At 48.0% G+C, this 121,896-nt stretch overlaps 4 protein-coding genes and 1 long non-coding RNA gene across 5 annotated transcripts in view; 2 read left to right on the top strand and 3 right to left on the bottom strand.

The window, feature by feature from the left end:
* The first annotated feature begins 208 nt into the window (after positions 1 to 208).
* LOC114582617 (hydroperoxide isomerase ALOXE3-like) lies at positions 209 to 34,879 on the top strand. The gene is made up of 14 exons (XM_028703778.2): positions 209 to 591; positions 6,392 to 6,596; positions 8,782 to 8,866; positions 9,796 to 9,918; positions 14,200 to 14,303; positions 14,934 to 15,106; positions 17,044 to 17,187; positions 18,992 to 19,195; positions 22,252 to 22,338; positions 25,108 to 25,277; positions 26,805 to 26,926; positions 30,964 to 31,064; positions 32,007 to 32,177; positions 33,842 to 34,879. The coding sequence occupies exons 1-14, from the start codon at positions 445 to 447 to the stop codon at positions 34,019 to 34,021; spliced, it is 2,016 nt and encodes a 671-aa protein (XP_028559611.2). The 5' UTR covers positions 209 to 444; the 3' UTR covers positions 34,022 to 34,879.
* A 7,386-nt stretch (positions 34,880 to 42,265) lies between these two features.
* LOC114583620 (arachidonate 12-lipoxygenase, 12R-type-like) lies at positions 42,266 to 68,327 on the top strand. Its single transcript, XM_077916857.1, has 14 exons — positions 42,266 to 42,415; positions 48,575 to 48,779; positions 49,996 to 50,080; positions 51,142 to 51,264; positions 52,768 to 52,871; positions 53,615 to 53,787; positions 57,581 to 57,724; positions 58,836 to 59,039; positions 60,071 to 60,157; positions 61,810 to 61,979; positions 62,853 to 62,974; positions 63,605 to 63,705; positions 64,587 to 64,757; positions 67,880 to 68,327. Exons 1-14 carry the CDS (start codon positions 42,266 to 42,268, stop codon positions 68,057 to 68,059), a joined length of 2,019 nt encoding a protein of 672 aa, XP_077772983.1. The 3' UTR covers positions 68,060 to 68,327.
* Positions 68,328 to 71,526: 3,199 nt separating this feature from the next.
* LOC114582384 (hydroperoxide isomerase ALOXE3-like) lies at positions 71,527 to 98,801 on the bottom strand. Its single transcript, XM_028703358.2, has 14 exons — positions 98,511 to 98,801; positions 89,298 to 89,502; positions 88,464 to 88,545; positions 85,897 to 86,019; positions 82,680 to 82,783; positions 81,087 to 81,259; positions 79,987 to 80,130; positions 78,242 to 78,445; positions 77,136 to 77,222; positions 76,859 to 77,028; positions 75,652 to 75,773; positions 74,743 to 74,843; positions 72,904 to 73,074; positions 71,527 to 71,722 (listed from the first exon to the last, which is right to left on the bottom strand). Exons 1-14 carry the CDS (start codon positions 98,655 to 98,657, stop codon positions 71,531 to 71,533), a joined length of 2,025 nt encoding a protein of 674 aa, XP_028559191.2. The 5' UTR covers positions 98,658 to 98,801; the 3' UTR covers positions 71,527 to 71,530.
* Positions 98,802 to 103,296: 4,495 nt separating this feature from the next.
* On the bottom strand, positions 103,297 to 107,207 carry LOC144325257 (uncharacterized). The gene is made up of 3 exons (XR_013390544.1): positions 107,063 to 107,207; positions 104,871 to 105,663; positions 103,297 to 104,497 (listed from the first exon to the last, which is right to left on the bottom strand). It is a non-coding gene; the product is annotated as an uncharacterized LOC144325257 (long non-coding RNA).
* Positions 107,208 to 113,171: 5,964 nt separating this feature from the next.
* Positions 113,172 to 121,896, bottom strand: part of LOC144325049 (hydroperoxide isomerase ALOXE3-like) — an 18,939-nt gene continuing 10,214 nt past the window's right edge. Inside the window, exons 9-14 of the mRNA XM_077916854.1 lie at positions 120,278 to 120,364; positions 119,998 to 120,167; positions 115,222 to 115,343; positions 114,312 to 114,412; positions 113,863 to 114,033; positions 113,172 to 113,441 (exon numbers count right to left, since the gene is read on the bottom strand). Of these exons, the coding sequence (XP_077772980.1) occupies positions 113,250 to 113,441; positions 113,863 to 114,033; positions 114,312 to 114,412; positions 115,222 to 115,343; positions 119,998 to 120,167; positions 120,278 to 120,364 (843 nt within the window). The 3' untranslated portion in view covers positions 113,172 to 113,249. The remainder of the gene's footprint in view (positions 113,442 to 113,862; positions 114,034 to 114,311; positions 114,413 to 115,221; positions 115,344 to 119,997; positions 120,168 to 120,277; positions 120,365 to 121,896) is intronic.

Raw genomic sequence — 121,896 nt, 5'->3', positions numbered from 1 at the left:
TCATTTTGCTCCTGCTGCGCTCATCTAAGCCAGCGAGTTTCATGCAACAAGTTGCTTGTGTGTGTTTGCAGGGATGCAGCGATGTCCCAATGAGCCAGAAAGTTATGAAACAGTTACACAATCAGCCTGTGCGGTCTCTGCGTTGGTCTTTCTGCATTTCGTTCTGGGAGCAAATCTGTCTTATTGTCGCCACCGAGCCCAGAAGTGGCCACAGCAGAACTTTTGCAGCCGAGACCCGGGGAATCTGATCTGAGCCACACCCTTCCCATCGCAGCAGCTGCTGCCTGTGGCCTAAACGGCTCTGGAGGAGGGTTGAGAGAGGAGGCGGGGTATTTGTGGGTGCAACAGCCCTTGAGGAGGAGCAGGCGAGGCTGTTCATACCTGCCTCGGCACCGGCACTGCACAAACCCCGTGCAATCGGAGCCTCGTCTCGCCTCTTCCCAAATGGCTGCTTACAAGGTCCAAGTGGCCACCGGAGACATCCTGTTGGCTGGCACCTACAGCAGCGTCTCCATCACTCTGGTGGGGGCTCGTGGGGAGAGCTCCAAACATCACCTGGACCACCAGGGCAGAGATTTTGTCCGTGGGGCTGTGAGTACCAAGAATGGAGGAGATCAGGGCTGGAGGGGGGGGTTAAGGTGGCAAACTGGGTGTCCTCTCAGGGCTGGGGGCGTCTCAGGTGAACGCTCCTCACTGCCCGGGGGGTGGGGTAAGTGGGCGAGTGGTTGCTTCTTGTTTTGGGGTGACATACGCTGTCGCTTCTAGGTCTCAACGGGAGGAGGTTGTAGGAAAGAAGCTGCAAACGCCATGCTTGGGGGAGACTTGGCCAAAGTGTCATTTGGTGGAGGGAGTGTGATGTCAAACCGGTTGGGAGTCGCGGCGCCTGCTGGGGCTGACGTGACCGATATGGGAGAGACATGTTTTGTTGCAGCTGGGGCAGGCGAAGGCGTCCGGTTGCGCTGCTGCAGATGCACCACGCTGTTTCTTCTCTCGGCACTTTGCCCAGAGGTCATTCCTCTCCCAGTCTGTGGGTGCACAACCTGGCTGGTTGTCTCCTGTTGGTTGACTGCAGGGGATTCCCACATGGTGAGGGCCGATGTGCCCAGGCTTCAGGTCCCATTTGCAGACATCTTTGTAACACGGAGTTGGTCTGCCAAGGGGCCTGGTGCCTGAAACCAGATCCCTGCAGGCTCACCAGTGCCAGTAAACTTAGCAAGCAGTGGAAGTCTCTCTCTCTCTCTCTCTCTCTCTCTCCCCCTCCCTCCCTTCCTCCCTCTCTCTCTCTCTCCCTCCCTCCTTCCCTCTCTCTCCCTCTCTCTCCCTCCCTCCCTCCTTCTCTCCCTCTCTCTCTCTCTCTCTCCCCTCCCTCCCTTTCTCCCTCCCTCTCTCCCTCCTTCTCTCCCTCTCTCTCTCTCCCCCTCCCTCCCTCCCTCCCGCTCTCTCTCCCTCCCTTTCTCCCTCCCTCTCTCTCTCTCTTTCTCTCCCCCTCCCTCCCTCCCTCTCTCGCCCTCCCTCCCTCCCTCCCTTCCTTCCTCCCTTTCTTCCTCCCTCTCCCTCTCTCCCTCCTCTCTCTCTCCCCCTCCCACTCTCTCCCTCCCTCCCTCCCTCCCTCTCTCCCTCCCTCCAACTCCCTCCCTCCCTCTCTCGCTCCCTCCCTCCCTTTCTCCCTCCCTCCCTCTCCCTCTCCCTCCCTCCCTCCCTCCCTCCTTCCCTCCCTCCTTCCCTCCCTCTCTCTCTTTATCTCCCCTCCCTCCCTCCCTCTCTCGCCCTCCCTTCCTCCCTCCCTCCCTCCGTCCCTTCCTTCCTCCCTTTCTTCCTCCCTCTCTCCCTCCCCCTCTCTCTCTCCCCCTCCCTCCCTCTTCTTCCTCCCTCCCTCCCTCCCTCCCTCCCTCCCTTCCTTCTTTCCTCCATCTCTCTCTCTCACTCACTCACTCCATCTCTCTCTCTCACTCACTCACTTTTTGCTAGAATCAACTGCCAAGCAGAACTGGCCAAGCCTCAAATCACCCAAACTTCTTTAATTTTCCCATAATGTTCCTGACTCCGCCTTCATTGGCTCCCAGTACGTTTCCGAGCACACTTCAAAGTGTTGGTGCTGACCTTGAAAGCCCTAAACAGCACAGGATACCTGAAGGAGCGTCTCCACCCCCATTGTCCAGCCCAGGCACTGAGGTCCAGCTCCGAGGGCCTGTGGAACACCCTCCCATCAGATGTCAAGGAAATAAACAACCACCTGACGTTTAGAAGACATCTGAAGGCAGCCCTGTTTAGGGACGTTTTTAATGTCTGACGTTTTATTGTATTGTTAATCTTTTGTTGGAAGCCGCCCAGAGTGGCTGGGGGAACCCAGCCAGATGGGCAGGATAATAATAATAATATATTATTATTATTATTATTATTATTATTATTATTATTATTATTTCAGGACTGCCAGGCATTTTGGGGGAAAGAAAATGGCCACTGGCCACAGCCTGAGTCAGCTTCTTTGTTTCATAGAACAATTGCCATTCTAGTACTGTAATAATTTTAAAAGAGAAAAGGACCAGTCTTGGCCCTGATGGACCTTCCTGGGTCTCATAGACACCCAGCATTGCACAGACTGTTCCCGCTGCCGCTACCACACCTGCCCTGGCAAGTTAACTTCTAGATTTGGCAATTAACATTATTGGCTGAAGTTGTGTCTGCAAGATTTAACAGCGTCCCTTTTGATGCAAGAATGTAAAAGCCCGGGGCACAACTTTCAAAAACTGGGGCGGGGGGGGGGGGGAGAGATAAAATATAACACCATCAGAAGAGCCCCAATGTTGTATCTCAGGAGCCTAGTCCAGACTCCTGTTCTCACAGTGGCCAACCAGATTCCCCCCAAGGGAAGCCGCAAACGGGTCCTGAGTGCGAGAACACTCTGCCTTATAATTATAATAATAATTTTTATGCCTTACCCTCCTTTGCAATGAAGTCTTTGCCACAACACCCGCACACCCTGCCCTCCTTGACCTCCTGCCACTGAGCCTAAAACGCCACGCACATCTCAAGTATTAAGTCCTTTTTTCTCCCTGATTCCCTCGCTGTTTCCCCCTCCTCTGCCACCTCACTGGTATTAAAAGTGAGATTGTAAACTCTGAGGGAGCAGGGACCGCACCTCTTGCTCCCCATAAAGAGCCAGGCACATTGACCTTGTGGGACATTGAGCTCAGGAGTAAACCCTACACTAATAATAATAATAATAATAATAATAATAATAATAATAATAATAAATTATTTGTACCCCGTGCATCCCACTCTGGGTGGCTTCCAACAAAGATTAAAAATACATTAAAAGGTCACACATTAAAAACTTCCCTTCGGATGTTTTCTAAATGTCAGGTAGGTGGGAGGGCGTTCCACAGGGCGGGCGCCACCACCAAGAAGGCCCTCTGCCTGGTTCCCTGTAGCTTTGCTTCTCGCAATGAGGGAACTGCCAGAAGGCCCTCAGAGCTGGACCTCAGTGTCTGGGCAGAATGATGGGTGTGGAGACGCTCCTTCAGGTATCCTGAGCTGTTTGGGGCTTTCAAGGTCAGCACCAACACTTTGAATTGAGGTCAGAAACGTACTGGAGGTCAATGTAGGTCTTTCAGGACCGGTGCTATGTGGTCTCGGCGGCCATCGCCAGTCTAGCTGCCGAATTCTGGATTAGTTGTAGTTTCCGGGTCACCTTCAAAGGTAGAGCGCATTGCAGTAGTGCAAGCGGGAGATAACCAGAGCATGCGCCACTCTTGTGAGGCAGTCCGCAGGCAGGGAGGGTCACATCCTGCGTACCAGATGGAGCTGGTAGACAGCTGCCCTGGACACAGAATTGACCTGCACCTCCATGGACAGCTGTGAGTCTAGAATGCCTCCCAGGCTGCGCACCTGGTCCTTCAGGGGCACAGTTACCCCATTCAGGACCAGGGAGTCCCCCACACCTGCCCGCCCCCTGTCCCCCAAAAACAGTACTTCTGTCTTGTCAGGATTCAACCTCAATCCATTAGCCGCCATCCATCCTCCAACCGCCTCCAGGCACTCACACAGGACCTTCACCGCCTTCACTGGTTCCGATTTGAAAGTGAGGTAGAACTATCCAACTCTCTCTCTCCAGAACCCCTAAAGATTTTCCTTGGGTGGTTATTAGAGTGGGAGAGGGTGCTGCAGAAATGGGTGGTCTTTTGTGACTTCTAGGCCACCGACGGGTAACTCAGCTTAGGCATGCGTGGGCCATAAGAAAATAAGAAGAGCCTGTTGGATCAGGCCAAGGTCCATCTCGGCCGGCATCCAACCAGCAAGGAGGATCCGAGCATGGGAGCAAAACTCTCCCCGCTTGTGGTTACCGGCAACTCGTCTTTCGAAACTTCGCTGCCTCCAGCATTGGCAGCAGAGCACAGCCCTCGTGGCCAGTAGCCATCGGCAGCCCTCTCCTCCTCCAAGAATTTCCCTAATCCTCTTTCCAAGCCATCTAGGCTGGTGGCAGGGAGTTCCACAGTCGAAGTGGGCGGAGGAGGACTTCATCTGTCCCAAATCTTCGGGCTACAAATTCAGTGGCCTCGTTTGCAAGGGCTGGCCTACATAGAGTAAGGAAGAGCTGTTGACCAACTTCTCGTCCTCACATGTCCTTTTCCCAAATGGGCAGGGATGCTCTTTGCTCTAGATTACGGTTAAGGGTATTTGCCACAAGACCAGGAGGAGGAGGAGACACAGAAGATCCCAGGAAGAGATAAATTAGCTGGCTTGGAGATGTACACAGGATTGGTCCAAGATATTTTGGCACCTGAGGAGAACCAGGGAACAGTGTGTCCCCCCCCCCGCCGCCAATTTAGTGGGATGGAGGTGATGGTGTGGAAGGAATTCTGCTTCCACTGAAAAACTAAGTACAAACTAAGTACTTTTTCAGCAGCGGGCCGGTCCACTGTCCCTCAGACCTTGTGGGGGGTCGGACTGTATTTTTTTTTGGGGGGGGGGAATGAACGAATTCCTATGCTCCACAAATAACCCAGAGATGCATTTTAAATAAAAGGACACATTCTACTTATGTAAAAACACACTGATTCCGGGACCGTCCGCAGGCCGGATTTAGAAGGCGATTGGGCCGGATCTGGCCCCCGGGCCTTCATTTGCCTACCCATGCACTACTCTGTAGCCCCCACACAATGAAATGTGGCGTTTTGGGCCCTTAGTGGCCCACCAGGTTTATTTAACCTGCATACTTCACCACAGTTTAAGGGGGATGTTGACAACTTGGGACAGATCAAGGTCATCAAGGGCCTAGGAACCAAGCAGGAAAGAAAGGATTCTCTCATTCTTTAGATTTAGCCAAATTCCTGCTTTCCAAAACCAGTACAGTGGTACCTCGGTTTTCGAGCGCCTCGGAAGCTGAACGTTTCTGTTTTCGAACGCCAAAAAACCCAGATGTAATTGCTTCCGTTTTCGAACGTGCCTCAGCAGTCAAACGGCTTCCGCGGCATGTTGTGGTTTCGATTTTTCCAATTGAACTTGCAGGCTGCCCTTTGCGCCTCGGTTTTCGAACGTTTTGGAAGTCGAACGGTCTTCTGGAACGGATTGTGTTGGAGAACCGAGGTACCACTGTAGCTGAGAGACCACTGAATCTCTGTACAGTGGTGCCTCGCAAGACGAAATTAATTCGTTCCGCAAGTTTTTTCTTCTTGCGAGTTTTTCGTCTTGCGAAGCACGGTTTCCCATAGGAATGCATTGAAAATCAATCAATGCGTTCCTATGGAAACCGACTTCAGACCAGGTCTGGGGACAGTCTGTCCCCCGACCTCTTCTGAAGGCTGGGGGGGGGGACAAGGGCTTTTCTTCCCACCCCCAGCATTTTAAAAAACCTCCGCTGCCACCCGCCAGCATTTAAAAAAAACCCCGGACAGCGGAGGACTTCTCCCCTGTCCGGGGCGATTTAAAAGCCCCCGGGAAGGCAGGCATGGGGGAGCAAAGACTTTTGCCCCCCGCCGGCCTTCAGAAGACCTCTTCTGAAGGCCGGCGGGGGGTGAAAGTCTTTGCTCCCCCCCGCCTGCCTTCAAAAGCCATCCGGGATAGCGGAGAAACGAAGGCTGGCGGCGGGAGAAGGTCTCTCCACCCCGCCGCCAGCCTTCGGAGGAGGTCCAAGGACAGTGGGGAAGACGCGCTGCGCTTCCCCGCTGTCCCCGCTGTCCCTATGGGCTTTGTCTTGCGAAGGAAGCCCATAGGGAAATTCGTTTTGCGAAGCGCCTCCAAAACGGAAAACACTTTCGTCTAGCGGGTTTTCCGTCTTGCGAGGCGTTCGTCTTGCGGGGCACCACTGTATTTTTCTTCTCCTCCTTTGCAATCTAGTGCACTGCACTTCCAAAGCTCCCCTTTCAGACCAGGTTCTCCTTTGTGTGTCCAGGTGGACGACTACGAGGTGCCGTTCGAACAGGACCTGGGCCCCATCCATCTGATCCGCCTGCACAAGGAGCCGTACTTATTCTTCCCGACGGACAACTGGTTCTGCAATTTCGTCAGGGTGACGACCCCAAAGGGGGAGACGTACAACTTCCCTTCCTACCAGTGGCTGGAGGGCTCCTGCACCTTGACCCTGAGGGAGGGGGCAGGTACTGCTCCCCTCTTTCCCTTCACAGGGATTGGGGGGTGGGTGTTCACTGAACCAAGCAGACCCAAAGCTTTGTGGGTTTTCATTCTGCAGAAGCTGTGACTGTTGCTTTTGTCTGCGCTGGCTTGGTAATGGTAACCAGAACTATAAAGGGACCCCTGACCATTAGGTCCAGTCGTGACCGACTCTGGGGTTGCAGCACTCATCTCGCTTTATTAGCCAAGGGAGCCGGCGTACAGCTTCTGGGTCATGTGGCCAGCATGACCATTGGGCAGTGTGAGGTAGCTGCCTCAGGCGGCACATTCTGAGAGGCGGTGGTGCCCCTCAGCTCTTCCTCCTGAGCTCCCTAACCCTCTCCTTGGAGAAGAGAGCTGTGTCACACACCCCTAGGTAAAGGGACTCCTGACCGTTAAGTCCAGTCGCAGACAACTCTGGGGTTGCGGCGCTCATCTCGCTTTACTGGCCGAGGGAGCCAGCGTTTGTCCCCTTCCGCAGACAGTTTTTCTGGGTCATGTGGCCAGCATGACTAAGACGCTTCTGGTGAACCAGAGCAGCACACAGAAACACCATTTACCTTCCCGCCGGAGTGGTACCTATTTATCTACTTGCACTTTGATGTGCTTTCGAACTGCTAGGTTGGCAGGAGCAGGGACCAAGCAACGGGAGCTCACTGTCAGTATCTCAGCTCACAGTCAGAGGTAACTGGCCTCCCCCGAGGCGAACTGAGTGAGACACTTGTTTACCTTCCGTCTGCGTCTCCCGGCAGACTAGGTCGTAAATCGGCGATTCTCCTCATTAGACGTGAGAAGAACACACCCTCTGCTTCTCTCTTCCAGCTTTCCCCCCCAAGGAGGGGAAATGAGACAGACAGGAGTCTATTTACATGACTTTTTATTCCTGTCATTCAGCAGTACATAGAAACGTGACTGCACCCTTCAGACTCCATCAGAAGAGTCACAACTCCGCCCCTGTACTTCCAGCACAGGTCAGATGACACACTGAGCTAACATCCGGTTCTCAGCACAGAGAAAAGACTGCCCCTTTTTCCCAGCAGTACAGCTCCAGACAGCAACATCCTGTTTTGCTTTCCAGCCACCTGCAGCTGGCTTTTGCATTGCTGCTTTTATCCAACACTCACCCCGTCGCGGGGATTTGAACCGCCGACCTTATGATCGGCAAGTCCTAGGCTCTGTGGTTTAACCCACAGCGCCACCAGCATCCCTACATGCTGTAGTTACTCCTGAATGATGTGCCCTCTCTACATGCCCAGAGACAACCATTCCAATTACACAGTTTCCATGGATGAATCCATGACGATTCTATGAACGTGTGTTTGTGCACAAGAGAAAGCGAGAGAGAGCAAGATGTCTCAAGCCTGGGAAGAAATTCATTCCCATTCGCACATAAAGGCAATTTTTTTGTCATTGTGACCTTTCCTAAGTACAAACTGATGTGCAGCTGCCCTTTGAAATTTGCACTTCTCTGAGCTTTTGCAATGCAGTCAAGCAATGTGTCCGAAAATGCACGTGTCGGAGAAAACAGCGTTGCGGAAATGTCCGTACGAGGCCAAACCATACGCAAAGAGGGAGTATTTCACATTAGCGTGAGTTTTCATGAGGTCTTGCGTTTTTTCTCTAACTGCAAACTGGTGTGGAAATGTGGAGGGGCTGAGCTTAAGCCTGGAAAAATGAGAAACCGAGCAAAATTGACATAGTCTCCCATCCCGGATCAAGCCTCTCATTTGCCTGCTAGCTATAGTTCTGGTTGGGACATGGGTGGCGCTGTGGGTTAAACCACAGAACCTAGGACTTGTCGATCAGAAGGTCGGCGGTTCAAATCCCCGCGAAAGCACGTCAAAGTGCAAGTAGATAAATAGGTACTGCTCTGGCGGGAAGGTAAACGGCGTTTCCATGCGCTGCTCTGGTTCACCAGAAGCGGCTTAGTCATGCTGGCCACATGACCCGGAAGCTGCACGCCGGCTCCCTCGGCCAATAAAGCGAGATGAGCGCCGCAACCCCAGAGTCGGACACGACTGGACCTAATGGTCAGGGCTCCCTTTACCTTTACAGCATGTTAGTGGCAGGGCTTTGCTAGCAAAGAGTATCCCCCCCTCTCACTTGGCTCATTAGATTAATTACCATTTACCTGGTCTCCTTTTCTCTCTCTCCCTACCTCTGTCCCTCCAGCCAAAACGGTTTCCGATGACAAAGGAAACCCCCAACTTGTGGAGCATCGCAAGGAAGAGCTAAAGAAACGGCAGGAATCCTATGGGTCAGTAGATCACATCCCTTTAGGCTGAGGTGGGGGCAGGGAACCTCTGGCCCTCGGGAAACGCATGTGGCCCTCCAATGCCTCTCTTTATGGCTCCTAGAACTCTCTCTACAAGCCATGACCTCTCTCCTACGTTGCATCCCTTACTGGCCCTGGAGTTCACCTTCCTTGAGAGCTTTTCCTTGGCAGGATTTATTGAGTCCATGCTTGTTGTTTTTTAATCTACTGGGTTCTCCATATAAATGGTAATTGCTCCATAAATAAGATGGGGTGGCATTTTGAGGCAGACGGTGTTGCGTGAGCACCGCGGAAAGCTTGCACACGCGAACAGGACCAAGTCCACAATGAACTGCCACGCGGACTTGGAATCATACCATTAGCTCAGCAGGGCTAAAAGTCCATTTCGATATCCTGTGGCAATGAGTTCCACAGCTGACTTTTTTTTTTAAAAAAATGCTTTTTATTGAATTTTTCACAAACATAAATGAAACTTAATCTTTTACAGTCATCATTTTATGTCATCTTATTTACACTGCGTAAATGCACGCCCAGACTTCCTTCCTTCCCTGCTTCGGTTTTCTTAATATATATCTTCTCTGGCACATTCTTATTTACCTTCTATACACATCACAGGATTTATGTTAACCCTGCTACAGTTTTCAGACTTCTACAGTTAATTCTTATGTATGCAACAAATTTACCCCACTCTTCTTCAAACTTTGTCCCTTTTTGGTCTCGAATTTTATAAGTCATTTTAGCTAATTCTGTATACTCAAAAAATTTCGTCTGCCACTCCATTACCGTTGGGGTCTCCTGTAATTTCCACTTTTGAGCCACGAGGATCCTACCATATCTGACTTCTGAGTTGATCAAAGATGGACTTCCTTCTGGGTGACCCCCCTCCCCGGGCTGTTCTTTGTTTGCTGCAGCTGGAAGGAGTACGCCCCAGGTTGGCCGAGGTGCGTAGACGCGAAAAGCACCGATGATCTGGATTCCAATTCGAAGTACTTGTTCACCAAGTCCTCTGTGTTTGCCATGCGCACCGTCAAATCGTGAGTTGCTTTGTCTGTGGGGCTTGCTTGGATCAGGAGCAGGGGGTGGGATCCACAGCTCAATTTTATCATAATTTGGGGGGGGGGGAGAAAGAGAGGGGGGCTGTGATTTCACTCTCAAATTTGTCAGAAGCTGAAAATGAAATTAAGATGGCGGACCGAAACATCACTTTCGGTGTGGCTTCGTCCATTTTTTGGCACAGGTTCAGACGCCTCTCGAGATATTGTCTCCAAACTCAGCACGATAATTTCCAAGGTGGGGTGGTGTTCCTTGATGATGTTTTCGATGCTGGCTGCCATTTTGATTCAAGATGGCGGACAGAACCATGACTTTGGCATGGCACTGCCTACTTTTTGCCTCGGTTCAACGGCCTATCGAGATATACCCACCAAATGTGGCATGAGGATTCTCAGGGCAGCCGTGGACATTTAGCTGCCATGCGCCCTTTGGCGGAATAAACCGTGACGTTGACCTAACTTCACCCGATTTGAGGCGCCACTGGTCCAAATTCACAAATTACTCTACCCATTTAAAAATACCGATATTCCTTGTTTTCTAAAGATCCGCGGGCAGTTCCAGGTGCTCCCCACTAGTTAAAAAAACTAAAGTAAGAAAAAAAATGGGGACCAGAAACCGATTTGTAGCACAGATACAGTGGTACCTTGGTTCTCAAAATTAATCCGTTCCAGAAGTCCATTCCAAAACCAAAGCATTCCAAAACCAAGGCGTGCTTTCCCATACAAAGTAACGCAAAACGGATTAATCCGTTCCAGACTTTTAAAAACAACCCCTAAAACAAAAATTTAACATGAATTTTACTATCTAACGAGACCACTGATCTATAAAATGAAAGCAATAATCAATGTACTCTACTATAAAATAAATGAGATAGTATTGTAGATGATAAAAAAAAATAAAAAATCTTACCTGCATTGATGATAGTCATTGTTTGGATGGGGGGCTTTTATCCATTTCCGCAGTCACACAATCAATCAATCAATCAGTAGCTGAACTGGGTTCCACGCAGTCACAAAAACAAATGAACCGAAAAAGCCTCAAAAACAAAAACGCAAAATAAATAGCAAAAACAAAAGCGCCAAACTTAATCCATTCCGGAAGTCCGTTTGACTTCCGAAATGTTCGAAAACCAAAGCGCAGCTTCTGATTGGTGCAGGCGCCCCAGAAACAATAGAGTGGTACCTCAGGTTACATACGCTTCAGGTTACAGACTCCGCTAACCCAGAAATAGTGTTTCAGATTAAGAACTTTGCTTCAGGATGACAACAGAAATTGTGCAGCGGCGGCGCATTGGCAGCAGGAGGCCCCATTAGTTAAAGTGGTGCTTCAGGTTAAGAACAGTTTCAGGTTAAGAACAGACCTCCGGAACGAATTAAGTACTTAACCCGAGGTACCACTGTAGCTGACAACCACATCGGACGTTCAACTTCTGAAAAACTTTCAAAAACCGGAACACTTACTTCCGGGGTTTCGGTATTTGGGAACCAAGGCGTTTGAGAACCAAGGAACCACTGTACTGCCGTTTGAGCTCCGGCCCATTGTGTGCTTTGATCATGCCAAGGCCTCTGAGCTGGTATGGAGTTGGCAGCCTCCTTCCTACCGCCTCACCCCATCCCAAGCAAACAGGTAAACCATCCCGTTCCCCAGGAGTGCCACATTTCACAATCCCAAAGCACCTCCGCTTTTTTCAACCCACACTGCCCAGGCAGCCCTGCCTGAGAGCAGCGATGCCATCAGCGCCTCTTGCCTAACCTGTCCATCTGGGTCAGAGAGGCTTGGAATCGGAGACTTGGCTGAGCTGCCTGCAGCTTTTTTCCTCCCACCTTTCAGGAAAGTTTCAGGGTTCAAGTGGCAAAACAGCAAGAGGAATTCCTGCCCCTGTTCTCTGTGCCTCCTTCACTCTCCTCATCATTTCCAACACTCTGGGCAGTGAGTTCGAGAGACCGGGCTGCTTTGAGGAGAGAAAAACGATGCAGATGTGTAGTTTTAGACACCACAGACTTAAAGACCTGGTGGTGGTGTAGTGGTTAGAGCGCTGGCCTAGGACCTGGGGAGAGTAAAGGTAAAAGGACTCCTGACCATTAGGTCCAGTCGTGACCGACTCTGGGGTTGCAGTGCTCATCTCACTTTATTGGCCGAGGGAGCCGGCGTACAGCTTCCGGGTCATGTGGCCAGCATGACTAAGCCGCTTCTGGCAAACCAGAGCAGCACACGGACACGCCGTTTACCTTCCCGCCAGAGTGGTACCTATTTATCTACTTGCACTTTTTGGGGGTGCTTTCGAACTGCTGGGTTGGCAGGAGCAGGGACCGAGCAACCCGTCGCGGGGATTCGAACCGCCGACCTTCTGATCGGCAAGTCCTAGGCTCTGTGGTTTAACCCACAGCGCCACCTGCATCCTAGGACCTGGGGAGAGACCAGGTTCAAATCCCCACTTGGCCGTGAATAATAATAATAATTTATTATTTGTACCCCGCCCATCTGGCTGGGTTTCCCCAGCCACTCTGGGCGGCTTCCAACAAAGATTCAAAATACATTAAAATGTCACACATTAAAAACTTCCCTGAACAGGGCTGCCTTCAGATGTCTTCTAAATGTCAGGTAGTTGTTTATCTCTTTGACATCTGGTGGGAGGGCGTTCCACAGGGCGGGGGCCACCACCGAGAAGGCCCTCTGCCTGGTTCCCTGTAACTTGGCTTCTCGCAGGGAGGGAACTGCCAGAAGGCCCTCGGAGCTGGACCTCAGTGTCCGGGCCGAACGATGGGGGTGGAGACGCTCCTTCAGGTCTACTGGGCTGAGGCCGAAACCAGTCACTGCCTCTCAGTCTACTGGGTGAAGCCTAACCTACCTCACAGCGTTGTTATGGAGATTAAATGAGGAGTGGGAAGAGAACCATGTATACTGCCTTGAGATGGAGGAAAAGGTGGGGAAATAATAATAATAATAATAATAATAATAATAATAATAATAATAATAATAATTATTTTATTATTTATACCCCCACCCATCTGGCTGGGTTTCCCAACAGAACACTAAAATACAATACTCTATTAAACATTAAAAGCTTCCCTAAAGAGCCTTCAGATGTCTTCTAAAAGTCTGGTAGTTGTTCTTCTCTTTGACATCTGGTGGGAGGGTGTTCCACAGGGCGGGTGCCACCACCGAGAAGGCCCTCTGCCTGGTTCCCTGTAACTTGGCTTCTCGCAGGGAGGGAACCGCCAGAAGGCCCTCGGAGCTGAACCTCAGTGTCCAGGCAGAACGATGGGGGTGGAGACGCTACTAATGCAATAGATAAATAAAGCCTCTAATATAATTGGGTTCATTTTTCTTCACCCCAGAAATAAGGGACGATATGATTTCTGCATTGGTGCATGAAAAAACGATGACGATTTTTATTAGCGAAAAATGCAGGGCTTTGGCTGATTACTGTTCTATAGACTTCTAAATGTGTTTGCGGGAGAGGGGTTGTTGTTTCGCCTCTTCTGGTTTAGCTATTTATTTATTTGTGCTTTTATCTTGTATTTTTATCTTGTGAACCACCCTGAGATCTTTTGATAAATCAAATAAGTAAATAATTAGGAATAAAAAAAAATTATCATTAAGATACAGGCAATAAGACATCTTGCTAGCCGAACCCCACATATCAAACTTTCTGATGGTTCACGCTGGCATAACTGCCCGCTGAGAGATGCCTATAAATACATCCCTTCCATTTCCACAGACATTTAATGATCCAACTTTAAATAAAGCATCACAGATTTTCTGACCAATCAAATGCATGCCTGCGCCCTCCTGGCTGTGTTCAGTAACGCCACCTGCTGGCGTTTCCTGGGAATTAAATAGGGCACGGCATGCAAGATAAGGTTGACTCGTACGGAGAAAAGGTAAAGGGACTCCTGACCATTAGGTCCAGTCGTGGCCGACTCTGGGGTTGCGGCGCTCATCTCGCTTTACTGGCCGAGGGAGCCGGCGTCCAGCTTCCAAGTCATGTGGCCAGCATGACTAAGCCGCTTCTGACGAACCAGAGCAGTGCACGGAAACGCCATTTATCTTCCCGCCAGAGCGGTACCTATTTATCTACTTGCACTTTGACGTGCTTTCAAACTGCTAGGTTGGCAGGAGCAGGGACTCTGTGGTTTAACCCACAGCGCCACCCGCGTCCCCGTATGGAGAAAAGCACGGTTCAATTGTTGGAGAAAAGCAGGGCGCAATTGTTAGATTTCGAAGCTGTCTCCCTCGTCGATTGTGTTCCTTCCCCTCAGGGAACTCGAGATGCGGCTGAAAGGCTTCAACAACCTGGCGGAGTCGTGGAAGAACCTGGACGACATTCGCAGAGTCTTCTGGTTCATGAAAACACCTGTCACAGGTGGGTCCCCTCCCTGCCCTGAGCAGACAAAAGCAGCTGGATCCGACCAAAAGTGGACAATAAATGACATGTTTCTAATGCACCATTCTCCCTGGCCACCACTCCCGCCACTCGCTGCCTAAAGATAATTTTACTTGAGGATTTAAATATGCACAGCACTCCTTTTAAATATACAAGGTGTGACCGGAAAGTTCAGTGAGTGGTCACAGAATTCGGACAGCGAGAAATATTCGAACATACAGTGGTACGTTGGTTCTCAAACTTAATCCGTTCCAGAAGTCCATTCCAAAACCAAAGCATTCCAAAGCCAAGGCGTGCTTTCCCATAGAAAGTAACGCAAAATGGATTAATCCGTTCCAGACTTTTAAAAACAACCCCGAAAACAGCAATTGAACATGAATTTTACTATCTAACAAGGGCATCATTCCATAAAATGAAAGCACTAAACAATGTACTGTGCTATAAAAAAACCACCAATCTAACCACCTTGCCACCTGGGACCTCCAAAATGTTGCCATTTGTGGACCTTAAGGTCCTCCACGGGGCATACCAGGTAAGATTTTTTTAAAATTACGTTAAGTGGTATACAAATTAGATAATCAATCATCAATACTTTTTACTCTGCCTCAGAGTACGTCACAGAGCACTGGATGGACGATGACTTCTTTGGCTACCAGTATCTGAACGGTGTGAATCCGGTCGTGATCAAGAAATGCCCCGCGATCCCTGATAACTTTCCAGTGACCCCAGAGATGGTGGCTGGGAGCCTGGGGAAATCGACCAGCCTCCAGGAGGAGCTGAAGGTAAACACTCGTGTTTGATCATCGCAAGAGACCACCTGCCCCCTGCAAAACGGTGGATGGAACTTTGGATCTGGAAGAGCTGCGTTCAAGTCCTGCCTTGTTGCTGTGCGGCCTTGAGCAAGCCTTTCAGGCTTGGTTTTCCCTGGTGTAAGACCGAAATAACAGTGACCTCAGCAAGATAGCTCATTTGGTAGAGGAGAATAATAATAATAATAATAATAATAATAATAATAATAATTTATTTTATACCCCACCCTTCCCGGTTCAGAAAACCGGGCTCAACAAATTTAAAACAATTGATGCAACAAAAAACAGCATAAAATGCAGTATAAAACATGAATAAAAATAAATTCAGTATTCAAAAATCAATTTAGGGGGAAAATCCATCCAATAAACATTAGATGATCACCAGGGCTAGCTAGCTAAATTAGTCCTATTTGGGCCAGTGAGGAGACCAGGGGAGAATTAGCTGTGGGATCCCAGAGTGGGTAATCTTTATAAAAAGAGGAGGGAAGGAAGGCTCTTAATCTCCAGGTCATGGGTTCAAGAGCTACGCTGGGTGGAACATTCTTTCACATGTGGTTTACCTGTAAAAGGGTAAAAGAGTATTGGGAAATAATCCATAAGGAATTGAAAAAAATGTTTAAAAGTACAACCAGAGAGTCCTTTCTGTTAGGGATAATTCAGGCGGAAATTCCCAAGTGTCAAAAAAGGTTATTTATATGTATGCCACTACTGCGGCCCGTGTTTCATTAGCCCCAAAATGGAAAACGAGCGAGGTCCCAACTAAAGAAGAATGGCAACTTAAGCTGATGAAATATGCTCAGCTTGCAGACTTAACATCTAGAATAAGAGAACAAGAAGAACATTGGAAAACGTTTATTGAATACATGGGGGGAATTGTGTACACGTGGAAACACTGGCAGCATTAAGATAAATTCAACAGTGTAAATAAGTTTTGATGGATGGAATAATGGAATACTGAACGGTCTAATTTTTGTAAAATATGCAGGGATTTATTATATGCAAAATGAACCGTGGAAAGGGAAGAAGGGAAGTCTTTGCTATTTTAAGGATGTTTCAATGAGTATTCTAAATGGTAAAACAGGAAAATTAATAAAAAAAATATATATACTGTATTTTTTTGTGTATAAGACTAGGTTTCCCCCCTTAAAATAATGTCAAAAATTAGGGGGCATCTTATACACGGATACATCTCCCCTCATTTTCTTAAATCTGAGTCCCCCAAAATAAGGGGTGTCTTATAGACGGACAAATATGGTATATACCCATGCTGGGCAAAAAGATTTCTGCTTTGCTGGGGGTTGGACTAGATGACCATCAGGGACCCTTCCAATTCTATGATTCTGCTTACGGTTGGGGAGGGAGATGCAACACGAATGTTTTCACTGTAACAGCTAGCTGTAGGATTGTGAAATATACTCGGAGTCGAGAGTGGATTTCATGCTCTTTATTCAGCTCATAGTGGTGAGGGGGAATGGAAGTTCCCCCAAAGTATCTGCTTTATATACATTATTTACACAATGGGCCCCACGTGATTGGCTAATTCCAGAATTCTCCTGTAGGCCAATCAGGTTGTGGATTCACTTCCACCTGGAGCTGGATTGGGTGGCTCCTGCAGACCAATCATACTGCTGCATTGTTCTAGGACCACTCAGACTGCTGCATTCTGGATCCTATTGTTCTAGGACCAATCAGACTTCTGTATTCTGAATCCTATTGTTCTAGGACCAATCAGACCGCTGCATTCTGAATCCTATTGTTCTAGGACCAATCAAACGGCGGCATTTTGGATCCTATTGTTCTAGGGCCAATCAGACTGCTGTATTCTGAATCCTATTCAACTCAGTACATAACTGATTGATTCACTGTGTCTCGCTTGACCCGGTCCATCTCTTTCTTCTCCTCTCCCACAGAAAGGAAACATCTTCATCACCGACTACAAGATCCTCGAGGGCATCCCCACCTGCAAACTGAACGGGAAGTGCCAGTATTTAGCAGCCCCCCTCTGCCTGCTGCACCTCAACCCCAAAGGCCAGATGATGCCCTTAGCCATTCAGGTAACAGGACGCTTCTCGCTTGTGGCATCCTGACCCAAAAGCCATCTGCGTGGGACCGGAAGCATTGCGAATGTCCTTGCGGCGGGTGGCGGATCACCAGATCCACCAGGTCACCCCTGGGGCACCCCGGCTAAACGTTGGAAGCCAGGCCAGACACCGATTCTGAGTTTACACCGTGCTTTTACATCCTTCAAGCTAGACAGGTCTAACCCGGAGGATTTGCTGACATCCCTCTGTCTCGGGAGACAATGGAGGAGTGCGATTTTGGGGGTGGAGTCAAACTGTTGGGGAGTTATGGCGCCTGCTGTGGCTGGAGAGACCGATGCGGGAGAGACATGTTTTGTGGCAGCCGGGGCAGAGGAAGGGGTCCAGTTATGGGGGGTCAGGGGAGGGGCGGTACCTCTGGCTGGGGACATGTGGCGCTCCTTCTGGGGCTAATAAATAATAATAATAATAATAATAATAATAATAATAATAATAATACAGTGGTACCTCGGGTTACAGACGCTTCAGGTTACAGACGCTTCAGGTTACAGCCCCCACTAACCCAGAAATAGTATCTCGGGTTAAGAACTTTGCTTAAGGGTGAGAACAGGAATCGTGTGGCGGCGGCAGAGGGAGGCCCCATTAGCTAAAGTGGTACCTCAGGTTAAGAACAGTTTCAGGTCAAGAACGGACCTCCAGAACGAATTATGTTCTTAACCCGAGGTACCACTGTAGTAATCATCATCATCATTTTATTTATACCCTGCCCATCTGGACTGCTTCCAACAAAATATTTGCGGTTTCCACAAAGACAAAAAGGACACTAAGATGTCACAGATTAAAAACTTCCCTGAACAGGGCTGCCTTAAGATGTCTTCTGAATGTCAGGTAGTTGTTTATCTCTTTGACATCTGGTGGGAGAGAGTTCCACAGGGCAGGCACCACCACCGAGAAGGCCCTCTGCCTGGTTCCCTGTAGCTTTGCTTCTCACAGTGAGGGAACCGCCAGAAGGCCCTCAGCGCTGGACCTCAGTGTCCGGGCAGAACAATGGGGGTGGAGATGCTCCTTCAGGTATACTGGGCCTTTGAGGCCTTTTTAGGGCTTTAAAGGTCAGCACCAACACTTTGAATTGTGCCGGAAACATACTGGGAGCCAGTGTAGGTCTTTCAGGACCGGTGTTATGTGGTATCGACGGCTGCCCCCAGTCACCAGTTTAGCTGCCGCATTCTGGATTAATTGTAGTTTCCGGGTCACCTTCAAAGGTAGCCCCACGTAGAGCGCATTGCAGTAGTCTAAGCGGGAGATAACTAGAGCATACACCACTCTGGCGAGACAGTCCGCAGGCAGGGAGGGTCTCATCCTGCGTACCAGATGGAGCTGGTAGACAGCTGCCCTGGACACAGAATTGACCTGTGCCTCCATGGACAGCGGCGAGTCCAAAATGACTCCCAGGCTGCGCACCTGGTCCTTCAGGGGCACAGTTGCCCCATTCAGGACCAGGGAGTCCCCCACACCCGCCCCCTGTCCCCCAAGAAGAGTACTTCTGTCTTGTCAGGATTCAACCTCAATCCATTCGTTTATTACCCTCCCTTCCCCCCTAGGGAAGCCCTCTCCTCCTCCATGGAGCTGTTGGCGTCTTCGATTCCTGCATTGCAGGGGGTTGGACTAGATGACCCCTGGGGTCCCTTCCAGCGTTACGAATCTATGATCCCTCCTGCCGCTTGCTGTCCTCTGCTGGCAGTTCCCGGCCTTGCAGGTGTATATAAAACAGGACAACATCCTCTCTGATCTCCTCCTTTCACTGGTTCTTTCCCGGTAGCTTAACCAGACCCCAGGGCCGGAGAACCCCATTTTCTTGCCCACGGACTCCAAGTGGGACTGGACGCTTGCCAAGATCTGGGTGAGGATGTCCAACTTCCACGTCCACGAGGTCAACACCCATCTCCTTGAGGCGCACTTCCATTGTGAGGTCTACAGCATGGCCACCCTTCGCCAGCTGCCAATGTGTCACCCTCTTTACAAGGTAAGGGGTCTTGGGGGGAAAGTCTCCCAGCGGGTGGTCAGGCATGGGGGCGCCCTCCGCCATGGGGGCCTGTTAACAGCTGAACAACCCAGTGCCTTACTAGTGTCATACGAATTCTAAGGTCTCACATATACAGTGGTACCTCGGGTTACATACGCTTCAGGTTACAGACTCCACTAACCCAGAAATTGTTATGTACTGAAGTTCTCACCCTGGGCCAGCAGGGGGAGACTGTAGATAGTTCAGGTCCACATATGCAAATAAGGGATCAAAAGTGACGTTCAGTGATTGGATAGTTACAGAAAGTTGTTACTGTTGCGTTCTAGTGGAGCTCTATATCAGTGTTTCCCAACCTTGGGCCTCCAGCTGTTTTTGAACTACAATTCCCATCATCCCTGACCACTGGTCTTGCTAGCTAGGGATGATGGGAGTTGTAGTCCAAAAACAGCTGGAGGCCCAAGGTTGGGAAACACTGCTCTATATAAGCAGGCTGGCTGAACCCTTCAGTTCAGTTCTGTTCTGGCCTGTGAATAAACAAGAGCTGTTTGAAGAATCGCTGCGTCGCCTGATATGTTCACCCACAACTTAACAGAAATAGTACCTCGGGTTAAGAACTTTGCTTCAGGATGAGAACAGAAATCGTGCTCTGGCAGCGCGGCGGCGGCAGCAGAAGGCCCCATTAGCTAAAGTGGTGCTTCAGGTTAAGAACAGTTTCAGGTTAACGGACCTCCGGAACGAATTAAGTACTTAACCCGAGGTACCGCTGTATATATAAAGCATACGTTCATAAATTTACTTGGCAAACACATGTATGTAAACCACATGTCTGAAATAGTAAAGGTAAAGGGACCCCTGACCATTAGGTCCAGTCGCAGACAACTCTGGGGTTGCGCGCTCATCTCGCACTATAGCATAGCTGTCAACTTTTCTCTTTTCTTGTGAGGAATCCTATTCGGAATAAGGGAATTTCCCTTTAAAAAAGGGAAAAGTTGACAGCTATGCTCTATAGGCCGAGGGAGCTGGCATTTGTCCGCAGACAGCTTCCAGGTCATGTGGCCAGCATGACTAAGCTGCTTCTGGCGAACCAGAGCAGCGCACGGAAATGCCGTTTACCTTCCCGCTGGAGTGGTACCTATTTATCTACTTGCACTTTGACGTGCTTTCGAACTGCTAAGTTGGCAGGAGCTGGGACCGAACAATGGGAGCTCACCCCATCACGGGGATTCAAACCGCTGACCTTCCGATCGGCAATCCCTAGGCTCTGTGGTTTAGACCACAGCGCCACCCGCATCCCTGATATCTGAAATAGTACAGGAGAGCAATCCTGAAACCAATTTGACTCTCCCAAATCAACCTCAAACATTTCTCTGCAAGGAGGAAGAAAATGAGGAAAGCCTCTCTGTGGTGTTTTGCTTACCTGTCTGAGGGGCGTATTTGTGAATGAACAGGGCGAGCCTGTGACCTGGATTCAGGAATTAAAGCATTTAACATCACAAAAGAATGGCCAGTGCCCAGGTAGCGCAATCAGTGACCATTATCAGGTATCCTGGCAGACAGGATTTCTGCTGTAGATGCCTCCTTCTGTCATGTATTATGATAGGGAGTTTTTTTTGGGGGGGGTCTGGCTACAGGGTGGGCAGTTTCAAAAGTCTATATAAGAGCTTGCACACCAATGTTCTGGGTTCTTCCTCCTTTCCTGCATGTGAGGGGAGCACCCTATTGCAACAGTTTAAGAAAGATCAGGCTTACTAGCTGATTCTCAATATTCTGTTATTTTCTCCTACCAATAGGGAACCCACTTAAGGACTCTGTACGGGCTCTTGGGTACCCCATAAGGGGAAAGGAGCAAGTTTTTCTTATAACACTAGGACGGTTTTATATGAGCTACGGAATCTCCTTAGGTGACTGTGAAGAACTAGCATTTCACTCTCTCTCTTAAAAAAAAAAATCAAGGTCCTAGTCCTCATTTTTATAGGATATCACGACGACAACGACGTCGTTGGGAGACTAGGTCCCCTAGCTCCATTTTACTGAAAAATCCTCTCTCTTTAAAAAGCCTGTGTTACGACGCTGGACATGGGCACTACCATTTAAGAAGGATGTTGACCAGCTGGAATGTGTGTGCGGAGGAGGGCAGCCAAGATGATGAAGAGTCTGGAAACCAAGCCTGATGAGGAACGGTTGAAGGAGCTGGATATGTTTAGCCAGGAAAAGAGGAGACTGAGAGGAGATACGATAGCCATCTTGAGATACAGTGGTGCCTCGCAAGACGAAAAGAATCCGTTCCGCGAGTCTCTTCGTCTTGCGGTTTTTTCGTCTTGCGAAGCAAGCCCATTAGCGGATTAGCGCTATTAGCGGCTTAGCGGGCTTAGTGGATCAGCTGTTAAGTGGCTTAGCGGCTTAGCGGATAAGCGGCTTAGCGGCTTGGGGAAAAGGGGGGGGAGGGAAAAAAACCCTGCAGGAACTCGCAAGACATTTTCGTCTTGCGAAGCAAGCCCATAGGAAATTCGTTTTGCGAAGCACCTCCAAAACGGAAAACCCTTTCGTCTAGCGGGTTTTCCATCTTGTGAGGCTTTCGTCTTGCGGGGCACCACTGTATCTAAAGGGCTGTCACATGGAGGATGGAGCAAGCTTGTTTTCTCCTGCTCCGGAGTGCAGGACTCGAACCCATGGCTTTAAGTTACAAGGAAGGAGATTCCGACTGAACATCAGGAAGAACTTTCTGGCAGTAAGAGCAGTTTGACAGGGGAACAGCCTCCCTAGTCTTCCTTGGAGGTTTTTAAGCAGAGGCCAGATGGCTCTCTGCCACGGATGCTTTAGTTGAGATTCCCGCTTTGGAGAGGGTTGGACTAGATGACTCTAGGGGTCCCTTCCAACTCTATGATTCTTTGATTTAGGTGTGAATCGGAACAGATGCATAACCTAGCAGAAAATGGCAGAAATATGGCAAAAAAACTTGAGAACCTGAAATATTTGCATTTGAGTGTGAGAAGGACGTCAGGAGACGCTTCCCTTCCAGTCTTAAACCCGTGTTTCTTCTCCTCTCTTTCCCACAGCTCCTGATACCCCACACCCGTTATACTCTGCACATCAACACCCTTGCCCGTACCAGTCTTATCCAACCAGGAGGGGTATTTGATCAGGTAAGAGAGGTTTGCAACAGGAGGAGAAAGTCCTGGGTCCTGGTCCCACATCAGGCGTCTAGCCAGCGGCCAAAAACACCCCCCATAAGTTGGGACCTGGGCTGAGGCGGGTGACTGGAGCTGGGCTGAGACCCCTTAACGCGTCGGGGTGGGTATGTGTCCAAAATGATGCTTTTGGGCCATGGCAGCTGAGGGACAGCTCGGCGTCCCAGGTAGGCTGCCACAGATATAGGAAGAGGAGTCGGAAAAAGCTGCATCCTGGTGGACAGGAAGTGCCGCCATGTTGGCAGGAAGTCAGTGGAATGTCCAGGTCCTTCAGAGATGTATACCCGCAATAACAGTCCCAGCCGTTACACAAATTTTAAGGCGCACACAGATGGGGGAATACACTCCACAGAAAACCAACCCTCCCACTGTCAAAATTAGGAAATATCCGTTCCCCCAATAGACACGTTATCTGAGTTCACAGAGCAATCCTGAAGCCATCTTGACTCTCTTAACGAGTCCAGATATGTTATCTGAAGTAGACGTGTCTTGGGGAAACCTTTCCCAATAGTTCTTTTCACTTGCAGAACACTCCAAATCCTGTACAGGAACGTTCGAAAACCGGAATACTTACTTCCGGGTTTTTGGCATTCAGGAACTGAAACATTTGGCAACAGAGCCATTCGAGTTCCAAGGTTTGACTGTAAATGGATAAACCTCTCACATGAATGGGGTAGGTCTGTGATAATTGATTCAAGAACTAAGATATTTACCATCCCGAAAGAATGGCCCAAACTGGAAAAGGCATTTAGCAAGCATCTTAGGGTATTTTGGCAGGAGACAAGCAATACTCTCAAATTTCTGTTGTAGACCGCCTCTAAATGTGAAGCGGGTATGATGCTTTCAGGTGGTCATTGGCTAAGGGGTCGGGCAATTTCTAAAATCTTTACAAGTGGTTACACACTTTTGCTCTGGGTCCAGTGCCGGATTTACGTATAAGCTAAACAAGCTATAGCTTAGGGTCCCACTCTCTTGGGGGCCCCAAAAAAAATTCAAAGGGGGAAAAAACTGGATGTACATTTCCAAAATATAAAATAAAAAAACAAATAAAATAAAACCTACATACAGCAACAGTGTTTTGTGTTGTGCAGGCTCCTAGGATGTAAGTCATGGGCGCCGCCTGCTAGCCTGCTCCCTAAAATATCCCTGGTTTGCTCATTTTTATATATAGGGTGCCTACATTCTGCATGGACTGGTTGCACGGCAACATGGGCAAATGGCTTGAGATACCTGTTAGGTCCATAAATGACCATATAGCATATATTCAACACAAAAAGCAGCGACAATTTGTTGTTGACAAAGGATAGCTGGACACATAAAGGGCCCCATTACCTTCAGTAGCTGAGGGCCTCATCAAACCAAAATCCGGCCCTGTCTCACCTCCTTGCAACGGGGGTAAGGATGGGGACGACCCTGTTGCAACAGAAAAATAAAGATCTGCCTTGCTTTGACTAGTTCCTGCCTCCACCCGTCCTTCTCTGACCGATCATGGACTGGATACTGAGTCCCTTGGAGGAGATAGGCTGTAAAAGCCAACCCCAAATTTGCCCCAGCCGAACCGGATACCAGGCTGGGAGCTAATCACGGTTCTGGAAATGCAGGAATGAGCAGTGAAGGCCTGCCAAAGATTTCCATTAAAGGTAAAGGGACCCCTGACCATTAGGTCCAGTCGTGACCGACTCTGGGGTTGCGGCACTCATCTCGCTTTATTGGCCAAGGGAGCCGGCCTACAGCTTCCGGGTCATGTGGCCAGCATGACTAAGCCGCTTCTGGTGAACCAGAGCAGCGCACGGAAACGCCGTTTACCTTCCCGCCAGAGCGGTACCTATTTATCTACCTGCACTTTGACGCGCTTTCGAACTGCTAGGTTGGCAGGAGCAGGGACCGAGCAACGGGACCTCACCCCGTTGCGGGGATTCGAACCGCCAACCTTCTGATCGGCAAGTCCTAGGCTCTGTGGTTTAACCCACAGCGCCACCCGCGAGACCAAAAGCAGAGTTTTCAATTTGCAACACTGGGAGCAGAGGGTAGTCCAGTCGGTTGGTCCCAGTGATTCTCATTGGCTGTAGATTTCAGGCAGTTTTCACCACCTGGTTGGAACCCTTTAGGCATTTTAGATGGCAGTTCTCAGCTGGGCTCAGGGCTTCCAGCTTGGCTGTGTCTGCCCGCGAGTGCTTCCAGTTAGTGGGAATCTGACTTTATTTATTTTTCAGTTTTTTATTTATACTTTTCAAATTCATACATTTCACTCGTTTCACAATCAATTTAACATTTCAAAGTTTAACTTCCTTCTCCCTCTTTCTGCGGTTCCTTAAATTTATTTTTTTAAAATATCTTCTGCATATCCAAATTCATTTAATTTGCTCCTTTAATTATCTACTTTAAATATAAACTCTTACGAAACTGCAGGTTATTACAATAATCCTGCCAATGTTTTTATCTGTTTGCAATCTATCTGCAAATATTCAGTGAACCATTTCCATTCTTTTATTAAAAGTTTTTTTTATCTTGATTTCTTATTCTTCTGGTAAGTTCTGCCATTTTCCTGCATATTCCAAAAAGTTTTTGTATCCATTCTTCCTTTACTGGGACTTCTGCTTTTTTCCACTTCCGGGCAAGTACCATTCTTGCTGATGTTGTAGCATGCATAAATAAATTTCTATACAATTCCCCAGAGGGAATCTGCTTTTGTGATCCTTGCATTTCCCCCCTGTTGGTCTGCAGGCAACAGCGACAGGACGGGACGGGATGATAAAACTGCTTGCGAAAGGTGTGGAGGCCTCTACCTACAGCTCCCTCTGCCTCCCGGATGACCTGCAAGAAAGAGGAGTCGCCTCCTTGCCCAATTACTACTACAGGGATGATGGGATGAAGATTTGGAAGGCCATAGAGACGTGAGCCTTTGCGGGTTGGGGCCTGGGATCTGGGCACAGCAGGGACTGGTTGTGTATACCTGAAGGAGCGTCTCCACCCCCCATCGTTCTGCCCGGACGCTGAGGTCCAGCTCCGAGGGCCTTCTGGCGGTTCCCTCATTGCGAGAAGCAAAGCTACAGGGAACTTGGCAGAGGGCCTTCTCGGTGGTGGCACCTGCCCTGTGGAACACCCTCCCACCAGGTGTCAAAGAGAAAAACAACTACCAGACTTTTAGAAGACATCTGAAGGCAGCCCTGTTCGGGGAAGCTTTTAATGTTTGATGTATTTATCGTGTTTTTAATTTTCTGGGTATTATTATTATTATTAATAATAATAATAATCTGTCTAATGGTTCTTACGACTAGGAAGGTCTTCCTAATGTGGTGAAATGTGGGAGGTAGGTTCAGAAGCAGCAGAAACAAGGAGAATATTAGAGACAAATTGCACGATTAAGATTTTTCTGGGTCCGATTCGAATCCCGAAGCAATCTGTTCACACGCTCTGCCCCCGCAAATAAACACTGAAACAGAGGGAAATGACAGATGGCCTCATTCTCTGAGAAGGGAAAGGAAGTAGTTAACTGTGGAAAGCAAATTAGGTATTAAAATCACATTCCTCCCCCCACACACACCTTTTTAGATTTGTTTCGACTAGTTCAGCTTAAGTGATTGCCTTCAGCAAAAGCTGGAATGTAGATCTGCTCTTAATTAAGGATCAAAGGTGATGATTAAGATGAGAGCAGGTGTTAGGCTTGAAAGGACGCCAAAACCTCCAGCCAATTTGAAAGGAATCTCTGTTAAAGCCTTTTCCCTGAGATGGTCTGGCAGAAACCTTTGCGAGAAGGTGTTCTGGGTGAGGGAAAAGCTCAGTCAGTGGGGCACAAGACCCTTAAGCTCAAGGTTGTGGGTTCGAGCCCCACGTTGGGCGAAAGATTCCTGCGTTGCAGCGGGGTTGGACTAGATGACCCTCGCCACCCATTCCAACTCTACAATTTTCTGATTTTCTGATGCTCTCTTAGGGCTCCCTGTTGCTGCTAGTTTCCCTTACTGCCAGGGTCCCTGTGCCTCTAAAATGCACATGAAAGACAGAAAAACCAACAGTAAAAAAAAAAAAAATTTCTTTCCAGTAGTACCTTAAAGACCAACTAAGTTAGTTCTTGGTATCAGCTTTCGTGTGCATGCACACTTCTTCAGATACCACAAAAGTCTTCAGATACCACTTCTTCAGATACCACACGAAAGCTCATACCAAGAACTAACTTAGTTGGTCTTTAAGGTGCTACTGGAAAGAAAAAAAAATTTTTGTTTTGACTATGGCAGACCAACACGGCTACCTATCTGTAACAGAAAATCAACAGGTGGAGCTTTTCTTAGCCCACACTTCTGTTTGTCCCCCAGGAAAACCAACCCTTTACTGTTGAACCAGAGCATGCGTCAAATTCCCACGTGCTGCGCCAATTTCCTCCCATTAGTAGGTTCGTGAATATCTCGAATTCTTCCGCTTTCCAGGTTCGTCTCTGGAATCGTCGGTCTCTACTACAGATGTAACTCATCTGTGAAGGGAGACCCCGAACTGCAAGCCTGGGTTCACGAGATCTTCACTGAAGCTTTCCTGGGCAGGAAGGAATCAGGTAACCCTCCTCTCTGTGTCCAACTAGTTTGAAATATACTCAGAGTTGAGAGTGGATTTCATGCTCTTTAATTAGCTCATAGTGGTGAGGAGGAATGGAAGTTCCCCCAGAATGTCTGCTTTATATACATTATTTACACAATGGGCCCCACATGATTGGCTAATTCCGGGATTCTCCTGTAGGCCAATCAGGTTGCGGATTCACTTCCACCTGGAGCTGGATTGGGTGGCTCCTGTGGACCAATCAGACTGCTGCATTCTGGAGCCTATTGTTCTAGGACGAATCAGACTGCTGCATTCTGAATCCTGTTGTTCTAGGACCAATCAGACTGCTGCATTTTGGATCCTATTCAACTCAGTACATAACATAGTTCATGGTCCCTTTATTGGGCAAGACAGGACAACGGTCCAGGAAGCCAGGCCTGAAACAGGAAGTGCCTCACCAGCCAGAAAAGGGTGATCGCCATGGGTACCCCCCAGTTGCGCCCCCAGGTCTTCCTGGCGAAGGAAGGGGGAGAAGGAACTTTGTGGTTTCTGGTATAAGAAAAAACTACTCCTTTCCCCTTAATGGGGTACACAAGAGCCCGTAGATAGTCCTTATGTAGGTTCTCTATCGGTAGGAGAAAATAACAGAGGACAACCAGAGAATATTGAGAAGCAAAGCAGCTAGTAAGCCTGATCTTTTTTCAAGGAACTGTTGGAACAGGGTCCCCACACGCAGGAGGGAGAACCCTGAACAATGGTGCGCAAGCCCTTATATAGACTCTTGAAATTGCCCACCCTGTAGCCCAAGGCAAATGTAAAGGAACCCCTGACCATTAGGTCCAGCTGCAGGCGACTCTGGGGTTGCGGCGCTCATCTTGCTTTATTGGCCCAGGGAGCCAGTGTACAGCTTCCGGGTCCTGTGACCAGCATGGCCAAGCCGCTTCTGGCAGACCAGAGCAGCGCACGGAAACGCCGTTTACCTTCCCGCCAGAGTGGTACCTATTTATCTGGTTAGTGGGGTAGAAGTGGAAGGATCATTAGGCGCGAGTGATCATGCTCTTCTGAAGTTTAGTATACAGCGGAAAGGAGCAGCCAAGCATACTAGGACTCAATTTCTCGACTTTAAGAAAGCCGACTTCATAAAGCTTAGGGAAGTGCTGGGTGAGATCCCATGGACAGTAATACTAAAAGGAAAGGGAGTTCAAGATGGCTGGGAGTTTGTTAAGAGGGAGATAGTAAAAGCACAACTTCAGGCAATACCAATGAGACGGAAACATGGAAGGTGCCTAAAGAAGCCAGGGTGGCTATCTAAAGAACTTTTAACTGAGTTAAGATTAAAAAAGGATGTGTACAAAAAATGGAAAAGGGGGGAAACCACCAAAGAGGAATTCAAACAAATAGCCAGCACGTGTAGACACAAAGTCAGAAAAGCTAAAGCACAAAATGAACTCAGGCTTGCTAGAGAGGTTAAAAGCAACAAAAAAGGCTTTTATGGGTATGTTCGTAGCAAAAGGAAGAACAAAGAAACCATGGGGTCACTCAGAGGAGAAGATGGTGAAATGCAAACAGGGGACACAGAAAGGGCTGAACTCCTCAATGCCTTCTTTGCCTCAGTCTTCTCCGATAAAGAAAACAATGCCCGACCTGAAGAATTTGGAGCAAATGATTCAGCAGAGGAAACACAGCCCAGAATAACTAAGGAGATAGTACAAGAATACTTGGCTAGTCTAGATGTATTCAAGTCTCCAGGGCCAGATGAACTGCATCCAAGAGTATTAAAAGAACTGGCAGATGTGATTTCAGAACCACTGGCAGTCATCTTTGAGAATTCCTGGAGAACAGGCGAAGTCCCGGCAGACTGGAGGAGGGCAAATGTTGTCCCTATTTTCAAAAAGGGGAAAAGAGAGGACCCAAATAATTACTGCCCAGTCAGTCTGACATCAACACCAGGGAAGATTCTGGAGCAGATCATTAAGCAAACAGTCTGTGAGCACCTAGAAAGGAATGCTGTGATCACCAATAGTCAGCATGGATTTCTGAAAAATAAGTCATGTCAGACTAACCTGATCTCGTTTTTTGACAGAATTACAAGCCTGGTAGATGAAGGGAACGCAGTGGATGTAGTCTACCTTGATTTCAGCAAGGCATTTGACAAGGTGCCCCATGATATTCTTGTAAAGAAGCTGGTAAAATGCGGTCTTGACTATGCTACCACTCAGTGGATTTGTAACTGGCTGACTGACCGAACCCAAAGGGTGCTCATCAATGGTTCCTCTTCATCCTGGAGAAGAGTGACTAGTGGGGTGCCACAGGGTTCTGTCCTGGGCCCGGTCTTATTCAACATCTTTATCAACGACTTGGATGATGGACTCAAGGGCATCCTGATCAAATTTGCAGATGACACCAAACTGGGAGGGGTGGCTAACACCCCAGAGGACAGGATCACACTTCAAAACGACCTTGACAGATTAGAGAACTGGGCCAAAACAAACAAGATGAATTTTAACAGGGAGAAATGTAAAGTATTGCACTTGGGCAAAAAAAATGAGAGGCACAAATACAAGATGGGTGACACCTGGCTTGAGAGCAGTACATGTGAAAAGGATCTAGGAGTCTTGGTTGACCACAAACTTGACATGAGCCAACAGTGTGACGCGGCAGCTAAAAAAGCCAATGCAATTCTGGGCCTCATCAATAGGAGTATAGCATCTAGATCAAGGGAAGTAATAGTGCCACTGTATTCTGCTCTGGTCAGACCTCACCTGGAGTACTGTGTCCAGTTCTGGGCACCACAGTTCAAGAAGGACACTGACAAACTGGAACGTGTCCAGAGGAGGGCAACCAAAATGGTCAAAGGCCTGGAAATGATGCCTTATGAGGAACGGCTAAGGGAGCTGGGCATGTTTAGCCTGGAGAAGAGGAGGTTAAGGGGTGATATGATAGCCATGTTCAAATATATAAAAGGATGTCACATAGAGGAGGGAGAAAGGTTGTTTTCTGCTGCTCCAGAGAAGCGGACACGGAGCAATGGATCCAAACTACAAGAAAGAAGATTCCACCTAAACATTAGGAAGAACTTCCTGACAGTAAGAGCTGTTCGACAGTGGAATTTGCTGCCAAGGAGTGTGGTGGAGTCTCCTTCTTTGGAGGTCTTTAAGCAGAGGCTTGACAACCATATGTCAGGAGTGCTCTGATGGTGTTTCCTGCTTGGCAGGGGGTTGGACTCGATGGCCCTTGTGGTCTCTTCCAACTCTATGATTCTATGATTCTATGATTCTATGATTCTATGATTCTATGATTCTATCTACTTGCACTTTGACATGCTTTCGAACTGCTAGGTGGGCAGGAACAGGGACCGAGCAACGGGAGCTCACCCCGTCATCAGGATTGGAACCGCTGCTCTTTTGATCAGCAAGCCCTAGGCTCTGTGGTTTAACCCACAGCGCCACCCACATCCCCTGTAGACCACCCCCCAAAACATCATGCATACATCACAGAAGTGGCAGTCTACAGCAGAATCCTGTCTGGCAGGAAACCTGTTAATGGGTTTACCTGGGCAGCCTGGCCATTCTTTTGTGATGGTAAATACTTAATTCCTGAGTCCTGGTCACAGGCTCACCCTATTCATACCCAAATGTGCCCTTAAGGCAGGATTTGTGAGCACAGAGACAATGGGGAGACTTTTCCCATTTCCATCCAAACTGCAGAGGAATATTTGAGGTCACCGAAAGAGTCAAAATGGTTTTAGGGCTGTTTTCCTGTTCTGTTTCAGACATGTGGTTGATATATTTATGTATGTGTTTGCCTGGTACATTTATGAACATTTATTTTATATCTTGGACCTTATAATTCTCATAACAGTTGCCAAGCAGTTACAGGGCTTTGCTTTGAAGGCATCGCCCATTTCCTCTCCCACAATCCCCTCTGCTCCTCTCCCACAATCCCCTCTGCTCCATCACATCTCTAACCATAAACAGAACTGCCCACACACCATCCCTATAGGACACGGCTTCATGTTGCAGAATAGCTTGAACTTCCTGTCCGTCCCAACAGGCGTTCCTTCCACCTTGGAAAGCAAAGCCGAGCTCATCAAGTTCCTCACCATGATCATCTTCTGCTCCTCTGCAAGGCATGCAGCTGTCAACAGCGGACAGGTATGTGGCCTCACCTGATCCTCTTTCTCCCCATCCCTTTCCTTAAACCCGATTCTGAACTGGACTGTGTCTGTTTCCCAGTGGTGGCAATACGTCCAGCGCAAGGGTGAGAGGCAAAATTTCAAGGAACTGCAAGAGAGTGCATGAGTCTCCTCTTCTCATGAGGTGGCCAAAGTCTTGGAGCCTCAGCTTCACGATCTGTCCTTCCAGTGAGCACTCAGGACTGATTTCCTTCAGAATGGAGAAGTTTGATCTTCTTGCAGTCCATGGGACTCTCAAGAGTCTCCTCCAGCACCAGAATTCAAAAGCATCCATTCTTCGGCGATCAGCCTTCTTTATGGTCCAGCTCTCACTTCCATACATATACTGGGAAAACCATAGCTTGAACTATACGGACCTTTGTTGGCAAGGTGATGTCGCTGATTTTTAGGATGCTGTCTAGATTTGTCATTGCTTTTCTCCCAAGAAGCAGGAGTCTTTTAATTTCGTGACTGCTGTCACCATCTGCAGTGATCAAAACGTATAGTCGTTTAGTCGTGTCGGCCTCTGCGTGGCCCCCTGGACCAGAGCACGCCAGGCCCTCCTGTCCTCCACTGCCTCCCGCAGTTTGGTCAAACTCATGCTGGTAGCTTCGAGAACACTATCCAACCATCTCGCCCTCTGTCGTCCCCTCTTCTTGTGCCCTCCATCTTTCCCAACATCAGGGTCTTTTCCAGGGAATCTTCTCCAAAGAATTCTGCCAAAGACATCATTTTGCCCTCTGAAGAAATGGAGCCACAACCAGACCCGGCTGGCTAAAACACACCCACAACCGGTCTCTGTGGCGCATGACAAATTCCCACACCGATTCTTTTATCATTGGGTTTCCCACCTGCTCTCTCCTGGACTCCACCTGTTTTCTCCCACCTCCTTGACGCTGCCATTTTTTCTCCCGCGCGACAGTTTGATTTCGCCGCCTGGATGCCCAACACGCCGGCCACCTTGCGCCAGCCCCCGCCCAAGGTGAAGGGCTCTGCGACATTGGAGAGCATCTTGGCCACGCTTCCCGAAGTCAACTCCTCCTGCGCTCTGCTGACGCTGCTCTCCATAGTGAGCTACGAGCCGGGCGACCTGGTGAGTGTGCTGGGGGCAGAGCGAAGGGAAAGGAGAAGCAGGGAGCGACGGAGATAAAATGCAGTGATTAAATGGTTTTTAATCAGGGAATCAGGGAGTCTGCAAAGCTAAATTAGACGGCCGGCGTAGATAAACAGTGTTCGAATGGGGCTTCCATGCTAGGGCTAACGCATGGATAGGCAAACTAAGGTCCGGGGGCTGGATCCAGCCCAATCACCTTCTAAATCCTGCCAGCGGACGGTCCAGGAATCAGCGTGTTTTCACATGAATAGAATGTGTCCTTTTATTTAAAATGCATCTCTGGGTTATTTTTTTATTCATGACAAACTTAATAGTGCAAACACATTGGCATTTGTCAATAACAGAAGTTCCTTTAGAAACACAATTTACAAAGACTCATAATCTAGCCTCCAGAAACTTGCTGAAATAATAAGAGATGTAAATATATGATGCAAACTACTAACAATTATGAATAGCAGAGTGTAAAAGGTAAAGGGACCCCTGACCATGAGGTCCAGTCATGGCCGACTCTGGGGTTGCGGCGCTCATCTTGCTTTATTGGCTGAGGGAGCCGGCGTACAGCTTCCAGGTCATGTGGCCAGCATGACTAAGCCGCTTCTGGCGAACCAGAGTGGCACACGGAAACGCCGTTTACCTTCCCGCTGGAGTGGTACCTATTTAACTACTTGCACTTTGACGCGCTTTGGAACTGCTAGGTTGGCAGGAGCAGGGACTGAGCAACAGGAGCTCACCCCATCGCGGGGATACAAACCGCCGACCTTCTGATCGGCAAGTCCTAGGCTCTGTGGTTTAACCCACAGCACCACCCATGTCCCTTTTAGCAGAATGTAGGCATCCTATCTATAGAAATGAGCAAACCAGGGATATTTTAGGGAGCAGGCTAGCAGGCGGCGCCCATGACTTACATCATAAGAGCCTCCACAACACAAAACACTGTTGCTGTAAAGGTAAAGGGACCCCTTACCAGTAGGTCCAGTCGCAGACAACTGGGGTTGCGGCGCTCATCTCACTTTACTGGCCGAGGGAGCTGGCGTACAGCTTCCGGGTCATGTGGCCAGCATGACTAAGCCGCTTCTGGCAAACCAGAGCAGCGCACAGAAACGCTGTTTCTGTATGTAGGTTTTATTTCATTTGTTTTTTTATCTTATATTTTGAAAATGTACATCCAGTTTTTCTTCCTTTAATTTTTTGGGGGGACCCCCAAGAGAGTGCGGCCCTAAACTATAGCTTGTTTATCTTATATGTAAACCCGGCACTGAGGGGGTAGCATATAGAGATAAAGGGGGATGACCGAAGGCCTGTTCACATGGTGGACTGAACACAGGTCAGCTGTCTCTACGCATGTTTGTGCGCCCATTTGTTGAATGTAATGTGTGAACACCTCTTGAGAGGAGCAGGGTGACACAAACAGAGCAGGTTGCGGCCACATGCCTATCTTTGCTTCAGCCTGTGCCAATATGTGGCCCTGGGCAGGCTAACTTTGGGCCAATGTGGCCCTTGACTAGAAAAAAAGGTTGCCTTCTTTTTTTCTTTTTTCTTTTGGACCAGTGCGGTCAATACTGTGTTAGCTGAGCCAGGGGTCCAGGTAAGGCCTGCCTATCGTGTTCCTGGTAATATGTACTCCACAATTTTCTTTCTCTCAGAGACCCCTGGGCTACTACCCTGAGGAACATTTCACAGAGGAAGCACCAAGGAAGCTCATTGCCGCCTTCCAGGAACGCCTGGCCGAGATCTCGAAGGAAATCGAGGCCAGGAACAAGACCCTACCCATCGGGTACCTCTACATGAATCCAGCCGAAGCCCAGAACAGCGTCTCCATATAACCTCCATCTCTCACGCACCTTTCGCAAGCCCGAAAAGGGCTTCCCTCATGACTGCCGACTTGGAAGGCCGGAGCAGGAAGCCAAATGTCTGCAGTCTGAATATATTATCATTTAAAAAAAGACTCAAGAGCTGCTTAATTTGCAATCTGCGGATTTCACTAAAGGGGTTGGTTGTTGAGTTGCAGGGGTGCAGTTCAGGTGACAAAGCAGTTTAGGTCAGGCACCCCCAAACTCGGCCCTCCAGCTGTTTTGGGACTACAACTCCCATCATCCCTAGCTAACAGGACCAGTGGCCAGGGATGATGGGAGTTGTAGTCCCAAAACAGCTGGAGGGATGCCTGGTTTAGGTGATATCAATGAAAGGTTTTTGCAAAAGGTGGTACACGAAATCTGCGCTCTTTGATTCCTGGAAGCCGAGCCCAGGTTGGTTCTGAACATTTACTTCCATCGCTGCTCAAACCTTTCCCAGTTTTGTTTCATGAGGACTAGGCGCTTCTCCTTTTTAGGCAAATGTAAAAGTCTCCTGGGTAGGCACAACATTCCACACGGCACAGAGAAGAATGGAGTAACATCTAAAATCTCTGCCCCTTCCTGCAACCTTCACATTTTGGCATGCTTTTATTCATCGTTACGGTGGGCTTAATTCCTTGGTGTCCTTTAAAAAAATTTGACATGTCTGCTTACAGAGATGTGGGGGAAAGGCAGGAAGAGAAACCGATGGAAAACTTAAAAAAATATTCTAGTGTTACAAAGTTTTCATTTCGATTTATCTGTTTCCGCTCCTTCATCTGCTTGTTTTGCCTGCAGGATGCAGAGTACTAACGTGGCTTCGTGCTAATAAACGTGTCAAGATGCTAATGTGCCTTTTGGAATGGTGGCTATAAAACGAGTTTCCCACAATAAAGACTTCCCAGGAAGGATGCCCAAATCTTTCTCTGCTGTCTCTCCTTGACCTTGCACCAGAGATTTCCATCATCATCAACCTTTATTACGGTCCAGAGACCCAACAAATCATTACAAAGCAATACATAATTCATACAGCCTACCTCCAGGTTAAACAAGCATTTTGTTCGGAATATAGGGATCATTGGTTCTTGCAACCACCGATAAAAACTTTGCCACTGCTAATGTTCTAGCGTTTGTCCGGTCTTCCAATAGGAACCTGACATAGTGAGCCTCTGATTTTCCCGGGAAAGGTACCAGCAAGGGTAATATCAGTTCAGCCCTGGCTTGCTCATATTTTGCACAGGTTTCCTCTGTGGGCAGCCTGAGACGGGACCTAGGGGGACTGGGCTTCTCCAAAACATCAGGGCTATAGAGGAAAAATTTTATTTTGTTTGCATTTTGATGAGAAACCACCTCATCCAAACTTCTCGAGCCAGTACGCCAAACCGAAACACCTTTAGCCTTTGAAATTTGCACCTCTTCACATTTTGCAAGGCAGTTTTCCAGCAAGAACAAAAATGTTTATTTTAGGGGAAAGTGTAGATCTCTCTGAAAAAAGCATGCAAAAGTGTGTTACGTTGGAGGGAATAGCTTTGCAGAAATATGTATACAGTCGTACCTCGGGATCCGTTCCGGAAGTCAAATCAACTCCAAAAACATTCAGAAACCAAAGCACAGCTTCTGATTGGCTGCAGGAAGGTCCTGCAGCCAATTGGAAGCCGCGGAAACCCTGTCGGACGTTCAGCTTCCAAAATAACTTTTGCAAACCAGAATACTTGCTTCTGGGTTTGCAGCGTTCGGGAGCCAAAACGTTTGAAAGCTAAGCTGTTTGAAAACCAAGGTACGGCTGTATTAGTTTTTTAAAAAATGCATTTATTAGGAGAAATTAACACTACGATGCTGGCAAATTTTCATGAGAATTAAAAAAAATATGAAATTGCTGCAGAACTGAAATTAAGATTGAGGAATTGAGAGACCTGACACTGACAGATTAACAGCCATCCCAAAATCACCCTGGCGGTCCTAAACTAAGAAGCTGAATTTGTTCGAAGTCCATGTTGGTTGGAAAAGGAGGGATACAAAAGGTCCTTTTGGCTGATCAGGAAAAGAAAATCAGGGGAGGCAAAAGGAGGGATTTCTGCACATAACTCGCCATCAGGTGATGGAATCCACTGCCCACAAAGATGCGATGGGCAGTAGCCTCGATGGATTTAACTAAGAGTTTGGTAAATCCACAGAGAATTAGCCTATCCTATACATGTTTGTCCAGTTATAGTGGCCACAAAGACCCTCCAGGTTGAGAGCAAGGGGCTACAGTTTCCTGCATTGCATGAGAAGGTCCCAGATTCAAATTCTCAGCATCTCCAGCTAGGTCTGGGAGAGACCCTGGCCTGAGAAAACCCTGGAACTTTTTGCTGCATGTTGTTGTTGTTGTTTAGTCACTTAGTCGTGTCCGACTCTTCATGACCCCATGGACCAGAGCGCGCCAGGCACTCCTGTCTTCCACTGCCTCCCGCAGTTTGGTCAAACTCATGCTGGTAGCTTCGAGAACACTGTCCCACCATCTCATCCTCTCTCGTCCCCTTATCCTTGTGCCCTCCATCTTTCCCAACATCAGGGTCTTTTCCAGGGAGTCTTCTCTTCTCATAAGTTGGCCAAAGTCTTGGAGCCTCAGCTTCAGGATCTGTCCTTCCAGTGAGCACTCAGGGCTGATTTCCTTCAGAATGGAGAGGTTTGATCTTCTTGCAGTCCATGGGACTCTCAAGAGTCTCCTCCAGCACCATAATTCAAAAGCATCAATTCTTTGGCGATCAGCCTTCTTTATGGTCCAGCTCTCACTTCCATACATCATTACTGGGACAACCATAGCTTTAACTCTATGGACCTGTTAGTGTAGGCAATTCTGAGCCAGGTGGACCAGGGGTCTAGCCAGTGTAAGACAGTTTCCTATGGGTCATCTTCTTGAGGAAGAACCACAGCTCAGAGGTGGAACATCTCCTTTACCTGCAGAAATGTTCCAGGTTCAAATTCCCAGCATCTCCAGGCAGAGAGGCTCCTAGTCTGAGTTGCTGAAGATGTCCTGGCAGTCAGTGCAGACATTGCCATTTGGGGTGGACAAATACTGTATTTTTTGCTCCATAGGGCGCACCGGACCATAGGGCGCACCTAGTTTTTAGTGGGGGGGGGGGGAATCAAGAAAAAAAATCTTTCCCCCCCCAGCCCGAAAGAGCAGCGTACAGGCTGCGCAAACTCTCCCTTCCAGAGGGGTTGCGCGGGGCTATGGCACAAGCCAAGCTGTTTTGGCTTCCTCTTTAGCCCTACGCAACCTCTCCCTGCCGGAGGGGCTGTGCACGGCTATCCCTGAAGCCTGGAGAGCAAGAGGGGTCTGTGCGCACGGACGCCTCTCGCTCTCCAGGCTTCAGCGAAAGCAACGCGAAGCCTCCGGAGTGCGGAGGGAGCGCTCCCTCTGTGCTTCGGAGGTTTAGCGTTGCTATCACTGAAGCCAAGGAGCCTGCATTCACTCCGTAGGACGCGCACACATTTCCCTTCAATTTTTGGAGGGGGAAAAGTGCGTCCTATAGAGCGAAAAATACGGTAAATAGTCCCTCTCAAAGAAGGAATCTGTGATGGCCTGGGATTCGGACTCGGAGGCTGATCCTGAGGAATCCCAGCCTGCACAGGAGTCCCCGCCTCCAGAACCAGCTGAGCCAGGGCTGGGGCTTGAGCCTGAAGGGTCCTCACCTGTGCTGGATCCTCAGGTGCAGGCACCAGCTGAGTCTGCTCTGGCTCCTGAGATGATGGAGGACCCATTGCCTGCAGGTGCTCCTCTCTCAGCCCCATCAGGGGAAGGTGAGGTTGCCTCTGGGTCCAGTAACCCTCCAGCCTCTCCTGAGCTGCAGAGGCTCAGGGCAGAGAGGCGGAGGGAACTAAGTTCCCGCAGGAGGAGTGCTTGCCTCCAGGCCAGGAGAGGCGAGTCACCTGTGGACCGGGGCCGCCCTATGCCTCGGGGCAGATAAAAGCCAGCCAGCCCCATTCCCAGGTTGTGGGAGCAACATTGTTGGTAGCCTGTTCCTGCTGGCACCCTGTTCTGCTTTCTGCCAGAGTTCCTGACCTCACCCGACTCCCTGCCTTGGACCCAGCTACAGCTTTGACGGACAGCCTCCATACCGCACCCTCGACCTCGGACTGGACTCGGACCTCGCCGCACGGTTAACCCTTGGGACCAGCACAGAATCTGAGGTCTCGCTCATTCTTGTCAACCATTCAGAACAGGAAACTGCATAGATTCAAAGCTCAGAGGGTATGAAGAGCAGTCCTGAAGTGTGGAAATCACCAAGAAACAGCTGCAACAACAGCCCTGCGGTGTTCAAAACTCGCCCCCACCAGGCAAGACCATTCTTGTTGGCGAGGGGGAGGTTAATGGGATTGCTCAATGGGACCTTATCCACCCTCACCAAACTGGGGATTAATAATCTCCTAAATGGTTTAGAAGTGCATAGGCATTACACACATCTTAGGAAGCCAGTGGTTCCGATGACATATAATTAATGGAAATCCACAACTTGCTCACACAACACATTATGTATTTTTTTTGTTAGAGCGTTTATTAATTTTCCAAAAAACACACACAAACCAATTAACATATCAAATCACAATCCTTTTTTTAAAAATATATTTATTAAAGTTTTGAATAAACAATACAAACTTCACAATCAACCAAAGAAAAAACACAACATCCCAATCATACAAAAACAGAAAAATACAATAAAAAATACAAACAAGGTAAAAGGAAAAAAAGGGGGGGAAAGTAAAAAAAACACACATAAAAATCCGATTTTTTTACTTATTGTTCGTATAACCTTCTTTTCTGACTTCCTCACACACCCCTTTTCTGTGTTCCTTTTTGCAAACTCATATTCAGCAGTAATTTACCTTCTTTCAAATCTTATTCTGTATTATACTTTTCAAGCTATTATGTCTCCAATTTTTCCTTTCCTTTTAAATCCATTGGATTCAAATCACAATCCAATAAAAAAATAAAATTGTCTCCCAAATTATAATCTTGAATTTACGGCTTCCCACAATCTGAATCTCGAAGCGTATCCAAATTTCAGTCCTGCCTCTCATCTCTCATCGATGTTTTCATATTTCCGTGTCTCGATTTTATCTCTCCAAACTTGTCTCTGGCTCTGCGATCCTCACTCATGTCAGAAGACAAATAGCCTTTCGTCCATGGAGCGCAGATTTGCCTGTGTAGTGTACTCTTCCAACTATTTTTTATTTTTTGGCTTGCGCCGCTTCATCTGGCTCCATCCAATCCGGGCTTTTGTCCAGCTCTCTGAAGTTTGTTTCGGCTGCTCCCAAATCATTAATATTTCCCGTCCAGCTGTTGTCCAAAGAAAACCTTCTTCTAAGACTTAGAAATGTATCTTGCGCCTTGTTGAATTGTTCTTAAGCGGACTGTTTGCTATGTTGCAATATATGCTCACGCAACACATTAAACTCCATCTCGAACCTGTCACTAGTTGTTGTTGTTGAGTCGTTTAGTTGTGTCCGACTCTTCGTGACCCCCTGGACCAGAGCACGCCAGGCCCTCCTGTCTTCCACTGCCTCCCGCAGTTTGGTCAAACTCATGCTGGTAGCTTCGAGAACACTGTCCCACCATCTCGTCCTCTGTCGTCCCCTTCTCCTTGTGCCCTCCATCTTTCCCAACATCAGGGTCTTTTCCAGGGAGTCTTCTCTTCTCATGAGGTGGCCAAAGTCTTGGAGCCTCAGCTTCAGGATCTATCCTTCCAGTGAGCACTCAGGGCTGATTTCCTTCAGAATGGAGAGGTTTGATCTTCTTGCAGTCCATGGGACTCTCAAGAGTCTCCTCCAGCACCAGAATTCAAAAGCATCCATTCTTCGGCGATCAGCCTTCTTTGTGGTCCAGCTCTCACTTCCATACATCACTACTAGGGAAACCATAGCTTTAACTTATACGGACCTTTGTTGGCAAGGTGATGCCTCTGCTTTTAAAGATGCTGTCTAGGTTTGTCATTGCCCTTCTCCCAAGAGGCAGGCATCTTTTAATTTCGTGGCTGCTGTCACCATCTGCAGTGATCATGGAGCCCAAGAAAGTAAAATCTCTCACTGCCTCCATTTCTTCCCCTTCTATTTGCCAGGAGGTGATGGGACCAGGGGCCATGATCTTCATTTTTTTGATGTTGAACTTCAGACCATATTTTGCGCTCTCCTCTTTCACCCTCATTAAAAGGTTCTTTCATTCCTCCTCACTTTCTGCCATCAAGGTTGTTTCATAAGCCGAAAGAATGAGTAAGTGGTGCCATTAAATGAAAGTGGCAAAAGACAGGATTATTGTGGGCACGTCCTTCAGTGAGTCATTGCAGTTGGCAAAGCATGACTTAGCATTTAGGGGAGGTGGTGAAACATCCGGTTCACCGAATAATTTTAACTTTCTGGGGTTGTTTGAATTAATTGCCAAATTTTATTCCTTCTTGTGTGTTCACATAAATCAGCATGGCTCTGGTCCGTCATCGTACTTATCCAAAACTTATGTGAAGAAGTTATCCAGTTGATAGCTAATTGAGAAACAATACTGAGAGGCATCAAACAGGCAGGTTTATTTACTGTATTTTTTGCTCTATAAGACTCACTTTTTCCCTCCTAAAAAGTAATGGGAAATGTGTGTGCGTCTTATGGAGCGAATGCAGGCTGCGCAGCTATTACAGAAGCCAGAACTGCGCAGTTTATTTCCTTGACATCTGGTGGGATGGCGTTCCACAGGGCAGGTGCCACCACCAAGAAGGCCCTCTGCCTGGTTCCCTGTAACTTCACTTCTAGAAAGCAGGGAACAGCCAGAAGGCCCTTGGAGCTGGACCTCAGTGAACGACGGGGGTGGAGACGCTCCTTCAGATATACTGGGCCGAGGCTGTCACTGCTTCTAACTCTCTGCAGGCAACCCACAATTTGCACCGGGTGGGGGGCATTCTGGGTTACTGCACACTTGCGTGAAATCACGTGAAATTGAAACACCCTGTTCTGCCCTTTTAGTGACGTCTTTTATGACATCTGCAGGTCACTTCTGGGTTTGGCGATTGTGCACAGATCAGTTGCACTTAAAGCGGGGCCAGCCTGTTCTCTAAACTCTGGCTTTTTCTGTTGAGGGAGGGGCCCCACCCATTTGTCATCTGGCGCAGAATCCTTTTGATCCTTTGTTCTCTTAATGGCCCACCACCCGGCACTTGGCCAAATGTTAGCCACTTGTTCGATCCAGGAATTAGAGTTGCCTGGCTTATGTTTTAACACTCCAGACTTTGAATTCTAACACTTGCTGAATCCGGGGTTTATAGGAGTCCAGCATGCACAAGCTCAATTTTTTTTTTACAGGAGATTGAACATTATGTTATAGAGAAGATCCCTTACCCCACTTTTATACTATCTTGTGCTTTAAAGAAATGTAGCGTGAATCCTGAAATACTGTTCAGGGAGGGAGGAGAGTCCGTTTATATTCATTCAATCCATATAATTTTTGTAACACATTTTGGGAGGGGAATTTAAATAAACGATGTGTTGATTAAAATAAGTAAGTAGAAGATTAAGAAGACTATCTTCTGTAAAGTATTAGACATGGCGACGCAGATCTTGCTCGATGGCAGAGTTGGCAGTGAAGTCCTTCGAAGTGGAAGGAGGCCCAGTTTTGGTTTCGGACTGGATTAGTGCTGCAGCATAACAGGCAGCTGACCTGGCAACTTTGGGCATTATCCTGGCAACCCAGCAGTTGGTATCGCATGCTATGAACCCAGCCAACCAGATTACGCAGCATGGTATGCTTGCTTTCGAAAGCCTGCGAGAATTCCCCATGTCAAGATTGCAGAGCCAAAGATAATCCTTCCAGGTGAGGAGTCCTCTGGTGTTGTCATAATTTGTCACCAATTAGTTTTTTTTAAATCTTTCCTGCAGATAAATGGAAGCCGGCTTTGCCTGCAGCCCCCGGTCTCGAACCCAAGATCTCCCAGCATCTGATAAAGTTCCTGCAAAGTGAAACATCCCACCCACCTGCATGAACCTGCACCTGTCCCAGGTGAGCATGCGTGGGAGTCAGGAGGGGCCGACTCATGTTCACTCACAAATTCTCTTCCAAGCGTCACCCTGCAAGGCGGAGCAGTGGGGGAACTGGCTGGGCTTCTCCTTTGAACAGCTACCCTCTGGGCGGGAAGCAGGCGGAGGAAGGGGGAGAATAAAAACCTCGCTGGCTTTCGTCAAGGTTTCTGGAAAAGTCCCGCAGCTGCAGCCTCCATGGCTACTACCTACAAAATCCGGGTTGCCACAGGCAATTACCTGTGTGCAGGGACCATGGATTCGATCTCCATCACTTTGGTGGGGTCTCGAGGGGAGAGCCCCCAAACCCAGCTGGATAAATGCGGCAAAGACTTTTCGCCCGGAGAGGTGAGTGCTTTGGATTTTCGGAATCCTGCCTAGCTCAGCATTGTCTACACAGATTTCAGCAGGATTTTAGCTCAGCCCTAATTTTTCATTTCAGTTCAGTTTTAATTCATCTACAGCCTTTCTATGTTACTATACACAAGGCGGTTCACAGCAACAAAATATACAGCATAGATCGCACACCTTATAATCATCTGATCCAATACAAAAAGTCATAACGAAACGTAACTTTAAAATGAAATGAAATAAAGTAATACATGATAACCTATTAGGGATGTGGGTGGCGCTGTGCCTATCACTTGCCGATCAGAAGGTCAGCGGTTCGAATCCCTGCAACGGGGTGAGCTCCCGTTGCTCAGTCCCTGCTCTTGCCAACCTAGCAGTTCGAAAGCACATCACTTGCAAGTAGATAAATAGGTACCACTCTGGCGGGAAGGTCGATGGCGTTTCCGTGCGCTGCTCTGGTTCGCCAGAAGCAGCTCAGTCATGCTTGCCACATGACCCAGAAGCTATTTATTGGCTCCCTCGGCCAATAAAGCGAGATGAGCGCCGCAACCCCAGAGTCGGCCACGACTGGACCTAATGGTCAGGGGTCCCTTTACCTAATAACCTACTAGAATATAATAGTGCACGATAAAATTATCTCGAAACATCAAACAGAATTTTAGCAATGACAATAAACAATGGAATTTTGGCAGGACGAGCTACAGGAGGAAGAATTTGAAATAACAACGGCCTTCAGGTTGGGCAGAAGGCAAGGCAAAAAGCCCAGGGATTGTCTGATTACACTGAGATCTAAAGAAGAAAGGGACAAAATACTGGACTTACACTACCACAAGGCTCTAGAAATTCAGAACTGTCAAGTTCAGATCTTTAAAGACATCCCTAAATATATTTTGGAGGTGAGGGCCTTCTACAAAGACCTGGTTTACCTGCTGAAGAAGAATAATATACCTTTCAGGTGGGAGTTCCCACAAGGACTGTCTTTTAACTACACAGGGAAGAAGATTAAAATAAAAACAATCCAAGATAAAGAACTTTTTTTGGAAAGATACCAGGAGGGTCTGCAGAAAGGAGTAATAGAAACAACAGGAGACAAAGAATCGACAGATATTGCAAATCTTTCATTTGGATTACTACCACCATCGGAGGAGGAACAAAAACTTGGAGCAGTTGGAGGAATAGGTACATAGCAGCACAATGTCTCTGCAACTTCTTAGCTGGAATTGTAATGGTTTGAACCTTCCCCGAAAAAGACGCCAAGTCTTCCATATTTTGAAGAGAGAGCAATTGGACTTAATATGTTTACAAGAAACGCATGTGACTAGGATACACAGGAAATTACTTGTAAACAAGAGACTTGGACAAGAATTTATTTCATCAGACAAGGTCAAAAAAAGAGGTGTCGTGATTTATGCAAAGGAAAAATTGGCCCCTAAAATGATATTTAAAGACGAACAAGGAAGATATCTGGCAATAGAAATACAAGTCCAAGGAGAAAAATTTTTGATATTGGGAATATATGCACCAAATGAAGGGAAGGCGGAATTTTTTAAGAAGTTGCATGAGACTTTAATGGACTATTTGGACTTTAAAATCATAATGATGGGAGACATGAATGGAGTTGTCTCCACTAACATGGACAAGGCACAGAGACAAATAATTTCTAATGATGGAAGACTACCAAAGACTTTTTTTGAAATGACTGAAACACTGGACCTGATTGATATTTGGAGAGTGAAGAACCCTCTGGAGAGAGAGGGAACTTTTTTCTCTGAAGCAAAAATGACATGGACAAGGATCGACCAAATTTGGGTAACTAGTAGCATGGCTTCAAAGATAAAAAAAGCAGAAATCTGCCCAAAGACTTGCTCCGACCATAATGCTGTAAAGATGGAGATGAAATTAACAACAACTGGAACCTTCAGATGGAGGATGAACGACGCCCTATTCAGAGATGAAGAGATTTATAAGAAGGCCCAAAAAACTTTGAAAGACTATTTTGAGATAAATTTGAGAACAGAGGTGGAGAAAAGAATAATATGGGACGCAAGTAAGGCCGTGATGCGAGGTTTCCTGATACAACAAAACTCTATAAAGAGGAAAAAGCAGAATGAGAGGAAAGAAAAACTTTTGGAAAAGATAAAAGAAGGTGAGAAGAAATTGAGGTCTAAACCAAAGTCTCATGAGATTTTGAGAGAAATAAAGTATTACCAGACGCAATACATGGAATTGATGAATCAAGAGATAGAATGGAAAATAAAGCAAATGAGACAAAGAACATTTGAATCGGCAGATAAATGTGGGAAACTTCTGTCATGGCAACTGAAAAAGAGACAAAAACTGAACACTGTGACAAGTTTGGAAATGGATGGAAAAATTATTCATAAACCAAATGAGATAAGCAACTGTTTCCAAAGCTTTTTCAGGAAACTATATACACAGGGGCCAATTGATGAGCGGGAAATAGAAGAATTTATTAAGAAGTATGGATTACCAAAGATCTCAGATCAAAGCAAAATGATTTTGAATGAGAAAATATCAGAGCAAGAAATAGAGGGCGCCATTCAGAATATGCAGTTGGGAAAATCTCCAGGACCAGACGGCCTAACGGCTAGATACTATAAGGCATTGAAGGAATGGATAATACAACCACTGAAGGAGGTTTGCAATGAAATTTTGGAAGGGAAAAAGGCACCTGAATCGTGGGAAGAAGCTTTTATCTCACTTATACCGAAAACAGAGACTGAAAAGAACCAGGTTAAAAACTACCGCCCTATATCATTACTTAACGTGGATTACAAAATTTTTGCAGACATTTTAGCAAAAAGATTGAAAAGAGTACTGACTGAGGAGATTCATAAGGACCAAACAGGCTTTCTCCCAGGGAGACATATGTCAGACAATGTCAGGAACATTATAGACATTTTGGAACTGCTGGAAGTGAACATTAACAGAAAGGCGGTGCTGATCTTTGTGGACGCGGAGAAAGCCTTTGATAATATTAGTTGGACCTTTATGAAGAAGAATCTCCAAGGTATGGGGGTAGGCCAAGGTTTTGAAAACGGTATAGGTGCTATATATTCTAAGCAAAAAGCAAAGTTGATTGTGAACAATGTGGTTACGGAAGAAATACTCATAGAAAAAGGTACACGACAGGGGTGCCCAATATCTCCCTTACTTTTTATAACAGTCCTGGAGGTCTTGTTAAACATGATTAGAGGGGACCAATTGGTTAAAGGGATTCAGGTCGGAGCCAAAAACTACAAACTAAGGGCATTCGCAGATGACCTTGTATTGACTTTACAACAGCCAGATACTAGTACTAAAAGAGTATTAGAACTAATTGAGATATTTGGTCAAGTGGCAGGATTTAAATTGAATAAGCAAAAAACTAAAGTGTTGGAGAAAAATCTAACATTGGCAGAAAAAGAGAAGTTTCAAAGTGAAACAGGTTTAGCAATAACAAAAAAGGTGAAGTACCTGGGTGTGAATCTGACTTCTAAAAATGCGAATTTGTTTAAAGATAACTATGATAAATGTTGGACAGAGGTGAAGAAAGATCTAGAAATATGGTCAAGGTTGAAACTTTCCTTGTTAGGCCGAATTGCTGTTATTAAGATGAATGTATTGCCTAGAATGTTGTTTTTATTCCAGACACTCCAGATCCTGGACAAAATGGACTGTTTTAAGAAGTGGCAAAAAGACATATCAAAATTTGTCTGGCAGGGCAAAAAGCCCAGAATAAACTTTAAGATTTTAACTGATGCAAAAGATAGAGGGGGGTTTGCCCTGCCGGACCTGAGACTTTACTATGAATCGGCAGCGTTTTGCTGGCTGAAACAATGGCTGCTTCTTGAGAATACAGACATTTTGGATTTGGAAGGGTACGATAACAGATTTGGCTGGCATGCTTATATATGGTATGACAAGGTAAAAATGCATAAAGGTTTTAAAAACCATATTGTTAGGAAAGCACTATACAATGTTTGGATAAGATATAAAGATTTACTGGAAAGTAAAACTCCCAGGTGGCTATCACCAATGGAGGCTAAAGAGACAAAAAAACTTAATATGGAGTCCAAATGGCCAAAATACTGTGAAATCTTAGAGCAAGATGGTGAAAGGGTCAAATTACAGAGTTATGATAAATTAAGGTCTAAAGTACGAGACTGGTTGCACTACCTTCAGATAAATGAGGTATTTAAACAAGACAGGAAAATAGGTTTTCAGAAGGAGAGGTCGAAATTAGAAACAGAACTGTTAGAACCCAATACTAAGAACCTGTCAAGAATGTACAATTTGCTGCTGAAATGGAATACACAAGATGAAACAGTAAAATCAGTTATGATCAAATGGGCACAAGATATAGGTCATGACATTATGTTTGATGACTGGGAAAGGTTATGGAACACTGGTGTTAGATTTACGGCTTGTAATGCTTTAAGAGAAAACATAATGAAAATGATCTATAGATGGTATATGACTCCAGTCAAATTGGCAAAAATTTACCATTTGCCCAATAATAAATGTTGGAAATGTAATGAGATTGAGGGTACTTTCTATCACCTTTGGTGGACCTGCCCGAAGATTAAAGCCTACTGGGAAATGATCTATAATGAAATTAAAAAGGTCCTTAAATGGACATTCCCTAAAAAACCAGAGGCTTTTCTCCTGGGCATGGTGGGCCAATTGGTGCCAAGGAAGGACAGAACTTTTTTCATGTATGCTACCACAGCAGCAAGAATTCTTCTGGCAAAGTATTGGAAGACGCAGCAGCTACCTACTCTGGAAGAATGGCAAGCGAAGGTGATCGATTACATGGGAATGGCAGAGATGACCGGCAGAATCCGAGACCAGGGGAGTGAGACAGTGGAAGAAGACTGGAAGAAATTTAAAATATACCTTAAAAATTGTTGTAACATTGAGGAGTGCTGAGATGCTATGGTGTTAAGAAACAGAGAATTGCAGCTGTATATCATAAATTTAAGGGAATTACAATGAAGATGAATTAATTAATTAAATGGAGGGTTGCTGATAAAAGGGAAAAATAAGGATGCAGAAAAAGGGGGGTATGGGGAAGTCCGGGAAACAAGGTGAAGGAAAATGAGTTTATGAAATTATACATGTTTATTTGTGTGTATGTTTTGTTTTGTTTTGTTGTTGGTATATAATACATGTTTGGAAAATTAATAAAAAATTATTTAAAAAAAAAAAAAAAATGAATTTACCAGCAACATGATTCCCTTAAATTAAATGTTTGGGATTTTAAAAATACATTTGTTCAGTTTACAGTGGCATTTTCCTGTGCATGCAAGGTTGTATAAAATGCTGCAGTGCAATTAAAGCAATTACTGTAATTGTGCACTTCAGCTAGTATGTTAGGAAACTGGGTACAGTGCAGATTAATAAATGCTGTTTTTAAAGCTCTGCAAAAAAAAAAAAAAAAAAAAAAAAAAAAAAAAGACAATAAACAATGATCAATACAAAGGACTGAAAGGCGCAATGCATAAAATACCACGGTACGTGCAAAACTATGTAAAAGGATCAAATTGAGAAACAAAGGCAACATACAAAATGATTATTTTTAAAAAACTATGAACACCACTTCTCCCTTCCCAGCTGCTCCTGCTGTTCTGATAGCCTAGCGATGGGCTAAACCTTCGTGAAGATGCAGTTGATGGGGTGAGCGGGTGGAGGGAGAAACTCAGAACTGATTTATTGTGTGCAGAACACTTTTGGGTTGGGTTAACTCTCAGGCTTACTGCCGGAATCCTTTAAGAAAGTCCTGTGTCCTTTTACCGAAGGGGAAGGCGGTTGCGAAAACACCGCCTTCTTTGCATTTCACAGCCTCTTCCGGTTGCCATGATGCCTTAAACCATGGGTAGGCAAGCTAAGGCCCAGGGGCCGGATCCGGCCCAATCGCCTTCTAAATCCGGCCTGCGGACGGTCCGGGAATCAGCGTGTTTCTACATGAGTAGAATGTGTCCTTTTATTTAAAATGCATCGCTGGGTTATTTGTGGGGAACAGGAATTCGTTCATTCCCCCCCCCCCTTCAAAATATAGTCCGGCCCCCCACAAGGTCTGAAGGACAGTGGACCAGCCCCCTGCTGAAGAGGTTTGCTGACCCCTGCCTTAAACTCTCCCATTCTGCTCCTTAGGTGGGTGAATATGTGGTCCAAAGCGAACAGGACTTGGGCCCCATCCTGCTGGTCCGGCTCCACAAGGAGAAGTACAGCATCTTCCCCCAGACAAACTGGAACTGCAGCTATGTTGAAGTGGCCGCCCCCCAGGGAGAGACATATCGCTTCCCCTGCTACCAGTGGCTTGTGGGGTACCAGACCCTCGAGCTCAGAGAAGGGGCAGGTGAGAGACCTTGTCTGGCTTTCTGGTATTTCCACAGAAGGGAAGGAGCGACGCTTTTCTGGCTTGGCGTATCACACCCAAGACTTCCTCGTGGCCAAAGGCTCCGTGCTGCCACAGCCACCCACTCCATGAAGGATATATACAGTGGTACCTCAGGTTACAGACGCTTCAGGTTACAGACTCCGCTAACCCAGAAATAGTGCCTCAGGTTAAGAACTTTGCTTCAGGATGAGAACAGAAATCGTGCTCCGGCAGCGCGGCGGCAGCAGGAGGCCCCATTAGCTAAAGTGATGCTTCAGGTTAAGAACAGTTTCAGGTTAGGAACGGACCTCCGGAACGAATTACTGTATTTTTCGCTCCATAAGACGCACTTTCCCCCTCCTAAAATGTAAGGGGAAATGTGTGTGTGTCTTATGGAGCGAATGCAGGGGGGAGGCAGGCAGGAAAAGCCCCCAAGAGCCGCACACAAGCTCCGCACGGCTCTTGCGGGCTTTTCCCCAGGAGGGAGAAGGGACTGACGTGGCCAGTCAATCCCGTTTCCCTCCTCGTGTAAAAGCCTGCAGGAGTCGTGTGCTCCTTAAAGGCTGCGCGGCTCCTGTGGGCTTTTCTACGAGGTGGGGGAATTCCCCCACCTCCCGCAAAAGCAGGGAGAAGGTCCCTGAGCTGCTCTTTGGGGCTGTGTGTGGGGGCTAACCGGGCTTCCCCCTCCAGCCGCGAGAAGATCTGAGCTGGGGGGGGGGGGATAATATTTTTTCCCTTGATTATTTCCCCCTCTGAAAACTAGGTGCGCCTTATGGTCAGGTGCACCTTATGGAGCGAAAAATACAGTAAGTACTTAACCCAAGGTACCACTGTATATATTTCATTGTAATTATGATTATTATTTACTCGCTCTTTAGCCAAAAAGGCTCCAGCTGCGGCTTACGAGGTCTGTGGCAAGGTAGTATCTGCCCTGAGGCTGACAATCTGAAAGTCATGACACAAAAGGAAAAAGCAATGGGGAGGGAAGAGGAAGGGAAGCAAGCTCAGGCTTGAGTTCTGGAAGTCCTTATTCGAATTACGGTAGATCTCTGGTTCTCCAAAGACAGGGCTGTGGCCTCAAAGCTGCCCCTGGGTTCAGAGGGATGGAGCCAGGTTGCCAGAGAAAGCCCCGCCCTGCGATCTTTCCTCTCCCCCAAAACTCTCTTTCCATTTCGTCCGCCTCTCTCCCCTCCAGCCAAAACCGTTTGCATGGACAAGGAGAACGAGCTGCTCTTACAACATCGGAGAGATGAGCTGAGAGCGAAGCGACAGGCCTACAGGTGAGCAGATTTTATGGCTAGCTCATCTGAATGGGCCAGGAGTCGGCTGCAGGGACGAGGCAATCTGTCAACATTGGGTTCTCTCAGGGCAGCACCACATTGTACAATTTAAAGCACATTTCATACATGGCTTCCCCCAAAGAGCGCATGCAGAATTTACCATATTTTTTGCTCTATACGATGCACCCAACCATAGGACACACCTTGTTTTAGAGGGGGAGAACAAGAAAAAAAATATCTCCCCCTCTCTGCTCAGTGCCCCTTCAGCGAAGCGGCAGGAGAAATTGAGCCCCTTCCATTTCTCGTCCCGCTTGGCTGAAGGGGCGCTGCGCAGCTCTCCCTCTCTGCTGAAGCCAGGAGAGTCTTGCTCTCCCAGCTTCAGCGAAAGCAACACGTAGCCTCTGGAGCGCGGGGGGAGCACTCCCTCTGCGCTTCGGAGGCTTCGCGTTGCTATCACTGAAGCCAAGGAGCCTGCATTCGCTCTGTAGGACGCACACACATTTCCCCTTAATTTTTGGAGGGGGAAAAGTGCGTCCTATAGAGCGAAAAATACGGTAGGTTCCCGAGAATCTCAGCAACTTCCTAGTCCTCATGGTTGGCGTAATATGCTTGGCAGTGTGAAATCTCAGGAGCCGAATAAGATTTCAGGGCGCTCCCTGAACCATACATTTGAAGCACTTCCTGCAAAGGCAAGGGTGCTGAGAATTGTAGCTCAGTGAGGGGGAACTATAGTTCCCAGGGTTCTTTGGGAGAAGTCGTGTGTGTTGAATCTATGGTGTGGCTCTCCCCAGAGTTTCTCATTTTCCCCATCTTTAGTTTTCCACATTTCCAGATCACTTTGGGGGGGCTTTTTCTAAGTCCCTGTGAAAACTGAGCAGCATTTTACTGCAAAATTCCCTATACTCGTTTTTTTAAAGCACTTTTGAGTAACGCACACAGTTCTGCAAGCAATTTTCATCAGATATAATGCACATTTGTATTTTTGCTTTGACGTTGATTTTTATGCAGTTTCCCCCCATTTATGGATTTTTGCAAACATTTATGTTTATTTGTTGGGGCAGATATAAAGAATATCAACCCGGCTGGCCTCAATGCCTAGATGTTGACTGCGTTGACAATTTGCATCCAAACGATCAGTATTCCTGCCGCCGATACAGTGCCTTTCGGGTGCAAATGGTGGCTTCGTAAGTATCTGTTGAGACATGGGTGGCAGAGGCGGGAGCTGGAGGAGGGATGAGAGAGTTCCCCAGGATCTGAACTGGTGCAAAAATTCTGGTTCAACCGTTTTGATCATAGCAAATTTCTCGCCCTGACCTGGCCACTGTGATCCACGCGACGGTCACCTCCAGACTGGATTATTGTAACTCGCGCTATGTGGGGCTGCCCTTGAGACTGACCCAGAAACTCCAGCGGGTGCAGAATGCCGCAGCGTGACTCCATACGGGGTCCTCGCTGCGAGATCACATTTACCCGGTGCTATACCAGCTGTACTGGCTCCCGGTGGAGAACAGGATCAGGTTTAAGGTGCTGGTTTTAACCTTCAAATGGGACGCGGGTGGCGCTGTGGGTTAAACCACAGAGCCTAGGACTTGCCGATCAGAAGGTCGGCGGTTCAAATCCTCGCGACGGGGTGAGCTCCCGTTGCTCGGTCCCAGCTCCTGCCAACCTAGCAGTTCGAAAGCACGTCAAAGTGCAAGTAGATAAATAGGTACCGCTCCGGCAGGAAGGTAAACGGCGTTTCCGTGTGCTGCTCTGGTTCGTCAGAAGCGGCTTAGTCATGCTGGCCACATGACCCGGAAGCTGTACGCCGGCTCCCTCGGCCAATAAAGCGAGATGAGCGCCGCAACCCCAGAGTCGGTCATGACTGGACCTAATGGTCAGGGGTAGCTTTACCTTTAACCTTCAAAGCCCTATACGGCCTAAGACCCTCGTACCTATGGGACCGCCTCTCCTGGTATGCCCCTCGGAGGAACTTACGGTCTTCAAACAAAAACATCTTGGAGGTCCCAGGCCACAGGGAGGTTAGGCTGGCCTCAACCAGAGCCAGGGCTTTTTCGGCTGTGGCTCCGATCTGGTGCAACGCTCTGCCACAAGAGACTAGGGCCCTGCGGGACTTGACATCTTTCTGCAGGGCCTGCAAGACAGAGCTGTTCCACCAGGCCTTTGGCCAAGGCACAGCCTGACCCCCTCCTTTGGCAATCCTCACAGAACTCTAGCCCAATGGTTGCCATTAATCTGATTTGAATGAATTTTATAATGAAATGATTTTAGAATGTTTTATCATTTTACTGTTGTTAGCCACTCTGAGCCCGGTTTTGGCTGGGGAGGGCAGGATATAAATAAAAATTATTATTATTATTATTATTATTATTATTATTATTATTATTATTTGATTTTAAATGTACCGACAAGGGAACAACTGTGGATTGGCAAGAATGTGCCTGTGTGTGGAATAAGCTGTGGAAGTATAAAATTCCCAGCCTTTTTGCCATTGAGGCTTGTAGAGCAGACAGGAACTCAACAGGTGAAGTTCCTCCCTATCATGCTTATCTATGCTGTGGGAAGTATCTATGCTGTAGCTGTTTTATTTCTGCCAGTCATTTTGTGGGGGGCAGAAGCAAGGGGAGCTTTGGAGACCCAGTTTCGACCACTCTTCAATACGCTTTATTTTCCTTTCTGAATGCCAGAGAAGTTGAGCTGAAGCTGAAGGGCTTGCTGGATTGTAAGAATTCTTGGCGGAAACTGGATGATGTACGGAGGGCTTTTTGGTTTTATCGATCCCCTGTTTCAGGTCAGTATCTTCATAAAGACAGCAAGTTCCTCTGGCTGAGATTCCCAGGAGCCTAAATTCTGCACCTGCTACCATAGTCTAAGCCTTTTTCTGTGGCCACACAGAATCCTGCCATACATGCAGACCTATTAGACCCACTCGGTCTCGGTCCAGTATACCTGAAGGAGCGTCTCCACCCCCATCGTTCAGCCCCCCTAAGGTCCAGCTCTGAGGGCCTTTGGCGGTTCCCTCCCTGCAAGAAGCCAAGTTGCAGGGAACCAGGCAGAGGGCCTTCTCGGTGGTGGCGCCCGCCCTGTGGAACACCCACCCACCAGATGTCAAAGAGAAAAATAACTACCAAACTTTTAGAAGACATCTAAAAGCAGCCCTGTTTAGGGAAGCTTTTAACGTTTAATAGGTTATTGTATTTTAGTGTTTTGTTGGAAGCCGCCCAGAGTGGCTGGGGGGACCCAGCCAGATGGGTGGGGTATAAATAATAAATTGTTGTTATTATTATTATTATTATTATTATTATTATTATTATTATTATTATTATTATTATTCAAATCCCTCTGTCTCCTGGAGGCTGGTCTCGGCTGCCTCGGCTGTATTATTACTTTATGGATGGGAGGAACTGAAGACTGAAGGACTTTTGCGGTTCATCCCATCTGCCCCCACCTCTGAATAAAGGCCTCCTCTAGCACACCCACCAAAGGAAATCTGCCCTCTCTGATACCTTACCGAGGACATCTCTGTGTCCCCAGAATATGTCAGCACGCACTGGGACGAAGATGCTTTCTTTGGGTACCAGTATCTCAACGGAGTGAATCCCGTCGTCATCCGGCGCTGCACCGAGATCCCAGCCAATTTCCCCGTCACACGTGAGATGGTTGCCAAATCCTTGGAGAAGCACACAACCCTGGAGGAGGAGCTGAAGGTAAGAAGACAGGGCAGGCCCCCACCTTCCAAACACAGCCTCACAGAGTCCTCAGCTGCCATCAGGGATGCCCTTCGCTCTATCCTCTCCCTTTGTTCCTTTTTCGTGAATTGTTGAGCCCGCTCTGCTTTTGCTGCTCGTTCTCTTCCGCAATTTTGATGCTCTTTCGCAAGATTCCGTAACTGTCACTCAAAGCTTTGGTTGTTTGCATAGTCTCCAATAATTTCACGTAGTTTTGCTACAGACTTGGGATGGATGAGTCAATGGAAAGAAGATACAATTTATATTATTAGACAGGCAGCCACTTTTCTTTTCTTTTCAAAATAATTTTTATTAATTTTCCGATACTATAATCTTTATTGTCATTGTCCCATACAGAACAACGAAACTGAAAAAAATCTACATCAGACATTCAAAAGCCAACAAGCCTGCTACCCCAGATATCCCAGCCTGGTTAACCCCCTAAAAACTCTGATACCCCATAATTAAATACAACATACTCCCACAGAGACTACCTTACGCTGCGTTTAAAACCAAAATCGCATTTGGATAGAAACTGTTTCTCAGGCAGCTAGTCCTAGTCTTTATAACCCTGTCCCTTCTTCCAGAAGGCAGAAGCTGAAAGAGATCATTTCCGGGGTGTGCACTATCCTGCGCTATCTCTGCCGCTTTCTTATGGCACCTGGAAGCGTAGATTTGATCCAAGGTGGGAAGAGGGCATCCAGTTATTCTCTCCGCAGTCTTTACAACCCTGGACAGCGTTGTTTTTCCCCTGACCGTGCAGCTCCCAAACCACACACACAGACCATAAGTTAATACACTAATACAATTTGAATATACAGTGGTACCTCGGGTTAAGTACTTAATTCGTTCCGGAGGTCCGTTCTTAACCTGAAACTGTTCTTAACCTGAAGCACCACTTTAGCTAATGGGGCCTCCTGCTGCCGCTGCGCCACCAGAGCACGATTTCTGTTCTCATCCTGAAGCAAAGTTCTTAACCTGAAGCACGGTTTCTGGGTTAGCGGAGTCTGTAACCTGAAGCGTATGTAACCTGAGGTACCACTGTATATAATTACATCATTATTTCCACTTGACCTCTTTGGCTCTTTCGAGCCTATCGACTTCCTCCCCCCCCCCCCCCACCTCTTGGCTTTCAAAGTAAACCTTTATATCACAGCATTTTATATATCTGCGGGCCCACGCACCAAACCTGTCCTTGGGCCCCTCCACCCCCTACAAAGGAAGAGACCTGACAACAAGGTATGGGTTCGAATTGGCCACAACTTTATTGAATTCAGATGTAGGCAACCTGGAAATGGCCCTGGAAGGTATTGCTCTCAACCCCAAAGGGGGCTGAGGGAGACAGTTGCAATGTGAGGGGACTGCAACTGTGAACTTACACAGTGCGCCCACGCACAGCACCAGATTGGGAGTTTGATCTACTTGCTGCCTCTCTAGGGTCAGGGACTCCCACAAACACCCTTTAACACAGCCTTTCTCAACCTGTGGATCCTGTAGGAGTATAGCATCTAGATCAAGGGAAGTAATAGTGCCCCTGTATTCTGCTCTGGTCAGACCTCACCTGGAGTACTGTGTCCAGTTCTGGGCACCACAGTTCAAGAAGGACACTGACAAACTGGAACGTGTCCAGAGGAGGGCAACCAAAATGGTCAAAGGCCTGGAAACGATGCCTTATGAGGAACGGCTAAGGGAGCTGGGCATGTTTAGCCTGGAGAAGAGGAGGTTAAGGGGTGATATGATAGCCATGTTCAAATATGTAAAAGGAGGTCATATAGAGGAGGGAGAAAGGTTGTTTTCTGCTGCTCCAGAGAAGCGGACACAGAGCATTAGCGGACTTCCTAAACATTAGGAAGAACTTCCTGACAGTAAGAGCTGTTTGACAGTGGAATTTGCTGCCAAGGAGTGTGGTGGAGTCTCCTTCTTTGGAGGTCTTTAAGCAGAGGCTTGACAACCATATGTCAGGAGTGCTCTGATGGTGTTTCCTGCTTGGCAGGGGGTTGGACTCAATGGCCCTTGTGGTCTATTCCAACTCTATGATTCTATTCTATTCTATCCCCAGATGTTGTTGAACTACAACTCCCATCACCCCTAGCTAGCAAGGCCAGAGCTCAGGGATGATGGGAGTTGTAGTCCAACAACATCTGGGGACCTACAGGTTGAGAACCGCTGCTTTAACGGGACCTGCAAAAACGCCGCCACATGGGGGGTGCATGAGATGCCCCCCCTTTCACTCGAAGATAAAGGATAACTAACAAGGCCTGTGAGTCTTGGCCGGGGACCGGCCCCTAAATGTACTCCCAGGCCACACCCCCACCGGCAGCCCATTGGCCTACCAGGTGGGGGGGAAGCCCGCAGTTACCTGGTGGATGGCACCTGGCCAGGTGGCACTGCTCAGGGCCGCAAACTCCACCCACCTGTTGGGAAGGGGTGAGAGGAAATTTCCAGTTCTAATAAGACATCACAAAATACCTCAAAGTTTAAATAAATATAGAAACACATATTTTTTAGATGTCCTTTTTATGTTGAGGTTCGTAGAGACACCATTGATCCTTTGCTGAAGAGGCTTGCCGATCTTTCAGACAAGTCTAAACTTAATTTTCTCCTCTTAAGCAAAGATCATAAGACGACCTGGCTGGTAGCCAGATTCTGCGCCCAGATTTGTAGGCATATATCATCCTCTAGAATAAAATAGCTTACTAGGGAAATGCTGAAGTTGCCCTTTGGGACGCCTCGGGGTCAATTTCTTATGGTAGCCCAAATCTCAGTTGTACGGGTGTATGTATATAGCTCAATTTTAACTCATGAGCTATTGCTGCAATCTCTTCTGCTTGTATATTTTATCTTTATGAACGCTGTTTTTCTTGTGTTGTGTTATGTGAGCTGGTCTTTGACCGTAATAAATTATCTATCTATCTAAATATAGAAAGGTAAACAATTTATCATCACAAATCTTCAGATAACCCTACTAGTGTTGTTAATTGCTTACAACGATCTTTCAAATATCGTATAAATTTACTCCAGTCCTTTTGGAATACTTGATCGTGCTGGTTTCAGATTTTCTCCGTCAGCTTTGCCAGTTCCGCAAAGTCCATCGTTTTCATCTTCTACTCTTCTTTCGTTGGTATTTCTTGCTGTTTCCATTTTGGGGCTAAAAGGGTTCTTGCCACTGTTATTGCATACATGAACAGTCTTTTATCTTCCCTTGGTATCTGTTCACCCACTATACCCACTAGAAAGGCTTCTGGGTTTTTTTAACAAAAGTGGTTTTGAACATTTTCTTTAACTCATTATATATCGTTTCCCAGGAAGCCTTTACTGGATAGATGCCATTTTTCATTTTGGAGGTGTATTATTGTCCTACCTCACCCCTCCATCCTATTAATGGCAGGCTTTGACTTACAGAGGGGACGCGGGTGGCGCTGTGGGTTAAACCACAGAGCCTAGGGCTTGCCGATCAGAAGGTCAGCAGTTCGAATGCCCGCAACAGGGTGAGCTCCCGTTGCTCGGTCCCTGCTCCTGTCAACCTAGCAGTTCGAAAGCACGTCAATTGCAAGTAGATAAATAGGTACCACTCCAGCAGGAAGGTAAACGGCGTTTCCGTGCTGCTCTGGTTCGCCAGAAGCGACTTAGTCATGCTGGCCACATGACTTGGAAGCTGTACGCCGGCTCCCTCGGCCAGTAAAGCGAGATGAGCACCGCAACCCCAGAGTGGGCCACGATTGGACCTAATGGTCAGGGGTCCCTTTACCTTTACCTTTACCTTGACTTACAGAAGGGCACCATCTTCCTCATCGACTGCCAGATTCTGGAAGGCGTCCCGGCCGCCAAACTGAACGGTTCCCTCCAGCATATCTCCGCTCCTCTCTGCCTCCTGCACTCGACTCCCCTGGGGGAAATGATCCCTATTGCCATCCAGGTAACACCCGTCTCCCTCTGGGGTGGCAAATTCCACTAAGCCCCCCACCCCTCGGAGCTGGAGGGATTAATTTTCTTCCTCACCCTCTTTCTTCCACCCCACCCCCTTGTACCCCACCCCACCACAACACTCAGGCTCTTCTGTTATTTCAGTTCCGACGAAACATCCCAGAGCAATTAACAATAAAAACAGATATTTTTTTTAAAGAAAAGGATGATTTCAAATCGAGGGCAGAGTGGGACTGGAATCGTTGCTTCAAAAGGCGTGTTGAGAAAAGTAGACATGTTCGTTTCAATGGGTCTGTCCCGAGTAGGGCTTAGTTGACTACAACGCTTTGGTTTACTAGCAGGGGTCAGCAAACTTTTTCAGCAGGGGGCCGGTCCACTGTCCCTCAGACCTTGTGGGGGGCCGGACTGTATTCTGGGGGAAAATATATGATGAATTCCTATGCCCCACAAATAAACCAGAGATGTGTTTTAAATAAAAGGACACATTCTACTCATGGAAAAACACACTGATTCCCGGACCGTCCGGGGGCCAGATTTAGAAGGTGATTGGGCTGGATTCGGCCCCCGGGCCTTAGTTTGCCTACCCATGGTTTAGAGCAAACTTTTTTCAACGAGGGCCAGATTTGATGAAGTGAAGGGCCATGAGAGTTGTTGAACTTTTTTAAGGGTTGAAGTCATTGAGGTTTTTGGGATTTTACCCCTGGAAATAAACTGCCACAGGGGCCAGATTAAACCGATTAGGCCCCCGAAACGGACTTTGGACATGCCTGGTTTAGAGGAAAAAGATTCCTGGCTTTGTGCCGTTGCCTCATGGACGGGGGCCTGGTGGGGGAATAGTTTCGTACAGCTCAGAAGTGCAAACATATTCCTACAGAAGCCTGCCTGCAAAAAAATATGGGTTTACTCCCTGTTGACCTGCGACACCATTTTTACTTCCCTCTCAAGCATAGCTGTCAACTTTTCCCTTTTCTTGCGAGGAATCCTATTCGGAATAAGGGGATTTCCCTTTAAAAAAGGGAAATGTTGACAGCTGTGCTCCCAAGGGACTAGTAACTTGCTCTCGAAAAACAACGACAGCCTCAACAATGCTTTTCTGTTTCCAGCTCACCCAGCAACCCGGACCAGAGAGCCCTGTCTTCTTGCCCACCGATTCGGAGTGGGACTGGGCGCTGGCAAAGCTCTGGGTGCGAAACAGCACTTTCCACATCCACGAGGTGCTCACCCACCTACTGCACACCCACCTGGTGGTGGAAGTCTTCCTGCTGGCCACCCTGCGGCAACTGCCCATGTGCCACCCGGTGCACAAGGTGGGTGTGGGTTGCAGGGAGGGCCGGCTCTGCCGTTGGGCAGCGTGAGGTGGCTGCCTCAGGCGGCACATTCTGAGAGGCGGTGGTGCCCCATAGCTCTTCCTCCCGAGCTCCCTGGCCCTCTCCTTGGAGAAGAGAGCTGTGTCGCACACCTCTAGGTAAAGGGACCTGAAATATACTCAGAGTCGAGTGTGGATTTCATGCTCTTTATTCAGCTCATAGTGGTGAGGAGGAATGGAAGTTCCCCCAGAATGTCTGCTTTATATACATTATTTACACAATGGGCCCCACGTGATTGGCTAATTCCGGGATTCACCTGTAGGCCAATCAGGTTGCAGATTCACTTCCACCTGGAGCTGGATTGGGTGGCTCCTGTGGACCAATCAGACTGCTGCATTCTGAATCCTATTGTTCTAGGACCAATCAGACTGCTGCATTCTGAATCCTATTGTTCTAGGACCAATCAGACTGCTGCCTTTTGGATCCTATTCAACCCAGTACATAACAGGACCCCTGACCGTTAAATCCAGTCGCGGACGACTCTGGGGTTGCGGCGCTCATCTCGCTTTACTGGCCGAGGGAGCCGGCGTTTGTCCACAGACAGTTTTTCCGGGTCATGTGACCAGGATGACTAAGCCGCTTCTGGTGAAACTAGAGGAGCGCATGGAAACACCATTTACCTTCCCACTGGAGTGGTACCTATTTATCTACTTGCAATTTGACGTGCTTTCGAACTGCTAGGTTGGCAGGAGCAGGGACCGAGCAACGGGAGCTCACCCCGTCGCGGGGATTTGAACCGCCGACCTTCCGATCAGCAAGCCCTAGGCTCTGTGGTTTAACCCACAGCGCCACCCGCGTTGGGGTCCCTTACAATTCTGCAATTCTATGAAAATATTTGTGGAGGGTGGATATACCCAGAGTTGGCCTGAGCAAGGTTTGGGGAAGGGGATGATCTCACCACTCCTTTGGGCTTCCCCTGCCCTATGTGACCTCCTTTCTCTGACCTTGTTTTATTTCTCTCTCACCTGCAGCTGTTAATCCCACACTTCAGATATACGCTCCATATCAACGTCCTGGGAAGGGGGAACCTCTTTGCTCCAGGGGGCCTCATAGACCTGGTAAGCGCGGATTTGCTTAACCCTTAGTAGTCTGATCCTTGGGGCAGTTGCCCACGATGAAGACTTTGCCCCACATATGGGAAATAAACTGTTAATAATAATAATAATAATAATAATAATAATAATAATAATAATAATATATTATTTATACCCTGCCCATCTGGCTGGGTTTCCCCAGCCACTCTGGGCGGCTCCCAACAGAACATTAAAAACACGATAAAACATAAAACTGTATTCTGCTCTGGTCAGACCTCACCTGGAGTACTGTGTCCAGTTCTGGGCACCACAGTTCAAGAAGGACACTGACAAACTGGAACGTGTCCAGAGGAAGGCAACCAAAATGGTCAAAGGCCTGGAAACGATGCCTTATGAGGAACGGCTAAGGGAGCTGGGCATGTTTAGCCTGGAGAAGAGGAGGTTAAGGGGTGATATGATAGCCATGTTCAAATATATAAAAGGGTGTCATATAGAGGAGGGAGAAAGGTTGTTTTCTGCTGCTCCAGAGAAGCGGACACGGAGCAATGGATCCAAACCACAAGAAAGAAGATTCCACCTAAACATTAGGAAGAACTTCCTGACAGTAAGAGCTGTTCGACAGTGGAATTGGCTGCCAAGGAGTGTGGTGGAGTCTCCTTCTTTGGAGGTCTTTAAGCAGAGGCTTGACAACCATATGTCAGGAGTGCTCTGATGGTGTTTCCTGCTTGGCAGGGGGTTGGACTCGATGGCCCTTGTGGTCTATTCCAACTCTAGGATTCTATGATTCTATGATCAAACATTAAAAACATCCCTAAACAGGGCTGCCTTCAGATGGCTTCTAAAAGTCAGAGAGTTGTTTATTTCCTTGACATCTGGTGGGAGGGCGTTCCACAGGGCGGGCACCACCACCAGAAGGCCCTCTGCCTGGTTACCTGCAAGCTCACTTCTCGCAGGGAGGGAACCGCTAGAAGGCCCTCAGAGCTGGACCTCCGTGTCCAGGCTGAACGATGGGGGTGGAATATGCACAGCTTGCAGACTTAACATAGAATAAGAGAACAAGAAGAACATATATTTAGAGAAGATTGGAAAGCGTTTATTGAATATATGGGAAATAACTGTGTACAGCTGAAAACGCTGGCAGCATTGAGATAAATTCAACAGCGCAAATAAGTTTTGATGGATGTAATAATGGAAGACTGAATGGTATAGTTTTTGTAGGTTATGCAGGGTTTTTTGATATGTAACATGAACCATGAAAAGAGAAGAAGGGAAGTAATTGATATCTTAAGGATGTAAGAAAGAGTACTTTAAACTGTAAAACAGAAAATTTAATAAAAAAATTATATACCAAAAAAAACCATAACTTTGGAATCCCCTGCCTTAAGCAGGTGCTTTCCTGTTTCTGAGCTCAGCAGCTTACCTGCTCCACATACCATCCAACTTTTTCAGACCCCAAACTGGGACATGTGTCTTCCGGGATGCTCTCCCAAGAGATTCTCGCGACCTGCACCTCTCTACCCCTCCCAGGTGCTTTTTAAGCGCAAGAGCGCCCAAAACGGCTGCCATGATCTCTCATGAAAAAAACGAGATGTCCCTTTTTCCCAGGGCACTTGGCAGCTTTGCATCTGCTCCACCGTGCTACAAGCTCCTCAAAAAGGGCCTTTTCTCCCTCCCAGGCCATGGCCACGGGCTTCCACGGTCTGTCACACCTGCTGGCTAAAGGTCTTTCGACGCTGACGTATTCCACCCTCTGCCTCCCCGACGATCTCCGGGAGAGGGGGCTTGAGTCGCTCCCCGGCTACTACTACAAGGAGGACGGCATGAAGCTCTGGGAAGCCATCGAGAGGTGCGATCCTGGCTCCGGGAGGGCGGAGAGGGACAAAGCGGAAAGCGAGGGCTAGCCAGTACGTTTCTGAGCACAATTCAAAGCACAATTCACTCCTTCCCAAGTCTAGGAATTCCAGGATTTGAAGAGATGGGCTGGAGGTCTGCCTCTGCAGCCCTCCCAGTGTCCCCAGCAGGAAGGCTTATAATAATAATAATAATAATAATAATAATAATAATAATAATAATAATATAATTTATTATTTATACCCCGCCCATCTGGCTGGGTTTCCCTAGCCACTCTGGGCGGCTTCCAACCAAGTATTACAGTAGTCTGTTAAACATTAAAAGCTTCCCTAAAGAGCCTTCAGATGTCTTCTAAAAGTCTGGTAGTTGTTCTTCTCTTTGACATCTGGTGGGAGGGTGTTCCACAGGGCGGGTGCCACCACCGAGAAGGCCCTCAGCCTGGTTCCCTGTAACTTGGCTTCTCGCAGGGAGGAAACCGCCAGAAGACCCTCGGCGCTAGACCTCAGTGTCCGGGCTGAACGATGGGGGTGGAGACGCTCCTTCAGGTCTACTGGGCCTTTGAGGCCATTTAGGGCTTTCAAGGTCAGCACCAACACTTTGAATTGTGCTCGGGAAAATACTGGGAGCCAATGCAGGTCTTTCGGGACCGGTGTTATATGGTCTTGGTGGCCGCTCCCAGTCACCAATCTAGCTGCCGCCTTCTAGTCTAGCATGCCACAGTCATTCTTTGCCAGCTGGGGACTGATGGGAGTTGTAATCCCACACCTCCAGAGGCCAACAGATTGGGCCACGAGAGAAGCCATTTTCTCCTCCTGCGCCCTCACCGGCCACTGCCACTGATTTTTCCCTTCTCCTCTCATTGCTACAGCTTTGTGAAGGGCATTGTCCATCTCTACTACAAAAGTGACGGTTCTGTCAAGGAGGACCCTGAGCTCCAGGCCTGGGTGGCTGAGATTTTCGACAAGTGCTTTTTCCATCGAGAGTCCTCTGGTAAGATCTGCTTCCCGCGTCCTCTTCATCGCGAGCTACAAAAATGGCCGTCGAACCCTGAATCGCCTCATGCTGCAACCACCTCTGGGCATAGCTGTCAACCGTCCCTTATCTGGCGGGAAAGTCCCTTATCCCAGTGCCGTGTTCCGCTGCCGTCCCTTATTGATGATGTCCCTTAAATTTCCCAGGTTTCAAAGGAAGCATCTCCTCTCCTTCCCTCCCTGCCGGCCAGGGAGGAGGGAGGCTCCAACTGGGTTGCTTGGCTGCGTTGCTCACCCAATAAGGAGTCTGAGAACGACTGGGGGGTGGAGCTTGCATGCCTTGTGCCCATCAAATCGGCCGCGTTGCCTGGGGACTCGCCTTTGCTCAGCGCTTCCCAGCAGAGAGGGGACGGTGGTTTTCCTTGCTGCATCCCCTTTGCCGGGTTGCTGCGCTGTGGGAACCACCACTTGAGGCTTCCTTTGGCTGCTGGTTGACTAAAATCCCTTATTTTGGCTACTGATCCCTTATTTTTGAGGCTGCTGGTCCCTTATTTTCAAATCTGTAAGTTGACAGCTATGCGTCTGGGGGAGGTTGGTGGGGTCAGTTGTGTGGGGTGGCATCTTGACCCCGATTTTGCTCTCCTTCCAGGCTTCCCTGAGCAACTAAAAACCATTGCCCAGCTCACCAAATACCTCACCATGGTAATATTCACCTGCTCCATCCGCCATGCCAGCGTCAACAACGGCCAGGTTGGGGTCTTCATCTTTCTCCTGTTCTTTAACTCTGTGGAATGCAAATGATTGCATAGAGAGGGAGAGGAGAGGGAGAATTGTGTGTATGTGAGAGAGGGGGTGGGTCAGAACAGCATTTCTTATCCTCATGGAAGGGGACGCGGGTGGCGCTGTGGTCTAAACCACTGAGCCTCTTGGGCTTGCCGATCGGAAGGTCGGCGGTTCGAATCCCCGCAATGGGGTGAGCTCCTATTGCTCTGTCCCGGCTCCTGCCAACCTAGCAGTTTGAAAGCATACCAGCACAAGTAGATAAGTAGGTACCTCTGTGGCGGGAAGGTAAATGGCATTTCCGTGCGTAGTGGTACTCCTCACAGTGTCCCGTTGCACCAGAAGCGGTTTAGTCCTGCTGGCCACATGACCCGGAATGCTGTCTGTGGACAAACGCCGGCTCCCTCGGCCTGCAAGCGAGATGAGCGCCACAACCCCATAGTCACCTTTGACTGGACATAACTGTCCAGGGGTCCTTTACCTTTACCTATCCTCAAGCTCCTCAGATGTCATTGGACTCCAGTTCCCACCAGCCACAACCACCACAGCCAATGTACAGGTGAAACAGGAGTGGTCTCCAATAACATCTGGAGGGCACCAGGTTGGGGAGGAGTGGTAGACAATTCTGAACCAGGTGGGCGAAGGGATGGCATCTGTATATGGCAGCTTCCAGTGCTGGTTCCCCAGCCTCACCCAATGGAGAATCTCCCTCCTTCCTCTGAGATTTAATCCCAGCGAACATCCTCTGTGGATCTCTCAGGTGACTCATCTCCCCAGGCAGAGGCGGAGGAAGGGTCCCAGGGGCCTTTTGACCACCCAGGGCCCTCTAACCTCCAGCTCTTCTTCTCCAGTTTGACTTTGGCGCCTGGATGCCCAACTACCCCTCCTCCATGAGGAAGCCACCCCCAAAAATCAAGGGCAGGGCAACTTTCGAGAGCGTCCTGGAGACTTTGCCGGACGTCGGCACCACCTGTAACACTTTGCTGCTCCTTGGGCTGCTTAGCAAAGAACCGGAGGATAGGGTAAGAGGAAGATGGAAGGGACATTGATGGAGGGTGTTTATTGGGTTGTTATTTTGATTATATGTGTTGTGGTTTTATGTTTTGATTTTGTTCGGTGAACCGCCCTGAGACCTCCGGCTATAGGGCAGTATATAAATTCAATACAGTGGTACCTCGGGTTACATACGCTTCAGGTTACATACGCTTCAGGTTACAGACTCTGCTAACTCAGAAATAGTACTTCAGGTTAAGAACTTCAGGATGAGAACAGAAATCGTGCTCTGGCGGCACGGCAGCAGCAGGAGGCCCCATCAGCTAAAGTGGTGCTTCAGGTTAAGAACAGTTTCGGGTTAAGTACGGACCTCCGGAACGAATTAAGTACTTTACCTGAGGTACCACTGTAAATCAATCATCATCATCAGGGGTCAGCAGACTTTTTCAGCAGGGGGCCGATCCACTCTCCCTCAGACCTTGTGGAGGGCCGGACTATATTTTTGGGGGAGAAATGAACGAATTCCTATGCCCCACAAATAACCCAGAGATGCATTTTAAATAAAAGGGCACATTCTACTCATGTAAAAACACACGGATTCCCGGACCGCCTGTGGGCTGGATTTAGAAGGCAATTGGGCCGGATCCGGCCCCCGGGCCTTAGTTTGCCTACCCATGATCATCATCATCATGGAATCTTGGAATTGTCGAGTTGGAAGGGACCCAAGGGTCATCTAGTCCAACCCCCCCCCCCCGCAATGTGGGAATCTCAACTAAAGCATCCATGACAGATGGCCATCTCCTTTTTATCACAGCACAGCCAGAGCAAGAAAAGGTGTATACTGTATTCTGCTACAAAGCAACCAAAGGGCCAACCTGAACGAGACAGTGTCGAGTAGTGGTTAGCGTTGGACTAACTCAGCGATGAGGCTCCCTTGGTGAAGTTGGGCTAGTCATTCGGCCTGGCCTACCTTGCAAACTTGTTGTTAGGGTAAAAATGTGTTGAGGAGAAACCATGTATGCAGCTGCCATTAGCCCCTTGGAGGAAAAAGGGGGGGTGAAGGGTGGGATTCAATTAAGTTTTACTCATTGAAATAACTGCACACAGTTATTCGGTTCAGCGAATCTGCTCTGAGGAAAACTTAGTTCAATACAACCCTAAATGTAATAATATTAGGAATGTTGGGAGTATTAGACTCAGTTCACATGTATCGGCAAAACTACCTAATTCACACTTTTTTGGGGGGTGGGGAACACAAATCGAAATGCAACCATCCGTTGGAAGTTGTATTTCCCTGAATTTTGCAATGCGATCCTCTAGCCCAGTGTTTCCCAACCTTGGGCCTCCAGCTGTTTTTGGACTACAACTCCCATCATCCCTAGCTAGCAAGACCAGTGGTCAGGGATGATGGGAATTGTAGTTCAAAAATAGCTGGAGGCCCAAGGTTGGGAAACACTGCTCTAGCCAAGCAAGCTGTTACAAAAATACAACACAATCATGTGAAAAATTGTATATGAGGCAAAATTTCACACAAAGAGTTTATATCAGGAGAAATCCGCACCGAAATGCTGATTAATTTTCACGAGGAATTGCTTTTTTATTTTTTTATTTTGATACTTTTGCAAATTCGTGGAAATGTGAATAACTGAATTTTAGAATGGCAAAATGAGAAACTGAGAAAAACCAAAGCCGACAGATTCGCCCATCACTAAGTAATATAATCTGAAATTCATTTTATTTATTTAACAAATCTTAACACGCGGCTTAGTAGAACAAAACACCTCTAAGCAATTTATTGTTTTCCTATAAAGTGGTTCAATTACTGCTCTGAATTTTATTGTGTTATTATCTTCCTTAGCCTTTGTTGCTGCTGCATCACGCTCCTGACTCATGTTAAGCTTGCGGTCTATTAAGACCCCTAGTTCCTTTTCACATGGTCTATACTTTTGTATAGGGTGGGGGTAGAGGGCATTGGGGATGAGTTTATGTGGGATGTAATCCACTGGGAGCAGTCAAGTACAACATTCCTTGTTTTCCTAGAGCGGACATGCAAGGGAATGTTTGGTCCAGCCAGTCGAAACTTCCTGTTCCTCTTGGCCTGGAGCATCCTTCCTTGCACATAGGACTAGTGGGTGGGCATGGCCTTTCCTGACCTGGTAAAAGGACAAGGCATGCTGCCATTCTCCCTCTTTTCCATCTTCTTTTCATCCTGAGAAAGTTTGTAACTTTAAGCCTTAAGCCTGCCTTCAGGGATCACAATGTGCGCTGCCTGATAATGAGTAAACTTTCTTCTTATTGCTTATGAATATGACGGTGGTGTCTTTATTCTTTTAGGAGGGATTCAAGGGGTTGTTGTTGTTGTTGAGTCGTTAAGTCGTGTCCAACTCTTCATGGCCCCCTGGACCAGAGCACACCAGGCCCTCCTGTCTTCCACTGCCTCCCGCAGTTTGGTCAAACTCATGCTGCTAGCTTCGAGAACACTGTCCCACCATCTCGTCCTCTGTCATCCCCTTCTCCTTGCGCCCTCCATCTTCCCCAACATCAGGGTCTTTTCCAGGGAGTCTTCTCTTCTCATGAGGTGGCCAAAGTCTTGGAGCCTCAGCTTCAGGATCTGTCCTTCCAGTGAGCACTCAGGGCTGATTTCCTTCAGAATGGAGAGGTTTGATCTTCTTGCAGTCCATGGGACTCTCAAGAGTCTCCTCCAGCACCATAATTCAAAAGCATCAATTCTTCGACCATCAGCCTTCTTTATGGTCCAGCTCTCACTTCCACACATCACTACTGAGAAAACCATAGCTTTAACTATACAGACCTTTGTCAGCAAGGTGATATCTCTGCTTTTTAAGATACTGTCTTGTCTTACCAAGCAAATATTAGAACACATTTCAATCTGGACAAGCCAGATTGAATTGCGTATTGTCTTAAGAAACTCACACTAGTTTGCAACTAGCTTTCTGCTGTGTAAAGGGGACTGCACTCTGCTGTGTAAAGGAACTTGCTAATGCAAATTAGGAAGGATGTTAATAAACAATATAGCCTCTCCTGCCACCCTGAACATGCCCACAGTTTATAGCACCAAGGGGGCAATGGCCCCCAAAGGTTGGGAAACACCTTTTCTAGAACCTCACCCTCGTTTCTTGTCTCCCTCCAGAGACCGCTTGGGTGCTATCCTGATGAACATTTCACAGAAGAGGAGCCGAAGGAGGTAATTGCAGCTTTCCAGAACCGCCTGGCCCAGATCTCCATGGAAATTGAGGAGCGGAACCGGAGGCTGCCTCTGCCGTACCACTATCTCAACCCCCCGGAAGTAGAAAACAGCACGTCCATCTGAGCACAGCTGTCTCCCAGCCTGCTCTGCAAAGAGGCGCCTTGAAGACTATGGTTCCCAAAAGCCAGAAACCCAGGGATGCCCTATGGACCTGCCACTCCCCATAGCGTTGAAACGTTGAACCTCCAAGTTGGGCTTTCAGGCCTGATGCTTACAAGGGTGACCAGATCAGGCAGGAGAGTGGAGCTGTCCATCTTTTCCAGCTCTATTTTGTACGGCATTCACTACTGGTTGCTCCTGAAACTGCTCACCTGCTCCTCCAAACACCCCCAACCCCCCAAAAAATATATTGGAGAAACTGCAGAACATCACATGCTGATCGTCCATTCAAAATGTACCTTGGCCTCCTTTCTTCCAGACCCCTAGGAAATAGCAGGCCTCCAAGGCTAGATTTGGGACAGGTAGACGAAGTTGCATCTTAACCTAGTGGAACTGTTGGGAAAGTCATTCCCACGGGAGGCAGCGGTGGCTGTCCACTTGGGCAGCTTCGAAAAAGGAGCACACAGGTTGGTGGAGGATAAGGCAGTAAATGTCTGCGAAGCCTGAATGGCTAGGTTCTCCCTCCACTGCCAGAGGCGACGTGTCTCTGAAAACCAGTCGCTGGGGCTCATCTGTGGGGAGACTGCTGCTGCTGATCTCAGGTGCTGCTTGTGGACTTGCCCCTGGGATATCTATGTTAGGATATAGTTCCGTTCCACCTTAAAAGGAACAGGCGTGACTGTTGTCTGTCACATGCCTGTTTACATTCCAGCACAGCTTGCTGGGAACTTCCACTGTATATTGCTTTTGCTATGCTGCTGTTGGACACGAAGGGAAGCAAACATGTTTTTCCTTTGTTCCTGATGCTGAATAAACGCTTGTAAATAACGCTTACACATGTCTCTGTCCGCCACTTCCGTTGTGAGAAGTTGTTCACTCTGCTGATAAGAGCGTGCTCAGCTTCTGAAGGCTTCTGAGACTGGTTGATGCTGTTCCGAGAACAGGAGTTCGCCCGGCTGTCGGCCGGTGGCTGGAGCCAGCTGGGGGCCTGCCAAATGCCCCCGCCTCCCCGGACGCAGCCCAACAATCTGCTTGGCTGCTATGAGAACATGATGCTGGACCTAGACGACTCTTTCATCTGACCGATCATGTGCTCTTCCTTCCTAAGTTTCACTAGTTGCAAAAACAACCGGTTTTCCAACTTGTGCACCAATTGCTCTTATTGTGATGGCCTGGGATTCGGACTCGGAAGCTGAACCTGAGGGATCCCAGCCTGCGCAGGAGTCCCCGCCTCCAGGGCTGGCTGAGCCGGGGCTGGGGCTTGAGCCTGAAGGGTCCTCACCTGTGCCAGATCCTCAGGAGCAGACACCAGCTGAGTCTGCTCTGGCTCCTGAGGTGATGGAGGACCCGCTGCCTGCAGGTGCTCCACACTCAGCCCCGTCAGAGGAAGCTGAGGTTGCCTCTGGGTCCGGTAACCCTCCAGCCTCTCCTGAGCTGCAGAGGCTCAGGGCAGAGAGGCGGAGGGAACTAAGTTCCCGCAGGAGGAGTGCTCGCCTCCAGGCCAGGAGAGGCGAGTCACCAGAGGATCGGGGCTGCCCTATGCCTTAAAGGCCAGCCTGCCCAGTCCCAGGTTGCGGGAGCAACATCGTTGGTTACCTGTTCCTGCCGGCACCCTGTCCTGCTTTCTGCCAGAGTTCCTGACCACACCCGACTCCTTGCCTTGGACCCCGCTTCAGCCTTGGACCGGACACGGACCACGCCGCCCAGTAACCCCCCCCCCTCAGGACCAGCACACTTATCTTTGGACACTTTCCCTCTGTATTTCTAGGGAGCGACTAATAAACATGTCCCTTTCGAGCTTGCCCAACCATTACAGAATCACAGAATTGGAAGGGACCTGAGGGTCATCCAGCCCAACCCTCTCCAATGCAGGATTCTCAATGAAAGCACCCATGACAGATGACCATCCATTAATATATCTTGTGCCCCAAATATTTAGTTTTGGTGAGTTGTGGAAGTACTGTAACTCTTTGGGATTCACTTTGAATTACATTTTTGAGGAGATGTATACAAATGCCCCCATTTTTCTAGCAATCGGAATGTCTTGGGTTACCCATGTTTCAAATGTTGTGGCTTTAGCTCAGGCTTCGCTCAATGGGTGGTGGCCCCCAGATGTTTCGGACTACAATTCCCATCAGCCCTGGCAACATATGATCATGTCACGGATGCTTAAGTTGAGATTCCTGCATAGCAGGGGGCTAGACTAAATGACTGTTGGGGGTCTCTTCCAACTCTACAATTCTATGATTCTATGGCTCTCTGTTGGCTGGGGCCAATGTGAGTTATGTTCCAGAACATCTGGACTCCACCCTGTGCTTGCAGTAGGGAGTAGGATTATTGTGACCAAGGAACAAAGCCGCAAGCAGGAGAGTCAGAGCAATGTTGAGAGTCTGCTTGAATCCAAGGTTGTGGCAAACAAGGTTGTGAACAAACTAGAGTCTCTTGGGATCAGCTCAGGTTGTGTATATATAAAAAAAGGTAAAGGTACCCCTGCCTGTACGGGCCAGTCTTGCCAGACTCTAGGGTTGTGCGCTCATCTCACTCTAGAGGCCGGGGGCCAGCGCTGTCCGGAGACACTTCCGGGTCACGGGGCCAGTGTGACATCGCTGCTCTGGCGAGCCAGAGCCGCACACGGAAACGCCGTTTACCTTCCCGCTAGTAAGCGGTCCCTATTTATCTACTTGCACCCGGGAGTGCTTTCAAACTGCTAGGTTGGCAGGCGCTGAGACCGAGCAACGGGAGCGCACCCCGCTGCGGGGATTCGAACCGCCGACCTTTCGATCAGCAAGCCCTAGGCGCTGAGGCTTTTACCCACAGCGCCACCCGCGTCCCGTGTATATATAGTATGTCTAAATAAACCATATATCACAAAGACACCACAGTCTTTGCTGTGCCTCATTCCCAAAAGGGAACACAAACCCTGGCGAGTGTCTGGAACCCCTAAAGCCTCACAGATTGGGGTGGCGTGCAACACTGGTGTCAGAAGTGGGATCTGTGTTTCCTGGAGGAGGGCCTGTGAGCGAGGCGTGACTGAGCTGAAATGGAAGGCGGGATAGCAATAATCCCTGAGCCGCTTGAACAAATGGAGCAGCGAGAGAACCAGCAGTTCAGTGAAATGAAGCAGTGTGTGTGAGGAGCCTCATTAGAGAAAAAAGCGTGGCTCTGTGCGAGGTGAGGGCCCTGCTAGAAGACGATGCTAACTGTACGTCATAGGATACTGGGGGTGATGGGAGTTGTAGTCCAAAACATCTGACAGGCGACTGGTTGAAGTGTAACTTACAACGCCCACCACAAAGTGACTCACTGCGCTGAGGCTGATATTCACCGCGTCTATGTGAATCACACTTATCAGAATGTGCACCCAAATATAGGCAAATATAATACGGTAACAAATATCGGAAAAGCCACGTGAAATGGATTCACCACCCGCAGAGCTTAAATAGCGACGCTGTTTTCAACCTCAGGCGGGTACAGGTACTCATAGCCAGAAGGGATCAGTTTGGAGACAGACTCGTTCCTTTCCTCGATTTCCTGGGAGATCCTGTGCAGGTCCTGCTGAAAGGCCTCAATGAGACCTTTTGGGGCATCCTCCGTGAAATGCTCCTCAGGGTATTTCCCCAAGCGTATCTGTCAAAAAGAGGGAAAGTATCTGGCTAAGCAAGAATAGCAGGCCCCAAGAGGCAGATACGATGGCGTTCCAGGATGGGGTTGCCACGTCAGGGTCATCCCATACCCTGAAGATTTGAAGGCCCCTGGTGATGTCACAGGGCAGGCCCTGGAGATGGAGGTTAATTGGGAGAGGGGAGAAGAAGAGAGCAGAAACCACCCCCACCCTTGCAACCGGTTCCTGCCAGGCTGTAGCTTGCAAACCGCATGCACAGTCTTCGTAATATTTTCACTGTTATTATTAAAGGCACTCTTCATCTTTTAACCACAGAACTGTAGGGTTGGAAGTCACCTGAGGGTCATCTTGTTGAATGGTCTCTTTAAATGTGAAGGTTCATTATTGTTCCGCAAGATGTGTATTTCTTTAAGGGCCAGAGCAAATAACGTGACCTAGTTTTACAGCTGTGAATCAGTATAGCAGGTGCTATTAAGGTAAAGGGACCCCTGACCATTAGGTCCAGACTCTGGGGTTACGGTGCTCATCTCGCTTTCCTGGCCGAGGGAGCCGGCGTACAGCTTCCGGGTCATGTGGCCAGCATGACTAAGCCGCTTCTGGCGAACCAGAGCAGCGCATGTGGCCAGCATGACTAAGCCACTTCTGGCGAACCAGAGCAGCGCACGGAAATGCCGTTCACCTTCCCGCTGGAGCGGTACCTATTTATCTACTTGCACTTTGACGTGCTTTCAAACTGCTAGGTTGGCAGGAGCAGGGACCAAACAACAGGAGCTCACCCCGTTGTGGGGATTCGAACCGCCGACCTTCTGATCGGCAAGTCCTAGGCTCTGTGGTTTAACCCACAGCGCCACCTGCGTCCCAGCAGGTGCTGTTAAGTTGTGTTAATTAAGCTGTGTCAGCAATTGGGTATAGTATATAAAGAGCAGCACCTAGCTCTCCCAGTGCCCTGGGGATTGGGTTGGTGGATGGGTCATGCTTATTGATATATTATAATTAATGTAAAAGGAGTTTTTGTTTTTGTTATTAAAACCTAGCTAAAGTTCTTTTGTGTTCCTTGTAATGTGTGGTCTCCCCAGCAATATTTCTGCAGCACAAGTAATCTGCAAATAGCCAACACATCTATCCCAACCCCTGGAAATGCAGGAATCTCAGCGCAAGCATCCATGGCAAACGGCCAGCCACTCACCATATCTGGAGATTTGGAGCTAAGCAACCACAGCGTGCTCAGGATGGTGCAGGTGGTGTTGATGGCCGGGATGGTGTCTAGGTAGCCCTCCAAGTTTGCTGCCCCCTTGGTCTGAGGCGGCGGCTTCCTCATGGACGGGGGGAAGTTGGGCATCCACGCCCCCAAATCAAACTGCGAATAAAAGCAACCGCCCCCCAAGGATTAAGAACGCAAAGAGGTGGGCTACGCAATCAAGAGGCATACAAATTTGTGAAATAAAGATAAATACAGGTGAAACTTCGAAAATTAGCGGACCAACACCAGCTGATGACATGGCTCCCCAAATCAACACAGACTGTGGAAACTTCACATTGGGCTTCAAGCATCTGACATTGTGTGCCTCCCTGTTCTTCCTCCAGACTCTGGGTCCTTGGTTTCCAAATGAGATGCAAAAGCTGCTCTCATCAGAAAAGAGATTTGGGGAGCCATGTCACCAGCTGGTGTTGGTCCACTGTGCTCCGTTAAGTCCAGGGTCAACGCAGCCGTCTACCAGGAGATTTTGGAGCACTTCATGCTTCCTTTCGCAGACGAGCTTTGTGGGGATGCTGACTTCATTTTCCAGCAGGACTTGTCACCTGCCCACACTGCCAAAAGTACAAAAACCTAGTTCAGTGCCCATGGGATTACTGTGTTTGATTGGCCAGCAAACTCGCCTGACCTGAACCCCATAGAGAATCTATGGGGCATTGCCAAGAGAAAGATGAGAGACATGAGACCGAGCAATGCAGAAGAGCTGAAGACCGACATGAGACCGAGCAATGCAGAAGAGCTGAAGGCTGCTATTGAAGCATCCTGGTCTTCCATAACACCTTAGCAGTGCCACAGGCTGATAGTATCCATGCCACACCACATTGAGGCAGTAATTGATGCAAAAGGGGCCCAAACCAAGTACTGAGTACATATGCATGCTTCTACGTCTCAGAGGTCCAATATTGCTCTATTTGCAGCCCTCGTTTTGTTGATTTCATGTAATATTCTAATTTTCTGAGATTGTTAATTTGGGGTTTTCATTAGCTGCACGCCATGATCATCACAATTATACCAAATAAAGGCTTGACATATCTCGCTTTGCATGTCATGAGTCTATTCATATATTAGTTTCACCTTTTAAGTTGAATTACTGAAGTAAATGAACTTTTCCACGATATTCTAATTTCCCGAGTTTCACCTGTATGAAAGCTCTGCTCCATCGGAAATCTTGTTGGAAGTTTCAGGAGAAAGAAAAGACCTCACCACACGTCACATCGTTAAACTGTGGAACTCGCTCCTGCAGGAGGCAACGAAGGCTGCCAATCTGGACGGCTTTGAACGAGGATCAGACACAGTGGCATAGCGTGGGTTGTCAGCACTCGTGGCAAGGCAAGTAATTTGCGCCCCCTAACCCGTGGATTTGCACCCCCTAACCCGTGGATTTGCGCCCCCTAACCTGTGGATTTGCCCTAACCCCAGATGTTGCGCCCGGTGCGGCCGGCCCCCCCTGCACCCCCCACGCTACGCCACTGATCAGACAAATTTATGGGCTATGGATGGCTACCGGCCGAAACAGCTATGCTTTCCTCTTTTGGCCCATTGACACAATAAAAGTAAACTGGTTCAACAGTCATTTTAGCTCCCCAGAGAACCATTAGAGCTGTCTTCAGGGTGGGGCATCTTGGGATCTTTTCCCAGGATTCATTGGGGCAAGCCATGACAGTTAAAACTATTATAAAAGCCAACATAGGTTTGTAGCCAGGCCTACTTAGTCTGCCTCGCGATGTCTACCTGCCTGGAGGTGAATATGAGGGAGCACCCCTCTCCTACCTGCCCACTGTTGACGGCAGAGTGCTGGGCCGAGGTGGTATAAATCACCATCGTGAAGAACTTCTTGACCTCCTTCACAGTTTTGAATGCGGAAGGGATGCCTGCGAAGAGGAAGAGGAAAGCTAAATCCACAACAGTTATTAATCAGGAGCGAGTCCTTTCAATAAGGAGGGGTGCAATATATGGGCAGGCACACGCATTGTGTTGCCATATGCAAATCTCGTTAGATTTCTTTCGAAAACTATGTAGTCCTCATGATGATGAAGATCAGCTTTAAAACAGTGAGCATCTATTAATGGTTCCATACCGTCCGACATTTCAAGGATAAATTCCAGGACACAGTTTTCCAGGACACCATCTACCCGTTTTTTCTCGCAAGGGAATGGCGGCCATTTTGAACTTTGTAATCTTGCATGATTTCATGCCACACCACACCCCCCCAAAAAAACCAGCGCTTTCCCCAGGCATGGCACCCAAAAATGCATGTTTTGGGGTGCTGCACAAAATTGCGGCCCTCAAAAACGCTTTTTTTGGGGGGGCGCAGTACAGAAACATGCGAAATCATGGTATCCAAAATGGCCACCATTCTCTCGTGAGAAATAACAGATTGTTGTGGGTTTTCAGGGACACTTGCAGGGTATGTGGTGCTGGCCCTTTCAGGACCATTGAAACTTCCAAGAGTCAGTTGGCAGATATTTTCACTTTCTGGTTTATGGGGACTATTCACCTGTTTGACCTATTGACCATATACCTCAGTCCCATGTGACTTAGAGTTAATTGAACAGCATTAAGGTACACTGAGGAGCATGGCATGCGTGGTTACTTTTATAACCATTGGGGGACTCTTCACCCCCTCCCTCTGTTCATTGCTATTGGATATCCCTTAATTTTATGAGGGCTGGGCAATACCAGAGGACTCTTGTTGCAGGAAGCCTTTTGTGAAGACGTCATGTATCCAGGACTGCAGCTCAAAATCATCCTGCACAGAGCGGTCGTCTTTGTAATACAAGTCGACAATGCCAGAGACAAATCTACGGGAAAGAGTCAAATAAAGGGGAAATAAGAGAAATCTCAGCTTGCAGAATTGAGACCTCCTCATGGACCATTTGGTCCTCCACCCACAGGAAAAGGAGATTGTGGGATGCTAAGTCTCCTCCACATCCAGCATAATAATAATAATAATAATAATAATAATAATAATAATAATAATAGGGCTGTAAAATAGAAATAGAGGAGGGAACTGGATCAAGGGGTTATAGCCATTCTGAGCTACAACTACAGACGCAAAATTCCCTTTATTTTGTCAATGGAGATGTTATGTACTGAGTTGAATAGGATCCAAACTGCAGCAGTCTGATTGGTCCTAGAACAATAGGATCCAAAATGCAGCAGTCTGATTGGTCCTAGAACAATGCAGCAGCATGACTGGTCAGCTGGAGCCACCCAATCCAGCTCCAGATAGAAGTGAATCCACAACCTGATTGGCCTACAGGAGAATTCCGGAATTAGCCAATCACGTGCAGCCCATTGTGTAAATAATGTATATAAAGCAGATACTTTGAGGGGACTTCCATTCCCTCCTCACCACTATGAGCTGAATAAAGAGCATGAAATCCACTCTCGACTGAGTATATTTCAGGAGGGCTCCTAGAAATTAGTTGTTGTTGTTGTTGATTTATTTATACCCTACCCAGCCACTCTGGGCAGCTTCCAACAGAATATATTAAAAACACGACAAAACATCAAACATTAAACACTTCCCTGAACAGGGCTGCCTTCAGATGTCTTCTAAAAGTCAGAGAGTTGTTTATTTCCTTGACATCTGATTGGAGGACGTTCCACAGGGCGGGCGCCACTACCGAGAAGGCCCTCTGCCTGGTTCCCTTTAGCTTTGCTTCTTGCAGGGAGGGAACCGCCAGAAGGCCCTCGGAGCTGGACCTCAGTGTCTGGGCAGAACATTGTTCCACCACCTGAGTCGGAGCCCTCCAACCAACCCTTTGTATTCCTGCACACAGATGCAAACACACACACACACACACACACCACGTCCACATCCTTGAATTTCGCTCCAGGCAAAATGGAGACCGGCACAGTCCCACCCACGCCCTTCCCTGACCTCTCCACGGCTGCCCAGATCTTCAGGCCGTCCTCCTTGTAGTAATAATTGGGCAAGGAGGACACCCCGCGAGCTTCCAGGTCTTCTGAGAGGCAGAGGGAGGAGTAGGTCATGGTCTTCAAGTCCCTTTGCAGCAGCTCAACCAAGCCCTGCAGTCCGAGGCCAGTTGCCTGGAGACATGGGGTGGGGGAAAGGGAGTCACAGCCTGGAAGAAGATGTAGGAGCAGCAAAAACTGATTCTTCTCAGGCGGGGTAGCGAGACCCCAGGGTAGCTTACCTTGTCGAAGACGCCATCCTTTGAAATGAGGCGCTCCCGGGCCAAGGCATTGATGTGGAGGGTGTAGCGGGTGTGGGGGATCAGGAGCTGTAGAAGACGGGAGAGGACGGCTTTGTTAATGGCTTTAAAAAAAAGATAAAGATATATTATACAGTGGTATCTCGGGTTACATACGCTTCAGGTTGCATACGCTTCAGGTTACAGACTCCACTAACCCAGAAATAGTGCTTCAGGTTAAGAACTTTGCTTCAGGATGAGAACAGAAATTGTGCTCCGTGCTCCGGCGGCGTGGCGGCAGCAGGAGGCCTCATTAGCTAAAGTGGTGCTTCAGGTTAAGAACAGTTTCAGGTTAAGTACGGACCTCCAGAACGAATTAACGAATTAACCCCCTGCTTGGCAGGGGGTTGGACTCGATGGCCCTTGTGGTCTCTTCCAACTCTATGATTCTATGATTCTAAGTACTTAACCCGAGGTACCACTGTATAGCAGAATGTGGTCGATAGCACTGGCTGAGAAACTAACATGCCAGGTACGAGTGGCAAAGGGCAAACCCAACCCACATTCCTTTTATAACATATGGCAAATGTTTATTGAATGCATCAATTGTTCAGACTGTGGCAGGAATCCACTCAACACTCATGGGGAAATGTGGCAATTTATTCCCTGGGGTAAAACAATTGTAAAAAAAACGCAACTCAATCCTAAAAAAAAGGTCAACAACTTTGGACAGCCCTTTGGTTGGTTGGCCCTCACGGCCCTTTACTTCATCAAATCTGGCCCTCTTTGAAAAAAGTTTGGACACCCCTGTCTTAAAGTATTCAAATGAAACTTTAACACATGATAAGAGCCTGTGGTGTCTTCAGGACAAGTTATTTGTTGTTTACTGTTGCAATAATTGTTTTCTCAAAATTTATCTTTTGTGCCATGAAAATAAATAAAAGCATTATTTTAAAAAAATGTGAGCATCCATCTTGGGTGCCATACTCTCTTTGTTCTAAGCTACTGAAGAGAATGGACGTGCTTTCTTTCTGTCTCCAGTGCAGTCTTTTAGGTAGGTCCGGTCCCAAGTTCCACCAGGCTCAAGGACATGGAATTGGCAGCCTCACCTTATAGAGCGGGTGGCACATGGGGAGGTGGCGCAGGGTGGCGATGGTGAACACCTCTGCCAGCAGGTGGGTCCGGAGCAGGTGGGTGAGGACCTGGTGCACCTGGAAGTCAGCGTTTCGCACCCAGGTCTTGGCCAGGATCCAGTCCCATTCGGAGTCACTCGGCAGGAAGATGGGAGCCTTTGGGCCAGGGGTCTGGCTGAGCTGTGGGAGGTGGCAGAATACAACATTGGCTCCATTAATTCCTACTCTCTGTTTCCTATTTCTTGGACAGTCTCTGTTAGGTTGTGGGTGAACATATCAAACGACACAGCGATTCTTCAAACAGCTCTTGTTTATTCAGAGGCCAGAACAGAACTGAGCTGAAGGGCTCAGTCAGCCTGCTTATATAGAGCTCCAGTACAACGTTGCTGTAGCAACTTTCTAAAACTATCCAATCACTGAACGTCACTTTCGATCCTTCATTTGCATAACTATCTACAGTATCCCCCCGCTGGCCCAGGGTGAGAACTTCAGTACATAACAGTCTCTTATCTGTAAGAGGACCTATACCATGGCTGCAGAGGTTCCTCAGGAGTCTTTGGTGAGATTCCTCATCAAAAGCTTTTTGATAAATCTAGTTACAATAAATTGTAAGTTCTCTGCCCTGCTTATCAGGCTCTGGGATGCTGTCACAAGACCAGGAGAACATCCCAGAATCCAGTAAGCAAAGTAGAGAAATTGACAGCTCTTTCCATGCCAGGAAAACGTAGCACAAAAGGAGCATCACAGCTCTTTGCGTTGCATGCCATTAATTTGTGGGATTTAAAACGGCCATCTTTCAATCATATAAGTGCCGCCAGCAGCAATAACTCACACAGTGCCGGCGAAATTAACTCTTCATTCAAAGAAGCGAACAGCTGAGAAGGCCAGGCCTAGTGAGCACAGCAACTATTCCTGGTAGATCTAGTCCAGGCATCCCCAACCTGCGGCCCTCCAGATGTTTTGGCCTACAACTCCCATGATCCCTAGCTAACAGGACCAGTGGTCAGGGATGATGGGAATTGTAGTCCCAAACATCTGGAGGGCCGAAGGTTGGGGATACCTGATCTAGCCCCAATGAGGTCCTCAGGCCTTCCCACGGCTCCCTAAGTCTCCTCTTCCTCCAGGACCTTCCTAAGCAATCTGAGACTCCTTCGACCTGTCTCTCTTTGCTCCGCCCTTTTCATTCCTCCCCATGTTCTGGGAGACCAGGCAGAGAAGGGAGCTGGTCGCAGCAGGAGGGGAAGACCCCCTAGATTCTTCACCATCCTCATTTCTGTTTCCTGGCCCCCTTTCTATCCACTCTTCTCTCCTGGCTCCGAGTCTGAACTGCTCTCTGCCGCAGCTTCTTCCTGCTCACTAAACCCTGTTGTCTCTTCAGCTTCCGACACCTTCTCCTCCTAGTCTGCTCCCTCTTCTGCCTCTGACCGCTCATTGTCGTCCCGCCACCACTCCCCAGGCACTGAGCCTTCTTCCCTCGGAGGCTCCCCAGCTGGTGCTTCCCACCGTTCCTTGGTACCCAGTCAGTCCATGACAGTAGGGTTGAAATCGTGCAAGTTGACTCTGCGCAATTGACAGCATTACCCAATTTAAAGTACGAAGTTGCAGAGTACCGCAGAGAACCACCAGAGGTCGCCTTCGGTCTATGATGGAGGCACAGCATCCCTTCCCCACTGCTATCTCCCAAAGCATCTTCTGAGCCCCCAGCCGCCCCAACCTGTTACCTGGATGGCGAGGGGCATAAGCTGCTCCTGGGCTGTGAGATGCAGCAAGCACAGGGGGGCTGCTAGGTATTGCTGGCGGTTGTTATTGATTCCTGCAGAGAGCCCCTCCAGGATGCGGTAGTCAGCAATGAAGATGGACCCCTTCTGTTTGGGAGAAGAACACAAGCCTCGGTCAAAGCTCCATCCGGTATGCAAAATGAGACACTCCCTGCCTGCAGACTGTCTCGCCAGAGTGGTGCATGCTCTGGTTATCTCTTGCTTGGACTACTGCCATGCGCTCTACATGGGGCTACCTTTGAAGGTGACCCGGAAACTACAACTAATCCAGAATGCGGCAGCTAGGCTGGTGACTGGGAGTGGCCACCAGGACCACATAACACCAGTCCTGAAAGACCTATGTTGGCTCCCAGGACGTTTCCGAGCACAATTCAAAGTGTTGGTGCTGACCTTGTAAGCCCTAAACGGCCTCAAACGCCCAGTAGACCTGAAGGAGCATCTCCACCCCCATCGTTCTGAGGGCCTTCTGGCGCTTCCCTCCCTGCGAGAAGTGAGGTTACAGGGAACCAGGCAGAGGGCTTTCTTGGTAGTGGTGCCCGCCCTGTGGAACACCCTCCCATCAGACGTCAAGGAAATACACAACTATCTGACTTTTAGAAGACAACTGAAGGCAGCCCTCTTTAGGGAAGTTTTGAATGTTTGATGTTTTATCGTGTTTTTAATATTCTGTTGGGAGCCACCCAGAGTGGCTGGGGAAACCCAGCCAGATGGGCAGGGTATTAATAATGTTGTTGTTTAGTCGTTTAGTCGTGTCCGACTCTTCGTGACCCCCTGGACCAGAGCACGCCAGGCACTCCTGTCTTCCACTCCCTCCCGCAGTTTGGTCAAACTCATGTTTGTAGCTTCGAGAACACTGTCCAACCATCTCGTCCTCTGTCGTCCCCTTCTCCTTGTGCCCTCCATCTTTCCCAACAAATAACAACAACAACAACAACAACAATATCAGAGGCAGCAGCATCAAGGAGAGGTGTGCAGCTGTGTGCCTCTTCTGGTGCAACAGCGTTTCCCCATCAGCCCAGCTGCAGAGCGTTTTCCCTCCTCACCTCCAGCTCCTTCTGCAGGGTGGTGGAGTCCCCAAGGGATTTGGCCACCATGTCCTGAGTCACAGGGAAGTTAGATGGAATCTCTGTGCATCTTTGGATCATTCTCGGGTTCAGGCCGTTCAGAAACTGGTACCCAAAGAACGCGTCGTCCTTCCAGTGCTTCACGACGTATCCTAGGAACAGAGGGAGCTGCCTTAGACCGTGGAGCCAAATCAAGCGAGAGCCTCAACACACAAGAGCATCAAGTCAGGGCTGAAGCGTGTTGAAATGCCCCTGCATGGGGAACATCTGATATGGGAAGGGTCTCAGTTCCTCTCTTCCTGATCCCAGATAGCTTAGTCTACCTTTTACGTGGGTCTGCCTCCAGGAGTTACGTAACGAATGCAAAATTAATAGAAGAGTCCGATCTCCTGGTCAGTTACCGATCAATTTTATTTTATTTTTTAAAGGTGCATTCAGGTTTTTTGTTTTTTTGTTAGGGTTTTTTTTGGGGGGGGAAGGGGGCTGTACAGTTTTCCTTTCAGTGTCAGGCAGTGTGGTGTAGTGGTTAGAGCCACTCCCATCATCCATGATCACTGGCAATGCTGGCTAGGAATGATGGGAGTTGCAGTCCAGACTTGCCGATCAGAAGGTCGGCGGTTTGAATCCCCGCGACGGAGTGAGTTCCCGTTGCTCGGTCCCTGCTCCTGCCAACCTAGCAGTTCGAAAGCACGTCAAAGTGCAAGTAGATAAATAGGTACTACTCTGGCGGGAAGGTAAACGGCGTTTCCGTGCGCTGCTCTGGTTTGCCAGAAGTGGCTTGGTCATGCTGGCCACATGACCCAGAAGCTGTATGCCGGCTCCCTCGGCCAATAAAGCGAGATGAGTGCCGCAACCCCAGAGTCGTCTGCGACTGGACCTAATGGTCAGGGGTCCCTTTACCTTTACCCCGTATTGCCCAGCTGAAAGCCTCAAAGACCGGCCTGCTGCATTGGATTGGTAATTATGACATTCAGTGATCTCATTTGCTCAAGAACTTATAACTGTTTTGCAACTGGAGTGGGTTAGGAGGCGATTATGCAATTTTCCCAGCCTGATTGCTTTGTCAACGCCAGTTATTACTTCATACCATTAACTAGTTGCAAACTGTCTCAAATTGCTTTAAGTTGCTTCAAATTTCATTACAGGTACATTGCTTCATTATTTTACGGACTTTGCTTTATAGCCAACAAATTCCGCAAGCTTTCCTGACGCCATTAAGCTTTGGACGCCCACAAACCAAGCTACTCCCTGTTCCGCTGCTGAGCAAATTAAAAGCTTGACTGAAGGATCCCGTGAGCGTCAGCGCGTTGGCCAGGATTTGACGCTAACCTCAAATGGATCTCCACATGAGCCAAAGGAGGTTCGGGCATGTTCAATCAGTGGCAACCACTTTGGGGGCTTCACAGGTCCCATTCACAGTAGGATCCATTGTGTTACTAAATCAGGAAAGAGACGGGGACCCAGATTTCTGGAAACCAACCGCCATCTCTAGGTAGCTGGAAACGAAATTCACACTATGGGGGTCTATCAGAGGCTGCTTGCAGTGAGTTTTGAACAGGGCTGCCATCTTACTGGACAAATCCGTCTCGGTGAACAAGAAGACTTTGTTGATATCTTCCAGCTTCTCCCAGGACTCTTGGCTAGTGGAGTACCCTCTCAGCTTGAGCTCCACCTGCCTGAAGTCAGAAGGGAACAAAGTGGGGATGAACGTCAAGGGCCGAGGATGAAATGTGCTCTTCCTTGTCCTTTAAAGGTGCCCCATGAACAGGAAACAGCCCCCCCCACCCGCTGCCGCCGCCAATCTATTACAGTGGTACCTTGGTTCTCAAACTCTATCCGTTCCGGAAGTCCGTTCCAAAACCAAAGCGTTCCAAAACCAAGGCGCACTTTCCCATAGAAAGTAATGCAAAACAGATTACTCTGTTCCAGACTTTTAAAAACAAACCCTGAGACAGCAATTTGACATGAATTTTACTATCTAACGAGACCATTGATCCATAAAAGGAAAGCAATAAACAGTACTCCAGTCACACAATCAATCAATCAGTAGCTGAACTGGGTTCCACATAGTCACCCCCCCCCCCCTCAAAAAAAGAAGAGCCACAAAAATGCAAAATGAATAGCGAAAACGGACAGCGTAACACTCAAAATGGAAGTGTGGCACTCAAATCGGGAGCATAACACTCAAAACGGAGCACGATCGGCTTCCGAAAAATGTTCGCAAACCAGAACACTTACTTCCAGGTTTGCAGTGTTTGGGTTCCAAGTTGTTTGAGAACCAAGGCGCAAGGTACCACTGTACTTACTGGAAGCATTTGCACACTGCAATAACAATACTATTTGGGCAGCTTCCAAAGCTAAAATGCAACAGTGAATCAACCATCAATAGAAGCCAAGGGGAGAATTTCAGCAGCGGCCAGCAAAACAGTGTAATACGATACAGAGAGCGCCACTAAATGCAAGAAGCCATCATCTCCACCCCATGACATTCTCATGGAGGGAAGACATGGTGGATGAGCAACCTCACATGCTCTTTCTGAGACGGCCTGCCAGGCACCAGCCCAGTGGCGTAGCGTGGGGGGTGCAGGGGGGGCCGGGCGCGACATCTGGGGTTAGGGCAAATCCACAGGTTAGGGGGCGCAAATCCACGGGTTAGGGGGCACAAATTACTTGCCTTGCCCCGGGTGCTGACAACCCACGCTACGCCACTGCACCAGCCTTGTCTTCCTTTTGGCGCCACACAAAGACAGTTTTTTGCTGGATAGCTCTGTCGGTTAGAGTATGGTGCCGATAATACCAAGGTCGCAGGTTCGATACCCATACGGGGCAACTGCCTATTCCTCCATTGCAGGGGGTTCGAGTAGATGATAATTGGGGTCCCTTCCAACTCTACAATTCTATTTTCCTTGGGATTTGGGCAGCGCAAATGATATGATACTGAAATGTTTCATCTGCTATCAATATGTGTACATAATTTCATTAGGGAACGCGGGTGGCGCTGTGGGTTAAAGCCTCAGCGCCTAGGACTTGCCGATCGAAAGGTCGGTGGTTCAAATCCCCGCGACAGGGTGCGCTCCCGCTGCTCGGTCCCAGCGCCTGCCAACCTAGCAGTTCGAAAGCACTCCCGGGTGCAAGTAGATAAATAGGGACCGCTTACTAGCGGGAAGGTAAACGGCGTTCCGTGTGCTGCGCTGGCTCGCCAGATGCAGCTTGTCACACTGGCCACGTGACCCGGAAGTGTCTGCGGACAGCGCTGGCCCCCGGCCTATATAGAGTGAGATGAGCGCACAACCCTAGAGTCTGGCAAGACTAGCCCGTACGGGCAGGGGTACCTTTACCTTTACCTAATTTCATTATTATATTATTATTGCTTTACTTTGGTTGTCAGTCAGTTTGGGACTTTTCTTGGTATGTCCCACATGGCAGATTTCTGAGGGGATGTACTGAGACCTTTCCTAGGCATTGTAGGAGGTGCGAATGGCCAGAGCAACGTTGACTAGCGTCATTCCTCCTTCCAGAATTCTCCTTCCCCTTGTCTGCTTGTTATGTATTCAGTGGTCTCTGTTTGCCTGAGCTTCAGTCTGGACTAAGGATTCTGAGGCCCTGTGTTTTGATTCGATACATGTTGTCCAATCGCAGAACATTTCAGGATTTGGGCCTCTGCCATTGGCCCTGAAACTCTGAGTCATGATTCGCAGTGTGGAAGTTTAGACGGCCAATCACGTTGGGAGTGGGAGTGGCCCAGGCCTTCAGAAATGTATATAAGCAGTTGCTTTGCCCCTGTTGTCCAGTTCTTTTAGTTCAATAATGACCGCTCCCCGCATAAAACGGGGGGCGCTCTTTGCGTGGACGCGCGCAGCCCCTGGATCTGGAGCGGCTCCATCAACACAGGCTTGGCCTCGCCTTCCCTCAGGTGCGATACCTGGAGGTCTCCGCCTACCTCATTCAGTTGTCCATTCCCACCTGGGGGAAGCGTTGCCAAGGAGACCAGGCCAGGGAGGGACTACCTGCCCACACAATAGAGGGAGGATCTTACCTGGGAATCCTCACTTGGCTCCAGAGCTTCTCCCACCCTACCCACCCTCAGTTAATGTCTTATTTTGCAGGTTAACTTTTCTTCACAGGTATGCAGGCGCTGCTACGTTAAGGTCGCTGTCAAAGGGTCGGAAAGGAATTTCCCTGCATTGGCAGGTTTTGCCTTTCCCGTAGCAAAACGTCACAACTCAGGCCTTGGGCGGAATCCTTTAGTCTATCTTCCTCTTTGCAGCAGCGATACCAGGGTTCCTTGTTAAAGGGGTTTCTGAAGGGAGGCTTTGACCGTACGCCGAAAGGTCATCATTGCTCTCCCCTGCGGCGGTGGCATAACAGGGGCGGCTATCTCTGCTTGAACATATGTTCTCCAGAGCCGGCCCACCCACCCCCCACTGGATAACCCTGATGCTCCCTAGGTCCCCGGCTGGGGGCTGGGGAGGGATAACGTCCAATGCCTGAGCCAAGGTCTACCCACATCTGAAATTTAATAAAGTTGTGGCCAATTTAATCCCATAGCACATTGTCTTGAGTCGTTATTCCACATGACGGGGGGGGGGCGCTCGGGATCTGGGGGACTCCGCCTGTCCACGCAAAGGTTCTTGCTGTTATCACTGTGTCTTGCCTCGTGGGAATCCACCTACACATCACTGCTTACCACAGACCCTGGGCTGGAACTGCCTGTGCATAGCCCAGAAAGTGGTCAGCATTAAGGAACGTGATCTGCCACCAACATTGCGGCTTCTTTCCCCAAACTTACTGGGCTTTGGAGCGATTGACAAAATCCGCCGCTTTGACGAAAGAAAACCTGATGTTTGTGTCCAGTTCCTTGGGGGATGCAACATCCAGATGGAAAGGGACGCCCTCAGCAAACTTCTTCCACCTGTGCAGAAGGAAATCGGTATCACAATGTCATGGACTGGTTGCATAATATTCAATAAAGACACAAGACGTAACCGGCTGTACATTTTCAAAAAAATTCTTACTATTCATTGTATTAAATTACAGAATTCAACAGAAGTAGCTCATAGAGTCCAACGGAAAAAGTAGAAGAGCCTGTGGATCAGTTCATTTTCTAATCAGTTTATGCATAAGGTCCATATATGTGAAAGTGTCTATTCCACCCGTCTGTTCTTAGAGTCCAACAATCCACATGAAAGGTTGTTACAGTTCCACAGAATCCTTTCACAGAGTCTAAGACAAGGATTTCCGGAAGATTAGCCTTGCTTCGCCATCCTGGGCTTCATCAGTAGGTCAAACTCATATATGATATCACAGGACAGTAGATCTTATAGCATAGTAGTAGCTGCTGCCACCAAGAGAAGAAGGCTCAGAGCCCAAAGACTGGTGTTGGGAAGAAGAGACATCGAAAGTTGAAGAGGCAACAGGGCTTAGTGAGCGGGGAGAGTCTGTGTCAGACGGGAGTCCAGAATCAGAGGCAGAAGCTGAAGAAGGAGAGGTGGGAGGTCGGGAGGCAGAGGTGAGCCAGGCTGGCGAAGAAGGCAGAAGGTCTCTCCCTCCTGCTGTGACCAGCTCCCCTCCCCACAGGTCCCCCAGGACCAGGAAAGGTATGAAGTGGGAAGATAAAAGACGGGCACGCCGGCATAGTCTGTGATTGCTCGGGAAGGACCTGGAGGAGACCTAGGCAGCTGTGGGAAGGTGGGGACCTTCACAACTGCCTCATTGGGGCAAGACCTACTGAAAAGAGTTGCTGTGCTCATTAGGCCTGGCATGCCTGAGCAGACCGAGCTTCTCCCAACAAAGAGTTAACTTCACTTAAAGGTAAAGGTACCCCTGCCGGTACGGGCCATCTTGACAGACTCTAGGGTTGTGCGCTCATCTCACTCTAGAGGCCGGGAGCCAGCGCTGTCTGAAGACACTTCCAGGTCACGTGGCCAGCGTGACGAAGCTGCTCTGGCGAGCCAACGCAGCACACAGAAACGCCGTTTACCTTCCCGCTAGTAAGCGGTCCCTATTTATCTACTTGCACCCGGGGGTGCTTTCGAACTGCTAGGTTGGCAGGCGCTGGGACCGAGCAACGGGAGCGCACCCCGCCGCGGGGATTCGAACTGCCAACCTTTCGATCGGCAAGCCCTAGGCACTGAGGTTTTACCCACAGCGCCACCCGCGTCCCCAAACTTCACTTACTCCTTGTGATTTATTGCTGGCTGGCTCCTGACACATAAGTGGAACCAGCAACAAAATGTCGGGGGGGGGGGGGGGAGAGCGCCTGCTCATCCACACCTTCCTGCAGGAAACTCCATTCCATTCATCATCTTCATCACCATCACCATCATTTATTATTTATACCCCATCCATCTGGCTGGGTTTCCCCAACAGCCGCTCTGGGCAGCTCCCAACAGAACATTAAAAACACGATAAAACATCCAACATTCAAAACTTCCCTAAACAGGGCTGCCTTCAGATGTCTTCTAAAAGTCAGAGAGTTGTTTATTTCCTTGACATCTGACGGAAGGGCGTTCCTCAGGGGGGGCGCCACCACTGAGAAGGCCCTCTGCCTGGTTCTACCCGGACACTGAGGTCCAGCACCGAGGGCCTTCTGGCGGTTCCCTCACTGCGAGAAGCCAAGTTACAGGGAACCAGGCAGAGGGCCTTCTCAGTGGTGGCACCCACCCTGTGGAACAGCCTCCCACCAGATGTCAAAGGGAAAAACAACTACCTGACTTTTAGAAGACATCTGAAGGCAGCCCTGTTTAGGGAAGCTTTTAATGTTTGATGTATTACAGTATTTTAATATTTTTTTTGGAAGCTGCCCAGAGTGGCTGGGGAAGCCCAGCCAGATGGGCGGGGTATAAATAATAAATTATTATTATTATTATTATTATTATTATTATTATTATTATTATTCCCTGTAACCTCACTAATCGCAGGGAGGGAACCGCCAGAAGGCCCTCGGCGCTGGACCTCAGTGTCCGGGCTGAACGATGGGGGTGGAGGTGCTCCTTCGGGTATACTGGGCCAAATGGGTTTCCCATCTATGGTTTCCCATCCTGCTCCCCAACAGTCAGCGGCCTTCTGTGTCCACTGAGCACAGGGGTTTCCTGCGCGCTTAAGCTTCCTCCTCTGAATGATTCGTCGCATCCCTACAAACCTTGTGGTTCCCCCAAAGTGTGCCCGTCAGTAACCTGCCTAAGCAACAACACTTGCACTCTGAACATTGGACATGGAAGGAATGAGGGCTAGAAGCACAAACAGACACACACACACACCCCTGAGAGCTGGAGGCACAATCCAGGAATCCATTACACAGACACACAGACACACACACAAGTTGCATGACTAGAAGTTTACAGCAGCCACACTCACTCGTAGCAAGATTGTCTTTGCTGAAGCTGCTTCTTCCGGTGGTCCTTGAGTAATTGAAGAGTATCCATAGCTGGTGTCTTTGCTGGAGGGACACAGAGAGAGAGAGAGAGATGGTGTTTATTATGTCAGCCTACTTCATTTGGTTCAGATCTGGTACAGAGGTCCCTTGGTTCTCAAACGCCTTGGTACTCAAACAACTTGGAACCCAAACACTGCAAACCCGGAAGTAAGTGTCCTGGTTTGCGAACATTTTTCGGAAGCTTAACGTGCTCCGTTTTGAGTGCCATGCTTCCGTTTGGAGTGTTACACCGAGGTCTGTCTGTTTTTGCTATTTATTTTGCATTTCTGCGACTCTGTTTTGTTTGTGTGACTGTGTGGAACCCAGTTCAGCTACTGGTTGGTTGGTTGATTGATTGATTGATTGATTGATTGTGTGACTGCAGTACATTGTCTATTGCTTTCATTTTATGGATCAATGGTCTCGTCAGATAGTAAAATTTATGTTTAAATTGCTGTTTTAGGGGTTGTTTTTCAAAGTCTGGAACGGATCAATCTGTTTTGCATTACTTTCTATGGGAAAACGTGCCTTGGTTTTGGAACGCTTTGGTTTTGGAACCAACTTCTGGAACGGATTAAGTTTGAGAACCAAGGTACCACTGTTGTTTATATTTTCTTATGAACAGTAATTACCATTGATCACCAATAGTTTGGGAGGGGGCAGGCATGCTATCCAAACAATCAACAGGCTAAAAGATGATTTTGCAGAGTAGAGACCTTCTTCTTCTTCTTCTTCTTCTCCTCTCTCTCTTTCTCTCTCCAAGCAAGTCTACTTACCCGTCCCCTCCCTCAGCTCCAGGGTAACAGAGCCCGCAATCCACTGATAGCATGGAAATCTGTAGATTTCTCCTTTGGGTGACGTCACGGTGACAAAACTACAGTACCAGCTAGTGGACAGCAGATTAGATACAACTTCTTTGTGGAGACGGAGAAGCACGATTTCCCCCAGCTCCTGCTCACAGGTGACTTCATAGTCCCTCACCTGCAACGGAAAAGTCGGGAGATCCAGAGGCAGCCTTAGAAAGCAGGAAGGGATGATAAAGAGACAGATTTCAACTCCAGGTGAAAAACCTCACCTTTAACTTAGCCTGTAGGCTCTATGGGAATTATCAAAGTCCTCAGCCATCCTTGGCACTGCCGCCCTCAGAAGAACCCCATCCTCACTCAGGCAGCAAGCTGCTTGTTGGACTAACATACCGTTATTGATGGGTGCACCAAATAGAATTTACTTGCCTCAGAAGCCCCTGCCCCAAATAGAAGCAGAGACGGTGTTTGTCTCACCACCCCACCACCACCCCCGTGATGGGTGAGTCATTAGAAGATGGCCAGAACTCTGTCTGCAAAGATAGCAGTTTCTGGGAAGAAATGGGGAATAATAATAATAATTTATTATTTGTACCCCGCCCATCTGACTGGGTTTCCCCAGCCACTCTGGGCAACTTCCAACAAAGATTAAAAATACATTAAAATGTCACACATTAAAAACTTCCCTGAACAGGGCTGCCTTCAGGTGTCTTCTAAATGTCAGGTAGTTGTTTATCTCTTTGAGAGATAAACATCTGGTGGGAGGGCGTTCCACAGGGCGGGCGCCACCACCGAGAAGGCCCTCTGCCTGGTTCTCTGTAGCTTTGCTTCTCACAATGAGGGAACCGCCAGAAGGCCCTCGGCACTGGACCTCAGTGTCCAGGCAGAACGATGGGGGTGGAGACCCTCCTTCAGGTATACTGGGTCAAGGCCGTTTAGGGCTTTAAAGGTCAACACCAATACTTTGAATTGTGCTCAGAAACGTACTAAAGAAGTGAGCTTATCTTGAGAAGGGAACTTATCTTGAAACTTGCTTGGAAATCAAGTTCCCCAGGAGAGGAACTGGTGGGATGGGATTCTTGTGATTTGCTTGCTTGCTTGCAAAATTCTATCTTGTTCTGGATGTCGTCATATACTCTGCTGATAGTTGTTTGTCTCGCACTATAAAAAACCCTGCTCTGATCTGGATACGACGTTCAGCTTTTGGGAGCTATCCCATTGCAGTCAGCTGCGGAGATTAATAAACCAAAGGCTTTTCCTTGGAGAACCCCGTGTCTGTCTTATTGACTGAGAATCCTGCAACATTATAAGAAAATTTGAGGGTCCAACTCCCCATCAAGAGACCCCATACCCCAGAATCTTCCTGATGTAGAACAGAATGTCCCTGTTTTCATCAGAGAAATGCTGGAGGGTTTGCAATAGGTGTGGATGAGGCCCATTCATCCATTCATTGCATTTATGTACTAGCCCTCATCCAGAGGTCACAGGGCCCTCCTTTCCCCCCCCCCAAGCTGCTCACAGGGGTCACCCCACCTCATTTAATCCCCACTACAACCCTGAAAGGTTGGGTTAGGCTGAGAGAGGCAGTGACTGGCCCCCAAGGTCACCCAGTGAGTTTCGTGGCCGAGTAGGGATTTGAACCCTGGTTTCCCCCAGGTTCTAGTCCAGCACTCTAACCATTGCACCACACTGAACTGCCTACACTGAGTCAAACCATTGGTCCATACAATCCATCAGTGGGGAAGCTCAAGGGTCTCATTCCCTCCCAGGGGGCCACACGCGGATGGTGGGCTGGTCAGAGGCAAAGGCAGGGCAGAGCAATTAATCTTAATTTCACCTTTGTAAGGTAAAAGGTAAAGGTACCCCTGCCCGTACGGGCCAGTCTTGCCAGACTCTAGGGTTGTGTGCTCATCTCACTCTATAGGCCGGGAGCCAGCGCTGTCCGGAGACAATTCCGGGTCACGTGACCAGCGTGACAAAGCTGCTTCTGGCGAGCCAGCGCAGCACACGGAAACGCTGTTTACCTTCCCGCCAGTAAGCGGTCCCTATTTATCTACTTGCACCCAGGGGTGCTTTCGAACTGCTAGGTTGGCAGGCGCTGGGACCGAGCAACGGGAGCGCACCCCGCCGCGGGGATTCGAACCGCCGACCATGCAATCGGCAAGTCCTAGGCACTGAGGTTTTACCCACAGCAGCACCCGCGTCCCTAATTTCACCTTTGTACACTAGACCAATTCCTACACACGCTTAGGTTATAGCGAGTAATTGGGAAAATGCAGAAGAGCTAGGGATGAACCAATGGAGGAAAAAACTGAATAATATTGTAAGTTTAGAATATCTAACTGTGAAGATACACAAAATGAAAGGGTTTAAGGTCAATGAGAAAGAGGAGGATTGGTTTCAGAAGATATTGAATTATTTGGGTAGGTTTGAACCATTTGGGGCAATTAAAATGTTAAAAGTTAAATAAACCTTGTGGAGGGAGGAGTGTTAATGTATATAGAATTGTACATACGGTTGATTTGAATATGTTATTATTGATTATGTATACCCAATGTATCAGCCGCCTGCGGGGTTTCACTGTTTGTGTTTTGGTTGTTGGTAAAAAATAAAAATATATTTTTTAAAAAAAATTCCTACACACGCTTGCACATTCCTCTGCCCTCCACTTAGGCAAAGGAGGGGGATTATCAAAATTCCAGGATGTTTTCCACCATTGTGAAATCACGTGGGGAGGGATGCATCCTGCGGAGACTCTCAAGGACCAAACAGAGTGGACCGGAAGACTGCATTTTGACCCCAGGACTGTGTTTCCCCACTCCTCATCCACACTGATTGCATACCCTTCATTCATAAATAAATGAAACATAAATGCAATAAATAAAAATATTGCATTCCTTTGCTGGACTTCAGAACAAGAGCATTACAAAAGCCGCTTGCAACAGAGTGCAACTTAAGTTAAGAAAGAAAACGTGAGTTTCACAACCTAGTTCTTCCGGATATTCTCCAGTTACGGGAACCATGGGTTTGCCAACAGCAAAGAAGGAAGGAAGGAAGAAGCCATGATACTCAATTCTGGGGGAAAGAGGAAACACCCACCTGATTTCCCTACAGAAGGGCAATCCGTTGCAGGATACAGAGTAGAAAACAGGCAGTGGGGGAAGGGTTAAGCACCAGCTCAACTTCCCCTGCCCTTCAATGTCCCATTATCGCTCTTGCACTCAGAAATGCAGCCTGGATTTTGTTAGAATGTGGAGTTTTGTTTTGTTTTGTTTTGGTTTTTTTTTGAAAATGATTTTTATTGATTTTCAAATTTTAACAATTATATAATACCGTAGTGAGACATTTTACTTTCTTGGGCTCCATGATCACTGCAGATGGTGCTAGCAGCCATGAAATTAAAAGATTTCTTGGAAGAAAAGCAATAACAAACCTAGACAGCATCTTAAAAAGCAGAGACATCACCTTGCCGACAAAGGTCCGTATAGTTAAAGCTCTGGTTTTCCCAGTAGTGATGTATGGAAGTGAGAGCTGGACCATAAAGAAGGCTGATCGCCGAAGAATGGATGCTTTTGGATTCTGGTGCTGGAGGAGACTCTTGAGAGTCCCATGGACTGCAAGAAGATCCAACCCATCCATTCTGAAGGAAATCAGCCCTGAGTGCTCACTGGAAGGACAGATCCTGAAGCTGAGGCTCCAATACTTTGGCCTCCTCATGAGAAGAGAAGACTCCCTGGAAAAGACCCTGATGTTGGGAAAGATGGAGGGCACAAGGAGAAGGGGACAACAGAGGACGAGATGGTGGGACAGTGTTCTTGAAGCGACCAGCATGAGTTTGACCAAACTGCGGGAGGCAGTGGAAGACAGGAGTGCCTGGCCTGCTCTGGTCCAGGGGGTCACGAAGAGTCGGACACAACTAAATGACTCAACAACAACAACAAATAATACCGTAACATAACCACCATTATATCATTTGCTCTCAGTAGCACCTTAGAGACCAACTAAGTTTCTTCTTGGTATGAGCTTTCGTGTGCATGCACACTTCTTCAGAGCGACGACCAGAGCAGCAGCAGCACCACACACAAGAGGAAACCCAGCTTCAGCTCCATCCTCAGCGCCAGCCCCACAAGCTCGCCAAAGCCGCCGGCCCCCTAGCTGCTCAGCCCCCCGCTGCTATGGGAGCCATGGCCGGCTGCATGTCAGCGGTGGCTCTATGAATGAAAGACCACGTCAGAGTTTACCTCAGCATGGAGCAGGCCAGATTCGTGACCCTTTCAGGCCGCATGTCGCCCCCTTCTCCTTGTGCCCTCCATCTTTCCCAGCATCAGTGTCTTCTCCAGGGAGTCTTCTCTTCTCATGAGGTGGCCAAAGTACTGGAGCCTCAGCTTCACGATCTGTCCTTCCAGTGAGCACTCAGGTCTGATTTCCTTAAGAATGGATGCATTTGATCTTCTTGCCGTCCATGGGACTCTCAAGAGTCTTCTCCAGCACCATAATTCAAAAGCATCAATTCTTCGGCGATCAGCCTTCTTTATGGTCCAGCTCTCACTTCCATACATCACTACTGGGAAGACCATGGCTTTAACTATACGGACCTTTGTTGGCAAGGTGACATCTCTACTTCTCAAGATGCTGTCTAGGCCTGTCATTGCCCTTCTCCCAAGAAGCAGGCGTCTTTTAATTTCGTGGCTGCTGTCACCATCTGCAGTGATCATGGAAATTATTATTATTCCTGCCAAAGATGTCTAGTGTTATGTATTGAAGTTCTCACCTTGGGACATTCCTTGGGTGCCGGCCACGGTAGTGGGAGTCATGGAGCCTCGTTCTTACCAGGTGGCCCTTGAGAGCGGACACTTGTGGTGCTGGCACATAGACCAGCTAAGGCGCAGGGTTAGGGATTTGGACACTACCGCTGTGCCCCCAACTGTGGCCCCAGCTCCGGAGCGGTCGCTAATGGAAGGCGAGGCTCCACCTACACCTTCCTCACAAACTGAGGGCATGGAGCCGAGCCATTTTGGTGGGTCTGCCTGGCTCTCCAGAGACTCGGATCACTGCTGTGCCTGACCGTCTGCCAAGTCCACTCTCGGTGGTTCCTTCGACAGCAGCGGAGCCAGGGAACTCGGGCTCAATGCCACATTTGGTCACACCACAGTCGCAGCCAGAATTGGGCGGCCACCCGGACTCTGGTACTGGCAGGGTTTCCAAGCACCCAGCTTATTTAAAAGACTATATTCACCGGACAAACTGCACATGTAAAGCTGTATGGTGAATAGGGTCAATTAATATGCTTATGTGCCTTACTGAAAACAACAAGGGTATTGCTGTATGTAATGGAACCACTATGATTGTAACTAATGCCTTATCTCGGTGGGGAGGGGTGTTGTGTATTGAAGTTCTCACCCTAGCCACCAAGGGTATCATGTACAGTGGTACCTCGGGATGTGAACGAGATCTGTTCCGGAGCCCCGGTCGCATCCTGAAGCGAACGTAACAAGTGACGGCGCGTCTGCGCATGCGCGGGTCGTGTTTTGCCGCTTCCGCGCATGCGCGTGACATCATTTTGAGCGTCCGCGCATGCGCGAGCGGCAAAACCCGGAAGTAACGCACTCCATTACTTCCGGGTTGCCGTGGAGCGCAACTCGAACACGCTCAACCCAAAGCGCATTCAACCCGAGGTATGACTGCATATAGTTTTCACTCAGGTCCACGTCAGTTAATTTAGGCGGGAAACCCTGGGTTGTTTTTGTTACAATGTTGACAGCCGGCTGCCTATGAAAGGAGAATATGAAGAAAAATCGTGGAAGGGACATGGAAGAGACTTAAGAGCCTCGGATATAAGATTACCAGGTTAATGTGCTAGTTCAATGGGATAAAATGGACTGACAAACCCGGGACCAGGAGGAAGGGACGCTGGATGAAGATTGGATTGTTTTATTTTTTCTTCTTTATTTTGTTACTAGGACTGTCTTACATAATTGATGAATGTTAGAAGGATGTTTGAAATGAAATTGCCTGGCTTTAGTATACATGTTTAAAGGATTAGGAAAGAATACAATGGTTATGAGAAGTTAGTAAAAATAAGATTTAGGTTTTGAATTATAAGGTTTTTTTATAAGATAATGAGGAAAATAGATTAAGGTAATGCAATGAAAGATTAGGATAAATAAAGTAGGGAAGGATTTGCAGAATTAACAAATTGAATTGGAATACAGGAAAGAGAGGTGTCAGGGCTGCCTCAGGTCCCAGCTCACAAGAGACCAACGCCAAGTCCAGTTTATATACAAAAATGTTTATTGAAGTTCATTGTACGCTCCACAGCCGAGGCGCGCAGCCCCACGTCTGTTACGCTTAGACCGCTGAAGTCCCCTCTGAGTCAGTCCCTCCTCTGCACCAGTTTAAGAGGCCTGTGCTGCTCCACCTCTTCCTTTCCTTCCTTTTCCGCAGGGTCTTCCTGCCCCCTGGGGTTTCGCCCCTCCTGGATTCCCCTGACGCAGAATCCCCAGACAGCTCTTCCCCCCTCCTGCGTGCTTTGGGACCTGGCTCCTCCTCCGGGCTCCCTGTTCTTCCGCGCGCCTCCACATTTGAACTTGGCGCGCGTTCGCAACCGCCAACCTTCCTCTTGACAGTTACACTACTCCCTGCACTACTCTCCTCCCCTTCTGGGAGGATGTCTTGCTCCAATCTCCCCTCCCTCTCTGCTTTCGGACCTGCTTCTCCTGTCACTCTGGAATCTCCACCCCCTTCACTGCGCTCTGGCGGAGAAGCCGGTCCCGACTCCCAGCTCCCACTTTGGGTTCCCCCGCTGGTCCCCTGCTCCTGACGAGTCCCCCCTGTGACTCCCCTTGGCCTGACCACAGACGCCCCCTTCTGGGAATCCTCCGATTCACTTGAAAGACTCATGGAATCCCTCAAGTCATCGTCATCCTCTTCCTCGCTGCCCTGGGATTCTTCCCCCTCGCTCTCTGTCTCCTCCCTCACCTGTGCCTCGGTCCCTGAACCCCTGACAGGAGGGGTGAGGAAGTCCGGGAAATAAGCAAATGAAAGTTAAGTAAAGGAAGATGGAATTGTTTTTAACTATTTTTAATTCTTTTTTGTTTTTTTGTTTTTTTCTTTTTTGTATTTTGTAATATTTTGAAAATTTCAATAAATATCTATGAAAAAATAAAATAAAAGCAGGCCGGCTGAGCTGTTTGCTGTTTGTGGGTCATGTGGCCACCATGACTAAGCCACTTCTGGCAAACCAGAGCAGCGCACGGAAACACTGTTTACCTTCCTGCCAGAGTTTATCTACTTGCACTTTTGACGTGCATTCAAACTGCTAGGTTGGCAGGAGCAGGGACTGAGCAACGGGAGCTTACCCCATCATGGGGATTCAAACCGCCGACCTTCTGATCGGCAAGTCCTAGGCTCTGTGGTTTAACCCACAGCGCCACCCGCGTCCCTATGTCTGTCACAGAATCACATAAAGATGAAAGGAATTTGGAGCTGTGGACGAGGGAGGCATGGAGACTTTGGTGGTGATTAATTTAAATGAATGTACTCGAAGATCCCTTGCGGCAGAAGCTGAATCTCTCTTTTTCCATTCGTGAAAATTTCTAGATGTTGACTGAGAAGTGAGAAAGAGTGGACTGCTGGAATATGTTGTTGTCCGGAAACACCGAGCAAGAGGAGAGCACGATGAGAGGGCGCTATTGAGATATTTTGAGAATTATCCAGGATTATATCTGAGAGACAACAGCAATTGGAGGAATTTCAAGAATCGGACAGCAGAGAAAGGTCAAGGATTTTTATCATTGGACATATTCAGACTGACACATGCAGAGAGAAGGAAAATAATTAGAGCACCTCATTTGAAATCCTATGGAAAGTTAGATAAGGTATTAATATGAATGAAGGTAAAGGGACCCCTGACCAGTACGTCCAGTCGTGGCCGACTCTGGGGTTGAGGCGCTCATCTCGCTTTACTGGCCGGCGTACAGCTTCCGGGTCATGTGGTCAGCATGACAAAGCCGCTTCTGGCAAACCAGAGCAGCGCACGGAAACGCCGTTTACCTTCCCGCCAGAGCGGTACCTATTTTTCTACTTGCACTTTGACGTGCTTTCGAACTGCTAGGTTGGCAGGAGCAGGGACAGAGCAACGGGAGCTTACCCCGTCGCGGGGATTCGAACCGCCGACCTTCTGATCGGCAAGTCCTAGGCTCTGTGGTTTAACCCACAGCGCCAATTGCATCACTAATTAACACGGATAGTAATCGTTGCAGCTGTTATCATAATGATTAATATACCAACTGAAATGTAATTAGATGTTAATTAAAAAATACGAACCACAGCAATATAAGAACTGGACAAAAAACATTGATCAAGGAGCACAGGAAACCACTTTGATTAAATTGTATAAATCTGGAAATAATTGGAATTATTTTGATATTAATTGGAATCTGTATAATTGGCTAAACTCTAGTAATATTGGTTCAATATTGGAAAATTAATAAAGAAAATGTTTTAAAAAGAAATTACGTGGGTGGAGCCTTGAGATTTCCATTCTTCTCCTGACCTAATTTTAAAGTCATCAAGTTTCAGAAAGAGTTAACCTTGCTTGGGGGAAAGTGGAGAAGACCACACAAAATTAATAGGGCCAAGATGTCTCGTATTATTTTGAATTAATATTCTATGAAATCATCATTAGACATTTTTATATTGATGGGGCTTTATTCAAAACTCAGTGCAAATATAAAAAAATTGCTTAAATGTCACTGGAAGCGTTTAACTGGATAACCACTGACTTGTTACACAGTATTGGGAAGGGGGGGGGAAGCTATGGCCAGAGGCGTAGAAATAAACACACCTAACTATTTATCAGCAAGTTTTAACATGGAAAGCATGAGCAGGCAAAAGAGAAGGCTGATTTCAGGCACGTATCAAACCAGCAAAGCAAACACACAAACACAATTGCTCCTCAGGAGAAAATGCAACAACAGATTTTTCATTTTCCCTGTAGCAGAAAAGCATACTTAACATTTCACTTCTTAAATATTATTTTTTTGCTTCTTGGGGAAGATTTGACTCCACTTTTCAGTTACCCAGCTCATCGGAGGGAAATGTAAGACATGCCCTTTTAAAAAAAAGAAATTCTCCACCACCACCACCCCACCACCCCTGCATCCCATCCCGTTCAGAACCACTCACCGCTCCTCTGTAGAAATCTGGGCCCCAGTTGTCCAGCACAGTTTTGGGGCTCTCGCCCTGGGTGCCCACCAAGGTGGCAAAAACAGAGTCAATGGTGCCAGCACGGAGCTGCTTCCCAGTCACCACCTGGACGTTGTATGTGGCCATGCTGGAGGCTCAGGTAATGTGGGCTAGCTGGCGTGCACGACCCCTTGGGAGCGGGATGTTCAGGACGTCCCAGGCACCCACCTCTCTACCTCCTCTCTCAATAATGGGTCGTGCGAAGAAGCCAACCTTTTCAGCAAAAAGGAACAGCCCCACCCCTCCCTTCCTACAGCAGAGCTCCACCCCTGGTGCCCAGGTGTCAGAAGAGGATAGTGAACTTCAACCCACCCATGCCTGGAGTGGCCAACTTCTTTGCCCTGATCCAGTATCCCTGTGCAAGAGAGATAGAGAGAGAATGAATAGGTGCTTAAGGAAGACTTGAGGAAAGAGGAGGAAAAGAAAAGAACGAAGTGGGCAGAGATTAAAGAAACAAAGTGTGGTTTGATTTCATCACTTTTGGCAACGGTAAAATGAACGATTCATCTCCTCTTTTGCAGTATAGGAAGGTTTGGGGTGGTCTTGAAGTAAACGGCTCTTTTGATAGATTTAATAAATTTTGGTGTGCATTATGATTTGCGTGTAAATGATTGTTCCTTTGCTACACCTGCTGAGGAGTACAGTGGGATCTCTGGTTAAGAACTTAATTCGTTCTGGAGGTCCGTTCTTAACCTGAAACTGTTCTTAACCTGAGGTACCACTTTAGCTAACAGGGCCTCCCGCTGCCACTGTGCCACCGGAGCACGATTTCTGTTCTCATCCTGAAGCAAAGTTCTTAACCTGAGGTACTATTTCTGGGTTAGCGGAGTCTGTAACCTGAAGCGTCTGTAACCCGAGGTACCACTGTACTGGGACATTTTTATTCTTATGACACCCAGAACCACAGGGTCTGTTGTTGGCGAGGAGGCAGGTTTCCGTTTCATTTGTAGTTTGTTAGTCGCAGTGCTCCAGTGTAAGTTGGTTTGCTGGTTGAGGGAAGGGTGTGCTGCAATTGCCTCAACATACTTTGCATGGACAGTCCCCCAGATCCTGGGCGCCCCCCCCCCCGTCATGTGGAATAACGACTCAAGATAATGTGCTATGGGATTAAATTGGCCACAACTTTATTATATTTCAGATGTGGGTAGACCTTGGCTCAGGCATTGGACGTTATCCCTCTCCAGCCAGGGACCTAGGGAACATCAGGGTTATCCAGTGGGGGGGGGGGGGTGGGCCGGCTCTGGAGAACATATGTTCAAGCAGAGATAGCCGCCCCCGTTACACCGCCGCCGCAGGGGAGAGCAATGACGACCTCTCGGCGTACGGTCAAAGCCTCCCTTCAGAAACCCCTTTAACGGGGAACCCTGGTATCGCCGCTGCAAAGGGGAAGATAGACTAAAGGATTCCGCCCAAGGCCTGAGTTGTGACATTTTGCTATGGGAAAGGCAAAACCTGCCAATGCAGGGGAATTCCTTTCTGGCCCTTTGACAGCGACCTTGACGTAGCAGCGCCTGCATACCTGTGAAGAAAAGTTAACCTGCAAAATAAGACATTAACTGAGGGTGGGTAGGGTGGGAGAAGCTCTGGAGCCAAGTGAGGATTCCCAGGTAAGATCCTCCCTCTATTGTGTGGGCAGGTAGTCCCTCCCCTACCTGGCCTGGTCTCCTTGGCAATGCTTCCCCCCAGGCGGGATTGGACAACTGACTGAGGTAGGCGGAGACCTCCAGGTATCCCACCTGGGGGAAGGCGAAGCCAAGCCTATGCTGATGGAGCCGCTCCAGATCCAGGGGCTGCGCGCGTCCACGCAAAGAGCGCCCCCCGTTTTATGCGGGGAGCGGTCATTATTGAACAGGTAGCTTCCTCTGCTTGTGGATTTACTTATTCTCAAAAACCCTGTAAAAATGGGGGGGGGAGAAAGAAAAGCAGGGCCAGATTTCGATGAAGAGAGGCCCTCAGCTACTCCATTTGTGAGGCCCCTCCCAAGCTCCCACCCTCACGACTAGAAGAAAATAGAAGAGTGTTATAAACTAAATTGAGTGAAGCTCAAGGGCGATGATGATGGGTATTTAAAATTCTGCAATTCACAATTTCTCCTCTAAAGGACATCTGAAAACTTCATCAAAATTTGTTTGTCTAAGTTTGTCACTTTCAATGTACAGAATGCTCAGTGAGGACTACCTCTCTTGAGACATCATGGCCGTTAATTCATTTTTAATTCTTTTGAGTCTTGAAAAACTCCTCTCTTCCGAGCAGTTAGTGACCATAAAGCTAAGAAAAAACTGCAAGATTGCTTCAACATTAGGAAAGGCCATCTGAATTTTTCCCTTGTACAGTGGTACCTCGCAAGACGAATGCCTCGCAAGACGGAAAACTCGCTAGACGAAAGGGTTTTTGGTTTTTTGAGTTGCTTCGCAAGACGATTTTCCCTATGGGCTTGCTTCGCAAGACGGAAACGTCTTGCAAGTTTGTTTCCTTTTTCTTAACACTGTTAATACAGTTGCGACTTGACTTCGAGGAGCAACTCATAGCACGCGGTGTGGTAGCCTTTTTTGAGGTTTTTGAAGACTTTGGTGATTTTTGAAGCTTTTCCAAAACTTTCCCGACACTGTGCTTCGCAAGACGAAAAAAATCGCAAGACGACAAAACTCGCGGAACGAATTAATTTCGTCTTGCGAGGCACCACTGTATATCATTTGATAAAGGTCTGTAGGAGACAGAGAGTGCTCTGCTGTGAGCCTCTGGGTTTTGTCTCACAGGTGAAAGTGCAAAAGTTCATCAGTAAGTTTCAGCTCAATATCTTCGGGGTAGGCTTCCATCCATAGTTCAACACCTTGCTGAATTTCTTCCTTAGATGCTATCGGAATAGCAAGAATGGAAAAACAATTGTGCAACCTCACTGTACACAGTACTTCTTTTTAAATTGGCTTCAAGTGCATCTAATATAGGAATAAAGGATTTTATCCTAAACTTACCTCTTGAGGAAAGTGCATCTAAGGCGTCAGGTGCACTTCTGTCATTTCTTTGTTTTGTAGTTAACATTTGGCAAGGTGGCTTTTCTTGTTTCTCGAGCTCATCAAAATCTTCTCTTTAAAAAAATGCAGACGTGAACTGTACAAACTTGCACAAGAATTCAATAACAGGTCTGATTTCTTAAGGGCTTTGCTGACCTTGTGAAAATGACCTAGCACACAGATTGATATCTCTAAGATTCTGCAGATTGTGGCTGTGAACTAGGGCCCCACAAAAAACGTGCACGTTGGGCCCTAGAGTTTCAAATTGGGCCCCACTGGTTGGCCCTGAGTCTCACAGTTGCTGGGCCCGGGTTGCCCTGTCCTCGCATGAAGTCTTGGGTTTGCAATTTTGGGAGAGGGGAAACTGCCCGCTGGAGGGGGGGGCCAGGCGGGCTGGGTAGGCCCCCTAGATCTAGAGGCCCTAGGCTTCAGCCTACTTAGCCTATACAGTGGTACCTCGGGTTAAGTACTGTATTTTTTGCTCTATAAGACTCACTTTTTCCCTCCTAAAAAGTAAGGGGAAATGTGTGTGCGTCTTATGGAGCGAATGCAGGCTGCGCAGCTATCCCAGAAGCCAGAACAGCAAGAGGGGTTGCTGCTTTCACTGCACAGCGATCCCTCTTGCTGTTCTGGCTTCTGAGATTCAGAATATTATTTTCTTGTTTTCCTCCTCCAAAAACTAGGTGCTTCTTGTGGTCTGGTGCGTCTTATAGAGCGAAAAATACAGTACTTAATTCGTTCCGGAGGTCCGTTCTTAACTTGAAATTGTTCTTAACCTGAAGCACCACTTTAGCTAATGGGCCTCCTGCTGCTGCCGTGCCGCCGAAGCACGATTTCCGTTCTCATCCTGAAGCAAAGTTCTTAACCCGAGGTACTATTTCTGGGTTAGCGGAGTCTGTAACCTGAAGCGTATGTAACCTGAAGTACCACTGTGCATAAATCCAGCACTGGAGAAAAGAAGCAAAGTGGATGCAGAACAACACCAAAAACAACTTTTGAGGAAAGATGTTGTTCAGCTACCGCCAGAAAACTGGAGTCATCGCTGCACGACACCGGAAGGTGCGTTTGTGGTTTTGTTTCTTCATTGTTAGAATTAACCAGCTGTGCTTGAGAAATATTGCTTGTGCCTGTCATCGTGAAGATCCACTGCCGATCTGCCTCTCCTCATCTGTAACAGAGCTGGGTGGATTTCTGCCTGGCCCGCGGCTACCCAGAAACAGGCAGAAACTCAGCTGGTGAAGTTTTCCAAGTAGGCAAAATAGTGCAGCTAATAATATTCTTTCCCCAAAGGAACCATTTAGCGCATTGGTAGGCAAACTAAGGCCCAGGGGCCGGATCCGGCCCAATCGCCTTCTAAATCCGGCCCACGGACGGTCGGGGAATCAACGTGTTTTTACATGAGTAGAATGTGCCCTTTTATTTAAAATGCATCTCTGGATTATTTGTGGGGCAAAGGAATTCGTTCATTCCCCCCCCCCCAATACAGTCTGGCCCCCCACAAGGTCTGAGGGACAGTGGACCGGCCCCCTGCTGAAAAAGTTTGCTGACCCCTGATTTAGCGTCTGCCTGTGTGCAGTTGGGCCAGCTCAGGAACCCATCCTGACTCCTTTGGAGGACTGAGGGTGAGCCAGTGTTAACTTGGTTTAAGGGCAGAACCCCAACTCCAGTGTAAGCCCCGCTTGGGCAGGTCAAATAATCCAACACACCCCTCAGGATCACTAGTCTGGCCCTTTAATTGCAGAGTTCGCACATACAGTCATTTATGGACCAGCTGCAAAGCACCTACTGGACATCGCCATAGGATACAGAGTATGAGGATCGCCTCTGCCATGTCGCAAGGATGCATATATTGTACACATACATTCTTAGCCTCCCCCACCCCCACAGATGCTACTGCTTCCCTGTATCCTCCCCACTCAGAGCTGCAAAATAACATTGCAAAAAAAACACCATATACATATATAATTAAATAAAATACCCCAATGCTGATAATAAGAATGAAGAAAAAAAGTACAATTTGTACACAGTCTATGAAAATGATAGACAAATTCTGAGGCCAGCCAATCCATGCCCAGTGGGGAAATGGTGATCGATTGCCACTGCCTGCCCCTTTAAGGAAAATATTTTTTTGCCTGGTGACAAATAACAAAAATCCCTTTGAAGAAATATAATCTTATATGCATACTGCTCAATTGCATGTGCCATCTCACCACAGGACGACATGTCTTCTGACGGTTTTGCCTGCAGATAGTTTTGCTCTGCGTATTGAGCAAACTTTTGAAATTCAGACAAAGACAGTCAACCACAGATGACCCCGGAGGATCAATTCCAACAACCCCTTTGAAACCAATTATTTGAATCCGAAGTTGAAAATGAGCCAGGTTTTCGAAGGATCCTCTGGAATTTCTGAGGAAAAATTGCTGCCGTGGGTAAATTTATAGCCAAAAACCCTTCTGAAAGCCGATTTCCAACGCTTTTCTGAAACGTAACTCGTAACACACAGGCTGTTTCAAGGGACATCCCATTAAGAAAACTCTTCCGGGGTGCAGAATACTATTCGCAATAGGTTTGTAGATCAGAGCAAATGTTTGCAGCCCCATCCCATCCTCAAACTTGCCCCACCTCCTTCCTCATCTCCTTGACTGCTTGGCCAGGCTGCAGAATGAATACTAAATGACATCCCAGAGAGATCCATATTCTCACCCGGGAGATTTGGGGCTACTGTCGAGATACTCCACACCTTCCTCCCTTCTCCACTCTAAACAGCCCAGTCCCAAAGTATCTGTTTGCTGTTCTTTATTACTGGTTCTAAAGAAACGTTGGGGCTCAAGGGTTTGTAATACGCGGCCACCCCCTTAAGAAGAAAAGCCAATTTCTGAAAGTCCTGCAAGTATTCCCATCAGGAAATGCTGTCATCTAGTGGTTAGCTGGGACGCGGGTGGCGCTGTGGGTAAAAGCCTCAGCGCCTAGGACTTGCCGATCGCATGGTCGGTGGTTCGAATCCCCGCGACGGGGTGCGCTCCCGCTGCTCGGTCCCAGCGCCTGCCAACCTAGCAGTTCAAAAGCACCCCCGGGTGCAAGTAGATAAATAGGGACCGCTTACCAGCGGGAAGGTAAACGGCGTTTCCGTGTGCGGCTCTGGCTAGCCAGAGCAGCGATGTCACGCTGGCCATGTGACCCGGAAGTGTCTCCGGACAGCGCTGGCCCCTGGCCTCTTGAGTGAGATGGGCGCACAACCCCAGAGTCTGTCAAGACTGGCCCGTACAGGCAGGGGTACCTTTACCTTTACCTAGTGGTTAGCTATATGAGCTGAATTCCCAAAGGATGGTTCGCTTGCTTAAACATGGGGCCATGATGAATCTCCAGGCACATCCTGTCTGATAAGGCTCCTCAACCTCCTCCCTCCCACTTTCATCTCCACATGGAACCTCCCCCTGTTCTCCGAAAAAAGAAGGGGCAGTGAATCTATGCTGTGCCAAGGCCACGCTGCTACCTGCTGGGTCTACAGACACAAGTGCTTAGGGTGGGACAGGAACAAAGCCTGCTCCCTCTAGCCCCAAACATGGCTCCATTTAACCAGATCACCAGGACTGTCCTCTATGGAATCATTCTGCATTGGCCACAAGAAACCATGACAGAGTCCCCCCCGTCGACCCTAATCCACTCCGAAGAAAGCCGCTCCAAAAACAGGCCTTCCTCCATCCTTCCATTATAGTCTGTGGCAATGGAGACGAGAGAAAAGAATCCACAGCCGTTCTCGGATTTCAGCGGAAGTCCCGCCGCACGCTGGCCACTTTTCGTTTTCCTTTTTGGTTGGAGAGTGAATCCTAGGTTGGCCAAAGGTCCTTTGTGCACCAGAGCCAGCAAGAGTGGCAGAGGAAGAGAGAAGAGTGAAGAAAGGGTGAGTCCAAGATGGCCGCGGGCGAAGGAGGCTGCGAGTCCCTCGAGCACCAACTGCGGATTCATCCCCCTTCCAAAGGTCGCTCCTGACTACCTGCCTCGCAGGCTGCGTGAAAGGCCTCATCAGAGTTGGTTAGAAAGCGGCGGCAGGTGCAGGCCACAGGTCTCTGTTGCTGTTTGAGCTGCATAAACAGGAGAAACAAAGTTAGGTAAGACCACAGAAGCATCTAGTCTAATCCCTTGAAGTGCAGGAATATGCAGCTGTCCCTTATGGGGATCAAACCCACAACCTGGGCATTGTCAGCAACATGCTCTAACCAACCGAGCTAGCCAGCTGATCAAAAGTGTGAAATGCCCCGGAGCAATCCACTCCACTATGGGGTGCTCTAGGCCATATCTCTATGGCCAGAGAGAGAAATAAGTAGGCTGTAGGAAGTCCTACGTTACACTATCCTGTGCTGCAGCATATGGAATCACAGGATCATAGGACTGCGATCCCAGGGCCATCTAGCCCAAGGCTGAGCAATGCAGGAATCACAGCTAAAGAATCCCTGGTAGAAGGCTGTCCGACCTCTGTTTAAAAACCTCCAACGAAAGACAGCCCACCACCTTTCGAGGGAGTCCGTTCCACAGCCCAACAGCTCTTGTTGTAATGGAAGGTAAAGGTAAAGGTAAAGGTACCCCTGACCATTAGGTCCAGTCGTGGATGACTCTGGGGTTGTGGTGCTCATCTCGCTCTATAAGCCGAGGGAGCCAGCGTTTGTCCGCAGACAGCTTCCGCATCATGTGGCCAGCATGACTAAGCCGCTTCTGGCGAACCAGAGCAGTGCCCGGAAATGCTGTTTACCTTCCTGCCAGAGTGGTATCTATTTCTTTACCTGCACTTTGACGTGCTTTTGAACTGCTAGGTGGGCAGGAGCAGGGACCGAGCAACGGGAGCTCACCCTGTTGCGGGGATTCGAACTGCCAACCTTCCGATCGGCAAGTCCTAGGCTGGAGACATCTGGCTTTCCTCGGCTTCTCATTTTCCCGTTCTTTCCCCACCCCATTTCCACACCAGTTTGCATCTTCTTTTTTTAAAGCCCTTGTTTTTGTACTCAATTTTGCCCAATACACACGTTTTTGCAAGCAATGATACTCGCTGATATGTGCAATTCTTTACCCCCCCCCCCAATACATGCACTTCATTACACATTCTTTGGTTGAAGATCCACGATGCAGAATGTGGAGACGTATAAACGCCGAAGGGTCTTGTTCAGGGCGTGGCCAATTAGGTAGCTTCACCCTGAAATTCAAACCGACCTGAATTTCTCCCCCAGTCCCTAGCATCTTCAAATCCAGAAACCAGGCAGAGGAAAGAGAAAGTGCAGGTGGCTCAAAGCTACTTGCTGGAGATGGAGCATTAGAAGGGAAGAGCGAAGACACAAGAATCCTTTCTCCACACCCCTGAAGTAACAGGAGGAGTCAAGGAAGATCCCATTTTGCAAGGATGAGAGAGGAGCTCAAAGTCTCTTGGAAGCACAGGCTGGGCATGCAAGTCCAAGGGCACATGTTTCACTCCCCCTTCTGTCCCAGCCTCACCTCCATCACAAGTGGGCTCATGTTAACATGGCTGCTCTCTGGCTACGCATTCCCTCCGCGTGCTTTCTCTAGCTTCTTCCTTCGGTCTTCTGGGATCTCGTGCATGCTTATCCTGTGGTTGCTGGCCTTGGAAGCAGAGAGGAGAAACAGGGGGTTCGTGTGGAGAAGGGGGGCATGTCCCCCAAGAGCCCAGAGCCCACCCTATTCTGTTCCAAAGCCGGATGTTCTGTTCCTTGTCCTCTGAACTCACCCTGGCTGTAGGTCAGGGGGGGTGGGGATAGGTTTGTTGAAGCCCACGCGGCCTGTGAGCCAAAATGTCTCTTCAGTGCCTTTTCCCTGCGGAGAAAAAGAAAGAGGCTGATGCGGGTGCGAGGACATGTTTCGAGTGAAGCACCAAGAGCAGCAGCCCCCCCCCCCCAAATATCCTTGCAACAGGTGACACCAGAAGCGCTTTGCCAACACAGCAGTTCCCAAGGCAGGTGCTACCTCCCCTTTGGGGAGGGGGCAGTGGGATTACCTGGGGGTGGGCTAAGAGGCAAGTGGGCAGCAGTGGGCTAAGAATTTACTTCTAAACCACCTCTTAATGGTTCATGCCCAGCTGAGGGAATAACACCTTAAAGAGAAATGCAGCCAAGAGAGATATACAAGCTTAGCGTCCCAGTTTATTAAGAGATAAGCGGCAGCATTTCCAAACCAGGAGTTCAGAGGACCACCAGTCAGGAGAACTGTGTCTGAGGCACATTTTAACACAGCTTGCATGGGGTTTTCAGAAACATACTGGCTTTAGCTCATATAATGCATACGTGAAAGGTCAGGGAGCTAAAGCTGTCTTGCTTCTCTTCGTTATCCTCTTTCACCCATTACCTTGGGTGCCCCGGTCTCTCGGTGCCTTAGACCGTTCATTTCACACACTTACTGTCTGTCTTCTTGATAAGCAGACATTCAAAAAGTCCTTAACATACCTTCCCACCTGGGAAGACTGAAGGCAAGAACAGCCTATCACATAAACCTTTCTGTTGCTACACTATGCAAGCAGCACTCAGATATACAGGGTGGGTCAGGGCTGAGAAGTCCAGATAGCACAAAAGTCATTAGAGCATTGATACACAGGTTCCATTACAGAGGGTAAATGCAGGGATTACCAAAGCACATACATTTTATTCAGTGCTAAATTCTATAAATTCTATTAAGTGCTAGATGGGCTAACTAATTTAGCCCATCTAATCCCTGTGGCTAGAGGCCATTGCAGCAGCCCTGCCTTTGTGACAGCCTACCTGAGTGCAGGCCGATGCGGATCCGTACTGGCACTTCTGGCATGTGACGCATCTTGAAGGTGCCGACAGCGCTGAGGATATCTAGCGACATGTTGGCGATCTCACCTGCATGCCAGTTGCCATTGCACTTGGCCAGCCCGGAAGCAACCATGTAGGCGTCGCCAATGGTCTCCACCTGTTGGGAGAAGCCAGGTGGAGATGGAGCCCGTTCTCAGGGGAAGAGGCCATGGATTCAGGGGACACCTCGAGCCAGGAACAGGGCCTGCTCTGAGAACCAGGCTTTGCTATTCTCCTCTCCTCAGTAGAGTTCCTGATGCCAGCACCTCTCCGGCCTGAAGAGGTCACGTTGCCTTCCCACACTGGGTTGCAGCTCAGAGGCCGCAGCAGAACCCAGAGCTCCACCGTGCTGCTGGAGGCAGCAGCTTCAGAAGCAGTCTGGGCTTCTTTAAGAGGAGAGGCTCCACCCACCTAGCTGCCCAGAGGAAGTTGCAGTCCTAGTTAAGGCTCAGTTGGGATTCCCGGGAATGAATGTCCACAAGCCTGCCTTGTCTGACAGCCAGCATGTGTGTCACCTGGAGCTCTCCAGGGTGCTAACCACCTTGCTACGTTGCCTTTAAGGATGTTGACCTCTGTTTTATCAGACCTGCATCTATCATCTGAGTTGACTGACCTTTGCTTGACCTGACTTCACCTCCTGGATCCTAAATTTTTACTAGCAATATGTGACCTGTTTATCCCTGGACATATCTATAGCACATTCTCCACTCAGGCTAAGATCCTGTCCCATGCCCAGGACAGAAACCTAGTAGGGGTTGAGTCCACGAGGAAAGAGGCTCCCCCAGTTGCCAGAGGGCCAGGGAGACCTAGGAAATGGACCTTGAAGAACATCCCCCTCCTGATTATCACTAGGAAGCCGTTCAGGAGCCCTAGAATCATCCTCCCCTCCAAAGAACTCAAGGCCCAGCCACTTCCCAGCCAATATGAGTTTCGCTTGGCAACACTAAGCACCCGTGTCGTCCTATCTTCTTTTCCTTCACATCCCTTGGATCCTCCAAGCCCCCCCCCCTTTTTCTGCCTCCTGCCCACAGTAAAGGTGGCTGACAGAGCCGACAGGTCTGTAATGGAACCACTATGATTGTAACTGATGCCTTATCTCGGTGGGGAGGGGTGTTGTGTATTGAAGTTCTCACTCTGGCCACCAGGAGTATCGTGTACAGTGGTATCTCGGGATCTGTTCTGGAGCCCCGTTCACATCCTGAAGCGAACGTAACAAGCGACGGCGCATCTGCGCATGCACGGGTCACGTTTTGCCGCTTCTGCGCATGCGCTTGACGTCCTTTTGAGCGTCTGCGCATGCACGAGCGACAAAACCTGGAAGTAACGCACTCCATTACTTCCGGGTTGCCGTGGAGCGCAACTCGAATGCACTCAACCCAAAGCACATTCCACCCGAGGTATGACTGTATATAGTTTTCACTCAGGTCCACGTCAGTTAATTTAGGCGGGAAACCCTGGGTTGTTTTTGTTACAATGTTGACAGCCGGCTGCCTATAAAAGCAGGCCGGCTGAGCTGTTTGCTGTTCAGTTCAGTTCCAGCTTACTTATAAAGAACTACTTGGAGAAATCTCTGTGTTGTCTGCTACGTCCACCCACTATTTAATATCTAGGAAGCCCCTGGGGTTGAAAATGAGCTCTGGGGCCCCATAAGCATTTGTTATGCATTGATATTAATTGGAATCTGTATAATTGGCAAAACTCTGGTAATATTGGGTCAATATTCGAAGATTAATAAAGAAAATGTTTTAAAAAGAAATTATGTGGGTGGAGCCTTGAGATTTCCATTCTTCTCCTGACCTAATTTTAAAGTCATCAAGTTTCAGAAAGAGTTAACCTTGCTTGGGGGAAAGTGGAGAAGACCACACAAAATTAATAGGGACAAGATGTCTCGTATTATTTTGAATTAATATTCTATGAAATCATCATTAGACATTTTTATATTGATGGGGTTTTATTCAAAACTCAGTGCAAATAGAACACTCTGTTTAAATGTCACTGGAAGCATTTAACTGAACAACCACTGACTTGTTACACAGTATTGGGAAGGGGGGGGAAGCTATGGCCAGAGGCGTAGAAATAAACACACCTAACTATTTATGAGCAAATTTTAACATGGAATGAATGAGCAGGCGAAAGCGAAGGCTGATTTCAGGCACGTATCAAACCAGCAAAGCAAACACACAAACACAAGTCCTTCTCAGGAGAAAATACAACAACATTTTTCATTTTCCCAGGAGCAGAAAAGCATACTTAACATTTTACTTCTTAATTTTTTTTAATATTTTTTTTTTGCTCCTTGGGGAAGATTTGACTCTGCTTTTCAGTTACCCAGTTCATCGGAGGGAAATGTAAGATATGCCCTTTTTAGCAAAAACAGAGTCAATGGTGCCAGAACGGAGCAGCTTCCCAGTCATCACCTGGACGTTGTATGTGGCCATGCTGGTGGCTTAGGTAATGTGCAGTGGGCTAGCTGGCGTGCACGGCTCCTTGGGAGAGAGATGTTCAGGACGTCCCAGGCACCCACCTCTCTACCTCCTCTCTCAATAATGGGTCGTGCAAAGAAGCCAACCTTTTCAGCAAAAAGGAACAGCCCCACCCCTTCCTACAGCAGAGCTCCACCCCTGGTGCCCAGGTGTCAGAAGAGGATAGTGAATTTGAACCCATCCATGCAACGCTCCCCTCTAGGCGGGATTGGACAACTGACTGAGGTAGGCGGAGACCTCCAGGTATCCCACCTGGGGGAAGGCGAAGCCCAGCCTGTGTTGATGGAGCCGCTCCAGATCCAGGGGCTGCGCGCGTCCACGCAAAGGGCGCCCCCCCCCCATTTTATGCGGGGAGCGGTCATTATTGAACAGGTAGCTTCCTCTGCTTGTGGATTTGCTTATTCTCAAAAACCCTGTAAAAATGGGGTTGGGGGAGAGAGAGAAAAGCAGGGCCGGATTTCGATGAAGAGAGGCCCTCAGCTACTCCATTTGTGAGGCCCCTCCCAACACCCCACCTTCACGACTAGAAGAAAATGGAAGAGTATTATAAACTAAATTGAGTGAAGTTCAAGTTTGATGATGGGTATTTAAAATTCTGCAATTCACAATTTCTCCTCTAAAGGACATCAGAAAACTTCATCAAAATTTGTTTGTCTAAGTTTGTACAGTGGTACCTTGGTTTGCAACCATTTTGGATTACAACCACATCAAGCCCGGAAGTGTGTGTCCCTTTTTTTGGATTACAACCCTTTTTTTTTTTTTTTTTTTTGAGGCCCAATTGGCAAAAGCGCTCCTTGGGTTACAACCTGTTTTGGTTTACAACCGGACCTCCAGATTATGGTTGTAAACCAAGGTATCACTGTACAGAATGCTCAGTGCGGACAACCTCTCTTGAGACATCGTGGCCTTTAATTCATTTTTAATTCTTTTGAGTCTTGAAAAACTCCTCTCTCCCGAGCAGTTAGTGACCATAAAGCTAAGAAACAGCCGCACATTTGCTTCCGCATTAGGAAAGGCCATCTGAATTTTCCCCTCGTATATAATTTGATAAAGGTCTGTAGGAGACAGAGAGTGCTCTGCTGTGAGCCTATGGCTTTGTCTAACGTATAGGTGAAAGTGCAAAAGTTCATCAATAAGTTTCAGGTCAATATCTTCTGAGTATGCTTCCATCAACAGTTCAACACCTTGCTGAATTTCTTCCTTAGATGCTATCGGAATAGCAAGAATGGAAAAACAATTGTGCAACTTCACTGTACACAGTACTTCCAATCCAAGGTTGTGGCTATGGAACAAACTAGAGTCTCTTGGGATCAGCTCAGGTTGTATATATAGTATGTGTAAATAAACCATATATCATAAAGACACCACTGTCTTTGCTGTGCCTCATTCCCAAAAGGGAACACAAACTCTGGCGAGTATCTGGAACCCCAAAAATCTCACATCATTCCTCTGTCATATAGAGGAGGGAGAAAGGTTGTTTTCTGCTGCTCCAGAGAAGCGGACACGGAGCAATGGATCCAAACTACAAGAAAGAAGATTCCACCTAAACATTAGGAAGAACTTCCTGACAGTAAGAGCTGTTTGACAGTGGAATTTGCTGCCAAGGAGTGTGGTGGAGTCTCCTTCTTTGGAGGTCTTTAAGCAGAGGCTTGACAACCATATGTCAGGAGTGCTCTGATGGTGTTTCCTGCTTGGCAGGGGGTTGGACTCGATGGCCCTTGTGGTCTATTCCAACTCTATGATTCTATGATTTTATGATTGGGGTGGCGTGCAACACTGGTGTCAGAAGTGGGATCTGTGTTTCCTGGAGGAGGGCCTGTGAGCGAGGTGTGTCCGAGCTGAAACAGGGGGAGGAATAGCAATAATCCCTGAGCGGTTTGAACAAATGGAGCAGCAAGAGAAATAGCAGTTCAGTGAAATGAAGCAGAGTGCGAGAAGAACCCCATTAGAGGGGGGAAAGCGTGACTCTGTGCGAGGTGAGGGCCCTTCTCTATAAGATGCACCAGACCACAAGACGCACCTAGTTTTGGGAGGAGGAAAACAAGAAAAAAAATATTCTGAATATCAGAAGCCAGAACAGCAAGAGGGATTGCTGCACAGCGAAAGCAGCGATCCTTCTTGCTGTTCTGGCTTCTGGGATAGATGCGCAGCCTGCATTCGCTCCGTAAGACGCACACACATTTCCCCTTACTTTTTAGGAGGGGAAAAGTGAGTCTTATAGAGCAAAAAATACGGTAACTCACTGTGCTGAAGCTGATATTCACTGCATCTATGCAAATCACACTTATCAGAATGTGCACCCAAATATTTGCAAATGTAATATGGTAAAAATATTGGAAGAGCGGCGTGAAATGGATTCACCACCCGCAGAGCTTATAAAGCGACGCTGTTCTCTATCTCGGGCGGGTACAGGTACTTATAGCCAGGAGGGATCAATTTGGAGACAGACTCGTTCCTTTCCTCGATTTCCTTGGCGATCCTGCGCAGGTCCTGCTGAAAGGCCTCAATGAGATCCTTTGGGGCATCCTCCATGAAATGCTCCTCAGGGTAGTTCCCCAAGTATATCTGTCAAAAAGAGGGAAAGTATCTTGCAAAAGGCTGGCTAAGCCAGAATAGCAGGCCCCAAGAGGCAGATACGATGGCCTTCCAGGATGGGGTTGCCAAGTCAGGATCATCCCATACCCTGAAGATTTGAAGGCCCCTGGTGATGTCACAGGGCAGGCCCTGGAGATGGAGGTGAATTGGGAGATGGGAGAAGAAGAGAGCAGAAACCGTTCTATAACTTGCAACCGGTTCCTGCCAGGCTGTAGCTTGCAAACTGCATGCACAGTCTTCTTAATATTTTCACTGTTATTATTAAAGGCACTGTTCATCCTTTAACCACAGAACTGTAGGGTTGGATGGGACCCCGAGGGTCATCTATCCCAACCCCCGGCAATGCAGGAATCTCAGCTCAAGCATCCATGGCAGACGGCCACCCACTCACCATATCTGGAGATTTGGAACTAAGCAACCACAGCATGCTCAGGATGGTGCAGGTGGTGTTGATGGCCGGGATGGTGTCTAGGTAGTCCTTCAAGTTTGCCGCCTTCTTGGTCTGAGGCGGTGGCTTCCTCATGGACGGGGGGAAGTTGGGCATCCACGCCCCCAAATCAAACTGCGAATAAAAGCAACCGCCCCCCAAGGATTAAGAATGCAAAGAGGTGGGCTATGCAAGTAAACTGGTTCAACAGTCATTTTAGCTCCCCAGAGAACCATTAGAGCTGTCTTCAGGGTGGGGCATCTTGGGATCTTTTCCCAGGATTCTTTGGGGCAAGCCATGACAGTTAAAATTATTATATAAAACCCAACAAAGGTTTGTAGCCAGGCCTGCTTAGTCTGCCTCGCGATGTCTACCTGCCTGGAGGTGAATATGAGGGAGCACCCCTCTCCTACCTGCCCACTGTTGACGGCAGAGTGCTGGGCCGAGGTGGTATAAATTGCCATCGTGAAGAACTTCTTGACCTCTTTCACAGTTTTGAATGCGGAAGGGATGCCTGCGAAGAGGAAGAGGAAAGCTAAATCCACAACAGTTATTAATCAGGAGCGAGTCCTTTCAATAAGGAGGGGTGCAATATATGGGCAGACACACGCATTGTGTTGCCATATGCAAATCTCGTTAGATTTCTTTCGAAAACTATGTAGTCCTCATGATGCTGAAGACCAGCTTTAAAATGGTGAGCATCTATTAATGGTTCCATACCGTCCGACATTTCAAGGATAAATTCCAGGACACAGTTTTCCAGGGCACCATCTACCCGTTTTTTCTCGCAAGGGAATGGCGGCCATTTTGAACTTTGTAATCTTGCACGATTTCATGCCACAACCCCCCCCCCCAAAAAAACCCAGCGCTTTTTCCAGGCATGGCACCCAAAAATGCATGTTTTGGGGTGCTGCACAAGATTGCGGCCCTCAAAAACGCTTTTTTGGGGGGGCGCAGTACAGAAACATGCGAAATCATGGTGTCCAAAATGGTCACCATTCTCTCGTGAGAAATAACAGAGTGTTGTGGGTTTTCAGGGACACTTGCAGGGTATGTGGGTGCTGGCCCTTTCAGGACCATTGAAACTTCCAAGAGTCAGTTGGCAGATATTTTCACTTTCTGGTTTATGGGGACTATTCACCTGTTTGACCTATTGACCATATACCTCAGTCCCATGTGACTTAGAGTTCATTGAACAGCATTAAGGTACACTGTGGAGCATGGCATGCATGGTAACTTTTATAATCATTTGTGGATTCTTAACCCCTTCCTGCTGTTCATTGCTATAGGAAATCCCTTAATTTTATGAGGGTTGGGCAATACCAGAGGACTCTTGTTGCAGGAAGCCTTTTGTGAAGACGTCATGTATCCAGGACTGCAGCTCAAAATCATCCTGCACAGAGCGGTCGTCTTTGTAATACAAGTCGACAATGCCAGAGACAAATCTACGGGAAAGAGTCAAATAAAGGGGGAATAAGAGAATGCTCACAAAGAAATAGAGGAAAACAACAGACTGGAAAGAACCAGAGTTCTGTTCAAGAAAATTGGAGATATGAAAGGAACATTTCGTACAAAGATTACCATAATAAAGGACAAAAGTAGTAAGGACCTAACAGAAGCAGAAGACATCAAGAAGAGGTGACAAGAATACACAGAGGAATTATACCAGAAAGATATGGATGTCTCGTACACCCCAGGTAGTGTGGTTGCTGACCTTGAGCCAGACATCCTGGAGAGTGAAGTCAAATGGGCCTTAGAAAGCACTGCAAATAACAAGGCCAGTGGAAGTGATGGTATTCCAGCTGAACTATTTAAAATTTTAAAAGATGATGCTGTTAAGGTGCTACACTCAATATGTCAGCAAATTTGGAAAACTCAGCAGTGGCCAGAGGATTGGAGAAGATCAGTCTACATCCCAATCCCAAAAAAGGGCAGTGCCAAAAATGCTCCAACTACTGCACAATTGCACTCATTTCACACGCTAGCAAGGTTATGCTTAAAATTCTACAAGGCAGGCTTGGACTTCTGGGTTAGCGCCATCGACTAATGGCGGATTCCCTCTGAGCTCCGGAGGGAATCGGCTCCGCAGGATTGGGTCTTGCCGCTGCGGCGACGCGGGGACCCTAAAAAATCACAGGCGGTGAAGCCTGTGAATCTGGTGACTCGGTGGGCACCATTTGCGCCCCCCGACCTGCGAAGGAGCCTTTTTAAAGGCTTCGGAACGGGGGACGGGGTGAGCGGCGTGGTGCTGAGAGTCGACTGCTTCTCCTGCGGAGTGAAGCCGCACTGCCATGGTCGGAGAGCGCTGACTTCTTCTTGTGAGCAATTGGACTTTAAAGTAACAACCCGTGAGTACTACGGAAATTGGAATTGTAAAGAAAATTTTTATGAATTAGGCACGATCGGGGAAGGTGTAAACAGGAAGTCTGCCTCCCCTCCTTGTAAATAAGTTAAAGCAAGGACCTGCTAACTAAGGTCGAGAGAACCTCTTTTTTCCTTCTTTGGTAAAAGACTTTAATTTCACGTTTTGGCAGTATAAGAAATCTTACTGGAGGATAAAGAGCTAATTTTGGGAGCTGAAGTGCCACCCTCCCGGACCTGGGAGTGTTCCGCGAGAGAGCCTGTTGATGAGGTACTGAAGAGTTTGACAGCTGTCAAATTAGCTGTCAAGACGGAAAAAGAGAACTTTGTTTCTGCTGTTTCTGCTGGTTATATCTGTTACAATTTTGTTACAATTTGTTGAAAACAAGGAAGAGCTGATACAAACTAACTGGATTTTTGGATTTGAACTGGAATGAATATCAAGGAACCAAAATCCCTCTAGAGGGGGTTTTGGGACATTACAAGAATGGCTGGAGGAGGGAAAATTCAGGCTGAATTGGACAGAGTCTTTGTTCTCTTGGGAAAGTTACAAGGACAAATTGATGTTTTGGCTACAAATGTTACAACTCTAGACTCAACTGTAAACAACATCATTGAATCTGATAAGGATTTGAATCAGGAAGTCTATTCAACTGGACAAAAAGAGAAACTTGAGAGCTTTGAGAATTTGGAGAAGGAGACATATGTTGTCCCTGAAGAAAAGGAAGGAGGAGCTGTAATTTTGCAGATGACGAAGGAGAACTTGAGGCCTGACATGATGGCAACAAAGGAAAATAAAAACTTGATGTGGAAAATCTGGCCTGAATTGGAGATTGAAAAAAGGAGAGATCCCCTTATGTGGAGATCTGAAGACCTAAGGATTACAAATTTGCTTAAGGTGGAAGTTGGAGCTTTGGGGACATCTGGACTTGAAAGGAGTAAGAAACAAGATTTGGGCTCCACTTTTAAGTATGGAGCTCTGGCTGGAAGAAACATGGATCCCGTAGGGCCAGAGCTTCTCCGAGATTTGGTGTTCAATTTCAAGGACTATCAAAACAACGGGCAGAGAGGAATTGAGAGAGAATTAAGAGCCTCGGATGTGAGATCTCCAGGCTGATACTAGATTAAGACTGATGGACATTCGTTGGGGACTGAAACCGGGAAAGGGGGGTGGGTTGGGAATCCAAAGGGTACATAATTATAATTAGTTCTGTTTTTATTTTGTTTTTGTAAGGTGTATGAAAATTGGGAAATTCGTGGAAGGGAATTTGGGTCGACTTTAGAAAAAATGTTTCAAGAATGTGTATTGATGTATAAGTATTGATGTTTAAGTTTGGATAAGGTAAAATTGGTTTTTTTAAATGAACTAAATTAAATGAAAAGAAGGTTAGCAAAAATAAATTGAGGAAATGGATGAAAGAGAAAAAGTAAAATAATAATATGTTAAACTAAGTATAGAAATAGGTTAAAAATATGGATAAGGATTTGCTGAATTAACAATTTGAATTGGAATACAAGAAAGGGAGGCATGAGGAGGGCAGGGAAATATGTTATTGAAAAATAAGTATTGTGAACTTTATGTGTTTTTAATCTTTTTTGCTTTTTCCTTTTTGATTCTTTTTTCTTGTATTAAATTTGAAAATCTTAATAAATATATTTTAAAAAAATAAAAATAAAATTCTACAAGGTAGGCTCAAGCAGTATGTAGACTGAGAACTCCCAGAAGTGCAAGCTGAATTTAGAAGAGGCAGAGGAACCAGAGACCAAATTGCAAACATGAGCTGGATTACGGAGAAAGCTAGAGAGTTCCAGAAAGACATCTACTTCTGCTTCATTGACTATGCAAAAGCCTTTGACTGTGTCAACCACAGCAAACTAAGGCAGGTTCTTAAAGAAATGGGGGTGCCTGATCACCTCGTCTGTCTCCTGAGAAATCTCTATGTGGGACAAGAAGCTACAGTTAGAACTGGATATGGAACAACTGATTGGTTCAAAATTGGGAAAGGAGTACGACAAGGCTGTATATTGTCTCCCTGCTTATTTAACTTATATGCAGAATACATCATGCGAAAGGCTGGGCTGGATGAATCCAGAGCCGGAATTAAGATTGCCAGAAGAAATATCAACAACCTCAGATATGTAGATGACACAACCTTGATGGCAGAAAGTGAGGAGGAATTAAAGAACATTTTAATGAGGGTGAAAGAGGAGAGAGCCAAATATGGTTTGAAGCTCAACATCAAAAAAACAAAGATCATGGCCACTGGTCCCATCACCTCCTGGCAAATAGAAGGGGAAGAAATGGAGGCAGTGAGAGATTTTACTTTCTTGGGCTCCATGATCACTGCAGATGGTGACAGCAGCCACAAAATTAAAAGACGCCTGCTTCTTGGGAGAAAAGCAATGACAAACCTAGACAGCATCTTAAAAAGCAGAGACATCACCTTGCCAACAAAGGTCCGTATAGTTAAAGCTATGGTTTTCCCAGTAGTGATGTATGGAAGTGAGAGCTGGACCATAAAGAAGGCTGATCACCGAAAAATTGATGCTTTTGAATTATGGTGCTGGAGGAGACTCTTGAGAGTCCCATGGACTGCAAGAAGATCAAACCTCTCCATTCTGAAGGAAATCAGCCCTGAGTGCTCACTGGAAGGACAGATCCTGAAGCTGAGGCTCCAAGACTTTGGCCACCTCATGAGAAGAGAAGACTCCCTGGAAAAGACCCTGATGTTGGGAAAGATGGAGGGCACAAGGAGAAGGGGACGACAGAGGATGAGATGGTGGGACAGTGTTCTCGAAACTACCAGCATGAATTTGACCAAACTGCGGGAGGCAGTGGAAGACAGGAGTGCCTGGCATGCTCTGGTCCAGGGGGTCACGAAGAGTCGGACACGACTAAACGACTAAACAACAACAACAACAACAGCAACAAGAGACTGCTCAGCTTGCAGAATTGAGGCCTCCTCATGGACCACTTGGTCCTCCACTCACAGAAAAAGGAGATTGTGGGATGCTAAGTCTCCTCCACATCCAGCACATTAATAATAATAATAATAATAATAATAATAATAATAACAACAACAACAACAACAACAACAACAACAACAACAACAACAACAACAACAACAACAACAACAACAACAGTGCTGTAAAATAGAAATAGAGGAGGGAACTGGATCAAGGGGTTATAGAACTTCTGAGCTACAACTACAGACGCAAAATTCCCTTCACTTTGTCAACGATTAGCTCCTAGGAATTTGTTGTTGTTGTTGTTGCTGTTAATTTATTTATACCCTACCCATCTGGCTGGGTTTCCCCAGCCACTCTGGGCAGCTTCCAACAGAATATATTAAAAACACGACCAAACATCAAACATTAAAAGCTTCCCTGAACAGGGCTGCCTTTAGATGTCTTCTAAAAGTCAGAGAGTTGTTTATTTCCTTAACATCTGATGGGAGGGCGTTCCACAGGGCGGGCGCCACTACCGAGAAGGCCCTCTGCCTGGTTCCCTTTAGCTTTGCTTCTTGCAGGGAGGGAACCGCCAGAAGGCCCTCGGAGCTGGACCTCAGTGTCTGGGCAGAACATTGTTCCACCACCTGAGTCGGAGCCCTCCAACCAACCCTTTGTATTCCTGCACACAGATGCAAACACACACACACACACACCACGTCCACATCCCTGAATTTCGCTCCAGGCAAAATGGAGACCGGCACAGTCCCACCCACGCCCTTCCCTGACCTCTCCACGGCTGCCCAGATCTTCAGGCCGTCCTCCTTGTAGTAATAATTGGGCAACGAGGACACCCCGCGAGCTTCCAGGTCTTCTGAGAGGCAGAGGGAGGAGTAGGTCATGGTCTTCAAGTCCCTTTGCAGCAGCTCAACCAAGCCCTGCAGTCCGAGGCCAGTTGCCTGGAGACATGGGGTGGGGGAAAGGGAGTCACAGCCTGGAAGGAGAAGGTCTAGGAGCAGCAAAACCTGATTCTTCTCAGGCGGGGTAGCGAGACCCCAGGGCAGCTTACCTGGTCGAAGACGCCATCCTTGGAAATGAGGCGGTCCCGGGCCAAGGTATTGATGTGGAGGGTGTCGCGGATGTGGGGGATCAGGAGCTGTAGAAGACGGGAGAGGACGGCTTTGTTAATGGCTTAATGTACATCAAAATGGGAAGTGAATCTATAATGAGCCAGTATTGTATGCTGTGAAGCACGGCTAGAAATTTCAAAGCACTGACCAGAGAAGAGTGCCAGACCAAGTTGACGGAATGGCAAGATTGACGGGAAAGATCAGAAACCAGGAAGACCAAATATTTGTGAAAGACTGGGATAACTTTTAAACGTGAGTCATATCTCATGTTATGTTTGCTTCAGGTTGAGTGTTTTCAGGTAGCGTCCTGCGGCAACCCAGAAGTACCGGAAAGGGTTACTTCCGGGTTTCGCCGCTCGCGCATGAGCAGACGCGCAAAAATGATGTCACGCGCATGCGCAGAAGCGGCGAATTACGATGCGCAGACATGGGTTGCGTTCCTTTCAGGTTGCAAATGGGCCTCCGGAACGGATCCTGTTTGCAACCAGAGGTACCACTGTATTTGAGAGACCACTGAAAACAGTTGAAATCATTGGCAGGAATACAATGACACTAATAAAGTAACATGAACTCTGGATACTATGGATATATAATAGATGTTGTTTCGTCATGTCTGACTCTTCGTGACCCCCTGGACCAGAGCATACCAGGCACTCCTGTCTTCCACTGCCTCCCGCAGTTTGGTCAAAATATAATAGATAGACTACAGTAAAAGATGCAGGAATTTTTTTTAGAAATGGAATCCATAGAGGGAGGGACGGGGTCTGAAGGTCCGAGAGAACCTTTTTCCAGTTTCTCTTTTGTTTTTCCTTTGGAATTGTTATGCATGTGATGTATAATCTCTATGTAAAACTAATTTTAAAAAGATTCAGGCAGGTAGCCGTGTTGGTGTGACACAGTCGAAATAAATTAAAAACTTGTCCAGTAGCAATACCCAGAACAAACCTAGTTGGTCTCTAAGGTGCTACTGGACAATCAAAAAAAAAAATTAAAACTATTTTTAAAAAAGGAAATTTCGATTGGAGTTGAAGAAGAGCCTACCAGGTTAATTATTAACAAGGCTATGTTATTTATCTCTGCTGGCTCCGTCTAGACAGAGGTGATCAGCCCAGAATCACGTGAAAGAGACAGTAACCCAGGTCTATGCATATGCTGATCTGTGCGCATCTATAGCAGAATGTGGTCGATAGCACTGGCTGAGAAACTAACATGCCAGGTGAGAGTGGCAAAGGGCAAACACAACCCACATTCCTTTTATAACATATGGCAAATGTTTATTGAATGCATAAATTGTTCAGACTGTGGCAGGAATCCACCCAGCACTCATGGGAAAATGTGACTTGATCTCTTAGATCCGGCCCCTGTGGCAGTTTATATCCTGGGGTAAAATCATAAAAAAGCTCATAAAAGGACAGCCTTTTTTGGACTTTGGACAGCCCTTTGGTCAGCCCTCACGGCTGAATCTGGCCCTCTTTGACAAAAGTTTGGTCACCCCTGTCTTGGAGTATTCAAACGGAACACATGATAAAAGCCTGTGGTGTCATCAGGACAATATATT

This window comes from Podarcis muralis, chromosome 13, assembly GCF_964188315.1.
Source record: "Podarcis muralis chromosome 13, rPodMur119.hap1.1, whole genome shotgun sequence".
NCBI lineage: Eukaryota > Metazoa > Chordata > Lepidosauria > Squamata > Lacertidae > Podarcis > Podarcis muralis.
This window is presented reverse-complemented; position numbering and strand designations above follow the sequence as displayed.

Coding starts and splice junctions, on each gene's coding strand:
- LOC114583620 (XM_077916857.1), top strand. CDS start 42,266: ATGGCTACTACCTACAAAATCCGGGTTGCCACAGGCAATTACCTGTGT. Junction 42,416..48,574: donor AAGACTTTTCGCCCGGAGAG/GTGAGTGCTTTG, acceptor TCTGCTCCTTAG/GTGGGTGAATATGTGGTCCA. Junction 52,872..53,614: donor TTATCGATCCCCTGTTTCAG/GTCAGTATCTTC, acceptor CTGTGTCCCCAG/AATATGTCAGCACGCACTGG.
- LOC114582384 (XM_028703358.2), bottom strand. CDS start 98,657: ATGGCCACATACAACGTCCAGGTGGTGACTGGGAAGCAGCTCCGTGCT. Junction 77,223..78,241: donor TGTGCCACCCGCTCTATAAG/GTGAGGCTGCCA, acceptor CGTCTTCTACAG/CTCCTGATCCCCCACACCCG. Junction 77,029..77,135: donor AGGATGGCGTCTTCGACAAG/GTAAGCTACCCT, acceptor CCATGTCTCCAG/GCAACTGGCCTCGGACTGCA.
- LOC114582617 (XM_028703778.2), top strand. CDS start 445: ATGGCTGCTTACAAGGTCCAAGTGGCCACCGGAGACATCCTGTTGGCT. Junction 15,107..17,043: donor GCCTCCAGGAGGAGCTGAAG/GTAAACACTCGT, acceptor CCTCTCCCACAG/AAAGGAAACATCTTCATCAC. Junction 26,927..30,963: donor CCTGGGCAGGAAGGAATCAG/GTAACCCTCCTC, acceptor CCGTCCCAACAG/GCGTTCCTTCCACCTTGGAA.